This window comes from Capricornis sumatraensis, chromosome 2 (genome assembly GCF_032405125.1).
Source record: "Capricornis sumatraensis isolate serow.1 chromosome 2, serow.2, whole genome shotgun sequence".
In the NCBI taxonomy this organism is placed as follows: Eukaryota; Metazoa; Chordata; class Mammalia; order Artiodactyla; family Bovidae; genus Capricornis; species Capricornis sumatraensis.
The window spans coordinates 43,299,124-43,407,503 of record NC_091070.1 but is presented as its reverse complement, the minus strand read 5'-3'; the positions used below and the strand labels follow the sequence as shown (position 1 = coordinate 43,407,503).

Here is a 108,380-nt window from a genome sequence, read left to right as displayed (position 1 = left end):
TCACCAGGGGCCCACTGGGATTCAATGTTAGGACTGATCCTCTACTGAGACACACATTTCAAGGTCACGTGTCCAACTCCAGTAATGTATCAATATCTCTGTAGAGATAACAGGGTAGTAAGCAAATTCATGAGTAAGTCATTACTGATTTGAGCCAAATACAGGAAACTATCAGAATTATTTTTAAATATATTGATGAAGCCATTCCCCCAACAAATGGGACATTATACAGAACTCCCAATACCTCCCCTCATGTCCCTGTTTGAATCATCTTTAATACATATCTCTACATGATGTATTCCATGCACCCCCATGTCATGAACTCACCTTTTAAAAAACAGCTTTATTGAGATATAATTCACATAACATACAATTCAGTGGCTTTGGATATACTCACAGATATGTGCAACCATAACCACAGTCAATTTTACAATATTTTCATCACTTCAAAAAGAAACCTGGTACCCTTTAGTTATCACCTCCCAACTCCACCTCAGACCTTACAAGCAATACTAGTCTCCTAAAGTCTTCCCCTGGAAATTACAAGCTTTATTCAATAAATTCCAGAGTTTCAAAATAGTTACACAAGACAAATTCTGCCAGTGCAATTGTTGTCCTAGATGGGGAGATTTCTGATTGCTTCTTATTCTATCTTCCCAGAATCCTCCTTGGCACATTCACCCTTGGGTTTCCTGCCTACTCACCCCATGCCCTAACACATCTATATCTGTATTACCTCTCGTTTTCCATTTCCATCCCCTACTTGGGTGTTCAGACTATTAAAGAGGTCATGAATTCCGCTCACCAAGGGGCATCAGCCACATTTCAGGATTCATCAGTCCCAGAGAACCAGGGACCCACCTCTTTAAATCTCTCAACTCTTCCTCCTCACCTTCTTGTAATAATGTACCCTTTTACATTTTTGCCCAATTTTCTACCAAAATGATCAAATTCCTAAGAGAGAGGGATTTTCATGCTCTGTGTTTTATGTGTACATACCTTCTTTTCTAACTTCCAAAACCATACCAAGTTTGTTGGGTTTTTTTGCTTTTTGTTTTTTGTTTTTTAAAGTTAAATTCTGTTGACAAATTTCCCCCAAGCTCTCTGAATTAACTACAGACAACAGGATTATTTTAAAAACTCTTTTTGTAAAACTCAACATCTTCAAGATCTTAAACAAGGAAAACCAGCCCATTGAGCATGCGTGTCTGATGCCTCTGAGCCTGGAGCAGGTCCCCTGACCATAACTAGTGGAAAGAAGTGGTGACATTTCACCTCCCATTTCTCCCCTTGCTGCCATTCACTCTCTGAGTGAGGCTGGTCTCACTTGTGGACTAGTAAACACTGGGCTGTAGGAAAGGGAGATTGTAGGCCTCTTTACCCTGAAGAGAACTAGAGCTTGACTGGACTGCTGAACTGGGCCTTTGTAAGGAAAGGGTCTCCCTGGCTCTCCTCCCCCACCTTGTAATTGTCCAGGGAGAAAAGGCCCACAGGGGAGTGGGTCACCCTCACAGTTGTGGCCAGCCAATTCCTCACTTGCCTGTGAGTTCCCAGAGGAAATGCAAACAAATCAGACCACATTTGGCTGCTGGCCAACGAATCTTTTAACTTCTTCAATAAAAAGTCTTTAAAACTTTGATTCTGACCCAAATCTTTTGCTCTAGCATAAAAAGTGCTGGGCCTCAAGTCTCTCTGTTGAGGGAAACAGTGTGTCTGTGGCATGTGAATAAGGATGTTTATTTCAGAAATGGTGCCTTGAGCTTCACCAGGTTCTATAATAAGCTCAACACACTTTACTTCAGCTTTCAAACCTTCCTGAATTTCTGGTGAGTGTTTACGTCCACCCCTTAGAGCAGTTGTTGGGTGGGTTTACTTGTGAATGTTCTTAACTCCATCTTCTTTCTTTGTAAGCTGTGCTTTGTAAAAGGGCCCAGAGGTTACTGAGTTTCCACTGAAACTGGGATGAGAGAAAACAAATTCTCAAGCAGGAAGCATTTAAAAGGTGTTGGTCACTGGTATTCACTATCCAAAGTGGTCCTGGAGCTACCACATTACAAAGAATAAAAATAAATTTAAAGAATTGATGAGCTATAAGGTGTAGTTTTCTTTTTTTTCTTTTAGACTAAATGGTACATTAGACTTTTTTTTTTTCGTTCCTTCTCTGTTGCTGCTTATTTCCAAAGTAGATTATATGGCAGACACCTGCTCTCTAAAATCACATCTCAAGGCCTTATATATAGAAGTCTCAAGAGGTGGACCCATGGACAGAGGAGCCTGGTGGGCTACAGTCCATGGGGTGACAAAAGAGTCAGACATGACTTAGCGATGAAACAAGAGACGGAAGAACCCAGTTTTCCACGCCTAGGTGTCTCTCCTAGTCTCAAATTAATACCCTTACCACCTTCACTTCAACACTTCCCTAGAAATAATATTATTGAGTTCACTTTGAGCCTTTGAGAGGAAGTCTGGAGGAAATTAGTTGGAAGCAAACCACCTAGCAGTAATTTTTTATTCTGTCACTAGTTTACCTATATAATATGGACATTCAAACAGCAGCTGAACCCTTGTATATGCCTTCAACACACCTGGGAACCAAAGCCATCAACATTCCCAGAAAGTGTCAAACAGCTGAAAAAGTAACTGGGAGCAAGACAGGATTCCAAATTCAAAGAAAGAAGAGAGAATCATAGATCAGACCCCAGGCAATTTTTTTTTATTTTCATAAAACTGGAGTGAGCAATAATTGTTACCCATTTCTTTATTTGCTCCTTTAAATAACACCTCACAGAGTCAACCTCAAACTATTCATTTCCATCAAAATGACTTTTAGTGAAAATAGGCGGGAACTAACTCCATTTCAGAATTAATTTCCTTTAATGGCACACTTCCAGACATGTCACAGAGTACTGAGTGTTATAAAGTAATATTTTTTGTTGCTATTAAAGTGCCAGTTTAAATTATATGTACATAAATGTGCTGAGTCTAGTCTGTTAGGTCACCACCAAATCATTTCTAAAGAAGAACACCATTAACAAGAGCAGGGGAAGTGATTCCCTATTTAGGCATCCTTTCTCTCTTTTTAGCCTGGTGGCTATAACACACATCATCCCCCCCCCCCCCCCATCCCATCTCTGCACACACACCACACAAACACACACAAAATTTACTTTAGCCTCCTCTTAAACAATTTCATTCTATCATAATATTTGTGGAGTAAATGTGATACTTGACCTTATTTTGTTCTGTTTTCATTATCTTGTTATCATTATATTCATTCATTCACATGGATACTTCTAAAATTGGTCAGAACTCTGTTGGAGCCGACAAATTATAACAGCAGACAAAACAACTATTCGTAGATATTTATGATGCCGCAATTCTAAAGCACTGTGAAGTCAACTCCTCATATGAAGATAATACTGCTAGTGCTGGTATTTATGACAAGTCATAAATAACTATGCTGGATGCCTATCTTGGGTAAACCCTTTTAGAGCTTTGGAAGACTCCCTCACTGTAGGTCACTTTGTTTGACCTTCCTCCTTTCTCTGGGGAATTTCTGGGTGACTGTTTAAGGGGAGACTGATACTAGAGGGAGGTAGCCAAGGCTGCAGAGAAAGGGGTGTGGTCATTGTCACCTGCCCAGGGAAAGAGTAGTTCATGTTGTTCTCAGGTTGTAGCAAGTCCTATCATGGGCTACCCTGAGGATTCACAAAGCTGCACCTCTGCTTCTGCTGCCCCTATGCCTCCTCGGTTTCTATCCACGTTCACTATAAGAACCAGAACCTGATTGTCTTGGTGTTCAAACACAGTGACTTGCCCTGTCATTTCTCCATCCAACCATCCCTGCTCTCTCCCAAGTCATTAACCCAAATTCCTCCTCCATACTACAATTTTACCCCTAGAGAACTGAACTTAACTATTCTATTGATCAGCAGACTTTGCTTGGAAGCCCACTTTAGAAAAGCAAGTAACAGAAAACTTCCGGCTGTTTCCAATCTAATGGTCTCTCTGAGCGTATCTTGTTTTACTTTTGGCTTCCCAAACTCTGATTCATTTGAGAAAATGATAATCTCTCAGCAGAAAGGACAAACTTAATGAAAGCACCACATACTTGGTAAAATTTTAAGAGTTCCTAGGAAAAGTCTAAAATTCTAACACTGGAACTCTTTCTTTTGAGTAAAGCATCATACTGCCATACATTTCTGAGAAGGCTAACACAATAATCCATTATCATGCCCCAACACCTTGGCATAGCTGTCTGTCAAATAGCTAGCTATTTTCTTGGAAAACAATGTAATGAGATACAAATGTGGCAAGTTTTGATAGGAGATAGAGGATGGGGTATATAAAACACAGAAAACTCAGAAAGGGAGAGCACAATAAGTAGATCACCATCATGGAATGAAGTGGACAATATTAAGCACCTAAGAATTAGGGCAAAAAGAAAATAGAGGCAAGCTCTGAATCAACCAAGATTCAGTCAAAAAACAGAAAGCACCCCAGACATTTCAAACAGAGAGAATCTGGTACAGGGAATTGATTATCAAGTTGGTGAAGGCTGGAAAGCCTAACAAGGTACATTAGTGCACCCCAGAGATCAGCAATAACATGAACCCAAAATGCCACCAGTGTCTAAGTCTGAAGGAGCCATTAAAGGAGGCAATGCCACTAACTCTCAGGAGCTAGGGTATCCAGTTTGAATAAAAATTTGAAGGAGATTTTAGGTATGTTCCCATTTCCAATTCCACATAACACCCTTCTTCAGGACTCCAAGCCTGGGGGTGAAGATTTTATAGATTACATAAAAGATTAAGGAAAGCCACTGTATCCCAGTGAACTCAGTCTAGAACCCTCAGGCATCAAAGAAAGGTTGAGTCCTCTCTGGTCTTTAAATAGGAGAGAAATTAATTTGATCAACCCTTGCCCTTACCCTCCCCTACACCAGCTGGCTCTCATTCCCAGTCCATCAGAGGTAGGATGACCAGATACCCTTGGTTTGCCAAGGACAACCTCAACACACATTTGTCCTGGCATCACATCTTTTTAGCATATGTCCTGGAATTTTCATCTTTTAATGAAGTATTATTAAGAGGTAAAACTATTAAACTCTTAGAAGGAGATATAGATGAAAAATCTGCATGATCTTAGATTAGGCAATGATTTCCTAGAAATGACACCAAATGCACAAGGCAATCAAACAAAATAAGAGATAAACTGGATTCATCAAAATTTAAAATTTTGTGCTTTCAAAAGACACTATTAAGAAAGTGAAAAGTTCAGGGAATGGGGAAAGTCTCTACAAATCATCTGATAAGGATCTTGCATCCCCAATATATAAAAAATGCATAACTAGACAACAAAACAACAAATAATCCAATTTCAAAATGGGCAAAATGTTAAAAGACATTTCTCCAGAAAAGACATATGAAAAGATGCTCAACATCATTAGAATTAGGGAAACAAGCCAACAGATAAACTGGATACATCAAAATTAAAAACTCAAATCAAAACCACAATGATATATCACTGTTTATAAAGGTATCTGTTATATCTTCACACACTAGACATAACAGAAACAACAGGTGGTAACAATTGTTGATGAGGATGTGGAGAAATCTGAAGCCTCACACACTGCTGATGGTAATGTAAAATGGTGCAGGCACTGTGGGAAACCATGTGATGGTTCCTCAAAAAGTTCAGTGTAGTTACCATGTGATGCAGCAATTATACTCCTAGGTATATGTAACTAGGAGCACTGAAAACACATATTCATGTAAACATTTATACACAAGTGTTCACCGTAGCATTATTCATAATACCCAAAAAGTGGAAACAGTTAAAATGTTCATCAACTAGACTGAACAAATGAGGTATATCCATATAAAGAAATACTAACAATAATAAAGTGTTGTTAAATGCTACAACATGGCTGAGCTTTATGCTAAGTGAAAGTAGCCAGACACAAAAGACTACATATGGTATGATTCCATTTCTATAAAATGTCCAGGATAGGCAAATCCACAGAGACGAAATAACAGTGACTGCCAGAGGCTGGGGAGAAGGTGAAACTGGTACTCACTGCTAATAGGCACAGGGTTTCACTTGTTGTAGCTTAAGTAATTATTTATTTCATTAAATAATTCCATATGTACTTCTGTGTGTTTTTTCTCTGGATGTATGCTGCATTAAAAAAAATCACTCATTTATTTGATGATTGTTCTTATAAGACAAAGCAACCTTCCCCCCACCAACAAAAAAACAAAGAATAATCAATTATCAATGATTAACTTGCTATAGTTTTCCTCTGCTTTACAAATACCTTCTTCAATTAAATATAATAACCACAGTATAACATAACTTCCTGACACAACTGCCAAATTAATCTAAAATAAAAAGAAACTATTATAATTTCTCAATTTTCTTTAGCCTAGCTGGACTTTTGTCATTCAGAATGGCCTCCAATCTGAAAGTAACCAAGAAAAGAAAAAGCAAAATGTGTCTCTCTCCAGTAGAAAAAGAAAAACCCTCCCGGTGACAGGCTTGTCAATCTGCTCACAGAAGTTATGGCACCTTCTTATTGGCAGAACTTCTGAAGGACCAGCTGCTCCTCACCAAAGCCAAAAGGTGTCAAAGAAACAAAAAAGGAAACAAGAAAACAGGCAGAGGATATTCAAGGATAATCATAAAATCCCAATCTAGGTCCTAACTCTACTGTGAGATGTGTGTGACCCTAGGCAAGTCACTTAAACTGAGACTCAGTTTCCTCATCAATAAAATAGGAAAATAATATCTGTCTTCAGGAAGATTAAGCCCCTGATAGTATTTGGAATAAGCCTCTGACCTAGAGGCACTCAATAAATGTTTCCTAGTTGTTAAGATGACAAAATGCTTTCCTTTGAAGGGCTTTTTGATTTAATTAGGGATAGAAAGTCATTATAGATAGCAGAAAAATTATATAGAGGCCTTTGCAGAATACAAGTTGGGAATCCCCTAATGTGAGGAAAGTTGATATTTTATTATTTTATTACTAGCTTTTAGCCACACCACGTGGCAAGCAGGATCTTAGTTCTCCAAACAGGGACCAATCTCAGGCCCCCTGCAGTGGAAGCACAGAATCTTAACCACTAGGCCTCTGGGGAAGTCTTGCAGGCTGATTTTTTTTTTAACTTTATTTTACTTTACAATACTGTATTGGTTTTGCCATACATTGACATGAATCCGCCATGAGTGTACATGAGTTCCCAAACATGAACCCCCCTCCCACCTCCCACCCTATATCATCCCTCTGGATCATCCCCATGCACCAGCCCCAAGCATCCTGTATCCTGCATCGAACATAGACTGGCGATTTGTTTCTTACATGATAGTATACATGTTTCAATGCCATTCTCCCAAACCATCCCACCCTCGCCCTCTCCCACAGAGTCCAAAAGTCCATTCTATACATCTGTGTCTCGTGCTGTCTCACATACAGGGTCATCATTGCCATCTTTCTAAATTCTATATATATGTGTTAGTATACTGTATTGGTGGTTTTCTTCCTGGCTTACTTCACTCTGTATAATCGGCTCCAGTTTCATCCATCTTATTAGAACTGATTCAAATGTATTCTTTTTCATGGCTGATTTTTCATGTCTGAGTAATACTCCATTGTGTATATGTACCACAGCTTTCTTATCCATTCATCTGCTGATGGACACCTAGGTTGTTTCCATGTCCTGGCTATTATAAACAGTGCTGCAATGAACATTGGGGTACATGTGTCTCTTTCAATTCTGGTTTCCTTGGTGTGTATGCCCAGCAGTGGGATTGCTGGGTCATAAGGGAGTTCTATTTGCAATTTTTTAAGGAATCTCCACACTGTTCTCCATAGTGGCTGTACTAGTTTGCATTGCCACCAACAGTGTAAGAGGGTTCCCTTTTCTCCACACCCTCTCCAGCATTTATTGCTTGCAGACTTTTGGATCGCAGCCATTCTGACTGGTGTGAAGTGGTACCTCATTGTGGTCTTGATTTGCATTTCTCTGATAATGAGTGATGTTGAGCATCTTTTCATGTGTTTGTTAGCCATCCATATGTCTTCTTTGGAGAAATGTCTAGTTCTTTGGCCCATTTTTTGATTGGGTCATTTATTTTTCTGGAATTGAGCTACATAAGTTGCTTGTATATTTTTGAGATTAGTTGTTTGTCAGTTGCTTCATTTGCTATTATTTTCTCCCATTCTGAAGGCTGTCTTTTCACCTTGCTTATAGTTTCCTTTGTTCTGCAGAAGCTTTTAATGTTAATTAGATCCCATTTGTTTATTTTTGCTTTCCAGTATTCTGGGAGGTGGATCATAGAGGATCCTGCTGTAATTTATGTCGAAGAGTGTTTTGCCTATGTTCTCCTCTAGGAGTTTTATAGTTTCTGGTCTTACATTTAGATCTTTAATCCATTTTGAGTTTATTTTTGTGTATGGTGTTAGAAAGTGATCTAGTTTCATTCTTTTACAAGTGGTTGACCAGTTTTCCCAGCACCACTTGTTAAAGAGATTGTCTTTACTCCATTGTATATTCTTGGGAGGCTGATATTTTAAACCAACTTTGTACTCTAATATAGAGAGGACAAATAAATTTCATTTTGAGTGGCAACTCAGACTAACTAGCAGTGAATGCCCAAAGCACTATGGCAGAAAGAATTCTGAAGGTGAGTCCTGAATCCAAGGGCAGAAGGGATGTGATAGGTTCCGATGTTTGCGCTGATCTCAGAAGAGGAAGTAATGGCACATGCCATTCCTGATCTTCTATGCACAAGGGACAAACCTGCAGTGACACTGGCAGCCAACTTCACTAGAGAAACTCAGACGAGTAATATAATAGTACCTCTTAAACCAACAAATATTTTAGTTGAGAAACAATTTACTTAAGAAAAAACTAACAAAAATGCCAATACTGATAAGATCTATGGTATTACAGGGACAGCTCTTCAGGGAAATCCTACTTTTCTGACTTCTGCCCTTGAAACTTGAGGAAGAGGGCAGCCTTCTTCCTGTCCTGTTGGACAGCCCAGGACCTGACACACTTTAAACATCCATACGTTTCTTGTCCTTGGAACAAAAATCCTCTCCCCTCCTCCCTCACTCTGACCAAAACCCTACGATTTACAGACAAATCAGTAGTTTGAAGTCCACAGTACTCTTCCTGGGACTTCCCTGGTGGCTCAGTGGTTCAGAGTCTGCTTTGCAATGCAGGGGACCTGGGTTTGATTCCTGTTTGGGGAACTGGGATTCTGCATGCTGTGGGCAACTGGTCTTGCATGCCGCAATGAAAGATCCCAAATAATGCATCTAAGATCTGGCATGCCAGGGCTAAGACCCAACACAGCCAAATAAATATAAATAATTTTGTTTTTGTTTTTAACAAAGGAAAATTTCCAGCTACAACTGCCAACACTGGGGCAAGTTCAGCTCAGACCAGCCTACCAAGGAGTTTTTAGCCTGAAGCTGCTCCAGCAAAGGCCTCTGCTTGTGCCCCTCTGGCCTGTCGAGCAATGTCTGCTGATGAAAGACTTCAGAGCTTCATTCTGATGGGAAGATTTAAAAAGTCCTCTTCTACTCCCCTCTTAGTCAACACTTAGCTGCCACAATAAGGGGCTCTTCCTTTTGATGCCAATTGCACTGCCTAATTGTAGGGTCATTATCTTTAATAACCTGGCCAGACCTAAAACATACAGAGGAGGGTTCCATGTCTACAAAGAGTGACACATGCCTCTTCACTCCAAATTTAATACTGAATTTGATCAAATGCCTCAGGAATTCCTAGCATAAGTGTGTCCTTCATGAAATCAAAATCTGGTTAGGGCATTACCTCTTTTACAAGAACTAAATTTACCCTCTTGCCTTAAATAACTAGGAAGCTGGAGAAATTATATAAAATTGTTATTTGTTGAGACATTGAAAACAACCAGCACAAGGCAAATTTCCCTGAGAGAAGGGAAAGAAAAGCAAAGCAAGCCCCGTAATTGTTCCACCTTACTATCTGGAAGCAGTTTTCAAGGCACAGGACAGGGAGGAAAAGTTCTAATAGCTCAGGGAGGCCAGGAGGGCTAGATTTGGGGATGGAAAGAGTTTATGTTTCCACCAGCCAAAGTGCTCGCGTGATACAGAAGTACAATCCTCAGCAAGGTGTCGCTTTGGGGGAGGATAATTTAACCCTAGGCTAAAAACTGTTCTGGACCAAGCATAATAAGTCTTTAAGGAAGATCTTGAAAAGATCAATCTGATTCCAAGTGCCTTAACAAAACACATCCCAACACCATGGACAAGAATACAGTAAAATCCAGCACTTAACAATGTCTAGCATCTAGTTTAAAATACACACACACACACACACACACACACATATATATATATATGTGTGTGTATATATATATATATATACACACCAGACATGCAAAAAAGCAGACAAAATATGACCGATAACAGAAGAAAATACAATCAATAGAAACAGACACAGGCCCCATATACATTGGTTAGCACTCTGGACTCTGAAACAGACACAGAAATGACAGAGATGCCAAAATTATCTGACAAAGACATTACAACACTATTAAAAATATACTCCATATGTTCTAGAAGAAGGAAACCTGAGCATGATGAAAAAAACTTGAAGACATAAAAAAGACCCAAATGGCACCTCTATAGAGAAGAAAAATATGTCTGAATTTAAAAACACAATAGTAACATTTTAGACAAAGGTAAGCTAGATATAGGAAGGAGACAGAGACACGAACAAATAGATATCAAATTCTTCTAGAAGTTGAGGAAAATTCTTCCTTTTAAAAAGACATAATTCCCTCGGAATTGCCATCAAAGATTAAGAATAACAGACTTAATGTTAGAATTAGCAGCAAGGAAGGAACTATCACAGATTGTTTTTTCTAGATTAGACCTTTTTAGGTCTATAAATTGAGATCTTGGTTGAATGTTACTTCCAAGACAACACTGTCCGATAGACATATAATACAGTCACATATGTAAGTTTAAACTCTCTAGTAGCCACATTAAAAAGAAATATGTAAAATTAATTTTAGTAATATATTTTAGTTAGCCTAATATATTCAAATATTATTTCAATATTATTAATAAATAATTTTAATATTGTATTTTTTGTATTAAATCTTTAAAATCCAATGCCCATTTTATACTTAAAATACATCTCAGTCCTGACTAGCCACATTTCAAGGGTGCAGTTACCACATGTGGCTAGTGGCTACTATACTGGACTGCATAAGTCTAAGCAGTTGCATTAGTCAGGGTCATGCTAGGTATTGTAACAAACTCAAAAATCTCAATGGCTTAACACAATCCAAGACTTATTTTCAATTCAGGTTACAGTCCAAGGAAGTTAAGAAGGAAAAGAACTCTACCTCATTCAGGGACTCAAGTTTCTTATAGCCAGTGGCACCACTGTTTCCTTTCTGGAGACTCACTGGATTCTCTTTATCCAGCCACCTAAAAAGCAAAGAGTAAGGGCATCCCACTAAAGCAGCAGCAGCTATGGGTGCAAACTCTCCCCACAGCAAATCACCATCATACACCATCATACAACACATTTACACTTAAGACCTCCATTTGTATTACATGTGCTAACATTCAGTTGGCCACACCAACAAAAATGGAAGGAGAAAAGAGTAGGGGAATGAAGTAGGCTGAACAAAGATCTATCACAATGTGGACGGTTCAATTTGAAAAGCCTCTGGAAGAGGAGAAATTAAAACTGAGCAACTGATGTGTTTCCCTCCCCACTGGTAATGGTAGCCTTGCTGCTCCCATATTCTCTAAGATATAGCATACACTAATAATAAGCAAAAATATGGTGTGAAAATATGGATCATTACAGAAAATGGCTCAGACTGCATTACTAGGGGCCTCTTAATGATCTACCTTTGTTAGAAAACCCCGTTTTAAACTGTAAAATAAAACACAGACACAGAAAACCATACTATACATATGGATAATTTCATACATTATTTTTTCAAATTTTATTGAAGTATAGTTCATTTACAATGTTGTTAATTTCTGCTATATAAAGCAGAAAAGTGATTCAGTTATACATATATATGTATATTCATATTATTTTCCATTAAGGTTTATCACAGGATATGGAATATAGTTACCTGTTCTATACAATAGGACCTTGTTTATCCATTCTACATATAAATAGTTTGCATCTGCTAATCCCAATCCCAATCCTTCCCTTCCCCAACCCCCTCCTCTTTGGCAACCACAAGTCTGTTTTCTGTGTCTAGGAGTCTGTTTCTATTTCACAGATAGGTTCATTTGTGTCATATTTTGGATTCCATGTATAAATGATATTATATGGTATTTGTCTTTCTCTGACTTACTGTAATATGATCATTTCTATGTCCATCCATGTTGCTGCAAATGACACTGTTTTGTTATTTTTCATAGCTGAGTAGTATTCTATTATGTGTATATATACCACATCTTCTTTATCCATTCATCTGTCAATGGACATATAGGTTGCTTCCATGTCTTGGTTACTGTAAACAGTTCTGCTATGAACACCAGGGTGCATGTATCTTTTTGAATTATAGTGGGTTTTTTTTTTTTTTTTTTTGCATACCAGGCTTCCTTGCTTGTTCTCTATTGCTAGATAGATCAATTTTCATAACTTCCTCATGCATCGAAACGGGATGTGTAAAAATCCAGAGGGTCTTTCACAGTGGTGTGTCTTCTCAGACTCTTGACCAACTGATACCACTTCTTCAAAGCACTCAGTGAGCCTCACATGGACAGGCAGAGTCGGCCAAGCCTTGGACCTTCTTCAGCTTCCTCTGGGGTTGACACCTCCTGCTTGTTCTCAGAGAAAACATCCATGAAGGACCATCACTAGTGCCAAGTACGAGGCCCACATTCAAAACAATCTTCAGACTAGTGATCTCTCTGGAAGAGCATCCTGTCCACAGAGGCTTATAGGCCACTCCCTGTGTCTGCAGTGAAGGGACCACTGAGCCAAGTTTCCTGCTCTTGGATTGAAACAAGGGAAAGCAGACTCTCTTTCCCCTTCCTGGATGGGGAATACGGCTGCCTCAAACAAGTCATTCCCAAAGTCTAAGGACTGTTTCAGTCACGTCCTTGGTAAGACAAAGAAGTCACTCACTTTTGTGTAGGAGGGGACTTTGGAGTCTGGGGTCAGACTCTGCAATGAGCCAGCAGAACCATTGCTTTCAATGTTCACGAATTATAGTTTTGTCTGGGTATATATCCAGGAGTGGGACTGCTGGATCATATGGCAACTCTGTTTCTAGTTTTTTGAGGAACCTCCATACTGTTTTCCATAGTAGGTGCACCAATTTATACTCCCACCAACAGTGTTAAGTGGGTTCCTCTTTTCTCCACATCCTCTCCAGCATTAGTTATTAATAGACTTTTTAATGATGGCCATTCTGATTGTAGTTTTGATTAACATTTCTCTAATAATTAGAGATATGAGTGTCTTTTCATGTACCTATTGGCATTTTTTTGCATATCTTTTTTGGAGAAATATCTATTTAGGTCTTCTGATCATCTAGTCAGTTGGGTTGTTTGTTCTTTGTTACTGAATGGTACGAGCTGTTTGCATATTTTGGAAATTAAGCCCTTGTCAGTCACATCATTTGCAAATATTTTCTCCAGGTTCATAGGTTGTCATTTCCTTTTTTGTTTTTTTCATGGTTTCCTTTGCAGCACACAAGCTTTTAAGTTTGATAAGGTCCCATTTATTTTTGCTTTTAACTTAAAAAAAAATGATTAACAATAACAGGGGAACTGTTATAATACCACCCAGGTCAAGAAACAATACTTTGCCAACCACCCCAAAAAGCCCCTGCATGCATGCATGCTAACTCACTTCAGTAGTGTCTGATTCTTTGCAACACTATGGACTGTAGCCCACCAGGCTCCTGATTCTTTGCAACCCTATGGACTGTAGCCCACCAGGCTCCTCTGTTCATAGGATTCTCCAGGCAAGAATACTGGAGTGGGTTGCCATGCCCTCCTCCAGGGGATCTTCCCAACCCAGGGACTGAACCCACATCTCTTGGGTCTCCTGCAGTGGCATTGTGAGGCACGCTCCTTACCACTAGCACCACCTGGGAAGACACCCTCCCCCCAAAAAATATCCCTCAGTTGCCCCAATTCCAATCACAATCTTCCCCCTGCCTTGGAGTAACATTACCTTACATTCAGTACAATCACTTCCTTGCCTTTCTTTTAAATACCCAACTGTGCATCTCTAGACACTACAGTTTAGTCTAGCCCATTTTTAAGAAACTTGACATGTTTCTTTTAATGTGAAAACTCCATTCTATCCCTTTCTTTTCCTTATTTGTTGAAGGTCTCTAGAGTTTTCCACAGTCTGAATTTTGCTGACTGCAAACATGTGATGCAGTTTAGCTTATTCCTCTCTCCTCTGTATTTTCAGTTGCAAGCTGGCAACTTCATCCAAAGACTTGAACAAACTCAGATTATTCTATCACTTTGGTTAAGACTGTAGGTGATCTGTACTCTTTCATCAGGAGACACAAGTTAGCTACTGTGTCCTTTGTTGTGACTTTAGTGGTCTTTGATAGATTCTTTGCTATCTGGTATAAAAAATATTTCAGGTTCATCTTGTATAATTTCTTCCCAGACCTGGAATCAATAATTTCTCCAAGAAGCCTTGGTTTCTTTTAGGGGAAAATCCAACTGAGCAACTAAACCACCAAACCACCACAGTATAACAATATTCCAGGACCACATTCTAGGCGGCAGGGGCCTATGTGTAGGTGTGTATCCTCAACACAAAATGAGAACTACAGAAGTTATTCACCATCTTCTATATTATTTCTGTACTTACTTTCTTCCACTCCAAGACTCCTGGTCTCAAGGATACAGACCATGGTAAAATTGGAATATCCTATCATTAATCTTTTGTTTTATCCTACATGGTATCAGATAATACTACCACCACTGATATAATTACAAAAATATTTTTGATTTTGCATATGCTTTTTCTATTTCCCCTGCTTCTTTCAGCCATACTGTATCTGCATTGTCAGTCCACACAGCCCTTACATACTCTTATCTTCTCCTTTTCACTTATTCCTAGTTCTACAAACAGCCCATATATGTAATGCTTACAACCAGCCCTCATGAATCTCATTTCTAGTAGCTTCCTCAGGAAGGGTTCATAGGAAACCCATAGGATTCCTATAGGATTCCATAGGGTTCATAGGAACAATATTCCTTGACTATTTATATGTTGATGGCAGTTTGTGCTTGTTAAACTTGGGGATTAGGTTTACTGAGCATAAAATTCTTGGTTCACATCTTCGAGTATCTAAAATATATTATCCTATTTTCTTCTGGCATATAGCATTTGTCAAAGTTTGATGATAATCTATTTTCTTTATAAGTCACTTGCTATTTTTTCTTAGATGGTCAAGGAATTTTTCCAATTTTTATGAGTTTAGTAATCTTACTAGAACGTCTTGTCTTGGTATTTATCAGTTGAGAGTTCCAGGTACAGTGTACTCTCCCTCATTTCAAATTTTTTTAATTGTACTTTCAGGAATGTTCCTTTGAGTTACCACGTTCAGGATTTGTTTTGGTCTTGTGTTTTGGAATTTCTTCTTCAGGAGCTCCTATAATCCACATATTGAATCTTCTTTAAGTAAGTGAAGTCGCTCAGTCGTGTCTGACTCTTTGTGACCCTGTGGACTGTAGCCTACCAGGCTTCTGCGTCCATGGGATTCTCCAGGCAAGAATACTGGAGCGGGTTACCATTTCCTTCTCCAGGGGATCTTCCTGACCCAGGGATTGAATCTGGGTCTCCTGCATTGGAGGCAGATGCTTTAACCTCTGAGCCACCAAGGAAGATAATCTTCTTTACCTATCTTCAATATTTATTGCTTTCTCTTGAATATCCACCATATTTCATTTATTTAAAAAATATATCACCTTCATACAGTATTTCCCTGAAGCATTTTTGTTTATTCACACTTGTGATTCTTCTGGTTGCTTTTAGTTCTGAGTTTTTAAAAATTTTATTTCTTCCCTAATTTATCACTTCATTTCAGAATTTCTACAGCACTAATATATGTTGTTTTCTCACATCTTTTTAAATTTCATCTAGCTTGTTTTGAAACAGTAGGTTAACAGTTTTGATCTATTTTGTGAGTGTGTTATACTAGTGTACTTTTATTTTCTATAGGGATATTATCCCACCTCTTAATATCCCCCTCTCTCTCATAACAAGTTTATATGGGATTTGACCATATTATTTTTCTGTTGCCTACATTTCTATAAGATTATTTTCCTAAATATTTAAGGACATTGTTGAAAACAGCTTTTCTAACTTCATGAAGCTTTCCTTTTTCTGTTTTTTTAATTATGTTAAAAAAATTTGGCAATTCATCTTCTGATGCTTCCTGGTTCTGCTAAATTCTTCACTTTTATCTGAACTCTCTCTTTCATCTTTACTGTTCCCTCTTTTCTCTTTTTTCCATAATGATGTTAATAAACTCATACTTTAAGACACTGACAGATTATAACATGAACCACTATGTGCCTTACATCATCTCACAGTAGTCCTATAAGGTAGGTATTATTATCCCCCTAAACAGAAAAGAAACTGGGGAACAGAGTGTTTAAGTATTATACCCAAAAGCACAAGTTAGTAATTAGTGAAGCCAAGAATTAAAATTTGACTATCCAACTTTAATTCACATTACCTAACAATTTCTACAGTACTTTCCTGCTTGGATGTGAGGGACCCTCATTTCTCAAATCCTACCATGCTACCATTTTAAGAGCAAGCCTAAGCTTGCTAAATTCAAACACTAAGCTGCTACTGTCATAGAACCTACAATTTTTTATATATTCACACAAGATTCCTCCTCTGTACCTACCCCAGGATTTCCAAATAATGCCATTACTTACCTTCCAAATACTCAATAGCCACTCTTAATTAGTCTCTATTGCAAGGACTGTGGGGAAAACATCACCAAAAATAATCCCATTGAGGAAAAGTAGGGTGAGACAGACAGCATTTAGAACAGTGGTTCTCAAACTTGACTGCATGTTGTAATTATCTATGGAGTTTAATAGTAGCAGGAGCCTATGTCTGATCCCTCAAAGAATCTGATTATGGTCTAGGGTGTGAGATTTTAAAATGATCCCAGTCTCGTGGATTGCACAGTGATTATATTTGTGTTGTGTTGTGTATTAGTCTCTCAGTCATGTCCGACTCTTTGTGACCCCATGGACTATAGCCCACCAGGCTCCTCTGTCCATGGAATTCTCCAGGAAAGAATAGTGGAATGGGTTGCCATACCTTTCTCCAAGGAATCTTCCGGACCCAGGGATCAAACCTGGGTCTCCTGCATTGCAGGCAGATTCTTTACCATTTGAGCCACCAGGGAAGAATACCATATATTCTTCCCTGGTATATTTGAAATCTGCTAAGACCCTAAGTGTTCTCACCACATACACAAAAGTAATGGTGTGAAGTGATGGATGCATTTTAATTAATTTGACTGTGGTAATCCTTTCACAATATATATTAATTCATCAAACTGGACAACTTGGAAAAAAAATCACATTGCACCATCTAAATTTTTTTTGTCAATTGATGCATTTTTCCCCCGTGCCACCAAGCAATTCTGAGTGGAGGCACACTGGCTTGTCCTACAAATTAACTCAATTCTGTCACTATATACCTGGAGACAGAATAAAATCTTGTAAGTTAAAGGCTCAGTTCCACAAGACTGTTCCACTTTAGACACCAACCACAGGTCCAGGTTGTCAACTACAATGCTGATCCAATGACTGTAAACTGGAAGGTCCCACAACCCACTTCTCAGGTTCAATTACTTTGGAAGAGTGGCTCACAGAATCCAGAGAAACATTTACTTATGTTTACCAGTTTGTTATAAAGGATACAGATGAAGAGGTATAGAGGGTGAGCAACAGAAGGGTCCCAAGCACAGGAATTTCTGTCCTCACTGGAACTGGGGTGTGTCCCCTCCCAGAATGTGATGCATTCACAAACACAGAAGCTCATCAAATCCCTTTGTTCAGTAAAAAATTTTTTGAGCTTTATCTCCAGCCCTCAAATCTTTCCCTTCCTTGAGGTCAGTGGGTAGGGTTGAAAGTTCTACCTCTCTAAGTACTTGGTCTCTCTGGTGACCAGCTCCTTTCTGAGGATATGGGTGAGCCACAGGCCAGTCTTTTCATTAGCATTAACTCAAGTGTGTTCAAAAAGGCTTCGTATAAATAAGAAAAGACACTCCTATTGCTTCTGGAAGTGAAGACTGGTCCAACATTTGGGTTCAAATAATTTCACCTTTCCCTTCAAGGCTCAAAACTCTTCTACTTAACCCCACTAACCATCAACTAAGATGAAAAAACTAAATTCTTACACATTGATATCCATGATCAATGAGGACCAGTTTGTTCTAGTCACAGATACTGCCGTTACCTTCATTAAATCACAAGGTAGCAAATCAGACTAAATGCCTCTCCCTAAGAATATATACGCCTTGCCTCTGTTCCTATTTGTCATATAATATAAAGGGCAGAGTCAGCCACTAAGTATGCACACACTTAAAGTGTGGAGATGTGCAATTAATCTTCTAATTACTTTTCTCTCATGGAAGCATGAATAATCTCTAGGCTCTAGTCTCTATCCATTTGGCCTAAGTCCTGTCAGACTCCATCAGGGAAAAAACTTCCTGAGGTCAGCCATTTAGTCACAAAGGCAACTTAAAGTTTAAGAAAGGAAAAGTACTCATCCACTTAGGAAAATAGTTTAAAATAACTAAAGGAAATTGAGTCCTTCTCTTGGAGAAAAGCCCACAATCTAGCCACAATCAGTTATGAGGACCCACTAGTTTTCCAGAGTTATAGGTGTTCCAGTAAACTTGTTTTGACTTTCCACACACACAGGCCCATCCTCTCTGCATCCAGGCCACAATCTTTAAGTGCTCATGGTTCTCTGGGACTCATTTCCGGGGGTATCCTCTTATCTTGGATCCATGTACCTACCATAACATTTCCTGTGTGATGCAAATGAACATTTCCTTTTCTTGTGCCCTATCCCAGGCGGCCTGTTCTTTCCCAACTTTCCTGATGCTATTGACCTTTTTAATATCAATATAGTTGATATTAAACTACATTAACTCTCCTATTAATAAACTATATTAAACTCTCCCCTTACCATGCTGCTGCTGCTGCTGCTAAGTCGCTTCACTCGTGTCCGACTCTGTGCGACTCCATAGACGGCAGCCCACCAGGCTCTGCCGTCCCTGGGATTCTCCAGGCAAGAACACTAGAGTGTCATTTCCTTCTCCAGTGCATGAAAGTGAACAGTGAAAGTGAAGTTGCTCAGTTGTGTCCGACTCTTTGTGACTCCATGGACTGCAGCCTACCAGGCTCCTCCGTCCATGGGATTTTCCAGGCAAGAGTACTGGAGTGGGGTGCCATTGCCTTCTCCGTAGTTCTCACTTTTCTAAAGAAATAGGTGATACTAATTTAGCTGGTAAATCTGCCTTATATTCATTACCTCCCTATATTTAATGTCACTGACCAAATGTCTACCATTTTCCATCCTAGAAAAAGTTCTTCTAGACCAGTAAGAACTCATGAACATCTAACATATTATAGAAAAGTTCCCATTCTCCAAGTCATAATTTCTATCTGTAATCACATTTCCTTCGCAGAGAGATCTCTTAAATGACATGGCACATTCTCATGGGACTGAGGCTGGTAAGGGTCTCTTCAAGTGATCATATTTCTCCTCTCCTACCTGGTACAAACTGGCACAAGTTATTTCCATTGGAACCCTTTTCTGCTGACTTCTATCTATAAGCCAGATCAGTTCCCTTTTCTTTATTTCTGGGACAGCCACAGGATTACTATAATCAATCCCTGGATATTACCTGGTCTCAGATATCTCAGTTGGTAAAGAATCTGCCTGCAATGCAGGAGACCCCAGTTCAATTCCTGCATCAGGAAGACACCCTGGAGAAGGGACAGGCTACCCACTCCAGTATTCTTGGGCTTCCCTTGTGGCTCAGCTGGTAAAGAACTCCCCTGCAATGCAAGAGACCTGGGTTTGATCCCTGAGTTCAGAAGATCCCCTAGAGAAGGGAAAGGCTACCCACTCCAGTATTCTGGCCTGGAGAATTCCATGGACTGTATAGTCCATGGGGTTGCAAAGAGTTGGACACACTGAGCAACTTTCACTTCAGATTACTTATTTTTAGGGAACAGGTCTTTTTAGTCATTCATTCAATACACTGTTAGGTACCAGGCAAAAGGGACATAAAAATATATACCTGGTTCCTAGCTCTAAAAAGCTCACAGCCTCTTATTATGCACAGACATAAAAGTAAATTTCATATAATCATTACCCCTGGCCCATTTGGCTGCAGGCCATCCTTCTTTTTAATTATTGCAATGGGTTTGAGGCATTTAAACCTCCTTTACCTTCTGTGCCCCAAATATCAGTTTCAAGCCCCAGAACATTTTTCCTGCTATGCATTATAGTCAACAAGAGGTATCTGTAAGTGAGATTTAAATATCATTTCTTTGTGTCTTAGGATACGCAATGCAGAGATGGCCAGGAGATTCAGAGTTTTTAAATAAGAAGTCACCACCTGACTTACCGTGCTTCTTGCATCTTGAGGAGAGGCAATATAAAAACAAAACATTGCTTTGAATGCTCTGGTCAGGCTAGGATGAAAGCAGGGGATATGGACAAGTTCCTGAGGATCAATCCATGCTCTAACCTGTCAGAAGCCCAGAAAGTTTTCTCTGAACATCATACAGAAAGAGCAGTGTCTTTACTTTTAACCAATTATATGACATGCTTTGGGGCTATAATAAGTAAATCACTCTTTTCATCCCATTCCAATTGCTTCTGCTCTTTTTAGCTAATGCCTATCAAATTACTGAATAATATTACTTTTAGATGATAAAGAATATACAGACTGAAGAACAACAACATAGATCACTTTGCATTTATTACATGTTTAACTGAATTTTTTCAAATTACAGAATTCAACTCCAAAATAAGGCAACTAATGCCTGGTAAGCTGTTATTCACTTGCATTTTTCCCTCCTAAAATTTTAAAACAAATGAAAACAACACCTTAAAAGACATGTGAATAGGTTCAGTGCACTTTCAGTGGCTCACAAACATGAGACAAAGACCACATTAATCCATAAAAAAAAATTGCTTGATATTTTAAAACACAAATGACATGAACTAAAATAAAGGAAAAAATAAAACACTGCATTTTAACCAAAATTGTTTCCGTAGATTATAGAATATTTTTTTAAAATACTGCTCCTCTGCAGAGAACATGCTGTGCTTGGCATGCTTGGCACATTAGCACTTGGTAACTGTTCAGCTTCCATCTGCAGTTTTTTTCAGGACCCATTCTCAGGGCCCACACTCCCCTGCGACTAATGTACTCCTCTGGTGGAAGCCTGCTCCTTCTTCCTCCACTGTCTCTTAAGGCTTTCCTGTCTTCCCTTTCTTCTCCCCAGATTCACACTCATTGCCACCTGTGTTCTCAGCAAAGATGCCCAGCAGAGAACTCACCAACTGCATCTCCCCTCCGCAAGAGCTCTCACTCCAGATGTCACCCTTTTACTTCACTGAATTGTAAAATAAAGAGACGATCTTGCCCAACAAAAAGTTTGTTCTTCCTACTTCACTGTCACATCTCCTACAATGCAGAAAAGGCTGGCGATGCCTCATCTAGAACTTAAAACATTCATTAGTTTAGGCAGAATATACACTGCTCTGAAGTTCTTTAAAATCTACTCCTTCCTATTATTGTTTTTAAAAACCATGAAAATGCAAAAATGTAAACATTCTATTAAACATTCAGCAGAAATCCTTTTATCCTACTTTATGCAGTGGGTTTCAGAAAGAACAAAAGTGACACCATGTTCCCTCTGACAGACCCAAAATCATACTCCCAGCCTTAACCTACCATTACACATTTACCATTAGCACTGTAGGCCAAGCGTTTCTCTCATGACAACTGCTGCTGCCACCCACAAACACCCTGTAACAAAGCAGCACAACAGCTCACTGTAATCTCTCCCAGCTAGCTGTCCACCTGCTTGTTGGGAACCTTACATCCACTGCTCCACACTCCACCCAGCAGTGGTGACCACACAAACAAATGGAAGCAGGGACACCAAAATATGAAGCACCTCTTTTGCTATACTCAACATTCCTTCGCAAAGTAAGAGGGCACTTCCTATCTCTTTATCAGAGTATCAGCAGAACTAGGTGGGGTGGGAGGGTGCTGCTGACAGAGGCAGCAATAAAGAGAAAGCCAACAGTGTCCACACTATCCCAACATTCATATTCCTGTCACCATGACACTTCTGGGAGCTTGAGGATGAATCTTTCTATTCAACATGAGAAACCTACTCAGGAAATTCTAACCACTTCTCATTGCTCTTGTAGCAAGATTTTACTGCATACTTTTTAGAAGTATGAAATTAACAAGGTATTTTAATGAGTAACTTAAAAATCAATTTCTTAATGTGGCTTTTGTTTTTAGGGAGAGATATGCTAAACACAAATAACTGGTGAAGTCTATCAGCTTTGGGGAATTCCCTATCAGCTATGACTAATAAGACAACCTAAAACCACAATTTCACACCCAGATGATAAACAGTACCAATTAACCAGAGTATTAACTACAATGACTTAAAACTATATTACCTGAATAGTTTCTACCATGAAGTATCAGAAAAAGTGAAATAATAAATATTTTCCACAGCACCATAAGGTTTTATAAAATACTCCGTTTTTAACATAAATGTATAATCATAAGATTCTGGGCTATCATTCATATTAGGCTTAACCTCTTTTTACTGATAACAGTTCTGACAGAGGTCATATAGGCACAACTGTAACATGAAAATCATATATTTTACTGAAGAATCTGTATGGTAAACTTAGACTATCACTCTTCTCATTGCGTCCATTGAGTACTAGTGGATTCAAAGGCCAGGAAAGATGGTTTTGCCATTTGTACTCTATTCACATATTTTAATGTGCCAAAAAATCTAAGTGGTAACTAAGATATTTGCCATAACTGAAAAGTCCTTTTATACCTGTTTACTTTAGTACTGTGTGCTCTTAACAGGTTTTGTTTCTAAATGGTAATATCATGTAAATGGCTCTGAGTTTTGAAAACAAGAATACGATGATTCACTTTGAATTTTAAAAATTAATGCAAGCGGAAAACAAATTTTGTAGCCAAATTGTTTGCAATGATGTGTATCAAGTTATAATAAAAACTCTGCCATAGATTGGTGGTGGTTTAGTCGCTAAATCATGTCCAACTCTTTGCGACCCCATGGACTGTAGCCCACCAGGCTCCTCTGTCCATGGGATTTTCCAGGCAAGAATACTGGAGTGGGTTGCCATTTCCTTCTCCAGGGGATCTCCCCAACCCAGGAATCAAACCCAGGTCTCCTGCATTGCAGGTAGATTCTTTACTGACTGAGCTTTGAGGGAAGTCCATCTACCATAGATTGGATTCCCCCAAAATCCAACGTGCTCATGGGTCTCCTGAAGTATTAGTATGTGCTGTGCCAACTTAGCTCAGTACTGATCTAAGCAAACATTATTGAAAGCAATGACTTGCTGACCAAAAAGCATATACTGCATTCCAAAGCCAAGTATGAATTCGATTTGGGATTAAGTCCATGTCTCCCCTCCATTAATGCAGAAAACTGAGACCTGGCTTTACTATAAATCAGCTTTAACACTAGAGTAATCTGCTATAAAATTATTTATAACAAAATAAATTATTTTCAGACCCTCTACAGTAAGTGATATATATAAATCATTAGCAGTTTATAACATTAGCTTAGGCCACTTTTTAAGGACCCAAACCTACTGTACAATCCTGAGTAAAAGGTTAGGGGTACAGTTTCTTGGGGATCTTTCTTGATCATGAACCATAAAGAAAACACATAAAACCACAACCTATAATAATCCCCATTTTCATTAGAAGTACCATTAATCCTTTTTACTTTGGTAGATAAGTTTATCTATGTAAACCATTTATTTTGATGGAGTAAAATATAAGCAGAGCTTTTGCTAGGATCCCTCCATCACTTTTTGACACTGATAAAGTAAATAGTCAGGAAGAGTAGAACAGGAGGATCTGAACCACAGGGCTAACATGTCACCATGAACTCGGAAATGCAGCAAGCAGGGGATGGATGGGAGCAGTTGACAGGCCAAGAGCCCTTCATTACCTACAACAAAACAAAATCAGAAATTCTTTAATACAAAAAGATTTCAAGAGACAGTTCTACAAAGAAGATATACAAATATCCAACAAGCATGTGAAAAGATACTCAACATCACTGATCATTAAGGAAATACAAATCAAAACTAAAATGACACACTACTTCATACCCGTTAAAACAGCAATTATCAAAATTCTACTTTGGGGTATATAACTAAAAGAACTGAAAGCAGGGGCTCAAACACAGATTATTTGTATATCCATATTCAAAGCAGCATTATTCAGAACAGCCAAAAGGTGGAAGCAAATCAAATGTCCATCAAAAGATTAACTGACAAATAAAATATGGTGTATTCATACAATGTGACTATATTTAGGCTTAAAAAAGGAAGGAAATTTTGACACATAACATGGATGAACCTTGAAGACATTAAAAGTGAAAGAAGCCAGTCACAAAAGGACGAATACTGTATGAGTCTACTTAGATGAGGTACCTAGTGTAGTCAAATTCATAGAGACAGAAAATAGGATGGTGGCTGCCAAGGGCTGCAGAGGAGAGGCAATGGAAAGTTAGTGCTTAATGGGTACAGTTTCAGTTAAGAAAGAGGAAAAGGTTCTGAAAATGATAGTGGTAATAGCTGCACAACAAAATGAAATATATTTAGTGCCACTCACCAATACACTTAATGATCAAAATGGTAAAATTATGCTATGTATACCTTACCACAGAAAAAAATTTCTTTAAATAAAGTCTGTACAACACACTTATCAAAAAGATGCTCATAACAGGATATACATCCCTAAGAAATCAGATACTTTTAAGAGTTTGCCTTCTGATTGTAAGAAAGGCCCCATAAACATAAGACTGCATTCTCAAAAACTCTACAAACCTATAATGTCAACAACATGAAGTCTTAGTTCCTGTTGCAGGGCCTTTAAGGTAGAATGCAGAGGAGCTTGAGATTCTGACATCTTTACATTTTGTTTCACATCATTTGCAAAGGATAACCAGAGTTTACCAAACTCTTCAGTTGAGATTTTTAATGGCCTGAAAATAATTGTGAAAATTAGATTTATGTCCATAAGAATGAAATGATTCTAAACAAATACATTTCAACTGATTCATGGGAATTAAAAAAAAAAATCATTACAAATCTAAATCCTATGAAATCTATGTTTTTTAAACCAGATATGATCAGAATGCTTACCAACATCCTCTAACTTGAAGACAATGCTGAAAACAGATGTTATTACAGAACAAATGTCTTTCCAATAAATCACCCAGTTCTTTTTCTGCGCATTAGTCATTACAATAAAATTTCACCAAATAATTTCATGAATCATTCAAATATAAAACTTTTCTTTCATGTATACTTTAGATTGGGGATTCCCAGGTGGCTCAGTGGGTAAAGAACCTGTCTGCAATGCCAGAGATGCCAGAGATATGGGTTCGATTCCTGGGTCGGGAAGATCCCCCGGAGAAGAGCACGGGAACCCACTCCAGTATTCTGGCCTGGAGAATTCCATAGACAGAGGAGTCTGGCGTGCTTCAGACCATGGGGTCACAAAGAGTCAAACATGAAGCAACTGAGCACACATACTTTAGATTTGGGGATGAGATACTCCATCAAAGTCATGTACAAAAGTATGAATACAAAGATCCATCACCTTAAGCAAACTGGACCAAGAGAAAGAATTTTAATCAATCCAGTTTTTAAATGGTTCAAGCAGCTAAAGATCAAATAGCTATCCCAGATAACACTGGGATATCTCTGGGGGGAATGGGAAATTTTTATATTTATTCTACTTATATTTTTCTATAACATTTAAATTCTTATAATAAGTACTGATTTTATAATTTAAAAAAATTTTTAAGATACATAGGATTTTACTCATAAGAACAGAATTGTTTCTGGCACGTATGCTGTGCTTCTTCAAGTTACTAATGTTCACCATGGGACATAACCTTCATAGTCACAGAATGTAAGTTTTTTGAAGGCTGGATTTTATCTTTTCAGCACCACAGGTAAAAATACATACTCTTTGACAGACTGATAAACATGTTCTTACTAAAAGACTTTGAAGAATGGGCAAAAGTTATAGATGGATACGGAAGGTTAAAAAATTTTTTTACAGATATTCATTGGTATTCTACATTCTTGCTTCAGGCATGCTTCATTTTAAAAAATGTTTGAGGGGGTTTCATGTTTGGGAACACATGTAAGAATTAAAGATTTTAAAATTAAATTTAAAAAAAATTATAAAAAAAAATGTTTGAACACAGTACAATATATTCATAATACTAAATGAGAGCAGAAGGGTTAAAAGATTGTTATCAACTATGTGGGTAGCACTGCACAATGCTAGTGCAATAACTAAATACTGTATGTCTAATAAAAGCTTAATAACTTTACTGGTCATAGCAAACACTCTCTTCCAACAACAAAAGAGGAGAATCTACACATGGACATCACCAGATGGCCAACACCGAAATCAGACTGATCATACTCTTTGTAGCCAAAGATGAAGAAGCTCTATACAGTCAACAAAAACAAGACCGGGAGCTGACTGTGGCTAAGATCATAAACTCCTTACTGCCAAATTCAGACTGAAATTGAAGAAAGTGAGGAAAACCACTAGACCATTCAGGTATGATCTAAATCAAATCCCTTATCATTATACAGTGGAAGTGAGAAATAGATTTAAGGGACTAGATCTGATAGACAGAGTGCCTGATGAACTATGGACGGAGGTTCATGACACTGTACAGGAGACAGGGATCAAGACCATTCCCAAGAAAAAGAAATGCAAAAAAGCAAAATGGCTGTCTGAGGAGGCCTTACAAATAGCTGTTAAAAGAAGAGAAGCAAAAAGCAAAGACAAGAAGGAAAGATATACCCACTTCAATGCAGAGTTCCAAAGAACACCAAGGAGAGAGAAGAAAGCCTTCCTCAATGATCAGTGCAAAGAAACAGAGGAAAATAATAGAATGGGAAAGACTAGAGATCTCTTCAAGGTGATTAGAGATACCAAAGGAACATTTCATGCAAAGAGGGGCTCAATAAAGGACAGAAATGGTATGGACCTAACAGAAGCAGAAGATATTAAGAAGAGGTGGCAAGAATACACAGAAGAACCGTACAAAAAAGATCTTCATGACCCAGATAATCACAATGGTATGATCACTCACCTAGAGCCAGACATCCGGGAATGTGAAGTCAAGTGGGCCTTAGGAAGCATCACTATGAACAAAGTTAGTGGAGTGATGGAATTCCAGTTGAGCTATTTCAAATCCTAAAAGATGATGCTGTGAAAGTGCTGTACTCAATATGCCAGCAAATTTGGAAAACTCAGCAGTGGCCACAGGACTGGAAAAGGTCAGTTTTCATTCCAATCCCAAAGAAAGGGAATGCCAAAGAATGCTTAAACTACCACACAATTGCACTTATCTCACACGCTAGTAAAGTAATGCTCAAAATTCTCCAAGCCAGACTTCAGCAATACATGAACCGTGAACTTCCAGATGTTCAAGCTGGTTTTAGAAAAGGCAGAGGAACCAGAGATCAAATTGCCAACATCCATTGGATCACTGAAAAAGCAAGAGAGTTCTAGAAAAACATCTATTTCTGCTTTATTGATTATGCTAAACCCTTTGACTGGGTGGATCACAATCAACTGTGGAAAATTCTGAAAGAGATGGGAATACCAGACCACCTGACCTGCCTCTTGAGAGATCTGTATCCAGGTCAGGAAGCAACAGTTAGAACTGAACATGGAACAACAGACTGGTTCCAAATTGGGAAAGGAGTACATCAAGGCTGTATATTGTCACCCTGCTTATTTAACTTATATGCAGAATACATCATGAGAAATGCTGGGCTGGATGAAGATTGCCGGGAGAAATATCAATAACCTCAGATATGCAGATGACACCACCCTTATGGCAGAAAGTGAAGAAGAACTAACGAGCCTCTTGATGAAAGTAAAAGAGGACAGTGAAAAAGTTGGGTTAAAGCTCAACACTCAGAAAACTAACATCATAGCATCCAGTCCCATCACTTCATGGCAAATAGATGGGGAAACAGTGGAAACAGTGTCAGACTTTATCTTTTTGGGCTCCAAAATCACTGCAAATGGTGACTGCAGCCAAGAAATTAAAAGATGCATACTCCTTGGAAGGAAAGTTATGACCAACCTAGACAGCATATTAAAAAGCAGAGACATTACTTTGGCAACAAAGGTCCATCTAGTCAAAGCTATGATTTTTCCAACAGTCACATACGGATGTGAGAGTTGGACTATAAAGAAAGCTGAGCGCCGAAGAATTGATGCTTTTCAACTGTGGTGTTGGACAAGACTCTTTAGAGTCCCTTGGAAAGCAAGGAGATCCAACCAGTCCATCCTAAAGGAGATCAGTCTTGGGTGTTCACTGGAAGGACTGATGAAGCTGAAACTCCAATACTTTGGCCATCTGATGCAAAAAACTAACTCATTTGAAAAGACCGTGATGCTGAGAAAGATTGAAGGCGAGTAAAGGGACAACAGAGGATGAGATGGTTGGATGGCATCACTGACTCAATGGGCATGAGTTTGAGTAAACTCCAGGAGCTGGTGATGGACAGGGAGGCCTGGTGTGCGGCAGTCCATGTGGTCGCAAAGAGTTGGACATGACTGAGCGACTGAATTGAACTGAAACATTAACATTAGTTTCTCTCAGAAGTTTTCCATAGGTTGGCCAACCCCAACCTATACAGGGTCCCCCACACTATAATCATCTATCACACCATTTACTTCCTGTTCATAGCACAATTCAGTTATACATGCATTTGTATGACTGTTCAATATCTCTTCCTAGAATGAACCCTCTCCTCCCTTTGTGCTGTTATACTCCCTAGCACCTAGTACAGTGCTCTGTCCAGAGAAGAGCCTAGTAAATACTTGCTGAATGAATGAACAACTTGAATTAATATTCAAAAAAATATTTACCTAATGAAATCTAACAGTGATAAGTTTACTGAAAATTCAAGCTGAACAGAGTGAGTATCCATCACTTGATAAGTTATAAAACCAGACAGATTTCCTTCTGTAAAAGGTTTTTCCATCTGTACACTGTATTGAAAATTTTTGGTGCCTTCTGCTTCTATTATGGGCAAACAGCATCCAGGTTGCTCAGTGATCTGTAAATAAAAGTAAAGTAAGTACTGAAGAAAGTATCAATATAGACTTTCAAATGAATACCAATATTCTATTTAACTGAAGTGGTACAAAAGCATATTATAGTGAGATATTAATAACAAGCCACAACACAAGGATGACTGACAACTTCACCTGAGAAAAATTCACTAGCATAGATAATTAAGAAATAATAACACATAGGTCAGAATTATGTAACAAACAGCATTACAATGAAAATGTCTGTGTGGTTTAACAACCAAAAAAAACAAAACAAAACAAAATAAAACAGTCCTGTGGCTCTCAATCCTAACTAGCAGCAGGTTTTTAAAGCTAGGAGAATTTAAAGAAAAAAAAAAGCAAAACAGGTTTATCTTTCCCTCTCATTCTCTACCCTTACTCAAATCAAGTTCTGGTGGTAAAGCTCAGACAACTGAATTGGGTTTTGGTTTGTGTTTTTAGGTTTTTAGAATTAGGTGATTCTAATGCATACCTATGGGCTTCTCTGGTGGCTCAGCAGTAAAGAATCCACCTACAATGAGGGAGCTGCAGGAGACGTGGGTTTGATCTCTAGGTCAGGAAGATGCCCTGGAGAAGGGCATGGCAACCCACTTCAGTATTCTTGCCTGGAGAATCCCAGGGACAGGGGAGCAGGGCAGGCAACAGTCCATAGGGTCGCAAAGAGTCAGACACAACTGAAGCGACTTAACATAGCACGGCAACACAATGCACACATCTACTGTTAGGAATTTCTGCCAGGTCAGGCCCGGGTAATATCCCACTCACTGCATTCTAACTCATAAAAGAAACTGGATCAGTTTTCTCAGTCTTCTCCAATACAATCTTTATTATGTTCCCTGTCTCTTTTGAATGATTTGTCCCACTTAAATCTGTCACACCTTTCACTGTTTTTGCTAAAGAAGAAAAAACGATGTGGGAGAAATTTATAAGCCATCAGAAGAGTCAACAGTAGAAACACTAAGGAAGCACTGTCCATTTAAGGCATAAATAATAAACCATTGATTGTCTTACCTTGAAATTTTCTGCAGGAGGAATTTCTAAGTTAGCACTTTTCAGTTCCAAACCACTCTTATTAAAAACTGACCAGACCACCAACAAACAATCATCTTTCCAAATTTTGTAAGAAGACAGAGATATGGCTTCATTATTACAGACCTCCATAAGATCTGAATGTACGTGTTCAGTAGTTTCTTCCAACAAAGAAGCTAAAGAGATTTCATTGGCAACTGAGGCTGGAGTGGCTTGAGGAGGGTGAAAAACTTCCATGTTGTTATCAGCAAACAAAGAGGGTGTAGACAGCCTGCAATGTGAGATTTTCTCAACCAAGGGCAGTTCTGTCAGCGACTCAGAATCCAAAAGTTCTGAACTGAGAGAAAATTTCTTTAATTCTTTGTCTCCTCTATCCTGCAAATTATCCAAACAATAATCTTCTTCATAAGTCACATTTGATGAAGAACTAAAGGAAGAATGGATTATATTTTGATCAGTGGTTGTTTCCTCACTTTTGGTTTCTTTGATTTTTGATTTCCTTCTAAACTTGTGAGAAATGGTATCAGCTTTTCCGAGCTGCAAAGATAAAACATAATAATACAAAAAGAAACCATTCTACTATGTCATGAGTCAAACTTTTTTTAAATCATTTCAAATGAACAATGTACTAACTAGCTAAGGTTCTACCTATTAGAGATGGATAAAATGTTAAGCCCTAAAATTCTGACAGCTACATAACTCTGAACTATTAGGCTAAACCTACTTCTCATTAAAAACACATAAAATCAGAAAAAGAAATAAGGTCAAGAAGTCAACAATGAACAATTCTAAATCTTATTAGACTTCAGAATGCTAGAGTACAGAATTGCACAAATTAAAAACAGTGAGAAAATTAGCAATTTTTTGTTTCCAGAGTTGTCCTGTAGAAGCTAAAATACCCTTAAACATAGGGATGGCTCAAACTTTGGTTCAGTAATCTATAATAGTCCTATTTTTATGAACTGTGAGTCAATAAACAGGGAAGAAAAACTGACTTTACCTTAATAATCAACTAGAACTGGCTAAGAAGAACTCACAGAAGGAAAGAATTCTAAAAGTAACTAGTGAAATACGTTACAGACTCAGGGGATGGGAACAGCAAATTTGCTATTCTTGAGCTAAGCCTCCCAAGGAAATGGCTGCGAATTCATGCAAGAAGAGTGATGGCTCAAGCGCCCTCTTGCTTCACAAAGAGATGACTGGATGGCATCACCAATGCAATGGACATAAATTTGGGCAAACTTTGGGAGATGGTGAGGGACAGAGAGGCCTAGAATGCTATAGTCCATGGGGTTGCAAAGAGTCAGACACAACTGAGCAACTGAACAACATTATTACATGTATTATTAAAAAATAATACATGCTAATTTGCTTCCCTCCTTTCTGCATGATGCCATCTGAGTTATAACATAGTTCCTCACATAATTCAGGGCCCCCCGAAACAAGGAAATACACTCTTTTTACACTCTTTTTTTCCAACTAATCTAGTGACAGCTGAAGAAAAAAGAAAAGTGTGAGGGGTAATGCAGAAAGGATTTAACCTAACTTAAATAGAAAAACACCCTACTTAAATTTCTTATTTTGAGCCCACCAAATAAAAAAGAAAAGTCTAATTAATTTATCACCCTGAATGTTCTTCTGAGAAATACTCTGAAAGCTATGCACTTTGTTGAGAAGGTAGAAATCCTTCAACACCAGGAAAAAGGCTCACCAATCAGGGCTTCATAAGCCTTGGAGCACCCTGACCCTGATGTTCTCTGACCACTGAGAACTTGCCCTATTAGTGACAGATCATTCAATGGAAACTTCACCACAGCCGGCTGGAACAGCTCACGGACTCAAGATCAGTGACTCTGCTGCTGAACTATACATGCTGAGACAACATTAAGGTACATTAATTACCTATTAATACTTTTAGGATGAATTCAATTCACTTTTTCTGATTATCAAGTCTGACAAAAAATAATCTCTGGAAAAGAAAGAGATACAGGCAAAGAATGTAGCCTAGAGACTTGACTAGTGTTGACAGAGATGGAGGGAAAATTCCACCAAGGGAGATGAAGGATGAAAAAAACTGTGATATAAAACTGAAGAAAATATGGCTCTAATCATAATTTTGCACTAGGTGGGATCATCTGCCCACCAAATGGAAAATTACATATGGAATACACAGACAGTCAAAAATAGCACCTGTCCTTCACTCCACAGTTTATTCTTTTACTAAGAGAATAATATATCATCATAAAAAGTTTTGTAAATCATCATAATCAAAATTTCTGAATATAATTATCACTTTTGTGTAATTACTTTCAAACTCAATACACTTTTAACAGTTACAAGCAATATAAAAAATTAATATTCTAGGGTTTTTTGCTTGATATATGTAAGTATTTTTTAATTTTACAATGTAGTATTTGTCATTTTTAATGACAAAGTCATATTCAGTGCTAATATAATTTATGTACCCATTCTCTTAAGACATCTAAATTGATTCCTATTTTTCACTATTAAAAATAACTATTTTAAGAAGTACTTTTTCCACAGACACATCAATATTGTTGAACTATTACCATTTTTAATTTCCAAAAAGTCCTCTTTCCAGTGAGGCCTGTCCTTTCCACCAATGCGGGTGATAATACACATGGTCATATTTGCAACTTAATCTGGACTCTGACCCTTTCTCTGACTAAAGAGAACACCTGACTAAAGCTGAACCAGTAAGATTTTCTCCTTCAGGAATATAAAAGGTATGTCACTGATGGCTCTGGAGCTGCGGGAGCCATTCCCACAATGTGTATAGATTAACAGTCATGACCTTTTGTAGAGCCAGTTTTTTTGTTCAAAACAGGGGACATAAGATTCTCAGAGGAATATAACTGACTACTTACCAAATTGATTGTACTTTCTGATCCTAGCCCAACAAACAATGATGATGCCAGCAGCTGCTTTTCTTTCTCCTCTTTAGATTGGATAAGGACTTGAGACGGATCCTTTTTTGCTACAGTTTGATCTACATTCTCCATCATTATACTCTCCTGAGGAACTGGCGGAGCTTCTGTTTCATCACCAGTTTTGCTTTCCTTTTTGGGAAGATAGCCTTCTTTCCCCCACAGTTTCTTTATACCTTCCAGCTTCAAACCATTTGTCCTAAGGAGATTGATAATGAAATCAAGTCAGTTTAAATAACTGCTAAACAGTTACCTTCACGAGGCATTTTTTAAAAAACACATCTTTGTTGTTATCTTTTAGAAATAGCTTTCAGATTATATTCTATATGCCAGAAATAAAATTGAGATCTGCAGTTTTTATTTTAGTTAAAGCCAACCTTCCCCTACCCTCCAGCCAAAATATTTAATGCAACAGAACTCAAGGCTTAGTTTACAATTTCAGATCATTTAATTTTCATTTAATTGTTTGAGTAAGATGTCCAAAAACAGAAATACTATAAATCAGTTCCTTTCAATGTATGGACTTTTCAAAATTATCCTTATTTCTGATGGGTTAGAGATTAGAAATGACATAGTTTCATAGCTATAATCACTTAATGAAGGAATTAACACTCTATAAATTCACTACATAAAATCCTGTGGAAAGCAAAAAAAAAAAAATTCATTCAAATCTACTCCTATGTGTAAATTTACCTTTAATCCAAAAGGTTTTCTTAATGTGAACACAATCTACATTTTCACCTATTATTGCTGTTGTTTAGTCACTAAGTCGTGTCCAGCTCTTTTGAGACCCGGTAGACTGTAGCCCGCCCAGCTCCTCTGTCCATGGGATTTCTCAGGTAAGAACAATGGAGTGGTTGCCATTTCCTTCTCCAGGGTTCTTCCTGACCCACGGATTGAACCCACATTCCTGCATTGGCAGGCAGATTCTTTACCACTGAACCACCAAAAAAGCCCCATTAACTACTATAATGTACATTAATAAAAATGCATGAGGTTTGATCTATAAAAGAAAAAAGTATTAATGATACTTTTGGAAAAAGCATGAATGTTAGGAGTTGATACCTGAAGTGAAGAAGAATAAAGCAGTGATTAGGATTAAGACTCATCTACTGTTGTCCCAAAAGCTACAGCTGCATATCATACATAAATGCAGGCTCAAACAACCAAAGACTGCCTCTATTGTTTTCATTTAAGAACCATGTGTCCTTGGCACTGACTCATGTAAGTATCTCTGCCATGATCTAAAACTGCATTTTTAAAATTTGTGCTACAAGATAGGCAGATCATGAAATGACTCTAAAATAAGATTTCAGAAATATCTGTACTGATTGTTATTCTACTTCATGATTTGTTGGAATCACGGTCAGTTTGATTTTCTGTAATATGCCAGAAACAAAAAAAGATCATTATACTTCATACTGAGTGGAAAACTAATGCTATTAAGTACCAATTGTCTAAAAGAAAGTCTAATGGTAATAAAGAACGCCCTACAGGAAATCAGTCCATTCAACAAATTTTATTGTTAAATGTTCTGTTATAAATATCTTCATTTCTCTCTTTCAGGTATCACAGAGTTTTCTTAAAAGTTAAAAGACAAACAAAATCCTGTTATTTATCTATCAAACCTTTCAGAAGAAAACTGGTTGATCTTGTGTGAGCAGATAAAAAAGTCATCACGGGAGCCACTAAAATGACCCTAGCATCTCTAGGATGCTCAACAGCAACAACAAGGGATTCATGAATCCCCCAGGAGAATGACAGTGTTTCTGTAACCTTGTTTACCAAAATATATCCTTTAATTATTAAGGGATAGTTAAAAAAAAAAAAAGAGCAACTCTCCAAATGATTCAAATATTAGTTTAATAAAAAAAAAGAAAAGTAAGTGTAGTAGATCCTGGGATGTTCCATCCAGATCCCCCTTCAATGAAGGAGTCACTGATGCAGCTGCTGGGGGTGTAGAACCCTTAGGGATTTGCCTCAGTTACAGAGTCACATGAGTTGCAGAACATGCCCTTTTCCCAGGCCACCCACATCCAATAATTAAGGAACAGACATATAGAGTCCTGGCCACCCATTTCACCCAACTCAGGACAGCTCTGATGGGCCATTCTAGCTCCAGAGCTTCCAAGGGAGTTGGCAGACACTGTTGTTAGCAACAACAACATTGATTGCAGACTTCTTCTTCTGCCCAACCCTCTTCTTTTCCCTCCCTTCCACAGTTGATGATGCCAAGGACTCTCCTTAATATTTTGCATTAAATTCCATCTCCAAACACACTTCCCAGTGAATTCAACTCACAATAACCAGCAAAAATGAGAAAGAGAAGGAACATGGAGCCTGCATTGTTGTCGTTGAGTAGCTAAGTTGTGTCCAACTCTTTGTGGCCCCATGAACTGCAGCATGCTAGGCTTTCCTGTGCTTCATTATCTTCTGCAGTCTGATCAAACTCATGGCCATTGGGTCACTGATGCCATCCAACTATCTCATCCTCTGTAACAGGCACACACGTCTATCAGTTCAGTTCAGTTCAGTTCAGACGCTCAGTCGTGTCTGACTCTTTGCGACCCCATGAATCACAGCACGCCAGGCCTCCCTGTCCGTCACCAACTCCCAGAGTTCACTCAAACTATGTCCATCGAGTTGGTGATGCCATCCAGCCATCTCATCCTCTGTCGTCCCCTTCTCCTACTGCCCCCAATCCCTCCCAGCATCAGAGTCTTTTCCATTGAGTGAACTCTTCACATAAGGTGGCCAAAGTATTGGAGTTTCAGCTTTAGCATCATTCCAAAGAACACTCAGGGCTGATCTCCTTTAGAATGGACTGGTTGGATCTCCTTGCAGTCCAAGGGACCCTCAAGAGTCTTCCCCAACACCACAGTTCAAATGCATCAATTCTTCTGCACTCAGCTTTCTTCACAGTCCAATTCTCACATCCATACATGACTACTGGAAAAACCATAGCCTTGACTAGACGGACCTTTGTTAGCAAAGTAATGTCTCTGCTTTTTAATATGCTATCTAGGTTGGTCGTAACTATCCTTCCAAGGGGTAAGCGTCTTTTAATTTCATGGCTGCAATCACCATCTGCAGTGATTTTGGAGCCCAAAAAGATAAAGTCTGACACTGTTTCCACTGTTTCCCCATCTATTTCCCATGAAGTGATGGGACCAGATGCCATGATCTTAATTTTCTGAATGTTGAGCTTTAAGCCAACCTTTTCACTCTCCTCTTTCACTTTCATCAAGAGGCTTTTTAGTTCCTCTTCACTTTCTGCCATAAGGGTGGTGTCATCTGCATATCTAAGATTACTGATATTTTTCCTGGCAGTCTTGATTCCAGCTTGTGCTTCTTCCAGCCCAGCATTTCTCATGATGTACTCTGCATAGAAGTTAAATAAGCAGGGTGACAATATACAGCCTTGATGTACTCCTTTTCCTATTTGGAACCAGTCTGTTGTTCCATGTTCAGTTCTAACTGTTGCTTCCTGACCTGGATACAGATCTCTCAAGAGGCAGGTCAGGTGGTCTGGTATTCCCATCTCTTTCAGAATTTTCCACAGTTGATTGTGATCCACAGAGTCAAAGGCTTTTGCATAGTCAATAAAGCAGAAATAGATGTTTTTCTAGAACTCTCTTGCGTTTTAGATGATCCAGCAGATGTTGGCAATTTGATCTTTGGTTTTCTAGAACCAGCTTGAACATCTGGAAGTTCACGGTTCATGTATTGCTGAAGCCTGGCTTGGAGAATTTTGAGCATTACTTTGCTAGCGTGTGAGATAACTGTGATCATGTGGTAGTTTGAGCATTCTTTGGCATTGCCCTTCTTTGGGGTTGGAATGAAAACTGACCTTTTTCAGTCCTGTGGCCACTGCTGAGTTTTCCAAATTTGCTGACATATTGAGTGCAACACTTTCACAGCATCATCTTTCAGGATTTGAAACAGCTCAACTGGAATTCCCTCACCTCCACTAGCTTTGTTCGTAGTGATGCTTCCTAAGGCCCACTTGACTTCACATTCCAAGATGTCTGGCTCTAGGTGAGTGATCACACCATCGTGATTATCTGGGTCGTGAAGATCTTTTTTGTACGGTTCTTCTGTGTATTCTTGCCACCTCTTCTTAATATCTTCTGCTTCTGTTAGGTCCATACCATTTCTGTCCTTTATCGAGCCCATCTTTGCATGAAATGTTCCCTTGGTATCTCTGATTTTCTTGAAGAGATCTCTTGTCTTTCCCATTCTGTTGTTTTCCTCTATTTCTTTGCACTGATCACTGAGGAAGGCTTTCTTATCTCTTCTTGCTATTCTTTGGGACTCTGCATTCAGATGCTTATATCTTTCCTTTTCTCCTTTGCTTTTCACCTCTCTTCTTTTCACAGCTATTTGTAAGGCCTCCCCAGACAGCCATTTTGCTTTTTTGCATTTCTTTTCCATGGGGATGGTCTTGATCCCTGTCTCCTGTACAATGTCACGAACCTCTGTCCTTAGTTCATCAGGCACTCTATCGATCAGATCAAGTCCCTTAAATCTATTTCTCATTTACACTATATAATCATAAGGGATTTGATTTAGGTCATGCCTGAATGATCTAGTGGTTTTCCCTACTTTCTTCAATTTAAGTCTGAATTTGGCAATAAGGAGTTCATGATCTGAGCCACAGAAATTTTCACTATCACACATTACATATAGAAAGTCTAAATAGGAAGTATATAAGAGCAGCACAAAGCCATTTCACACACAAAATATGCTTCTTTCTGACATGAAACATTGTAAAAAAATTTTAAACATGAGTCATCTTTGCCTGGACTTTGACAATAATAATGTTAATATAATACATGGTATACCTTTGTGCTATTTTTAATGAGGCCATGCAAACACAGATGTAAATTATGGCCAAACAATCTTCAAAACTGCTGCCTGCCAGGCTCCTCTGTCCATGGAATTCTCCAGGCAAGAATACCGGAGTGGGTAGCTGTTGCCTTCTTCAGGTGATCTTCTCAACCCAGGGATCAAATCCAGGTCTCTCACACTGCAGCTGGATCCTTTACAATCTGAGCCACCAGTGAAGCCCAATGAAGCAATCTTCAGAAGGGGCTTCCCTGGTACCTCAGCTGGTAAAGAATCCGCCTGCAATGCAGGAGACCCCGGTTTGATTCCTGGGTCAGAAAGATCTGCAGAAGAAGGAACAGGCTACCCACTCCAGTATTCTTGGGCTTCCCTGGTGGCTCAGCTGGTAATGAATACGCCTGCAATGTGGAAGACCTGGGTTCGATCCTTGGTTTGGGAAAATCCCCTGGAGAAGGGAAAGGCTACCCACTCCAGTATTCTGGCCTGGAGAATTCCATGGACTGTATAGTTCATGGGGTCAAAAAGAGCTGGACACAACTGAGCGACTTTCACTCACTCACTCAACATTCAAAGATTGGGAATATACTTTGAGCTCCAGAAATTCCCATTTGAGCTAGGGTGCTGCTTTACAATAGGACTTAAGGTAAGAAATTCTAAATTGGCTTGCTATACTTTATTCTGGTTCAGACGGTAAAGCGTCTGCCTACAATGCGGGAGACCCGGGTTCAATCCCTGGGTCGGGAAGATCTCATGGAGAAGGAAATGGCAACCCACTCCAGCATTCTTGCCTGGAAAATCCCATGGACAGTGGAATCTGGTAGGCTATAGTCCATGGGGTCGCAAAGAGTCGGACACAACTGAGCTACTTCACTTTCACTTCACTTTATTCTCAGCTTGCCAGAGACTGAAAAAGAACCATCATCTCCTCTCTAAAGCTGATGCACCTTGCCAATTACCACACAGGTTCCTAATCTGAAATAATGTGTGAGCTGTGGTCCTTTTTAGATAGAAATTTTAAATTCATCCCTCACACTGCATTTCATGATAATATGGCATATGTATAACTCCTTAGCAGCTTTGCCAAATGTCTTTTCTCTGAGTGTGGTACATGTACACATATAGGATTCACAAGGTCCTGTCAAGTCCCCCAGAGGCCAGTTCCAATACTAAAAAAGCAGATGCCATCATCTGTTGTTCAGTAAAAGGGACTACGTTTCCTCCCTGGATTGGGAGGGTTTGGGTTTTCTGTTTCTCCTTGCCTTGCCTCTCTATTCCCTGTCTAAGGTACTTAAATGCTATCACCACCACCACCATTATATGTTCATGGACCGTATCTGCACCCCACGCTTGTAATGCTGACATTAAATGTCTGGGAAAGAAAAGGGTGTCAACAGAGCAGGGGAAAAAAAGGCTAGGAAAGAGGTTTTGAACGTATGCCATTTCACTCAGCATATCATTCTATGTTTCTCATATTCTGTCATTCATCTGATAAATCCTTTTTATAACCATCTCACGGAAGGCTGACAAATACAAAGATGAACATAAAATAAGGTCACTGAGTCAGTTCAAATGTCATCGTTCATATGAGATTTTATCATTTATTTCAACAATGCTGCCATTATACAAAATATTTCTGAATTCTTTTAGAAGAAGCTCCTTCACAAACAAGAATGCTATTTTCATTATTTTATGTCACACTGGTATACTGATCAGTTATCCAGATTGACTACTACTTTTATGTAGTAAATTCAGCTTTTAGTTAATAACAATACTGACAGCAATGACAATTATTAATTATATTAGCTACCATTTATCAATCACTTATTATGTATTGGGTTGTACAAGGCACTTTGCATACATTATCTCATTTTATTAACTTGATCATAATTTCTAATTTATTCATATTTCAAAAATAAAAATTACCTAAAAGGATGGAGATCTGGTTCCATGTTTAGGTGTTTAGACAAATATATCACCAAATTTCAAGGTGGCTGTAAAGAGGCTCTGAAAGCATTCTGAACAAAATATACAGCTTTCTCAAGTAAAGTCTGTCACCTGATTTTACGTTCATCTATGTATTTGTCAATTTCCAATGAGATGGTTTTAAGAAGTAGATTATGAGGAATGTGGAATGATATGTTGAATACTCACCTGGGTATATAAGTTCTGATACACTACTTTAAAAATGTGTGTGTGCATACACAATATATAGTAATAACACACACAAAGTATGTATACTTTCTATACTGCCCTGGAAGCAAGCTCTCTTAAAGTATAACAAGCTGTACAATATCAGTACTTTGAAAGCAATAAATAGAAACAACAACCCATGCAGAATTTAGCTTTCAGGAATCCTTCAACATTTAAAGACATTTAAACAAGCCCATGTTCTCAATTTTAATAAGAAAGGGACTTACTCTTTTAGTCCAGTCTCTGTACTATTCCCAGATACATCTGAACCAAGAGAAATGCCAGCAGGAGACTGTCGTCCAGTGAAGCCAGATGAAGAAAAAGAGAGTCCATATGGTTCAAAATTGAGAACTAGAATTTTAAAACAAAAACAGAGGTTCATATTTAAAACAAAGCAAAAATTATGAAAAAAAAGCAAAAATTATCAAAGGCACCATTTAATACTGAAATAAAATAACAATACTAGGATTCAGTGACAATTTTTAAACTGGAAAAGGCTTGGGAAATAATCTAATCAAATATTTATAGTAATAATAATAACAAAGCAGCTATTATTTATTGAATCTCTACTACAGTTTTCACACAATTAATTTATCAAAGACAAACAGTCTTTCATTTTTTTACCTCCCTTCAAAGCTAAAAACAATTCAACCAGGAAAGACAACTGATAAAGTCAGGTCTACTGAAAAGTTGCTCTTCTCATGCAAAAATGTTTAATGAACTATGAACGAAGATCTCACTGTGTTTTTGTTTCACAAAATGCTCTTAGGCACATTCCTGTACCAACTGGTCTGATGGGACCCTCAATGTAAAATCTCCCTTACTGACAAAGAACAAGGTTTACCCAGGTTCAGATTTCTTTGAGTCTGTATACCCAAATGATTCATCCAGAGCCACAAAATTCATATTGTGATTGTGGTAGAGCACATATTGATATCCACTCTCCTCTTCTTTATAAGTTCTAGAACCTTCCATTCTTAACTAGGTAAATAGCCACCCAGAAAAGAGATAACATTTCCAGACTCTTCTACCATGTGACTGAATTCTGACCAATGAAATTATATGCATATTTTGTGCACAACTTCTGGAAGGAATCCTCCTGGAAGAAAAAAAACTTCCTCTCTTCCTTCCTCTTTTATATTCATAAAGCCATCATCAATACTAGGCTGCCTACTTCCAGATTTCTTTAATGGGAAAAAGCAATATCCTGTGCCTTGCATAAGGCCCCATTTTCTAATATGCTATTTAACTAAATTTAATCCTAAATGGCACATTATCTCTTTGGATTGACTATTTACAATACAAAGTGAAGTTGCTCAGTTGTGTCTGACTCTTTGCGATCCATGGTCTGTAGACTGCCAAGCTACAGACGGATTTTCCAGGCAAGAATACCAGAGTGGTTTGCCATTAAAGACTTTCTTAAATAATAAAAAGTATCTCAGAAAATAAAATGTAAACTTCTGCAATTATTATCCTCTTTTACAAATGAGGCAACTGTAGTCAAGAGCCTACAATGAAGACACCCAAGAGTACCAAGACAAGAAATGGAAGAGGCAGACAACATCAGATACTCTGGTTCCAGAACTACACCCTCAATCATATTACACACTGTCTCCTTCAAAGGAACACCACCTAATCTAAAGTCTACTAAATAAATCAGCCTGTTTGTTAGCTAAATGAAAGATATAGAAGAGAACTACTTCTCAGTAGAAAAAAATAATGGGCTCATTAATAATAACCAGTTCTTGATGTAGGTTGGGTGTTAAACAGATTGTGAAATAGAACTTTCTTTTGTCTGTAAAGTGAACATCAGCAGTTTCCAAGATAACCAAGAATAAGCTGACTTCACAGAATCTACAAATCTTTTTATACCCACAACCAGGCTTTCAGAGACACAGATACAAAAGATATAGGAGTAAGACTCAAAAATCTATATCATTTTTTCAGAACTCTGTGATTCTGATTCTTAATCACGTTTGGAAACCACTTGTCTAAGTCATTCTAAGGTCCTTTTCAGCTAGAATATCCTCTCATTTTAAGCTTTCAAATCATTTGATTTAACCTTCTATCCCATATTGGCCTCTTTTAAATAGCATCTGTGACAGTCAGCCATCCAGCCTCTGCACTGACACTTCAGTAACAGATCTCAAGAAATGTTTCAAGAGTTTAAGACAAAGAGCACATCAAGATAAGAAGTTTAAGCAAAGACCAGAAAGAATTCAAAATTAGAGGTAGAAAAGACTAGACATGAAAAAGGACAATATCTGGAGGATAGTCAGATAAAATTCTGATTGTGATACAGAAGAATTAAAGACTGTCATCTAAGAAAGGCTGAGAAAGGCTTAACATTGAGAATAACATTCAAACCACATTATTTTCACTAAGTGAAAATTTCTCAAGATTCTTACAGAGATAAATGACTAGAGAGACAAAAATTGGAGAGAGTTAACTAGATGAATATGTGCAAACTGAGGAGCAGGAAGAGAATAATGCTACACAGAGAGTCAGGAGAAGACAGAAGATGGCTGATCTGAAAGTTAACGGATATGTAGAAGTTAACCAGATGAAGGGCAATTCATACAGAAGACAAAGCATGAGCCAGAAGCAGAGAGAGTCCTTGGGAGTTGGGAGCTACCAAGAGAAATCCAGGTGAGAAATAAAAATATAAACTATCCTGGGCATAAGTAATTCAGTACTTAACTTGTTTGTATCCTTCACAACTTCAGAGGCCTTGACTATATGCACATTCCTTCTTTATCTAATCTTGTACTGCAGTTCTTTTATACCTTGATCATTTGGCTATACTTCTCTGACTACCCCCAGCTCTTATTAATTTTATTTTTTGAGAGACCAACAGTCTCAACTTGATGTGGTTTTCAAAAATCCTTAAGTTTGTAGACAGGAGTTGCTGCTGCTGCTGTTCAGTTATTAAGTGGTGTCCAACTCTTTGTGACCCCACGGACTGCATGCAGCACACAGGCTTCCTTGTCCTCCACTATCTCCTGGAGTTTGCTCAAACTCTTGAGTCGGCGATGCTCTCTAACCAGCCCATCTTCTCCTGGCCCCTTCTCCTTTTATCGTCAATCTTTTCCAGCATCGGAGTCTTTTCCAATGACTCAGCTTTTCACACCAGATGGTCAAAGTATTGGAGCTTCAGCATCAGTCCTTCCAATGAATATTCAGGGTAGAATTCCTTTAGGATTGACTGGCTTGATCTCCTTGCTGTCCAGGGGACTCTCAAGAGTCTTCTCCAGCACAATTCAAAACCATCAATTCTTCAGTGCTCAGCTTTCTTTAAGGTCCAACTCTTACATCTGTACAGGACTACTGGAAAAACCATAGCTTTGACTACATGGACCTTTGTTGGCAAAGTGATATCTCTGCTTTTTAATATGTCATCTAGGTTTATCATAGCTTTCCTTCCAAGGAGCAAGTGTCTTTTAATTTCATGGCTGCAGTCACTGTCCACAGTGATTTTGGAGTTCAAGAAAATAAAATACCTGCTTCCACTTTTTTTCCCATCTATTTGCTATGAAGTGATAGGACTGGATGCCATTATCTTTTTTTTTAACAGAATAATCCACACTGATTCTTCAATGTTTCTCTTGGGTATAAACTGGTAGTAAGTTTGTTCCTCACTATCCCACCTATTTTTGCCAATTCTTAGTATCTTACAATATTTTCCTGAAATTTATTGTTAACATGCTTGGCATTTTTCTACCCCAGAGAGTGAAGTACTGTATCCCTCATAAAAGTGACATTTAACTATAAATTATTTATAAAAATTTCAAACAAGATCAGTATCAGAACCAATTGACACTTGAAAGATTCCAGAAATAACAACTTTTTAGGCTGAAAATACCTATTTTTCACCAGCTTTTTACTTCTTGTCATTGCCATCAAATCATTAAGATGCATGATTTTATAACTTACCTTCAAGTACTTACTAAAGCACTTACTATGTCCTGTCTTGTAACTGATTCCCTTTCCATGATGGAAAAGACAGTCTAGGCTCATGAAATTTCAATTCTACCTTAGGGAACTTGTAAGAAATAGATTTGGAAGGAGAGAGGAAGAGCCTAATTTGACAGTTTAACTCCATTTATAACAATGAATCTATGATTAAAAGTGTTACTTGGCAAATTAATATACTAGCTTGAGGAGTTTCAGGGCTATTATATTTGTCTCAGCCACTTAACTTATTTTAAGAAAGAAGTCAGGGAGTGCCAGAAATTAGGCCCCTTGTCCTACCTCTCCTTCCCTATTCTAGCCTTGAATTGCAGTAATAACAGCAACTGATGGGGAATTCCTGGTGGTCCAGTGGCTAGGGCTGCGCGCTTCTGCTGCAGGGAGCACAAATTCAATCCCTGATGGGGAACTATGATCCCCTATGCCATAAGGCACAGCCAAAAAAAAAAGAGCAACTTATAACCGCCAAACATTTGAAAATAAGGAAATATGGCAACTGGACCATGTCTCCCACTCTGGAACTCTGCATTTTTCACTCTGTACCTTGGATGTCATAAGACACGCACTAGAGTCAGAGGTTGGGTAATTATAATTAAAAATTTTTATTTCCCCCTCTATATATTCTAACAATATATGAGGGTTAAATAAGAAGGAACTGATTATCCTTTGACGGAAAATTGAACTTTCTACACCATTAGGTATCACTGTACAAAATAATGTATTAAACTATAAAGAGAGCTGAGCACTGAAGAACTGATGCTTTTGAGCTGTGGTGTTGGAGAAGACTCTTGAGAGACCCCTGGACTGCAAGGAGATCCAACCAGTCCATCCTAAAGGAGATCAGTCCTGGGTGTTCATTGGAAGGACTGATGTTGAAGCTGAAATTCCAATACTTTAGCCACCTGATGTGAAGAGCTGACTCATTGGAAAACACTCTGATGCTGGGAGGGATTGGGGGCAGGAAGAGAAGGGAACGACAGAGGACGAGATGGTTGGATGGCATCACCAACTCAATGGACATGGGTTTGGGTAGACTCCAGGAGTTGGTGATGGATAGGGAGGCCTGGCGTGCTGCGGTTCATGGGGTCACAAAGAGTCGGACACAACTGAGCAACTGAACTGAACTGAAACCTTAAAAGAGAAAATACTTCTACTTCTGCAAAAAAATACCATCAAGTCGATTATATAGATGTTTATACTTTTGGTTTTATCATAGGATCATCCATTTACTTGAACTTATATGCCTAGCACAGAGCCTGAATTAATAAGTACGCAAAAAAACCATTAAAGAATGAATAGAAGGCAATGGCACCCCACTCCACCCCTACTCTTGCCTGGAAAATCCCATGGATGGAGGCGCCTGGTAGGCTGCAGTCCATGGGTTTGCTAAGAGTCGGACACGGCTGAGCAACTTCACTTTCACTTTTCACTTTCACGCATTGGAGAAGGAAAGGGCAACCCACTCCAGTGTTCTTGCCTGGAAAATCCCAGGGACAGGGGAGGCTGGTGGGCTGCCATCTATGGGGTTGCACAGAGTCGGACACGACTGAAGTAACTTAGCAGCAGCAGCAGCAGAACAAAAAAGGACCTTTTAGCATTAAACTTTTTAGTATTAACATTCTGAATTCCTATATATATGTCAATGGTCTCCCTTTATTCATATCCCATCCACCATCAAATATTTCTAGAATCTCCTCTTGACTAAAATCATGAGAGAAGTCTTTCCCTGATATCCTACATTTTTAAAATATAAAGTTATTATTTCCTTTCTTAGCTATTACTAAACTCACTGATTAGATATACAAGATTGTTCAGAATGAAAATGAAACTCACTAGTCCATAGTAACCAGTAACCATTTTTTTTCTGAAGCTTTTCTGCAGGTATGCTCACAGGAACATCTGTCAGCCCTTTAGTACAGTGACCAAAATGATAATTCTACCTTCAAGTTCTTAAAATTATAGGATGATCTGAGGCACTTATGTACATGAAACCTATGACTTTTGGAACCCCTCTTTTTTTTTTTCTGTTTACCCCAAATAAGGCCAGGGTGAACAAGTCACAAGCAGATTTAAAGCGGGATAATAAATCTTCTCAGTTATATACTTACATGACTATGACATCAGCTGCATGAAAAAGTGATGTCCCTACAATGTAACTTATTATAAACTCATGAAAAATTACCTTTTTCCTGAGAAAGCTTTTCCTCCTGCCGTTGGTGGTGAGGTTTGTAAGGCGCTGCCCCCTGTGTTAGTTCTTCAGCCACAAAACCATCCAGAAAAGATAAGGAAGCATCTACCTAAGTAAAGCAAAAATTAGGAATTAAAACACCAAGCCTACATAGTAGACTGCACAATCATATAAGTAATTTTAGCCCACATTTCCTAAAAATAATTTTTAAGTGAAAAACAGAACTTCAATTCTAAATTGCTACTCAACTCTCTAGCTTTTTAAAACATCAAATCCCTCAGCTCTAAGAATCTAACAATATAAGTCATTTGTACTTATTATTAATTCACTGCACTGCAGAATACACTTTTGAGCATCCAATATATTAAAGAATCTTGTTGGATACTAATTATTCAGAAAAGGGAAGACACAAGACCTGCCCTCATGAGACTTGTAACTTACTAGAGGAGAAGACATAACACTATGCGCTATACTGTCTTCATTAGTTTCCTCCTGCTAGGGGCTAAAAACAAAGTGGTGGCAAAGGCTAGTTCCTTCTGGAGGCTCCAGGAGAGAACAGGTTCCTTGTCTCTTTATAGAGGCATTCCTCGGCTTATGGGTATATCACTCCAATCTCTGCTTCTATTGTTACTTTGCCCTCTCCTCTCTGACCTCTTGCCTCACTTTTATAAAGACACTTCACGATTATATCATGCCTACTCAGATAATCCACGTTAATCTCCCCATTACAAAATTCTTAATCAAACCTACAAAGTCCCTTTTAGCACATAAAGTAACATATGCACAGGCTCTGGGCTTCTCAGGTGGCACTAGTGGTAAAGAACCCATCTGAGAATGGAGTTGTAAGGGACACAGGTTTGATCCCTGGGTCAGGAAGATGCCCTGGAGGAGGGCATGACAACCCACTCCAGAATTCTTGCCTGGAAAATTCCATGGACAGAGGAGCCTGGTGGGCTACAGTCCATGGCGTTGCAGAGTCAGACACAACTGAAGTGACTTAGCACACACACACACATATGCACAGGCTCCAGGGATTGAGATGTGAATATCTTGGGGAGGGCTGTTATCCAGCCTCCCACACTGATTTCACTATCTTATTCCTTTCAATGACAACAGTTCAATAGCAACAGAACTGGACATGGAACAACAGACTGGTTCCAAATAGGAAAAGGAGTACATCAAGGCTGTATATTGTCACCCTGCTTATTTAACTTATATGCAGAGTACATCATGAGAAACGCTGGGCTGGAAGAAGCACAAGCTGGAATCAAGACTGCCGGGAAAAATATCAATAACCTCAGATATGCAGATGACACCACCCTTATGGCAGAAAGTGAAAAAGAACTAGAGAGTCTCTTGATGAAAGTGAAAGAGGAGAGTGAAAAAGTTGGTTTAAAACTCAACATTTAGAAAACTAAGATCATGGCATCCAGTCTCATCACTTTATGGCAAATAGATGGGGAAACAGTAGAAACAATGGCTGACTTTATTTTTCTGGGCTTAAAAATCACTGCAGATGGTGACTGCAGCCATGAAATTAAAAGATGCTTACTCCTTGGAAGGAAAGTTATGACCAACTTAGACAGCATATTAAAAAGCAGAGACATTAGTTTGCCAACAAAGGTCTGTCTAGTCAAGGCTACGGTTTTCCCAGTGGTCATGTATAGATGTGAGTTGGACTATAAAGAAAGCTGAGCGCCGAAGAATTGATGCTTTTGAACTGTGGTGTTGGAGAAGACTCTTGAAAGTCCCTTGGATTGCAAGGAGATCCAACCAGTCCATCCTAAAGGAGATCAGTCCTGGGTGTTCATTGGAAGGACTGATGTTAAAGCTGAAACTCCAATACTCTGGCCACCTGATGTGAAGAGCTGACTCATTGGAAAAGACCCTGATGCTGGGAAAGATTGAGGGCAGGAGGAGAAATGGACAACAGAGGACGAGATGGTTGGGTGGCATCATCGACTCAATGGACATGGGTTTGGGTAGACTCCAGGAGTTGGTGATGGACAGGGAGGCCTGGCGTGCTGCGGTTCATGGGGTCGCAAAGCGTCAGACACAACTGAACAACTAAACTGAACTGAACTGATTCCTTTCTACCTAGAAATGTTTCTTCACAAATCTCTGGAAAATTAACTTAATTTCAACAAAGTACAAGAATAGACAGGTTAAATGAAAAGAAGTAAAGAGATGAAAAAAGAATAAGAAAAAAGGAGAAAAAGAGAAAATTAAGTGAGAAAGGAAAACAAGATACACAAGAGGATATAGCAATAACAACCTCAGAAACCACAAATCTGCTTCTCCTGATTTAGCTAAGTATATACAATCAGCTCAGATAATTTAGAAATGCAGGTAATTCTCAAAAATTTAATTGGCATCTCACACTCTGAATTTGGAGAAGTTTTGTTTTGATAAGATTCTTAAATAGATGAAGCTATGTCATCATCCTTCTCTTTCACTGATAGAAAGAGAAGTAGAGTTACTAACTAGCTTAATAGCATATGTATTCATACAGTCTCAGGAATGTTAAACCAAGGCCTCTGCCCATGAGGAGCTAATGAAAAAAATTAATGAACAAAGGTTCAAAATGAATACAAGCCATGAATGTGCTTAGTCACTTCAGTCATGCCCAACTCTTTGCAACCCTATCCACTATAGCCAGGTTCCTCTGTCCATGGGATTCTTCAGGTAAGAATACAGGAATGACATTTCCTCCTCCAGGGGATCTCCCTCGCCAGAGATCAAACCTGCATCTCCATCTGAATCGTAATTAGTGGGAATGCCCATCCTCTTCTCTAGAATATGACATCTAACATAAAAATCTGAAAAATCTGACTTTCTCCTCGAAGTTTTCAGATTTACACTAATCTGAGGGAAAACTTGAAGTGAAATGTAACTAAGTGCTTTGCCTAAAAGGGGCAGGTGCTGAAAGCAGGTAGGAGAAGGAAAGGTGAGTGATCAGTTTCCAAAGTAGTAAAGATTTAGATGGTAGATCCATAAAATAAAATGGAGAAAAACTTTTCTTACATTCTCAAAGAGAGTAATAATAAAATGATATATTAGAGAAGTTCGAAGGAGATAAAATTTTTAATTTCTCAAATTATTACATGTTAAAAGAGATTGTCACAGAATATAAACTCCTTCCACAGCAGTTCTCCAGAACAGATTAGTCTTCCTTACTATTTAGGATCACTACTGAACTAGAGGAGAAGGGGGCAACAGAGGATGAGATGGTTGGATGGCATCACTCACTCAATAGACATGAGTTTGAGCAAATTCAGGGAGATAATGAAGGACAAGGAAGCCTGGAGTGCTGCAGTTCATGGGGTCGCAGAGTCAGACACAACTTAGCGACTGAACAACAACAACTGAATAGAAGCTCTCAAACGCTCTCTCACACTAACATGAGAAAAATGCCAACCTTCATCTTAAGTGCTACAGAAATTACATTTTGGTACATTATCGATATATCTCAAATGCAAGAATTATTCTTTTTAAACACAATGCAACCCTTAAAAAGACAGAATGCAGATGTCTTACCACCATGTCTTCACAACTCTTATCAAGTGGAAGTAAGCTCTTCATCAATTTTACATTCTCATGCAAGTGTTTTAATTCAAATGCATGCTGTCTCAAGCAAGTATCCAAAGATGTGGTAAATTCCTGGATTAATCTCTCAACTATATTAGAAGAGTGTGCTTGGGGTGTCAACTTGGTCACAGCAGCTATTATCCAGGCTTTTGTTTCTGAAGAAATGGAGTCATTCATAAGTAACTTGTAGAGCTTGGTTATAACTTCCTCTGGTGTTTCCTTATTTAAGAGATAGGAATACTCCCCTAACACCTGTAAGTAAAACAAAGTAATGAATATATGCAAACATCAAGTTAGATAGCAATTATACTCAGAAATCTAAACGAAGTGTCTGCAGAGTAAATTTAATCTATACTAAGCATATTCTCTGGAGAAGGCAATGGCACCCCACTCCAGTACTCTTACCTGGAAAATCCATGGACTGAGGAGCCTGGTAGGCTGCAGTCCATGAGGTCGCTAAGAGTCAGACACGACTGAGCGACTTCACTTTCACTTTTTCCTTTCATGCTCTGGAGAAGGAAGTGGCAACCCACTCCAGTATTCTTGCCTGGAGAATCCCAGGGATGGGGAAGCCTGATGGGCTGCCGTCTGTGGGGTCGCATAGAGTCGGACACGACTGAAGTGACTTAGCAGCAGCAGCAAGCATATTCTCACAGTACAAAAATTATTAAAAATAAAATTGCATATTTTAAGTCAAAATTACACCATGAATTGGGGAGGAGGAAATGGCAACCCACTCCAGTATTCTTGCATGGAATATTCCATGGACAGAGGAGCCTGGCAAGCTACAGTCCATAGGGTCACAAAGAGTCAGATATGACTAAGCAACTGAACAACAACATGAACTGGAAGTGAATACAAAAAGGACTTTCACATTTTTATTATTAACAATATATAAAGCACCATATCTTTACAAGTTAGCTTTCTTCTGAACTTCCAGTTTGGATGTTGGTTTTTACAAGCACTTTCACATTCTGTTACTATTTTCCAATAACCATTTAATAAGTGGTTACCACACACTAGCATGCGTTAAGAGCCACCTGAAATGTTTCACAAAAATACAGATTTCTGACTCTACTCCCAGATAATCTGATTTAGTATGTCTGTGGTGGGGATCTACAATACACATTCTGAACAAATACCATCTGATTCTGATACAGATGATCCACACAGAGACTTTGAGGAACAAAGATCTATGTTACACAGTTTCTTTTCTACATCTAACTTATTCAGGTCTCAATACCATCACCAAAAGAATTTAATCAACATCTGTAGAACACACCACCCAACTATAAGCAGAATACTTTGCGAGCACCCATAGAACATTTAACAAGACAGACTGTATCTTAGGCCATAAAATAAACCTCAAGAGACTTAAAAGAACTGAAATCTTAAGAGTATTTTCTCTGACAACAAACTAAAATCAGTAACAGGAAGGACAACAGGAAATTTTCAAGACACTCAAAGACTAAACAACACCCTATCTTTCCATTAAATAAAAGAGGAAAGAACACTCCCTAACAGTCTATGAAGCCAGTATGACCTTGATACTAAAACCAAACAGAGTAGGGAAAAAAAAAAGGAAAAAAAAAGAACATCCCCCATAAACAGAAATGCAAAAATTCTTAACATAGTCTCAAGAAATCTACAAAAAAAAAAAAAATTCTAGATTAATAAGTGAATTTAGCAACACTGTAGAGTATAACATCAAAATACAGAAATAAACCACTAATCTATGAAAAAGGAGGCAAGACTAAGATAGAGAAAGGAACAGTCTCTTCAATAAGTGGTGCTGGGAAAACTAGACTGCTGCATGTAAAACAATAAGACTATAACATTTCCTCACATCACATACAAAAATAAACTCAAAATGGATTAATGATCTAATTGTAAGACCTGAATCATACAACTCCTAGAAAAGAACATTCTTTAACATAAATTGTAACAATATTTTCTTGGATCTGTCTACTAAGGCAAAAATAAACAAATGGGACCTAATTAAACTTAAAAGCTTTTGCACACTAAAAGAAACCATCAACAAAATGAAAAGACAACCTACAGAATGGAAGAAAGTATTTGCCAACAATGAAACCAACAAGGACTTAATTTCCAAAATATACAAACAATCCATACAACTCAGTATCAACAAGACAACTCAGTGAAAAAATGAGCAGAAGACCTGAATAGACATTTTTCCAAAGAAGACATAAAGCTGGCTAACAGGCACAAGAAAAGATACTCAGCATCACTAATTATTAGAGAAAAGCAAATCAAAAACCTCAGTGAGATATTACCTCATACCTGTGAGAATGACTACTCTCAAAAAGTCTACAAAAAACAAATGCTGGAGAGAATGTGGACACAAGGGAACCCTTCTACATGACTGGTGGGAATTTAAATTGGTGAAGCCACTATAGAAAACAGTATGGATGTTCCTTTAAAAAATACAAAAGAGCTGCCAACATAATCTAGCAACTTAACTCCTGGGCATATATATCCAGAGGAAACCATAATTCGAAAAGATACATGCATCCCAATGTTCAGTGCAGCACTATTTACAATAGTCAAGATATGGAAGCCACCTAAATGTCCATCAACATACTGAAAGGATAAAGAAGATATGGTGTGTGTGTGTATGTGTGTATACACACACATACACACACACACACACACACAATGGAATACTACTCAGCCATAAAAAAGAATAAAATAATGCTATTTGAAGCAACATGGATGGAACTAGAAATTATCATACTAGGTGAACCAAGTGAGAAAGAAAAAGACAAATACCATATGATATCACGTATACGTGGAATCTAAAATGTGACAAAAACCAATTTATCTAAGAAACAGACTCAGAGAAAACAAACTTATGGTTATCAACGAGGGAAGGGGATAGGGGAGATATAAATTAGGAATTTGGGATTAGCCTATACAAACTACTATATATAAAATAGATAAATAACAATGTCCTACTGTATAGCACTGGGAACTATATTCAAAATCTTATAATAAATCATAATGGAAAAGAATATGTATGTATATGTATAACTGAATCACTTTGCTGTATGCTAGAAATTAATACACACTGTAAATCAACTATATTCAATTAAAAAAAAAAAAAAACAGTGGTTACCAGTGGAACGAGGGAAGGGGGAAGGAGCAAGTTAGGCATAAGGGATTCAGAGACACAAACTGCTATGTATAAAATAGATAAGCAACAAGGATGTACTGAACAGTACAGGAAATTAGACCCATAATCTTATAATAACCTTAATGGAATATAATTTGCAAAAAAAAGAATATGCTGTACACTTGAAACTAATATTAATACTGTAAATCAACTATACTTCAATTAAAAAAAAGAATTTGAAGTTTCTCCTAAATTTGTATCACTTTCGCATCACCAGAACCCAAACCCTAACCCTAACCCTAACCTGAACTATCTTAAATCAGGGACCATCTGTATCTAAGTATAAATCTAGCAAAACACGTACAGGATTTGTATGCTGTAGAAAAAGAAACACTCTAAATATATGAACATATACAAATGGCTACCAAATACAGCAATCAATTTAGGAAAAGATTATCAATGCTAAAACCACTGATGAAAGACAGCTGAAGAACAGATGTTCACACAGTCTCACAGAATCACCTCACAGATTAGTTCTAAAGTAGTAATAAGAAATTGCACCTTTACAATGGAGAGAATACGAAGATTGCTATCTTAACCAAAGAAATTAACAAGCACCAATAATTGGAGGAACTGATATTATATACATCCTGATACGATGTAGTGGGAAGTACATATTGGCAATGTTGTATTTTTGCTAAAATGTTTACCTGAACCAGATATAGTCCAATTCAGAATGCTGGACTTGTTACAAGTCAACAGTATTCATCCAAAAAAAATAACAATGTCATGAAAACAAACAAAAAAAAAACTGAGGATCACTGTAAAATAAAGAGGCTAAAAGAAAAACTAAATGCAATTTGTGAACCTTGACAGGATATGGGGTAAGGAGGAATAGAAAAATAGTCATAAGAGACATTGTTTTGGACAACTGGATTAATATGAATATGTACTCTTGCCTGGAAAATCCCATGGACAGAGGAGCCTGGTAGGCTGCAGTCCATGGGGTTGCTAAGAGTCAGACACGACTGAGCAACTCCACTTTCACTTTTCTGCATTGGAGAAGGAAATGGCAACCCACTCCAGTGTTCTTGCCTGGAGAATCCCAGGGACGGGGGAGCCTGGTGGGAGGCCGTCTATGGGGTCGCACAGAGTCGGACACAACTGAAGCGACTTAGCAGCAGCAGCAGCAGAATGTGACTCGGGAGATTTATATTGAATTCTTTTATAGGGGAAGCGTTATGATGTCTGCAACTCAATTTAAACTGGCTCAACAAAACAAACTGTATATACATAGATCCAGCTATATATAGAGATGTAGATAAAGCAAGGTGGTTAAAAACATTCACTGGGAATCTAGATGAACAGTACAGGGGTATTTATTATGCCACTTTTTCACCTTTCTAATAGATGAGAAAAGAATTCTTAAATAAAAGTCTGGGTAAAATTTAACATACTAACATTTGACAAAACCATAAAATATTAAAGTGTAAACATCCTACGACCCAGAGATGCACTTCTCCAAATCTCCCCCTAGAGAAATGCTCATTCACATGCACAGGAAAGAATATACGAAGGTGACAGGATGTATATGATTATGTAAATTTATACTCTACAAAACTGCAACCTCACTTTGCAAACAGATGATCTCCCTTGCAGGCTCTGATGAAGCAAGCCACCATGTTGGGAGGCCCACATGGCAAGAAACTGAGGACAACTCTTGGAGCCAAGGGCAGCCAACAGTCAACAGTCTGAACATCAAACCTTCAGCCTTAGAGCTACAATAAACTGATTTCTGCCAACAACCACACGTGAGCCTGGAAGCAGATCCTTTACTAATCAAGTTTCAGATGAAACAGCAGCCCCAAGGGACACCTAGATTGCAACCTTAAAAAGCCTTAAGCAGAAAACCCAGCTAAGCCATACCTGAACTCCTAACCCACAGAAAGTGTGAGACAACAAAATGTATGTTGTTTTAAGTTTGTGGTAACATGATTATGCAACAATAGAAAGGTAGCATACCACAGCTTCATGAGTATTCACATATTCATATATAGATTCACAACAAATGCACTGTACACAGACAGGCATCTAAATAAATACCCATATTTAAAAGACTATTCAAGTAAGATGGCAGAGAGAATGAATACACAGTAAATAGGTAAGTGATAGAACACAGCCACTGGGAAAGAAAATCGGCAGTTGAAAGAGTTAACAGATCTGAAATAAATGATTTCTGAAGAAATACATTATTAGTATTTGTCTTTATAAAAATTATTACAAACATTTGTGAGTCAATGTACTTTGCTTACCCAACTCATAACTTGAAGAAATCTCTGTGGATAGAACACATTTTCCATATCTAGTAAAGTAAGATAAGACTGAACTGCATAAAGTCTTAATTGTTGATTTTCTGTTTCATCATCAAAACCTACAAAGGAATTGATATACCATTTTAATTTCCATTAAATTCTCCAAGGACTCTGTAATAAAAACATTTAATTTTAAAATCTTTGCAGAATGCAATAGTTTACTAACCTTCTGCTAGCAGTCTCAAAAAGTTATTGGGAATATCAGGATGCATCACATCTCCTCCCACTGAAAATACAGCATTCATTGTCTGAATAAACCACGCATTATCAGGAGCATATGTGTCCACAGTGTTAAGAACAAGTACACTTCCAAATGCCACTTATTAAAATTACCCTTTCTGAATCAATCTTTACAAAAATAACCCTCAATTCATCCCAGTTTGGCATTTATAATTTTAACTTCTGCCAAAAAATTTTTCTATACTCTAGCTTTGTGTAAAATAGGTGTTCAGTAAAGCTCATTCAGTAAACTTAGTAAACCAGTTCATGTTGCTTTATCTAGCACCGTATCTTGGACCTAACAGGCACTCAGTTAAATGTGAAATAACTGAAAGAAATATTCCAGCTGACTGTGGACTAACACATAAAGGAAAATGATATGCACTTCAGAGAGGTTAAGTGTTGTGATATGTCTTTCTGAACAATTGTTTACCCTCTTTTCTAATCTGTTCCTCTTCAGTTCTAAAATTCTACCATTCTGCTAGCCAGGGCTATAGCACTGGCCAGGACAAAACTATATTTAAGCATTCCAAGACAATTTGACTGACATTACTCATTCATTCATTCAATATTAGATTTAAACAATAAACATCCTAAAAAGAATGTTGAGTAACCTTGGGGCCTGTAAAGTTCATCTGACTTTTTAAAAACAAATGTGAAGAAAAGCAACATGTGGAGTTTGTGACCATTCCCAGTATAAGCAATTATGCTTATTCCCAAATAAGCAAATTTTAGCATACTGATATCCTCATCAGTCTCCCCCAAACAACAAGAACTTTTACTCAGGGACTGAGCAGGAAGTAAAGTCAAAGACAAGAAGGGATAAAAGAAGAATCAAAGAGATTCCTGTATACTCCTGTTGATAATACGGCCCAGTAGAATAAAAAGAACCAGGAAAAAAGTCATCCCCCAGGAAGTCTACACAACTTTTTGTTTTTAACAATAAGAAAGGCTCAAACATCAGGAATGGAAGTTATTGCTGGGCCTCTGAACTTCACCCCTACAAGTGACTATGTCTATACCAATCAATTTAAAGTCACTGTGTAACACACTGCTATATTTAAAATAGATAACGAACAAAAAACTATTTTATAGCACATGGAACTCTGCTCAATGTTATGTGCCAGCCTGGATGGGACGGGGGTTTGAGGGAGAATGGATACATGTATATATATGGCTGAGTCCCTTCACTGTTCACCTGAAACTATCACAACATTGTTAATCAGCTCTACCTCAATACAAAATGCTTTTGGTGATAAAAAAAATTCAGTTAAAAAAAAGGAAAAACATTTATTTTTTGAAAAATAAATAGATAAAGTCATTGTGTAACTAAAAAGTGTTTTATGACTCAGGGCCCAAAAGATATTTCTCAGCCAGCTCAGCTATTTTTCCAACCAAATTGACGATAATATATTCTTCTTTGCTCTGATGTAAATATTCAAGCATTTTCTGGACAATCACTGTTATATTCTGAGCATTAGTAATTCTGTAAAGAAGTTCCAGAGTCTATTTAAGAAAGAAAAACAAAAGCAGTATTATAAAACTATGCATAATAATGCCAATAAATACTGTAACATAAAGGTTTATACCCCGCTTTGATTCCTGGGTTGGGAAGATCCCCTGGAAAAGGGATAGGCTACCCACTCCGGTATTCTTAGGCTTCCCTGGTGGTTCAGCTGGTACAGAATCCATCTGCAATGCCAAAGATCTGGGTTCAAAAGATCCCCTGGAAAAAGAGAAAGGCTGCCCACTCCAGTATTCTGGCCTAGAGAATCCACTGACAGTACAGTCCATAGGGTCACAAAAAGTTGGACACGACTGAGCAACTTTCACTTTCGAAGGTTTATAATAGTTGATTCTTCCACTTTTATGTAGCTTTACTGGGCAGTTAACAGGCACTCAAGAAATAAACATTTTAACCAGGACAGAACTTAAGAAAGGTAAAACCATTGTTGAAAAAAAGGAATCATAATCAATTCAAAAGTCTAAAACCCTTCGACTGATACAGATATTTATGATCTGACATCTCTACATTGACAGGCCATGCAAACACCGAAAAGTTAAAAGGTTTATAATCTATTTTCTAAAAATGTAACAGCTTCTTCAGTTCAGTTCAGTTCAGTCGCTCAGTCGTGTCCAACTCTTTGCAACCCCATGGACTGTAGCAAGGCAGGCCTCCCTGTCCATCACCAGCTCCTGAAGGTTACCCAAACTCATGTCCATAGAGTCAGTGATGTCATCCAGCCATCTCATCCTCTGTCGTCCCCTTCTCCTGCCTTCAATCTTTCCTAGCATCAGGGTCTTTTCAAATAAGTCAGCTCTTCGCATGAGGTGGCCAAAGTATTGGAGTTTCAGCTTCAACATCAGTCCTTCCAATGAACACCCAGGACTGATCTCCTTTAGGATGGACTGGCTGGATCTCCTTGCAATCCAAGGGACTTTCAAGAGTCTTCTCCAACACCACAGTTCAAAAGCATCAATTCTTCGGTGCTCAGCTTTCTTTATAGTCCACCTCTCACATCCATACATGACTACTGGAAAAACCAGAGCCTTGACTAGACAGACCTTTGTTGGCAAAGTAATGTCTCTGCTTTTTAATATGCTGTCTAGGTTGGTCATAACTTTCCTTCCAAGGAGTAAGCGTCTAAGCCTACATTACATATGCCTGCATACTATGCATGTGTGTGTGTTTGTGTATACATACATACATATACAAAAATCCAGTATTCCAAAATGCTTTTCCATACTTCCCAAACAGAAAAGTGCACTTGAGTGTATCTGTCAGCTAAAGGCAAATGGTCTCTCATGGATGGATAAGGTAGCACAAGCACTTCAAAGTGCAGCAAGGCCTACTTTCAGAATCTCAGATACCAAGGAAGAACTGTTTTACGGCTTTCTCAGTGCTGAGGAATACACCTCTTGCTGCCTCAAGCAAGATGAAGGAAAACCAGTACCAGAGTAAACTCCCATTTACCTGGCTTTCTGAGGCCCTACATTAAGGTTCCACAAATATCATAGTTCCCAGAAATCAGTATGAAACAAAGGGCAACAATAAGAAAGCATTCTTTACTAGCATTTCAGGATCAACAATATTAGTTGTAAAAGAATTTCTATATACCCTACTTGTTAAATCTGTTCAGATTTCTTTAGGGTTCTTCCTAATTTTTCAATCCTTATACCCAGGATTTCAAGTACAAAGGATAACAGATTTTGAATTTTTTAAACTGTTCCAGTTAATCCTTAACACCATTTAAAATCTATAAATACACAGATCCCCCATCACTAGCTTTCCACTTATAAACCTGCTTCAGACATCCTTCCTGTAGGCTCTGTAAGCCATGTATTTTAAGATAATCTACACCAAATTTAATTCCTACTCTAAGACCATGAAACTTAGCATTTCCAGGACAGAATGGGGCATGGTATTAGGAACTGCATGGCAGAAGGTCTTTTCTATTAACTCCTTCATGCTTTCTTTTTTCTTGTTATGAAAGAAAGGTAATACAATCAGGTAAAAGAGAATCCCAGACCCAAGTAACAGGTCACTCCATACCCTAGGACCAAAGTTCTTGCCACATAATTACTGATGGAGGTTAGAAATGACAGTGGAATTGAGGAAACAGTACTACAAGTGCCTTCTTTGGGCACCACTGATGCTCAGTATCCTCCCCCAAGAATTCAAACTACTTTTCTCGCTGCAGACCAGACCTGATAATTTTAGAAGTTGTCTGTTTCTCTTTAACTCTCATTTTTAGATTGAATCCCAATAATTAAGCACGGAACTAAAAAAACTGTACCCAAGTCAACCCTGTTCAACATACAACTTAACCAACACAAAGAAAATGCATGCTCTCTATCCGTTCAAAGTAGAAGAGTCATATAATTATTTGTTACTGTCCCTTGGCATCTTCACATTTTTCTACAATGTCTACACATAGAAATCATCCATAAACTTTCTGGATTCATTCAAGGCAGGTAACAATTTTTTAGAAGATCAAAACTATGAATCCAAAATATATATGCATATATATTGCATATATGTAGATGGCAATTTCTCAGAAACAGTATTTCAAAAATAGTACCTTTAGAATTCAACATTCATAATCTTATTTTTGTAAAATTATAGTTATTCAATGTAATAATGTTCTTTCAATAAACTTTTAATTTATTGCTTTTAAATAATTTAGATGTTTACCAGAATTTATCTTTTTATTTTCATTATTTTTACAATCAGAAATAAAACAATCACTCTTCTTAATTAGGTCCCATAAACCATTTTAAATGAAGGCATAGAATCATGTCTCTACATGAGAATTACCAGATCTATCTAGAACACCCAAGCAGATACTGAAGCAATTTTATAAATGGAAAAAGTTGAAAAAAGTAGATTTATACACCTTTCCTTGCAAGAAGTTCAAAACAGTTTAGGGATATCTTTACTAATTCTTTTTATTTTTTTGGCCACACCATGCAGCATGTAGGATCTTAACTTCCTGAGCAGAGATTGAACGTGTGCCCCTGCAGCAGTAGCATGGAGTCCCAACCACTGAAACACCAGGGAAGTCCCTATCTTTATTAATTCTATCAACATTCTTACAGATTCAATAAGGAATAGAGTAGATGTTAAGAAAAATAATGAAAAAATTAATTATCATAAATTATGTCAAAATTATACTAATAGGAAGAACTGGAAACAGAGTTCTGGTCTTCTATTGATACAATCCTTAGACCAACAAGATTCCTTAATAAGGAATCCTATACAGGTGTGTGCATGCATGCGTGTTGTCACTTCAGTTGCGTCCAACTCTTTGCAACCCTATGGACTGTAGCCCACCAGACTCTTCTGTCCATGGGATTCTCCAGGTAAGAATACTGGAGTGGGCTGCCATGCCCTCCTCTGGGGGATATTCCTGACCCAGGATCAAACTCATGTCTCTTCTGTCTCCTGCATTGGCAGCGGGGGTTCTTTACCATTAGCACCAACTAGTTACACCTTCCTAACTTCTCCAACTCACAATTTAAAACCATTCTTGTGGTTATTGATACAAGTACTTTTTAGAAAAATCCCTTAAACTTCAGTAGAAAAAATAAAATGCATTCAAAAGTTAAAATACACACATGTGCACATGCCCATAATTTTCATCTCTCTCCATAAGACCAACAAAATGTTTAAAAATTTTAACATTTCACCTACACTACTCAAAATACCAGTTTACCTCTCTTTTAATAATGGGATCAGGATGATCTAAGCATTCAATTATTGTCATCTGATGTTGAAGAGCCAGAGTGGGATCCTGTTGGATAACATAAGTAAGAGCCTTCAGTCCTAGAAACAAAGATTAAATAACATAAAGTGACTTAAAACAAATATTCAGCAAATTTCAAAAAGCTCTCTTGGTAATTTCCATCAAAAGAACCAATCATCTTACCTAAATATTTGAGATTTATTTTAGGTGACAGAACAAACTTTCCAATGCATTTGGCAGCCTTCTCAAGCAATTCCGATTTAGGATAAATAGAATAGACTGTATGTACACATTCAAACAGAATAGCTAGAAAAATAAAATATTATAACTTCAAAGATCATATTAAGCCATAATAAAAAATATATCTGTGTAGAACTTCTAATAAAACAAACTAATCAGAAGGTCAGTTTTAGTCAAAAATCTTATGGAAATTTTTCAAAGATAAGAATTTTACTATTTTCAGGCTTTATACAGTTGTTAGGATCATGTTGCCACAGTACGATTTAGAGAGAACTATATATATTAAAAGATAAGAATGATATATTCATCCACGCAACAAGTATTTTCTGAAACCTCCTATGAGTCAGACATTGTTAAACCCTTACCCTCAAGGAACTCACATTCTAATGGGCACATAAATAATATATTCATTATTCCTATATAAATAGATACTTCCAACACCCCTTGAATGCTTCAAAATAAGTTATTCTCAGGCAGTTTCTACCACTTTTACACAGAAGCTGGTATGTAGTTTATTTCAATGTGGTTTAGTTCAGTATAATCATTTTAGGGTCCTATAGCATTTATTTCAAAAATTTTGTACTCAAAACGCGAGTCACTTTTTAAAAATTAACTTAAAAATTAACCTCTAAGGTTACAGAAAATCTACTGAACATCTTGATAGTGCTCAAATTTGATTTTCTAGTCTCATCAAAGATCTGATAACTATAACAGATGATCAAAATGGACACTAAAATATTTTTCAAACTCTCTTACAGATCAAGAGTCAAAGAGCTGGAGCTTGGTCATGGTAAAGAAGAATCATTTAGGCACCATTAAACAAAATAAGCAGACTTAAAAAACAGTTCAACTACACAGTTGAGGGCTTCCCTGGTTGCTTAGATGGTAAAGAATCTGCCTGCAATGCAGGAGACCCCAGTTCAATCCATGCCTCAGGAAGATCCCCTTGAGAAGGGAATGGCAACCAACTCCAGTATTCTTGCCCTGGAGAATTCATCCCATGGACAGAGGAGCCTGGCAGGCTACAGTCCACTGGGTCACAAAGAGTCAGACACAACTGAGCAACTAACACACACGGTTGAAGCATATCATATCTTTGAATCACTTCTGCTCTTTTTCCAAAAGTTTAAAATACAACAATCAAACATTTATTCGTGTACAAGATACAAAATAGAGCCTGAATATTCAACTAGCTATGTTTTTACCCTGCTAAGTTGCCTAACAACTGATACACATAAACATTTTGGGTAAAAAGTTTTACTAAAATAAATACTTTATAAATAAGGAAAGAGGAGAGATTAGAAATAAGCATTTTTAAGAAATAAACATCTTTTTAAGAAGTGAATCAACTTTAACTAAAGGAAAACCTATAAAGTCAACTGAACCTAAAAAGATCTTTACAGATATTATGCTGTAAAGTCTTTACTCTGTGCTATGAAAAAAAGTTGACTTTGGACCTCCCCAGTGGCTCAGTGGTAAAGAATTTGCCTACCAAACCCCTGGCCCAGGAAGACTACATACTGCAGAACAACTAAGCCCCTGCACCACAACTATTGAGCCTGTGCTCCAGAGCCTAGGAACTGCAACTACTGAGCCCATGTGCCCCAACTACTGAAGCCCATGCACCCTAGAGCCTGTGCTCCCCAACAAGGGAAGCCACCACAATCATAAACCCTCCGACCGCAACTGAAGAGCAGCCCTCACTCCCAGCAACTAGATAAAAGCCTTCACAGCAATAAAGACCCAGCATAGCCAAAATAATAAATAAAATTCTTTTTTTAATAGATTTGTTTTCAAAGAAAATTTTTTTTTAAAGTTGACTTTATGACTTCATGAAGTAAACAAAGAAAGCCTTGGTCAATTAATTAATCAACTAAGGCAGGAGTAGGCAAAATACCATTAAACCTAGCCTTCAGCCTATCTTTGTAAACTGTGAACTAAGGATGATTTTTATATTTTCTGAGATATAACTGATATATAAAATTATTAGTTTTAAATGTACACTTACATTTTTAAAGGTTAAAAAAAAAGGAGAATATATGACAGAAACCTATACAACCTACACAAAACCTAAAAGAACTGCTAGTTTAGATATAGAATAAAATTAATAGTTCAAAAAATACACTTATTTGTCAACTTAGACATAAATGACCTCAAATAAATATAGGTTTTTAAATTATTTTAAAATAATTTAGAGGTTAAGACTGTTTATACTCCAACTCTACAATTGTCTAAGTCCAAAGACAAAAAGCAGTCACTCCACTGTCTCCTCTCTGCAGTGGTTAAAACAAAAGTGCCTCTGAGGACTTCTAAAGGAAAAAATGCAATGTGGAGTTTTGCTTACTCCTCCAGAGCAACCCAGGTCATAACCAAAATGTCATTAAGTAAAAACTACCAAATTAATAATGTTCTAATATTTGTGACACACTGTGGCTTTATTATAGATATTTTGGGTAGGATTATGTACAAAATTTGAGGAATTCTACTGATTATCCTTCAGACTAGACTTTACTTACATTTTAAATAAGTTATCTACTGTCACCACTCTGGTAAGGAGATGGGGGTACCAGCCAATGAGGGTGGTAGACCAGTTTCTCCATTCTGCCTCCTTTAATACTTGGAATGGCAGGGGATCCTGGATCCTTCTGGATGGGGGCTGAGGGTACCCTGTCTGGGAGAGGAAGGGGCACCCGGTACTGCTCCCGATGTGACCTGTACTGAGGACAAGTTTCCTCTACCACCACCCCAGGAAAGATGGGAGGGGTACCTCATTGTTCTCTGTTCCTTGATGATGTAAAACCCAGGCTTCCCACATCATCTCCACTGGCAATGCCAGGGAGGGTCCCTCTTGACATACGGCAGGGATCAAACTGCAGCTGCCCTCTTGGTCTTCACCACCAGCTCCATGGGTTGGGGTACCTCATTACACCTGATGAGGATGGAAATCTTGATTCTTCATTCAGCCTTTGCTGCTCTGGGTAGTCCATAGTTTTTTCTATGTGGTGCTTGACTGCAATAGAAAAACTATTGTCTAAAAGTTTTCCATCTTGCTGCTGCTGCTAAGTCGCTTCAGTCGTGTCCGACTCTGTGCGACCCCATAGATGGCAGCCCACCAGGCTCCTCCATTCCTGGGATTCTCCAGGCAAGAACACTGGAGTGGGTTGCCATTTCCTTCTCCAATGCATAAAAATGAAAGTGAAGTCATGTCCGACTCTTAGCGACCCCGTGGACTGCAGCCCACCCTTTTGGCCTGAGTCCTCTGTCTAGAGTGTAGGCTTTTTTCAGGGCATTTTTGTCTACACCTGTTGGCATTTTCAGACAGCTGGCTCTCCAGAACCCTTGGGTATACAAGGCAAAAAGAAAACCCAGGGTACTAACCTTGGAGTCATTCCTTACATGCCAATGTCCCTCATCAGTCTACCTTCATTTATCCATGTTTCAGAGTCTCATGTGTTTATTTTACATATAATGTTCAGAGTTTTTAGGTGTACTTAGTGGGTAGAGTACACGTAAAGTACTTCTATCTACTTTCAATGGTTCTATCCCTTATATTTCATTTTATATTATCTTTCAGTTTACTAGTTTACTAAAAATGTCCTTCTCATCTTATCAGTTTCCTGCCCAAAACTATTCCATATCTCCATATTTATACAGTATAAAATCCAAACTCCTGTGGCTGCCATAGGAGGATGTCTGCAATATACCCTCCCCACTGCTCCCACTATTAACTGTCCAATCAAGTTGGCAAGTCACTGTTTTCTGAAACAGTGGGGGGTTTTAAACACCCCTACTTCTGCACCTTCTTTCATGTTCCCTTTGCCTAAAACTGCTTTTAACCTCCTTTCTGGCTATCTCAATCCTATCTTTCAAGGTCCTATTACATCAATAAATCTTTAGGTGCCCTGAAGCCCAGTGTGATCTTAACCACCTCTGGAATCCTGTAATATTTATTCCCTTTACCTCCCCCTTTACTTTCTGCCTTATACTGCTATTATGCCTTCATAAATAAGTTATCTCCTCCATTATACTGTAAACTCCTTGAAGGCAAAGCTTATATTTTATACTTCCTCATATCCTCTATATCACTTTACAATGCCTGGCACATAGCAGATACACTCTAAATGGCTCTGATAGAATTTATTTCTTGATTTGACACTAAGGTAAGTTATAATAATGAAACTTTAATTAAAATATGGTTTGGAAAGTATTAAGACTGAAACCCAATGAGATAATTGAATCAAAAGTAAAATAACTTTCTCTTCTATTAATTCAATTAAAATATATTACTGATTAACCCAGTGCCAGATACTGGGATATGCTAGCCAATAAGACAGAGATAGTCCCGGACCTTATGAAGTTTATAATTTAATATTCATATGTTTAAGCAATAAAATATGTGTATTAAGTTTACATTAATATAAAATATTTATGTTAAGAGACGGCAATGGCACCCCACTCCAGTACCATTGCCTGGAAAATTCCATGGATGGAGGAGCCTGGTATGTTGCAGTCCATGGGGTCGCTGAGGGTCGGACACGACTGAGCGACTTCACTTTCACTTTTCACTTCCATGCATTGGAGAAGGAAATGGCAACCCACTCCAGTGTTCTTGCCTGGAGAATCCCAGGGACGGGGGAGCCTGGTGGGCTGCCGTCTATGGGGTCGCACAGAGTCGGACACGACTGAAGTGACTTAGCAGCAGAGAATACTCTACCACTGATAAATGTAAGCTATACCCTGTATCGGTACAAATATGGGGGGAAATGCAGAACAAAGAGAAGTAAATAAAGGAAAAAAGAAAACAGAAACTATGTTTCTCTGGCAAGGTTAAACACTGGATTGGCAGACTACAAAGAAACAAATTGTTAGCATTGGTCTCGTCCTTAGCATTGGTCTCGTCAATCTTAATAAAAGAAGGATGTCCTAATGGAGAACATTAAAACTATTTCCTCAGGTATACAATATTCTCTAAATCGAAAGGAACAGGTAACAGCAGTTATCTACAGGAGTGGGTGATAAGGGTTGAAGGGACACTTTACTGTTCACTGTATACCCTTTCGTACTTTTTGATTCTGAACCATGTGCATATATTACCTATCCAATAAAATAATTATATCTCAAACAACTTTTTAATTTACTTTAGCTGCCTGGAAAAATTCTGACACTACTTTGGATTATTCCGATGGCTCCTAGCCAAACCACCTGCCTCAATAAGGATCATCCTTACCTCTGATGCCTTATTCTTCTCATTACATAATAAGATCCTGTGTGTGTGCTGTAGCCCACCAGGCTCCTCTGTCCATGGGATTCTACAGAATCCAGGAGTGGGTTGCTATGCCCTCCTCCAGGGGATCTTCCCAACCCTGAGATCGAACCTGCAGTCTCTTACATCTCCTACATTGACAGGCGGGTTCTTTACCACTAGCGCCACCTGGTAAGTCCAGTAAGATCCTAGATGACATCAACGGTTCATTATACTATACACTTAGAAGGGCAGGGCCTGTGTCTACCTGATTTTTCCTTTAATCTCCCACATTTAGCAGGGAGGAATATGTAAGTAAATCAACTCTTTCCTCAATCTGTATCTAGTTTAAAAATTAAGGTTTTAAAAAAAATAATAAAAATAAATAAATAAATAAATAAAAATTAAGGTTTTGTTTTGTAAGAATTCAATAAATACTGGTTGAATAAATGAACACCATGCTTGTTACCTTAACTACCATTTATACATGCAAAACATAAATTTATCCTTCAAAATTTACTATCACAATTCACTACCATGTACATTACTTTTTCTCTACTAGTTTTACAGATGCAATCCTTCCTTCAATCCTTTCTTCAGTTTTATTACAGTTAAAACCAGTTCAACTTCTGCCCTCTAGTCTACTCTACGTTTCTACAACCATTATTCTTTAAGATTTGCAGTTTATCATTGCCTGAAAGAACAAATACTCCTCTCTATCCCCTATTTCATGGTATTTCACCAGATTAAGAAATGACTTCTCATTTGACTTTTATTTCTCAATACTTCTTCTACTGCTCATCTCCATAGTAGGCAAAATTCAAACTGTTTTACTTCTATCTCTTAAATATCTCAAAATATCCCACTTTCTTCAATAAGCTTTCTCAAGCTGATCAATAAAGAACTAAGAGTTCTTTTTCTGGCTATTAAGACTGGTTACTTTTCTCAGTTCTCCCTCCTCCCACATTTTACTCTTGTTTCCTATCACTAAAAGACTTTTTAAAATTGTGTTTAACATAAATAGATGCTCTCTCTTCATTACAAAGTTCATTATTCCACGTCTATATACTCTTATCTATCTCAAATTCAACCTTTAGTTGTCTTAACTATCACTTTTTTAGAAAAGCCTTCCTTATCCTTCTGCTCAACTAAGAATAGCTGCTATATGCTCCACAGTACCCTGTAATTTGCCTCTGTAACATTCATAGTACCTGTCCCTTTCCATCTCTCTAGGCTATGAGCTCAATGATAAGACTGTTTTGTTCACAACTGTATTCTAAGCATCTTGCAGAGGGACTAATAAATAATAAAACCTTAAATATTTGGTGACTAGATGACAGACTGCTTTATTTGAAAACTGTTTTCTTAAGTACAGAATAGATCTACTGGGTTATCTTCACTGTCAGATGTTTGATTGTTGAACCATCTATTGAACATTTTCAGTAAAGAGACAATTCTCTTTAAAAATGAAGTCTTAAAAGAGAGACAATTATAATAGTCAATTTATGTAAACATTTAAAACAATGCCATAATTTCAAATTATTTTTATTAGTTATTCAATACTTTCAATGAAAAATAATAACCCAAAACCACCTTAAAAATTAACATTTAAAATTTACTGGAATTCACAGTATTCTAACACAGATTTAGCTATAATACTGAAAACATTATTAGAGCAGCATTTACAAAAATATTACCTACCATATGTGACATTGTGATTTAACTCAGCTCTTCGTAAGGATTCATCAAGAACATCATACATTAATTCACTTGTCCTGTTTAAAAGATATTTTATTTGCAGTAGAATTATAGTATTATAACCCAATAAAACATAGTTTTTCAAACTTCTCTCTCTTTAAAACTGAGGATCTACAGAAAAGAAGTGAAAGAAATTCATTTTATGAAGTTATGGGAATTTCACTTCTTAAATATTCCACTTTCACTTTTTTAAGAGTTTAACCTTCTGCTTTATCAAAGCTGACTGGCCAATGAGGAAAGTCAATCAACTCTTTCCTCAATCTGTACCTACTTTAAATACGGTTTTCATTTGATTGAACACTCTTATCTTTTATCATTTTCTTTGTAATATAATATTTTTACCTGTTTAAAGTTACTATAGTAACACTTCACATATCTAGATTATTCCAGACAGTATATTATATGTATTTTAAATACTTATTTTTAAAAAAATATTCAAGTATCATTCTTTCTTTGAGCAGCAGTAGGTTCTTCAGAGAGAAAATTTTAACTTTCATTTAAAGAAATTATATTTTTGTGAAATTAACAAATACCATTCTATGTCTTTATGGTCACAGATTACAGTTAGAGTAACTGAATTGAGGTAGAAACTATACAAAAATGTAGTGTTTTATAGACCCCTGGCACTCTGCCACTACGCCTTTTCTCCAGGTAAAAGTCCTCTCTAAAAGGCCAATGGTGAAAAATATGGCTTCTCAGCTGATATTTTTGTATGTTTTATAAAATCAAAAAGCACTAATAGAAAAAAAGCACCATCAACAAAGAAATACATAGTAGTTTCTTATAGAAAAACTATACTACAAAAGATCAAACTAATCTTGGGCTATACAAATTATCTATCATGTATGTTACAAGTTTCTAAGAAAATGTCTTCTTTTTTAAAAAAATATGCAGCTATAAAACTCAATTTGAAGTGCGTGTACTTTTACTGCACCTTAACTGAAGTATACATATCAACTGAGAATTCAGAACCATATTTTTAAATCCCTCATTTTATTATGTAAGCATTTCTTCCACAGACAACAATCATACAGTAGACATTACAAATATTCCCCCCCAAAAATCTGGTAATTCTACACTTAACATTACAGTATAATTTCCCAATTTTAAAAGCCAATGTAGGAGTTAAAATTAACCACACAAAATGTGGAAACATTTGCAGACATGATTGAGCTGAATGTTAATAACCTAAGAAGCAGAATGCTATAAAAAATATTCAAATAGATATAAAAGACCATGAATGTAAGACTTTTCCAGTAAATTAATACTTACAATTAAATATATTAGAATCCTGTTATAAAATAACATTTTTACTTTGCCAAATTGAGCATATCATGTCTTAAGAAATACACGTTAACATAAAACCTCGTTAGAGTTGGGACAAAAAAGGAGAAAACATTTTAATGTCCATAACACTGTAAAGGAGATATATTCTTTACTCATTTAATTAAGCCTGATTTCTATTCAACTGAGCTCTCTGAACTCTGTAAACATATTCATTTTTGTATGTATTCTCCAAATTCATCCTTGAAGCAAAGGATGATAATGAGTTAACGAATTTAGTAAATTCACTAAGCCTACAAAGTAACTTTCTGACAACATATGATGGCATTAAATCTTTTTGGACCAATGAGATCTGAATGCATTACTATGAAATTAATGGTTTTAAAACAATTCTAGTGAGCTTCAACTACAGCTCCACAATGGACAAACAAAAATTCTAATGTATGCGTCTGCTCCACCAACTCCAGGTTTTCACCCCAGGCTTCAATCAAGGTTGAGATTCATAAATATAGAAAAAAGGAAAATAGCAATACCAAGAGTGATACAGCCCAGCTGGTGTTCATTAGGAGCTCACCAAAGATGGATTCTGACTTGAAGCTGAGAGGGCTTTACCAGGAGCAATAGCCTGGAGGACAATCCGGTAGTATGGCAAGACTAAAGAATTAGCAAATACATGTACCTTACGGTATAAAACAAAACCATATCTCTACAGTCAGAATCTGATTAATAATATGTTCTCAAGATAGAAACACATCAGGGACTTCAGCCAATGGTCCTTGCTCTTGAGGGGAATAAATCGAGTTGCTTTCAAACAGCTCAGAAAAAAAATTTAAATAAAAATAATGGGTGCACACATGCACATACAGGAAGAGATAGAAAGAATGATAAAGCATATAAATAACTGATGAATCTAGGTAGAGAGCTCCCTGTATTATTCTTGGAAATTTTCTGTAAGTTTAAAAAACTAGAGCAAAATTAAAAGTTACGAAACATATATGTAATTAGAAAAACACGCACAAAAAGTTTCATAAAATTACTGCCTAAAAAAGTAATTCAGACAAAATGAATTGTTCCACTATAGCAATAGTGTCAGCAAACTACAGTCTGCATGCCTAATCTGGCCAGATGTCTATTTTTATATTGGCTATAGGCTAAAATGGTTTTTACACTTTTAAATGGTTAAAAAAAATCAAAAGAATATTTCATGACACATAAAGTTTATATGAAATTCAAGTTTTAACATCCATAAAGTTTTCAGGAACTGAGCTGTGCTCATTTACTTACATACTATCTATGGCTGCTTTTGAGCTATATACCACAGCAGAGTTAACACGTTGCAATAGACAACATATAGCCCACAAAGTCTAAAATATTTATAATCTGGCTTTTTATAAAAAAGCTTCCCAACTTCCAAACTAGAATGATTCAGAGAGTTTCACAGAAGATATGGAGCTCCAAAGGTAACTTTTTCTGTGAGTGGACTTAGATAAGCAGAAAGCCAGGATTATCTCAACAAGCTGAATTTATACACTTCTTACAGTGGCCTACTTATCACTACTAAGTCAACTAAGCTTTGGGAGAATCTGGTTTATCATGAACCTCTACATGACTAAAGCCTAAAAATATCAAATTTACTTAGAAGAGTTTACCTTTGATCATCTTTTCCTAGAAGTCCTAGTATTCTCAACAACTGAATTTGTAACCATGGTGCTGGTACACTGTGGTAATTGAAATCTACTGGGAGCTTTCCTCCAACCACTTGCTTCAAAATCGTTACAAAACTCCCAGTCAAGTCTTTATATGCAGATGAATTCTCCTATATTCAAAAAATAAAACAAAAAAACTTTCTGTTAATAACAATATCTCAAAAAATAAAACAGATCTGCTTGAAATGCTATGCAGAATCTAACTTGGTATATGCTCATTTAGAATTCCCCTGTTCACATTTAATGAAACAGTCCTCTGATTTGTGCAATTCCTTCCACAATGAAACTCTTCTGGTGACCAGATTCAGAAGTGAATCATGCCCCTAAAAGCTTCCACCATTCCCTACTTGTCCCACACACCAGTTTAATTACCTTTCCAAAGTTCGATAATTACATCTTAGAACTTTTAATAGCTAGTATCAGCAATTAAAAATTGAAAAGAACTGGCATACTGAAAAAAAAAAAAGTAATCTCTCTACTTTAGATGAAAATCAAGGCCTGTTTGCAATCTCTCAATTTTGTTTGCAAAAGACTTCCCATGTAATTGAACTAAATTATGTTCTGGGTGGAAGAGCACAACCAACATTACTCGAACATTCAAAACTCCCCAAATCAGCAAGCCTGCTTATTAAAAATTAATTAACTCTATATTATTTAAACATATCTGTGATTCTGAATGAGCGTGCCTTGATTATCTATCAGACTACTCTCTCGGACTTGGGAAATTTTTTCATCTTATATTGTTTAATGAACTATAGTTGACCCACAATATTATACTAGTTTCAGGTGTACAACAGTGATTCAACATTATATACATTACAAATTGATCACAACTATGGTCTAGTAACCATCTGCCTGAATTAGGGAAATTAAATACATATTCTCAAAATGAATGTTAGACTCTTCACTGTAATTTTTATATGTATCAGGGACAAATTTTTAGAAGGGAAATAATAGCTCTCTCAGAGTTTAATAAATGTTAGAGGAAAATAAGATTTAATATCAATTATCTATTTATACCATACTACTTGGAACGTGCAATGCTTAAAAGTAAAGACAACTTTCAGTTTGTATAATTTTAAATTTATTTCAATAGCATTATGCGGTATGATGAAATCTCTCACAAATATATACTTTCAGACACTAAAGGTTTCAGGCAATACACTGGGGCTGAGTTAGTATAAACCCATATCGCCATTTAGAAAAAAATTTTTACTATAATATTTAATCCTCTTTCCTCCTCTAACACAGAATCAATGTATGGAATCAACACAATAGACAAGGAGTCCCCAACTCTGAGATCTAATGCCTGATGATCTGAGGTAGAGCTGATGTAATAATAATGGGAATAAAGAGCAAAATAAACATAATGTGCTTGACTCATCCCCAGAATCACCCTCCCCCTCCCCAACCCATGCAAAAATTGTCTTCCACGAAACTGGTCTCTGGTGCCAAAACAATTAGGGACTGCTTCTGCAGATTGTGCCTTACACATTCCCCACCAGCTCTCCTCACTTTTATAAGCTGTTGTAAGTATCCCATGAAGCTGTATAAAAAGCAGCCACTTCTTGAAAACCCACAAATCTGCAAATTTCAACCACCTTCCAGAGCTACCATTTTTCCATGCTTGTTTCATAACATGAAAAAATTTCAGGCATTTAAAAAAGAAAACTAAATCTATAATGTGTCTGCAACTCATGCTATTAACAACATGCAAAAATTACTATTAAAGGGTCAATAATACAAACTTAAATGTGACTTACACAGTTTACTGAAAAATCTGAGTTTTCTTTTAATTACATAGTTATATTTTTCTAATGATAGCTACTCAGTAACTTCTCAAAATGTCAACTTACCTTAATCATCCTAAGGTATATGTGCAAGGAAGCAGCCATGACCCCAACATCTCTGTCACAAAGTGCTTTCCGAAACTTAACATGGATATGCTGTACTTGATTAGGAGCAATGAGATAAAATTTATATAATGCCAGAACAGCTTTTCTTCGTATAATCTCCCTAAAGATAAAAAATAAAATCTAAATAAACCATCTGGAAATACCAGACATTTAGGGTGAAAAGATTACGGACCAGATGATTCAAAATACCAGCTATTACTTTAATCTAAAAAAAAGAGAGAGAATTACCCATTTATTATTAATTTTTATTCTAATTTACCAAATTATAAAATATGGTTATCTCTAGGAGGTAAGAACTCAAGAGACTTTAAGTCTCCATGTTATATATTTCTTTAGTTACAACATTTTTTGATAACAAGTACATATTACTTTTGAAACCAAAACAAAGCAAGAAAGATAAACAAATTTCTTACTTCCCAAATTCCATTTCTGAAAGCCATATCTCTATAAAGATTGGGAAGAGAATAAATAGTAAGTTTAAATGAGTAAGAGGTAATTTCAGCTAGTAATATCAAACAGTCTCTTCATTAACATTAAAGTCTCCTTAACATTTCAGCTTTTTATTTCTTTTTTTCTATCATGGGTAAACATACTCCAAATACTTAAGTGGGGCAGGGGAGTATAAGGAGGACTTACATTAAAAGATGTTACTCCTCTCCTTGCCCAGCTCATGTTTCAAAAACCTCATTACAATGAGGAGGAAAGTATATACAAGTCGTGCACTTCATTTGTAACAGATAATGTCTAGCACACAAGAAGCAAAAATAAAGAGTTGCTATCCTGTGAACACAATGTCATTTTCAAGGAATTATATTCTTGTTTTTCTCTCTCATGCCTGTTTCCACATGGCTCATATCTGCAGATTATGCTGGTAGTGCTCACAACAGCAGTAGTAAAGTATTTACTTTTAGGATTCCTTAAGATGTATTTCTGTTACCTAAAATCATAGAATCTCAAAATTGAGATTACTCAATCCAATCCTCTGTGTTCAATTCAAGAATACCTTTTATAATATTCCTAACAAATGGTCATCCAGCTTCTGCATTAACAAGCAACCCACTATCTTCCTGGGTAAACTATGTCATGATGGAAAATCCTTTTCACATAAAAAGAAAGCAGATAACAACAGATTTGCCACTAGTATTACTATTATGGTAACTGGAATCTACATCCCAAAGTGTTGCTATTGGGTATTAACCAATATGAGTTCCAGGACACAGTATATAAACGAGGTGAGGAAAAAGAATACAAACCCTCATCAGGCTTAGGAATCCCTTGGTCTGGCCCAAAATGGTGGCAATAACACAAGGTATCAAAAAACCTGGATTTGGGCTATAGGTCTGGTATGTGAAAATACAACCAAGCATTCAAAAGTCAAGTCCAACCCCTGTCTCACAGCTTCGTTGTGACTTCTACTGGCCTATCTGTAGCTGTGGCCCACAGCTCTGTCTTTAGCTCTTTACTCCACAGCAAGGAAGTAGGTATGGCCATAACTGCAAAAGCAGAGTTTCAGAAAGTCTAAATTCTAACTAGTACAAGACAGGAAAGGCCAGGATTTGAAATGAGAGTAGATGGGAAGCAATACAGAAAAAATTGAGAGGGTAAATGGGAAGCAACAAGCAAAAACTTCAAATCTTTCTCAGAAAGATTTCATACAAAGGGTAAGTATGGCTACCACAAAACAGTGGGAAAATTTCATAAAAATATGCTCAGCTATGATCAGATCAACTTCTAAATAAAGAAAGGCTAATATTTTATTTCCAGTAGTTGACTGTCCATGCCCATCATTTGTTCTAAACACCGATTCAACATAAAACAAATCTGAAAAATCTATGAAGTTACTCTGTAATTCTCACTAAGAGCTATCATTTTTAGCTGGAAGGTTCATGGCCCAAGATTTCTTAAAGAACACAAACCATAAGACAACATTTTATAATCTTAGAACACTAAAAATATTGACTTAAAAAAGCATAGAAATAAAGAGATATTATATAGGTAACAAAAAAATCGTTAACAAAAATATGTATACAATAAAGCACTGCAATCACAAAGGAAAAATGGCTAGTGACTAAACATTTTCCTAGCTATAAAGGTTATGAAATCAAGGGGCTTGAGCAAAACCAAAATAATTCCAAGTTTGGAAAAACTAATAATCAAGTTAATAAGGTGAGAGTTAAGGAATCATTCAAAATTAGCAAAATACTACAAGTTAAGGTTCATTTGTACATATCCTGCTATAAAATAGAATTTGAAAGCTGCAGTTTTGATATAAAAGCATCTCCAGTACATTGAAGCTATGTATTCATGGCATCTGAACCACTTCCAAATGTTTTCCATTATTTCACTTTATAAAACAACTTTGTGAGAACTAAGGAGCTTCAATCAACCCCATATAGCCAAGGGAAAAACAGGACCACTGATAGTTAGCAGCAGAAGTGGAAAGAGAGCCAAGGATTCCTGATGGTAAGCCTCACTGTCTCAGTTTAACTTTAGAAAGCTGCCTAACATTTTCCTAAACTCACATAAAAATAAAAGACAGTGCTATTGGGGATTTTTGTATTATACCTGGCAGTCAAAGAATATCCTTTATCCTGGTAGCATTAAATCAAAGTTAGAATAAAATTTTTAGTATAAATTTTTCTTTTGAAATACACAGTGTAGACACCTATCCAAAAAAGAATTTACTTACTTAGAATGTTGAAGTTTATCTTCTATCAATGGAAGAACAGCTGGAATCATTTCTCGAGGGAAAATCTGGCTGACGATAGTAAGTGCCATACATACTTCTACTAGGTTAGTGCTCTGCAAGTCCTGACATAATTATTAAGCAAAGAAAACATTCAGTGCAAATTCTTAAACTAGGGACAGTGAGCTCAACATTGCAATGGTCCTATATACTTAATACTGTAGTTTTCAACTAATTTGTCCATTTAGGAATACCTCATATTTTATAGGAATATCAGTGTTTCACTTGCCTTAAGAGTCAATAGATAAAGACAGCCCAAAAGTAACCAATCTAAAGGAAACTGTATTTCTGTTCTGACACTGATCAAAGTAGTCTTCTTTATTACAGCCTTTAAAACTTTTCTAAACCAGTAACAAAAAAAATTTATGAATTTTTATTGTTAAAGCAATAATATGAGTGGAAATTTAAAAGGAAGTTAATTTTTTAATACATACTATAAAATGTATGCATTTATATATACTTACATAAGCACAAAGTTTATAAACTATTTTAATAGAAACTGAAACTACGTTTTTGAAAGTTTGGAAAGGTTTAAAGCCACTAGTAACCTTCAGAGAGTATATGACTTAAAATTCAGAAAGTACTGCACACACACACACTCTCTCTCTCACATATCAGAAGAAACAAGATAAACATGAAAAGGCTCAACAATTCAATTATACTTCATTACCAATTTTGTCTAAAAGTTTAACAGAAAAAAATATTGCATGTGAATTAAATTGTGTTTTTATTATCATACATTTCAGTTACCCAATTATACTCTATTCTCCTTTAAATTGACTTTTAGAGTTTAAAAGACTTCAATTATTCAGTTTTTATCATATCCCTTTAAAATAGATCCTAGAAAAAAAGACAACAGCAAGGAAAATGCATCTGACTAAGAGTCTGGAGATCTGAATTATAGTTCCAGCTCTGCTTTTTTTATTTTTATTTATTCTTTTACTGAAGTATAGCTGATGTACAATATAGTATTAGTTTCAGGTGTACAGCATAGTGATTTAGAAAATTTTTGCAGATTATACTCCATTGTAGGCTATTATATGATAAATGGGCATATTTCCCTGTGCTATCCCTTTCCTTATCTATTTTATATACAGTAATTTGTTACCTATTAATACCATACTCTTAAGTTGTTCCTCCCCTCTCTCCCTATGGTAACCCCAAGTTCATTTTCTGTCTGTGAGTCTGTTTCTATTTTGCATATGCATTCACTTGTATTATTTTTTAGACTATACATATAAGTGATATCATACTGTATTTGTCTTTCTCTGTGTGACTTATTTCACTAAGCACAATATTCTCTAGGTTCATCCACATTGCTACAAATGGCAGTATTTCACTGTTTTTAATACCTGAATACTATTCTATTATGTATATATACCAAGTCTTTTTAATCCAACTGTCTGTTGATGGGCACTTGGGTTGTTTCCATGTCTTGGCTACTATAAATAGTCCTATGAACACTGAGGTTATGTACCTTTTTAAGTCAGTGTCTTCGCTTTGTCCAGATAGAAACCCAGGAGTGAAACTGCCGGATCATATGGTAGTTCTTTTTTAGTTTTTTAAGGAATCTCCATACTGTTTCCCATAGTGGCTGACCAATTTACATTCCCACCAACCATGTATAAGGGTTCCCTTTTCTCCACATACTTGCCAACATTTATTTTTCATGAACTTTTTGACAATAGCCATTCTCAATGAGGTGATACCTCACTGTGGTTTTGATTTTACTTCTCTAATAATTAGTGACGTTGAGCATCTTTTCATTGCCTGTTAGCTATTTACATGTCTTCTTTGGAAAAATGTCTATTCAAGTCTTCTGCTCATTTTGTGACTGTGTTGTTTACTTTTTTAATATTGAGTTGTATGAGTGTGTATTTTGAATATCAAGCCCTGTCAGTCCCATCATTTGCAAATATTTTCTCTCATTTCGTAGGCTGCCTTTTCATTTTATCAGTTATTTCCTTTGCTGTGCAAAAGCTTTTAAGTTTAATTGGGTCCCATTTGTTTATTTTTTGCTTTCTATTTATTCTGCCTTAGGAGACTGATCCAAGAAAACGTTGCTACAATTTATGTCACAGAGTATTCCACCTACATTCTCTTCTAGGAGTTTTATAGTTTCAGGTCTTACATGTAGATCTTTAGACCATTTTGAGTTTATTTTCCTTAACTCTGCTTTTTTAAATGAAACCACTATAACGGCAGCAGTACCAAATGTTATTTTGTAGAGTGTTTCACTCAACCCTCACAACTTGGTTAAGTTCTATTATTATCCTCATTCTACAGACGCAGAAACTGATCTAAAAGATCTTTCCAATAAACTCATTCTGCAAGCCTACATTCTTTCAAAAATATACAAACTGTCAAATGCCTGAAGGAATAACTTAAGACTTCATATTAACCAGCATACAATACAGTACCTTTACAACTGTATTCACAAGGAGAAGCAATAGTTCATGACTTTCATGTAGAAATAAAGATACAGCCAAATAACCTTAAAATTTGAGAGAAAAAGTCTCATTACCACCTGTCAAAAATTAACTCTTAAGAAGCTAAACAAAGCAATAATATATTCCAAAGTTTGAATGTCAAAGACTGCAGTTACAGGTAAATATTAAAACAAATAGTAAAATAAGAAGGTTCAAAAAAATTCAGTAAGGAAGATTTCAGGTGTTCATCCTGAAGTCTTTCATAATTAGGTATTTCACAGGATATAACTAAAATGGAAAAAAGGCTATGTGTACCAGCTTAAAGTCCTATAAATGATATTAGGAATACATACCTTCTATCTTCTGTGCAAATTTCTACACAGTCAATCAAAATATTTTGTCTTATAGCCAAATACAATTATCCAAAAACAGCTATCATAGTTAATAAATAGTGAGTTACCAGATATTTGTATTACTGAATGAGCTATTTAATACCAAACCATATGACATAAATCATACATTAAGCTATTAAAAAATATCTTTTTTTCTCAATTTGAAGATAAACTATTGAGTGAATAGATGTTGAGAAAAAAAACACTACCACATTATTCATTGACTTAAGCACTTTTAATAATATCAAAACATTAAAAAGTACATCTTAAAATTGAGTACTTTAATACCGTGACAAATACCATGTGTATGGAATCTAGATGCCCCATTTCACTTTCCTGTCACCCTTCATATTGATAACATTTGTTAGACAGTTTTTATGGGTCAAATACATTACAAGCCTATTGAATCTTTACAATAACTCTACAAGATAGATATTATTTTGATCCCCGGTATAAAAATGAGGCCCCAGAAGGATAACTGCCCAAGGTCTGCAGCTCCTAAATGGCAGAGGCAGGACTACAACCATGCCGGTAGGAGTTAGGTCATGTTTCTAACCCTTATGCTATTCTGTTTCTTCAGTCTCCCTTGAGACCCGATTCCCTATTTCCCATCCCTGTTGTTTTTCATTCTTTTCAATTCTTCCAGCCCTTTTATTAGGGATTCTAAGGTTAACTATCCCTATTACTACCCAGCATTCATACTGTCTGTGCCTGTTGTGGAAAGTGGGAAAACTGTCAGAAATTTCCTATTCTCATAACCAAGCATCTTCACTGAAGGTCAGAGGAGCAGAGCTATCACTCCCATAATCAGGATGGAGAAAAAAAAAAACAAACCAGGACCAGGGAAGAAAAAAACCCTAGACAGCATTTAAAGCAGTGATTACAGGAGGGGGGGACACATGTATACCTGTGGCCGATTCATGTTGCTGTTTGGCAGAAACCACCACAATACTATAATTATTCAATTAAAATAAATAAATTTTTAAAATAAATAAAGCAGAGATTACATCTTATCAGACTACATCTGTTCAGCAAAGATATTATCCACACTTAAGTCACTAGTACCACAATGTAAGAAGATCAACAAACTAATCCAAAGACCACCTTGAAACCTTACAAAAAATCTTAAATCTGTGTCAAAGAATGTCCTATCTTGACAACCAGAGAAAACAGGGTAACTATTTTGATAATCCAGAAACAGGGGGAAAAGATGTTCTGTGACTCAAAAAATGAAAAAGACTTCAGGAAAAGAAGACTTCCCTGGTGACTCAGACAGTAAAGCGTCTGTCTACAATTCAGGAGACTCAGGTTTGATACCTGGGTTGGAAAGATCCCTTGGAGAAGGAAATGGCAACCCACTCAAGTACTATTGCCTGGAAAATCCCATGGACAGAGGAGCCTGATAGGCTACACTCCATGGGGTCGTAAACAATCGGACACAACTGAGTGACTTCACTTTCACTTTCTTTTTCAGGAAAAGAAATAACAACAACTATGATTATAAAGTACACTTGCTATGATTAAGAGTGAGCTACAGGATAAGAATACAGGCTTTGATTCATAGAAACTTGGGTTCATATTTTGGCTCCACCATTTAATAGCTCTATGACCATCGACAACTGACATGAACTTTCTGAGCTTCAGTTTTCTTCTCTGTAAAGTGAAATACCATCTCACAAGATAAAGCACCTAACATAATACTTGACTTAGTGGATACTGAGATTTATTTATTCAACAATATTCATGTGAAAAACAATAAAGCATTATCTATCGGACAAAGCACCAAAGTTAGCCATAGAAATCTCAGGAGAGTAGATGATGCAGAAGTACTAAAATCAAGACATAAAAGATTTAAATGCTGCCTTACAAAACAAGGGCTTCCCTTGTGGCTCAGCTGGTAAAGAATCCGCTTGCAATGCAGGAGACCTGGGTTTGATCCCTGGGTTGGGAAGATCCCCTGGAGAAGGGAAACACTACCCACTCTAGTATTCTCCCATGGCTGAGCAACTTTCACATCACACATCACATTAAAAAACAAAACTTCCAGTCATTAGCACACATAAAGAACTTCTGATACCCACATACATGTCTCTCTAGGTGGCAAGAAAATACTTTCCTAAGAAAGACCATGAATCTCAATGAGTCTGGGGTCTCCTTAGCCACTTTAACTATGAAATAACACATGTATAACGTCATTCACTGCAACATTGGCTATGAGAGCAAAAAAACAAAAGACAAACTCATATATCTACCAATAGAGACCTGATTGAAAATACTGTGGTATATCCACCCACCCAATGAAAACTATGCAACTGTATAAAAATACAAAGATATCAAAACAAGGTGTAGAATAATCTCTACAGCAAGCCATTTTTTGTGTAAGAGAGAATATATAAATGTGTACTCTTTTGCTTATTTTCAAAAAGAAGCAATGGAAAGATTAATCAGAAACTAGTGAAAATAGTTACTCATGGAGTAAGGGGCAAACCTCATACAGGAGCTAGAGATAAAAGTAAAAATTTGACAAATTAGAAATTTGTCTGATTATACCTTTTTATCAGGTCTTAACTTTGGACCATGTAACACAAGTAATTTTTACATATTTTAAAAATAAAACTTAGAGAATTCCCTAGTGGTCCAGTGGTTAGGACTTGGCACTTTCACTGCTGGTCTGGATTCAAACCCTGGTCAAAGAACTAAGATCGCGCAAGTTGCACAGCACAGTCATAAGTAAATAGATTTAACTGAAAATGAAAAAATTACATGAAAGTCTAAAAAGAAAAAGACAGCAACAGATGTACAAAGCATTGACTACCTATTGTTTTCAAAATTTCCTGCTTTCAGAGATTTTACAGTTAGGTTGGAAAAGACAAACAGATGGTAGGAGCCACCTGAGTGATCACAGAAGAGTTAAAACTTGGTTTGAAATACAGACAGGGAGAGAGAGGCTGCCAGAGGCCACTGTACTTGGAGGGAAGAATATAACGAAAGACAGAAGAGTATTTTTGGTGAAGTGGGGTTCAGCAAGTAGAATACTGTGTGAGGATAGTCTCAGAGCCTTTACCAAGACATCTCCACCCTTCCCCACCGTCGGACAGCGCGGGTCATACAACACAAGAAGCATGCTGGTCCCCAGCAACGCAACAGTATCAGCTTCTGTGAGAAAGACTATGTTCTGCTCCTATGTTATTCTAAAGGGTGTCCTCCTCAAGTTTCTGATATGAAGCTGAAGCTATAAGAAAACAAGATTTAAGTCTTTGAAAGGACTTTTACTAATAGCCTTGAAGGCTAATTATAGAAACAACAATTTTTAAAAGATACCTGAAATCCTTATAGCTAACATTTGTGAAACTAAGAGCAAGATATCTAAAATTATTCACAGCAATTTCAGTCTTATTCTATAAAACACCATATCTGATCATTAAACTGTTGAAACTGAATAGACTTTTTAAAATCAGCTTTACTGAAGTATAATTTACATACAAGAAAAGTCACCCTTTTAAGGGTATAGTTCAGTGAGTCTTAACAAAGTCATCTAACCACCATCATAAGAACAGGCAACTTTTAATCTTCTATGTAACTCAAAAATGCTATGAATCAGGAAAACTGATTTCATTTATAGGCTGTAAGTTTTTGCAGCATTATCTTTTAAAGGTAAGGAAATCACAAGGCAGTGTTCTAAAAACATACTATGTATCAGTCATCATTCATTTTATATACTAGCCAGAACTTTAAGATAAAGTGCAAAAGTCTTAAACGCATACATACCTACTCTTTTTTCTAGAAGATTTCCTTGTTGTGCCAACTTGATTGCATGTATATAGCCAAAGGAAGCATCATATCCAAGCATTTCACAATATATAAGTCTCACCATACATTCCTTCATCATTTTCTGGAAAAAAAAAAAATCCAGTAATCATATAAATAAATAGAATGCTTTGATTCTTTTAGTATGTTTGTAATCATTTAACAGCAGAATTCTTTAATCCTGGCACTGAAGAAACGACATATGTAAATTATCACCCAAAGTCAGACTTTGTAAACAAGTTTCTCCCAAATTTAACTATCAACAGTACTCATTTTAGTAAAATTATTTCGATATTTCGTTAGAGACAACAATATAAAATAAATCAACTATAGCTATTTCTAATTCTAGGTCCCCCTCCTGAAAAATTTGGTTATAATGTGAGACGCGTGGTCCTCAGAAAAAATTTCTCTCATAGTACTCTAACTTGGCTTCTAGAATGCAGCACATCATTTAATATACTTTGTCAAATGAAAATATCCATGAAACCCCCACAAGTTGGTAACAATTTCTGGAATGAAAATATTTTTCACACTTAAAAGACCAAATTGCATCTAGAGTATCTTCAGAATTATTATGCTGTATATGATATGCAATGATTTATTGTAAGTATTACTTTTTCAACAACTCTTACAATTATTATGACTTTATTAATGGTATGTGTATGTGTCAGTTGCTCAGTTGCGTCCGACTCTTTGCGACCCCACAGACTGTAGCCCACCAGGATCCTCTGTCCACAGAGTTCTCCAGGCAAGATTACTGGAATGAGTTGCTATTCCCTTCTCCAGGGGATCTTCCCAACCAAGCAATCAAATCCAGTTCTCCTGCATTGCAGGCAGATTCTTTACCGTCGGAGCCACCCAGGGAAGCCCTATTAATGGTAGAGTCATTCCAATATTAAACTTAACTGAGTCTTTCAATATTTACAACATAAGCTAATAACTTGTTTTAAGAGATTCTATAAATTTATTAGTATGAGAATATCTGCATTCTCAATATTGACAGCTAATTTTAATCAAAAATTAAAAATATAAATAAATGTGTTTCAAAATATGTAAAGCTCAGACTATTTTAGTATCTAAAAATTAATTCAGTTCAGTTCAGTTCAGTTCAGTCGCTCAGTCATGTCCGACTCTTTGCGACCCCATGAATTGCAGCACGCCAGGCCTCCCTGTCCATCACCATCTCCTGGAGTTCACTCAAACTCACATCCATCGAGTCAGTGATGCCATCCAGCCATCTCATCCTCTGTCGTCCCCTTTTCCTCCTGTCCCCAATCCCTCCCAGCATCAGAGTCTTTTCCAATGAGTCCGTTCTTAGCATCAGGTGGCCAAAGTATTGGAATTGCAGCTTCAGCATCATTCCTTCCAAAGAACACCCAGGACTGATCTCCTTCAGAATGGACTGGTTGGATCTCCTTGCAGTCCAAGGGACTCTCAAGAGTCTTCTCCAATACCACAGTTCAAAACCATCAATTCTTCGGCACTCAGCTTTCTTCACAGTCCAACTCTCACATCCATACATGACCACTGGAAAAATCATAGCCTTGACTAGACAGGCCTTTGTTGGCAAAGTAATGTCTCTGCTTTTTAATATGCTGCCTGGGCTGGTCATAGCTTTTCTTCCAAGGAGTAAGCGTCTTTTAATTTCATGGCTGCAGTCACCATCTGCAGTGATTTTGGAGCCCAAAAAAATAAAGTCTGACACTGTTTGCCCATCTGTTTCCCATGAAGTGATGGGACCAGATGCCATGATCTTAGTTTTCTGAATGTTGAGCTTTAAGCCAACTTTTTCACTCTCCTCTTTCACTTTCATCAATTAATCCTAATATATAACAGAATTATAGAATTCCTAAATCACAAAATGCTTAAGAAGAAATAGTAAAATAAAATGTTTTAAACTAAGGACAACATTTAATATTTCATATATATTATATAGTGAGAGATATACACATTTAAATATGCAAAGTTTAAAAATAAATCACAGGAAAATCTAAAGGGAATAATATTTAATGATTTAATTTAGGTCACTTGGGTTTAAAGTAATAAATGTTAATTCATTACCACATTAACTACTACTGAGAAAAATTGGCTCCAAATTGGGAAAGGAGTACATCAATGCTATATATTGTCACCCTGCTTATTTAACTTATATGCAGAGGACATCATGCAAAATGCCGGGCTAGATGAAGCAGAAGCTAAAATCAAGATTACAAGGAGAAATATTAACAACCTCAGATATGCAGATTAACACCACCTTTATGGCAGAAAGCGAAGAGGAACGAAAGAGCTTCTCGATGAAGGTGAAAGATGAGAGTGAAAAAGCTGGCTTAAAACTCAACATTCAAAAAAAATAACATCATGGCAACTAGTCGCATCACTTCATGGCAAATAGCTGGGGAAACAATGAAAAGTGACAGACTTTATTTTCTTGGGCTCCAAAATCCCTATGGATGGTGACTGCATTCGTGGAATTAAAAGATGCTCGCTCCTTGGAAGAAAAGCTATGACAGACCCAGACAGCAAATTAAAGCAGAGATATTACTTGGCCAACGAAGGTCCATTTAGTCAAGGCTATGGTTTTTCCAGTGGTCCTGTATGGATGTGAGAGTTGGACCATGAAGAAGGCTGAGTGCCAAAAAACTGATGCTTTTGAACTGATGTATTGGAGAAGACTCTTAAAAGTACCTTGGACTGCAGGGAGATCAAACCAGTCAATCCTAAAGGAAATCAATCCTGAATATTCACCAGAAGGACTGATGCCAAAGCTCCAACACTTCAGTCACCTGATGCGAAGAGCCAACTCACTGGAAAAGACCCAAATGCTGGGAAAGATTGAAGGCAGGAAGAAGGGGATATCAGAGGATGACATGGTTAGATGGCATCACCAACTCAACGGACTTGAGTTTGTGCAAGCTCTGAGAGATGGTAAAGGTCAGGGAACCCAGGCATGCTGCAGTCCCTAGGGTCACAAAGAGTTGGACATGACTGAGCAACTGAACAACGACAACTGAGAAAACATGTGTAAAAGATACTGGAAGCTTCTTCAAAAACTTCTGTATCAGGACCTCCCTTGTGGTCCAGTAGCTAAGACTGCATTCCCAATGCAGGCGGCCTGGCTTCAGTTTCTGGTCAGAGAGCTAGATCCCACTAGTCACAACTAAAGATTTTGCAAGCTGCAACTAAGACCCATCACAGTAAAATAAATAAATAAATATATATATATATATATATATATATATATATATATATGCAAAATTCTGTATCAACGAGGAGTGAAAGTGTTCATTTTATCTCATAGGTTCTCAAAAGTCATTAGGAACTTTAAGTAAAATTCTATTGCATAGACTATTATTCTATTATTTTTGGAGAAGAAAATGCATTCTCCAATGTAGAAATTAACTTCAGAATTTCTTTAACAAACTGTAATCTAACTTCTACATGACCACCTCAAGGGTAGATTATTCTATAACGTACACTCAGAGTGACTGGCCATAATTATTATAGAATCTTCCTTCAAACTGTGGCTCCCTAACTTCTACCTACTTATGTAAATTCTGTGAACACCAGGTTTATACTGAATAACATGAAAAATTGTACTTAATAATGCCAACTATAGAAAATGGAAATCAAGTAAAGAGAAGTCAATGCTTAAAAAGAGAAGTCATTGCTTAACATATCTTTCAAGTATCACAATGCACAATGATTTTATTCATACACATATAAACATATACATATCTATACACACACACATATATATATACATGTATACATACAGATATATCACACTGGAGGCCTCCCTGATAGCTTGGGCAGTAAAGAATCTGTCTGCAATGCAGGAGACTTGGGTTTGATCCTTGGATGCAAGATCCCCTGGAGAAGAAAATGGCTACCCACTCCAGTATTCTTGCCTGGGAAATCCCATAGACAGAGAAGCTTGGGGGCTACAGTCCATGAGGTCACAAAAGAGTCGGACACGAGTGAGAGACTGACATTGAATACTGTATCACATTAATTATGCTTTGAGTTTCATTTGTCCACCTGGAAGAGTAACTTAGGCAGGTTGACAAAGAGTACAAACCTAAGTAAGCCCCCTTTAAGGAGTAAGTAAACATTCTTTCTTTCTCACATTCTTTTGCCTTAGACAAGTAGGTCTCATAAGCAGCAGCATTTCTTGTTCAAGGACATGCCTTTTTTTTGAGCTTTGGATGAATGTTATGGGAGAAGGCCTGGGTAAAACTTCCACAGCCTTGAGCTCTGGGTTAACCTGTTCCTTCTGGCTAATCTCGTGCTGATGTCATCCCAGGATGTATGTTACTGGAAAGGGTCTAGGCGAAATTCTCACAGCCTTGAGGTATTTGTTACCTAGTCTCAGCAGCTGGTTGAGAAGTATATAAAGTCCTGCTTAAACTAGTGAGGCAGGTACTCTCCTGCCCCCTTCTGATGTCTATGTCAGAAGTTTTTCTGTCACTTTCACTTTAAATAAAATCTATACAAAGTTCTGAGTGACTGTGACTATCTTTGGTCCTGGAGTTAAATCTTCTCCTTTGGAGACCACGAATCCAGCAGCAGCATTCACCGTCCTATTATTATAACCAGAAAAGGAAATACATATATTCTCTCAGACTTTACAAGTGTTATTCACACACATGATCATGTGTACACGTAAAATGATCACCCTAGTATTTTTATTAGAAGTGTATGCCACAGCAACTTACACAAAGAAAGCACCCACTAAATCTTTGCTAAATAAATGTTGCTTATAAAATCTCATTATCTAAAACCACGTAAAAATTAAAAGAAAAAAAAAACCTAGGCCTTAATCTAACTATGTAGGGACAGTCTCACAGTGGCCACTGCTTAATTGCTGAATGAATGCTGCTTAAAAATCAAATTATAGGGAATCAATTTTTTTTAAACTAGATCTTGATTTAGCTATTATGCAATATACTCAGTTTTACAGCAAGAAAATCATTTTTCTACTTTGTCAGTCAACCTATACTCCAAGATGTAGAAATGCAAAATAAGAGATTATTACAATGTATCAGTTCAGGTCTGTAAGGTCTGTATTAAAATACTATTATTTTAATAGTATTATATTTTATATATTATTTATTTTAATATTATATAATGTATATTATCTATATTTATATTTAATATATATTAAATATAAGCTGTAGTACATATACACAATGGAGTATTACTCAGACATTAAAAAGAATACATTTGAATCTGTTCTAATGAGGTGGATGAAACTGGAGCTGATTATACAGAGTGAAGTAAGCCAGAAAGAAAAACACCAATACAGTATACTAACACATATATATAGAATTTAGAAAGATGGTAATGGTAACCCTCTATGCGAGACAGCAAAAGAGACACAGATGTACAAAACAGTCTTTTGGACTCTGTGGGAGAGGGAGAGGGTGGGATGATTTGGGAGAATGGCATTGAAACATGTATACGATCATGTAAGAAATGAATCGCCAGTCTAGGTTCGATACAGGATACAGGATGCTTGGGGCTTGTGCACTGGGATGACCCAGAGAGATGATATGGGGAGAGAGGTGGGAGGGAGGTTCAGGATTGGAACTCATGTACACCCGTGGTGGATTCATGTCAATGTATGGCAAAATCAATACAGTATTGTAAAGTAAAATAATAAAAAAATAAATAAATAAATAATAATAATAAATGAGCCCTTAAAAAATACTATTATTTTAATTGTATTATAGTTTATATATCATTTATTTTAATATTATATAATGTATATTATCTATACTTATATTTAATATATATTAAATATTATGTATTTTAATAGTATTAAAATACTATTTTAAATTACATGTCCTAAGGCAATGGCACCCCATTCCAGTACTCTTGCCTGGAAAATCCCATGGATGGAAAAGCCTGGTAGGCTGCAGTCCATGGGGTCACTAAGAGTCAGACACAACTAAGCGACTTCACTTTCACTTTCAGTTTCATGCACTGGAGAAGGAAATGGCAACCCACTCCAGTTTTCTTGCCTGGAGAATCCCAGGGATGGGGGAGCCTGGTGGGCTGCCGTCTCTGGGGTTGCAGAGAGTCAGACACGACTGAAGTGACTTAGCAGCAGCAGCAGCAGCAACCTTCTTTCAGTGTACAACATTGAAACAGTAAGATGGGGTCCCATCTTACTGTTTATGGGATTATGGGGTCCCAGGAGTATTACCACATTTACATAACTATCATCATGTTGGCACTGAACTGACATCACTCAAGCAAGTTTTGGTCTGGTGCAGTCAGTCAGTAACAAAAGGCCAAAGTTAACGTCTGACTTATTATCATCCATAACTGATTTTGACTGTGATATATTAGATTTTAACAACTCATCAGTTAATGCCACTACTGAGTCAATAGTAGACCAGATTTCAAACTGCAAACACGCTGACATTGACTATGTAGACTTACTAGGGTTGTAGTAGGAGCAGAAACAGTTGCTTTCAGATTATTCAGTTCCTGCTGGATTAATTTCTCTTCTTCCTAAAAAAGTGAAAATATTTGACTCATGAATATGTGTTTTTAAACTGTAACAGTATTTTTAAAAGGGAAAAATACAACTCACAATATTATAAATGAAAAAGAAACATTATTTTAAAGGAGAGTTATAAAAAGTATGTGCTTCAGATTTGCCTAAACCCTCAGCATCATTCCTGGAAAGAATAAATATTTTCATGCTAACTCACCACTCCTTTTCTTCACTCAGTTACTGTCCCCTTAAGGACGGTTTAGCAGAAAATGTTGTGGTTTTTTTGTTTGTTTGTTTGTTTGTTTTTAATTAACACTGGAGAATAAGTAGAAAAGAAATTCTTCATGTAGTGGCCCAGAATAAGATTCTCACACCTTCTTCTTCATGGAATGGAGAAACAGGGTAAGAAGACAAACAAAAGCCAATACTTTTCCCTTAAACTATATTCTTCTTCCCTACCTTTTCCCCTTTATTCCTTGCATCCTTTCCCTACCCTTCCATCTCTTTCTCACACACACAGAATAAATTCACAAATATGGCTACTTGTCTGCATTGTATTTCACCTCCTTAAGCACTTGAAAACTGGTCCAAATTTTGCCCAATACAATGCTATCTCTAAGTTACACAATGAACTAGCAGATGCCCATTAAGTAACTAACCAAAAAATACTAGTGAAGTACTGCCACATTTAGATACCTTATACACAGTTTCAAACTGCAATTTAAAACCAAAAATATTTTATTTCGTTTACCATCTCATAAAAATTAGCAAAGGACAAAATGTTAAACAATATTAAGTCCACAAATAATTGTTTTCTGTGATTTCTGAATGTGAAACAGATCCTCTCCAGTATATCAGTTTAAAAACAGTTTTTAAACAGTTTTAAAACAGTTTAAAAACAGTTCTTAAACCCTCAAAGCACTTTGAAGAAAAACCTCCTGTCTTTCTCCTTCCTTCTCTCCTGACACATATTTCACCATATACTGCTTATATCTGTCTTAAACCCAAGATAAAGGACCAATTCTTTGGAAAAAGGAAATGTGCTTTAGACTATTTCCTTAGGGTTTAACACATAGCTTCTTCCATAAGTATTTTCTAAACAAATTATGCTATACCACATGATTTTTTAAGATACAAAATCGTTGACTCTTTTTATTAGCATCTTACACAACCCATGCAACTACAGAAAGTTTGTGGGAACTTAAAAATTTCCATTATAAATGCTCGTTTTCAAAGCCCATCAGAGGCGGAAACTTACTCAGCAAATACTGAGATTGGGGAGAATTAGGCTTTTTCTTTCCCCAATCCAGAGGTCTAACCTAAGAACCTCGAGCTCCCCAAACATATTCAACAGCAGGTTCAGATGGCAGGGTCTGTTCTAATGTATGTTATCTAGCATACACTAAAGAACTGGGAGAGAGCAAGAATCCGAATTAGAAACTTTTTAGAATAACGCTGACACTTCCATGGCACCTGGTATTTTCAACTGGTTGGTGTCTCTTCTAACCCTCGAAACAATCTATGAAATATGTATCGGTACTTTGACACTTCAACGTTCGAGAAACACACGGAGGCTCAAATTGTAAAGACTTCGCCCCAGATAATAATGAGTCAACGTCAGGGCCAACTGTGGAAACCTGGCCTCCTAGTTGTCTGTCCGGGCAGCCCAAGTGACGCTTCCGGAGAGAAGCCAGGACCGACAGACAAATCCGCCGGAGAGCCAGTTCCAGGGGTCCACTGCGGGACCAGAGCCTCCCTGAGAGGGGGCCTCCCTCAGACGCCCCTGACCTCCCGGCCCGGCGGACACCTACGTGCTTGGAGGTGAGCGCGGTGATGCCGCGGACCAGGCCGCCCAGCCGGGAGGAGAAGGACGCTTTGGCGGCTGTAGGCCCGCCAACCGACTGGTTCTGCAGGAAGAGTCCCGGCAGCGCCGTCAGTGTTTTCTCCACTATGTCGCTCATCGCCGCCGCCCGCGATCCGGTCGCCGCCCGGCCTCATGCCCGTCCCCTGACCCGCCGCCGGCCCGGCCTCCGTAGGCACTTCCTGTTTGTTTGAAGAAGAAATCTTTATTCGCGTCCCGCGCGGACAAATACAGTGTTTTTCTAGAGAGTCGCCGCTAGAGGGCGCGAGAGTCCGCGAGGGAAAGGCTGCGCTCCAAGCCTTCGCGGATGCTGTCGTCTTGTGGTGGAGAAGATTCTGAGAGAAGATTCTGAGAGTCCCTCGGACTACAAGGATATCCAACCAATCCATCCTAAAGGAAATCAGTCCTGAATATTCATTGGAAGGACTGACGCTGAAGCTGAAACTCCAATACTTTGGCCATCTGATGCAGAGAACTGCCGAATTGGAAAAGACCCTAATCCTGGGAAAGGTTGAAGGCAGGAGGAGAAGGGGATGACAGAGGATGAGATGGTTGGATGGCATCACCGACTCAATGGACATGAATTTGAGTAAACTCCGGGAGTTGGTGATGGACAGGAAAGCCTGGTGTGCTGCAGTTCATGGGGTTGCAAACAGCCGGACACGACTGAGCAACTGAACTGAACTGAGAAGGGCCGGACTCTCCCGGTTTCGATGGCAACGCCAGAGTCTCGCGCATCTCTGGCTCCTCCTTAGGTAACCGCTGCCGCCGTCCTTCCTTCATACTTCGCCCGCCAAAGTCTCGCTTTCCCTTTAGGCACCTCCGCGCTGCTTGGGACACCACAGGGAGGTGGACATTCCTGGCCCTCTCTTGGCCACCGCTCACTGCCTGGGGACCACCGGCAATCCCTGCACCTCCCGCCGCCGCACGCTGAGGGGCGACGAGGGACCGCGGCACCACGCGCCGCCCCGGTCCTGCCGGTGCCAGGGGCCCTGGTGGAGTTGAATGACAGCGCGGCTGTCCTATGGATTCATCCTGCCGGGTTCAGCCCACGCCGCGTACAGGGATTCTTGGCCAGTGTCCCTATCCTTCCGCCCCTCTTCTAGGATCTGGGGAGGCAGCCAGCAAGGGGAAGTGGTCAGGTGGCCACCGCCACCACCGCCCCCGACCTGTCGTCTCGCAATGTTCTGTTATTTTCTGTTTTAAAACGGATGACAGTTGCCACTACATCAATATTTATTTCCCTGTACTGAGGATGTCTTATTCATTGCTGTTATCCCAACTTCGGTTTGGAACAGAATCCAGTACAGTGGTTTTGAGAATGTGGTCTGATGACTTCTGAGGATCCTAAGAGAGGATCCAGGAAGTCAAAACTATAGTCACAACATTACTTTAATGTTATTTGCTGTTTTCATGCTTATCTTCTCCAGAGTGTATAGAGACTTTTTCCAGAGGGCAGATGATTTACAGCCTCTACTGGCTGGTGAAATGCATGTTTGAATACTCCTCTTGTATTTTACAGATTCAGCTACGGTTTAGGATATGTTGGTAGATCAGTGTGTTTTCAGAGATTAGCTCGTTTTATCCTCAGTACTTCTAGTGGGTTCTTATAAGCTATCTTCGTGATGCAATAAAAATTCATATTTTAAGGCAAGACAAGAGAAATTTAGACATAACATTTTTCTGTGCTTATTTGGGTCGGTCCCTCCCCTCTAGTGTGCGTTGTGCAATTGCATTGTGCATTAACCAGACTTCCCCAATGGCAGAAATACCTACTCCACCATAAACATCAATTTTTCTTTTCTTTTTTTGGGAGGGCACTAGTTATGTAACTCTTAGAAGATAAGCTTGCTTTCTCAATCTTGTAAGGGGTCACAATGCTCTACCATTCACCTTGTACCAGTAGACAACTTTAGTGAACTTTATGTACAATGCCAGTGTATCATTTCCCTTACAAATAGCCGATGGTGTAAAACAGACTGGTGAGATGACTAGGGGAGAGTCTGGGTCACATCTAGTAGAATTTCTTAGCTTAAATATTTATTCAGAATGTTACTAACTATATTAATTGTATTCTCATTGACTTTTTTTGCATTATCAACTGTGTGGCCAAGCCTCAGAAAAAATTCATGATAACCATTATTGTTCACTCGCTCAGTCAGGTCCAACTCTTTGCGACCCCATAGACTGCAGCATGCCAGGCTTCCCTGTCTCTCACCATCTCCCAGAGCTTGCTCAAACTCATGTCCACTGAGTCGGTGATGGCATCCAACCATCTTGTCCTCTGTTATACCCTTCTCTTGCCCACAGTCTTTCCCAGCATCAGGATCTTTTCCAGTGAGTTGACTCTTTGCATCTGGTGGCCAAAGTATTGGAGCTTCAGCCTCAGCATCAGTCCCTCCAATGAATATTCAGGACTGATTTCCTTTAGGATCTACTGGTTTGACCTCCTTGCTATCCAAAGGACTCTCAAGAGCCTTCTTCAACACCACAGTCAAAAGCATCAATTCTTCAGCCCTCAGCTTTCTTTATGGTCCAACTCTTACATCCATGCATGAATACTGGAAAAACCATAGCTTTGACTATATCAACCTTTGTAGGCAAAGTAATGTCTCTGCTTTTTAATATGCTATCTAGGTTGGCCATAGTTTTTCTTCCAGGGAGCGAGCATCATTTAATTTCATGACTGCAGTCACTATCTGCAGTGATTTTGGAGCCCAAGAAAATAAAACCTGTCACTGTTTCCATTTTTTTCACCGTCTATTTGCCATGAAGTGATGGGACCGGATGACATGATCTTTGTCTTTTGAATGATGATTACATTATTTAAAACAATTGGTCAAATATGTAGTCCTATAAGATCAATCATCTTAGTAATGTAATTCTAGATATGGGAAGAAATAACAAGAGGGAACCATTTCCTGAACCATAACAGACTAGTAAGACAGGGAGTCCAGAGACTTTTGGTTACTGTTAACTAGATAGCATATTGAAAAGCGGAGACATTACTTTGCCAACAAAGGTCCGTCTAGTCAAGGATATGGTTTTTCCATTGGTCATGTATGGATGTGAGAGTTGGACTGTAAAGAAAGCTGAGTGCCAAAGAATTGATGGTTTTGAACTGTGGTTTTGGAGAAGACTCTTGAGAGTCCCTTGGACTGTAAGGAGATCCAACCAGTCCATTCTAAAGGAGATCAACCCTGGATGTTCTTTGGAAGGAATGATGCTAAAGCTGAAACTCCAGTACTTTGGCCACCTCATGTGAAGAGTTGACTCACTGGAAAAGACCCTGATGCTGGGAGGGACTGGGGGCAGGAGGAGAAGGGGATGACAGAGGATGAGATGGCCCATCACCGACTCGATGGACGTGAGTCTGAGTGAACTCCAGGAGTTGGTGATAGACAGGGAGGCCTGGTGTGCTGCGATTCATGGGGTCGCAAAGAGTCGGACATGACTGAACTGACCTGAACAATGCCTAGTCCAACAATAGTACACAGTGAGAGGCTATCAATGGAATCTGTGCCTGACCTGGGAATGAGCATTCCTAGCACCATGGAAAAAAAAATTGATCGCAAAATTACTCCCAAACCTTAGTCAAAATTAAGACAAAAGGAAGATATTTTAAAATAAAAATTGTTGCTCACCATCCAGTTCTTCAAAAAGCAGGTTCATTAGCCATGGCAGATTCTGACCTAAAATATACCCTGAAAGGAATTCAAGGCAAAGATCAGGATGAGGCACTCTGTGCTCTAGAAACATGACAGAAACAGCTCTCAGATAAATATTTGTAGGAAAAAAGTTTATGAACCTGGTTTCTTACATCTTCTTATACTTAAAAGTAAGAAAATTGGGAAAGGGGTACGTCAAGACTATATATTGTCACCCTGCTTATTTAACTTCTATGCAGAGTACATCATGCGAGCTGCTGGGCTGAATGAAGCACAAGCTAGAATCAAGATTGCCGGGAGAAATATCAATAACCTCAGATATGCAAATGACACCACCTTTATGGCAGCAAGTGAAGAGGAATTAAAGAGCCTCTTGATGAAGGTGCAAGAGGAGAGTGAGAAAGCTGGCTTAAAACATTCAAAAAATAAGATCATGGCATCCAGACCCATCACTTCATGGCAAATAGATGGGTAAACAATGGAAACAGTGACAGACTTTATTTTCTTGGGCTCCAAAATCACTGCAGATGGTGACGGCAGTCATGAAATTAAAAGACACTTGCTCCTTGGAAGAAAAGCTATGACAAACCTAGACAGCATATTGCGACTCAAAGACATTACTTTGCCTACAATGGTCCCTATAATTGAAGCTATGGTTTTTCCAGTAGTCATGTATGGATGTGAGAGCTGAACAATGAAAAATGCTGAGCACTGAACAATCGATGCCTTCAAACTGTGGTGCTGGAGAATACTCTTGATAGAGTCCCTTGGACAGCAAGAAGATCAAACCAGTCAATCCTAAAGAAAATGAATCCTGAATATTCATTGGAAAGACTGATACTGAAGCTGAAACTCCAATACTTTGACTTCCTCATGCGAAGAGACAAGTCACTGGGAAAGACCCTGATGCTGGGAAAGATTGAAGGCAGGAGGAGAAAGGGACATCAGAGGATGAGATGGTTGAATGACATCACAAACTCAACAGACATGAGTTTGAGCAAGCTCCAGGAGATGTGTGAAGGACAGGGAAGCCTGGCATGCTGCAGTCCCTGGGGTGGCAAAGAGTTGGACACAACTGAGCGACTGAACAACAACAACAATACTTAGAAAAGCACTAAAACCATTAACTAATATATTTGTTCCTCACAAACAGTGGTAACCTTCTACCAAGATGAGTGCTTGACTGCACATACCCCTTCATCAAACTCACTTATGCTACCGGCCTCCCCTGTACCTCTTCAGAACTGTTCTCAGAGCTCTCTGAGAGACTGTCTTCCAGGTTTTAATCCTCAATTGGCTCAAATAACATTTTCCGTTTCCTCTAAGAATTTTGTCAACATTTATTTATATCTTATTAATCATCCAATAAATGGTATTTTGAAATCCCTAAATTGTGACTGTGCTTATGCAAAAACACAAGGAAAAACATTTTGTTTTGCAAGAGTATTTTTAATTTATTGAAAACTTTTCTGAATATTTAAATTTTATCTAAAGCTAATTTTTTAGAATTTAATATTTTATTCTAAAACAAAATTTTATTTGTAATTTTTTAAATTTTAGGTTCTTTCATTGACACATGAGAGAAATTAAAAGATCTGCTTTCTCAATCTCCCACATGTAGAGATGCTAAAAAAGATGATACATCAGTATCAGAGGATTCCGACTCAGGTAAAGAGAAAAATCTAAGTGTTAGTTAGTTTAGCTAGTTTCCTTTCTAAATAAGAAAGGAAAGTGTGACCAAAGCTTATTTCTTTTCCTTGACTTTAGAGATATTAATGGTTTACCTCAGTCAACAGAATATTTTCAAACACTATTATGGTGCCAGGTAAGTTGAGGCATCATTTTGAGACCAGTCATTCTCAGTTTAAAGAAAAGGAAATTGAATATTTTAAAAATGATAACCTCTCTAGAAAAACAAATATCACATATTAACACATCTATGTGGAATCTAGAAAAATGATACTAATGAACCTATTTGCAGGGCAGGAATGGAGACTCATTCATGAAGAATGGACCTGTGGACACAGTGGAGGATGGAGAGGGTGGGACAAGCTGGGAGAGTGGCATTGATGTATATGAGCTACCATGTGTAAAGTGGATAGCTAGTAGGAAGCTGCTGTGTAGCAAGGCCTCAGTTCTGTGCTCTACGACAGCCTAGGGTAAGATGGGCGGTGTGGTGGGAGGGAGGCTCAAGAGGCAGGGGATATGTATATACTTATGGCTGATTCACGTTGTTGTACAATGGAAACTAACACAGCATTCTGGAGCAATTGTCCTCCAGTTAAAAATAATTTTTTTAATGTAGAAAAAAAGCCTTCTGAGAAAGGTGAGAAAATTTAAAAAAATAATAATAATAAATAAAAAGGTAAAATCAAAAATGACAACCTCTTTAAAAGCCAAAGCTTTTTTGTTACCACTTTTCAAACCAGAAATGAATAGCCAGCTGAAGCATTTTACAGGTTAAATTATTGTATTGGCCTGGCTGGAGAAGGGCATATAATAGCTGAGAGACTAATAAAGCCTGCACATTACTGAATGAATGCTTTCTAGGTGAAAAATCTGTCAAAGAAATCATGTTTTCCAAAGATGCAGTTTATAAATTTAGTTGCAGGCATAAAGATTTTTAATTTAATACCCTATCTGCAGAATTATACTGTCAAGATAGATAAAAATTATGTAATTATAGATGTAGCTAGACTCGTTGCTTTGCTTGTACCTATCAAGTGTCAGCACAAGCTAATCCTTGAAGATCTTTTATATAAATGCCTGGCATTAAACTAAAGGGATGCTGAAATAAAGCATTATACAATTTTTTTATCTCCTAGTTTATGCTGGAACAATTGTGCTGATATTTGCACTAATTGTGTAAAATTAGTACCAGGTAAAACTGCTGGCACCTTGGCACAAATCAAGGCAGAGGCTCCCAACTGTACTCTTAACCACTAAATACTCACATTTTTTTAAAAAGCCAGTTATACCGAAGAATATCTTTTTTTAATTTATTTATTTTTTAATTGAGGGATAATGGCTTTACAGAATTTTGCTGTTTTCTGTCAAACCTCAACATGAATCAGCCATCAGTAGAAGCATATCTTTAATGAAGCAGTAAGAATTTTTATTTTATTTAAGTCTCATTCAATTTAAGTGCATTTTACCTAAAATGCATATAGACCAATGATTTTAATGGAACCCTATATGAAAAGTTCACTGACATATTTTCAAATTCCATATTGCAACAAACATTTAAGAAACTACTGCTTGTTGAATTTTGGTATGGTGTCAAAGAAGAATATCCTCAGTTATTTGAAAAGGCTATTACAATACTTTCTTTTTTTCTGAACTACATAATCTATGTGAGACTAGGATTTCTTCATAAACTTCAAACATACCAACCCGTGGTAGGCTGATACTGTCTGCCAAGGGTATGGTCATATCCTAATCTTTGGACTTTCTGAATGCTACCTTATAGAGTAAAACTTGCACAGATGTGATTAAGGGTCTTGCAAGAAAGAAACTATCCTGGTTTATCTCAGGAGGCCCTAAGTGCCATCATAAATGTTATTAGAGAGAGGCAGAGAGAGATTAGCCACTACACAGGAAGGAGGAAAATTTGATGTAAAGATAGAAGCAGAGATTGGAACAAATCATCATGAGTTAAGGAGCACCAGCAGCCACAAGAAGCTGGTAGAGGCAAGAAATGACTTTTACTCTAGAGCTTCCAGAGGGAGTACTTCCTGGCACACACCTTGATCTCTGTCCAGTGAGACTGATGTTGAACTTCTGGCCTCCAAAACCATTGTGGTTGTTCAGTCGCTCAGTCGTGTCCGACTCTGCTACCCCATGAACTTCAGCACACCAGCCTTCCCTGTCCTTCACTATCTCCCAGAGTTTGTAGAGACTCATGTCCATTGAGTCAGTGATGCCATCAACCGTCTCATCCTCTGTCGGCCCCTTCTCCTCTTGCCTTCAGTCTTTCTCAGCATCAGGGCATTTTTCCAATGTTTCTGCTAAAACCAAAAGGGATTACATTTCTGTTGTTTTGAGCCACAGGTAATTTGTTACAGCAGCCCTAGGAAACTACTACAAACCCCAAAGTGATGGATTAAATGCAGTACCAGGCATAAGACTATCCAGCTATCTTATACTCAGCCTGACATAAACAGATATGCAAATTTGCAAAACAGAGCCACTCCTCTCACTTATTTCGTTTTGAATATATAGCTTTTTTAATGTTGCTAATATGTAATATATTTATTGTTGCTATTTTTTAATTTTTTAATTTTTTTATTTGGCTGTTCAGATCTTACTTGTGGCATGGGGGAATCTTCTTGTGTCACTCAAGATCTTTCATAGCAGACCCTGGACTCTCTGCTTGTGGCCTAAGGGCTTAGCTTGCTCCGTGGCATTGGGATCTTAGTTCCCCAACCAGGGATCCAAAGGATCAAACCCTGCATTGCAAGGTGGATTCTTAACCACTGGATAACCAGGGAAGTCCTTATTGTTTCTATTTTATTTTATTTATTTATTTTTTGTGTGTGTGAGCAATGCTTGCCTTTATTTTTTTTTTTATTTTTATTTTTACTTTATTTTACTTTACAATACTGTATTGGTTTTGCCATACATTGACATAAATCCACCACGGGTGTACATGCGTTCCTTGTTTCTATTTTAAAGCCAGCTATTAGCTTGAATTTTTCTGTTTGCTTTGCTAATTCAGTAAAAGACTATATATGTAACCCATATTAGCAAAAGCTTTGGGGGTCCTCCATAATTACTAAGCATGTGGAGCGGTCCTGAAACCAAAATGTTTGAAAACTGCTTATGTAATACTTAGTAGGTGCTCATTTTGTTGAAGTAATCATTATATTTATAATTCAACCATAATTCAGTCAATAGATGAGTATAGGCTAGTGAAGAGCAAAATAATTTAGAGGTAAGGTGAATGGTTACAAAGGAAAAAGACAAAAAAGTTCTCAGAAGAGAGAAAAACTTGGAAAAAAATACAAAATTGTCTCCAGTTGACTAGGTTATGAACAGTAGTTGCTGAAACATAAAGATCATTGAATATCCACCAATTCCTACTATGCTCCCGCCAGCTTCCACCTCCCAAAGCTAAAAATTGAAAGTAGAGCTAAGAAACAAACGTCAAAAGCCCATAAGTGAAATGCCTGTTAGGAAAAGCTGCAGAACTATATGGCAGGCTCTGTAAGATTTAAAATTATAAGATGTGGGAACTGTAGAATATTTGGAGTTCACCTGGACATAGAATTACTAATTTTGTAGAAAAGGATACTGATACTTAGATTGTGGAAGCCGCTTGTCTAAGATCATACAAACTTAGAGGTGGAACTGAAATCACAGCCCTAAATCTAGACTCGGCCTGGAACATTTCTCCTGTACTCTCTTGGTATTGATGGTGAAGAGGTTGTCCGTGGCTTCCTGTTCCGAGGCTCTGGCTCCAAGTTCTGCCCTGAAATGAAGGGGATGTGGATGTTCTTTTTTAAGCTTGTAATTTAAGACTATACATTTTTTCTTCTGTAAATATGGGTTGTTCTTTCTCTTTTTCCCATCTCTACCTCTGTCCCAGGTAATTTCACTCAGAATGACATACCATCAACAGGATTGAACCTATTCAATTAAACCCTCAACAACTGGATTTCCTCTGTCTCTTCTTCCAGTCAGGGAGGAAGGTGGCTCTCATTGAGCTGAAAATAGGGCAGAGAAGTGACTCAGTACATTTTAATAAGGTGGTCCTAGGACAGTAGTGGGCAAACTAGTTTATTCTCCACAAGAATATGAGCAGCCCCACCACAAACTTTCTAAGCAGGGCTGTCTCACCTGAAAATATATACAAATGTGTGAGGGGGTGATAAAATATTTTTCTCCAGTATATTTCCTCAGCTTCTTTTTTAAAACTTTTATTTTGAATAGATGCTAAGCTCACTTTATTCAAAATTCATAATGTACAAAAAGTTATTCTAAGACAAGACTTGTTCACTTCCCATTCCCAGCCACTGACTTCCCCTCCACAGAAGCAACTGTTATGATCTATTTCTTCAGAAACATTTTGTACATGAACATTAGCTTTTGCTTTGAAAGCCTTGGATTCCACCCCCATGCCCACAGAGAATTCAGCCCCCTTCTTTTCAGGATTTGTCTCCAGAAAATCATTCCTTCACCTAACATTTTTCCAAAAGTTTCTGCCCTCAGTCAATGGGACTGTTGAAGACAGACAACAGTTGTTCACGATCTCCCATTCCAAGGGTTCCATGCTGTCCTGGGAATGTGCATGGGAAATGCTGAAAGAAGAACTCCAGGACACGCACCCCACACCCCACTGCCCACTTCTCACTCTCTATCCTTGGCTAGACTCCTGTCTAGACTCTTAGTCATCCATCCAGTCCCCAACCCCGTCAACTTCTAAACTCCATTTAGTTTTCTTCTCACCTTGTTCTCTGTATTTCACATTTTGGCAGTATTTTCCCTGAAAAGACCTTGTCAGCTCCCACCAATAATTCTGCTTTCCCACTCAAGCTAAATTGCCTCCACTTACCCCTGATAACATGCTTAAAACATCCTCTTGCTCCATTTCCCCTGCCATCTTGTTTTAGTATCTCATCTCTGTCCTGGATTATTAAAAAAAAAAAAAAAAAAAAAAACTTCTAATTAGTCACTTCACCACCACCAATTCTCTTTTCAGCTAAACCTTTAAAAAGAGCTTTCTATTTCATAATCTATTCAGAATCGTATTATTCTCAGTTCAAAATAGTCTGGTAGATAAATTGCAGATATTATTCATAAGAGCCCAAAGCTGGAAACAACCCAAATGTCCATAAACTGATGATAGATAAATAAAACGAATCCATACAATGGACTACTTTTCATATATAAAAAGAAATGAAGCCCATACTGCATGGATGAATCTCAAAAACATGCTCAGTAAAAGAAGTCAGTTACAAAACACTATATATTGTATGATTCCATTTATGTATGATCAGAAAATGCAAATCTGCAGCAACAAAAATCAGGTTAGTAGTTGCCTGAAACTGGAAATGAAATTGACTGCAAATACTCATGAGGGAACTTTATGGGGTTTTGGAAATGTTCTAAATCTAGGTTGTAACAGTGGTTGCACAGCAGTATAAATTTACTAAAAATCATTGACTGTACACTTATAATGGGTGAATTTTATAGTATGTAAATTACATCACGAAAAACTATAAAATATTTAAATGGATTTTAGAAATGCTCATTTATTTATTGATTTACTGTTTGCTACAGGATCTTTTTTGCTTTTTCATACTATTCATGGGGTTCTCAAGGCAAAAATACTGAAGTGGTTTGCCATGCCCTTCTCTGCTGGACCACATTTTATCAGAACTCTCCACCTGTCAGAACTCTCCACCATGACCCATCCATCTTGGGTGGCCCTACACAACATGGTGCACAGTTTCATTAAGTACCTGAACCGTGAATTTCCAGATGTTCAAACTGGATTTAGAAAAGGCAGAGGAGCCAGAGATCAAATTGCTAACATCCGCTGGATCATAGGAAAAGCTAAAGAGTTCCAGAAAAACATCTACTTCTGCTTTATTGATTACGCCAAAGCCTTTAACTATGTGGATCACAACAAACTGTGGAAAATTCTTCAAGAGATGGGAATACCAGACCACCTGAACTGCCTCCTGAGAAATCTGTATGCAGGTCAAGAAGCAACAGTTAGAACCGGACATAGAACAGACTGGTTCCAAGTCGGGAAAGGAGGACATCAAGGCTGTATATTGTCACCCTGCTTATCTAACTTATATGCAGAGTACATCATGCGAAATGCCAGGCTGGATGAAGCACAAGCTGGAATCAAGATTGCCCGGAGAAATATCAATAACCTCATATATGCAGATAACACCACCCTTATGGCAGAAAGCAAAGAAAAACTAAAGAGCCTCTTGATGAAAGTGAAAGAGGAGAGTGAAAAAGTTGGCTTAAAACTCAACATTCAGAAAACTAAGGTCATGGCATCCAGTCCCATCACTTCATGGCAAATAGACGGGGAAACAATGGAAACAGTGACAGACTTTATTTTCTTGGGCCCCCAAATCACTGCAGATGGTGACTGCAGCCATGAAACTAAAAGACGCTTGCTCCCTGGAAGAAAAGTTATGACCAAACTTGACAGCATATTTTTTTTTTTTAAAAAGCAGAGACATTACCAACAAAGGTCCATCTAGTCAAAGCTATGGTTTTTCCAGTAGTCATGTATGGATGTGAGAGTTGGACTATAAAGAAAGCTGAACACCAAAAAAGTGATGCTTTTGAACTGTGGTGTTGGAGAAGACTCTTGGACTGCAAGGAGATCTTAAAGGAAACCAGTCAATCTTAAAGGAAATCAGTCCCGAATATTCATTGGAAGGACTGATGCTGAAGCTGAAACTCCAATACTTTGGCCACCTGATGTGAAGAACTGACTCACTGGAAAAGACCCTGATGCTGGGAAGGACCAAAGGCAAGAGGAGAAGGGGACAACAGAGGATGAGATGGTTGGATGCCATCACTGACTCAATGGACTTGAGTTTGAGCAAGCTCCAGGAGTTGGTGATGGACAGGGAAGCCTGGCATGGTGCAGTCTATGGGGTCGCAGAGTCGGACACGACTGAGAGACTGAACTGAACTGACAGGATCTTTTTTGGACTTAGTTACCAGAAGAAGTGAAGTGAGGTGAAGTCGCTCAGTCATGTCCGACTCTTTGCGACCTCATGGACTGTAGCCCACCAGACTCCTCCATCCATGGAATTTTCTAGGCAAGAGTACTGGAGTGGGTTGCCATTTCCTTCTCCAGGGGATCTTCCCGACCCGGGGATCAAACCCGGGTCTCCCGCATTGCAGCCAGATGCTTTACCATCTGAGCCACCAGGGAATCCCAGCGATGCATGTTACCAGAGATGCATGTTACCAGCGATGCATGCCAAATGGAAAGAAAGAATTTGCTAGAAAAACAAATAAATTGAGGAGGGCATATAGGGAGTGGCCAGAGAAAAACTTCAAAAGAGAAGCCTTGGGAATGGCCAAATATTGGTCAGGAAATGCTCCACACTGAGAGGCAAGGTCTTGAACATTCTGGGTAGAGTACTGGTTCAATAGTGGGGATTTGGGAAACTTGAAGTACACAGTTCACTCTCATGCCCAAGGAGGGCACCAGAGGAGCACGTCCCAGTCCTGACTGCGGACATTCCCAGCTAAGGGAAGGCACTCTCCCGGTTTCATTCAAAACCCCACCCAGGTTCTTCAGAGACCAGGACTCTCAATTTCTTTTTATTTTCTTTCTTGGGAGGAAGGGAGGATTTGCTTGAAGATGGCTTCCTTCTAAGTCTGAAAATGGGGCAGGAAGAGCCAGATGAGGCCCTGTGACTCTCTCTGGGGGAGAGGCAACTGTTACAGCCAAAAGAAACTGCTCTAAGAGGAACTTTTTCAGAATGACACATACTATTTTCTTCCTCTCCCTCTGTGACTCAGATTCGCATTTCACACAGACCTCTGCCTGTGTTTTCTTTCCTCTGCCTTGACTCCTAGCCAGCAGACTGTGTCCGCAGTGTTTTCCCACTCCTCTTCCCCAATCTGAAACAGCCTGGTGAAAACATTAGCTGGAGAGATCTGTGTTTACCAGGTAAATTCCTCTACAACAAATACATTTGCAGTGAAAATCTTTATTCAACCAAGAATCCTCCACAGCACAGTTTATGTCTAACCTAATTTAAGTCATAGTCAATGAAGCAAAATTCTAATCCATACCATGTATTTGGACAATCCAGTGGAGCTTACTTGTAAAAAGATTTGACCTGTAATACTTTGTTTTCCCTAAGGAGCTTGAGAAATAAGTAGAGGCAAAAACAGAGCCCCTTCGTACTTGGAGAATATTTTCCCACAGATACTTGTTTTAAAAATCCAGTTCCCAGGAAATCTTTGTGAGGACTTTTCCCAATAGTCTACCAGATCCTGGACAAGAAAAAGAGATAAACTCTAGATTCGATAAGCAGGATCTTCTCAGAAGGAAACCATGGGAACTTTCTCAATCTTCAAGCAGTCTCTGATCCAGAGCATTGTAAAAAATAATCAGGAGATCAGAAATGAATCAAGGAAAGAAAAGTAGCATTCTGAAGAGATGATAGTACTGTTGAGACCTGAGGCTATACTAATATACTAATGAGAGCAGAATCTTTAAAAATACAGTACCTAGGTCATATGGAAGAATCAATTACATCACTTTATCCTACTGCTGCTGCTGCTGCTAAGTTGCTTCAGTCAAGTCCAACTCTATGTGACCCCAGAGACGGCAGCCCACCAGGCTCCCCATCCCTGGGATTCTCCAGGGAAGAACACTGGAGTGGGTTGCCATTTCCTTCTCCAATGCATGAAAGTGAAAAGTGAAAGTGAAGTCACTCAGTCGTGTCCAACTCCTAGTGATCCCATGGGCTGCAGCCTATCAGGCTCCTCCGTCCATGGGATTTGCCAGGCAAGAGTACTGGAGTGGGTTGCCATTGCCTTCTCCTTCCTACTGCTAAAAGCAAGATATTCCTCAAAGGGCATTATTGCAAGGGGAGGTCATTTTCTCCCTCTCCCAGCTCCACAAAATAAAAACTTCACTTCTTCAAAATTCTGAAGAGCATTAACCTTCCTGATAGTTCCTTTTCAGTTCTCCCCAAGGCAGGAGGGACTCAGCTGACTGGGCCAGTGTAGAAGGAATGAGCACACTTCTGTGTCTTCTCCTAAGACTAGCCTGTCCATCAGACAGAAGTCTTCAACCCTGAGCCTGCACACACATGCACCCACCCCTGCCTCCTCAGAAGGTCTAGGGGGCAAGTGTTGGGAAGTCCGGTTGTAAGCCCTGACCTGTGGGTCTCTTCCTCTGTGCCTTACCCCTATTAAAGTTGACACTTTTATCTCTATGTGTCTGACTTACATGTCTGTTTCTCATAAGGTTCTGAACACAGAGGGGCTAAGAGATGTGGTTTGTTGGCATATTCAAAGCCCCCAAATTAAGACTTTGAGTAACTCTGCCATTGAAGAGTTCAAAAACCAGTGAATAATGCAAAGAAATGACTTTAGCAGGAGACTAAATTCACCACGTGCCCTTGAGCAAGAGCTGGGCTCGGCAGTCAGGAAGGGAGCCACCTTTCCCAAAAGAGAATGCAGCATGAGGGACCTGCACATGGGACAGCAAGGACACAGAGACACTTCCCAGGGGGGAGAATGACATCACTGCGATCCTCTTGTGTCTGAGGTGTGAAGTGGTGGCAAGAGCCATGAACTGGGATCCAGAAAACCTGTATTGAAGTCCCAGCTCTTATCAGATGTGCAGCCTTTACTATTTTGAGCCTCAGTTTTCACATTTGTAATGAGCATAAATATCATTTCTACCTACTCTGTAGAGTTACTGTGTGAAACACCTTATATCAGGTATGTGAATGTTCAAGTACACTGGAAAGCATGATAAAAATATAAGGTAATATGAAAATATATAGTGAGGACCAGTTACTTGAAGATACTATCGAGTGGAAGTGCTGGTATTTTCCACTTACTTTTCCAGATCCACTCTCCGCTCTAATCTGTGTCCTAGAGGCTGAACTTTCTGAACTGCATCAATAAATAGGCCCCTTTGCCTTTTGGCTACTGGTTGACTTTGGTCACAGAGTCCGCTGGTCTCCTCCCTGCTGGGTCTCCTCAGGTCGGCTGCATCTCTCTATGGAGGGCACAGCTGGAGTCCAGTTGCCTTCTCCACAGAGTTTTCTCCCCAGAGCAGCAGCATTGCCATCACCCAGGAATCTGTGAAAATTAAAAATACTCCAGTCCTACCCCAAACCTACTGCAGCAGAAAATTCAGGGTGAGGCCCAGCAATCCGTTGTATAGCCCTCCAGGTAATTAATTCATACACAGTTTGAGAACCACTGCTGTAACTAACTACTCTTTTTTATCTGCTCACAGCTACTAACACTGATACTGTCCAGTCCTTTGTTGTTTCCCCTCGAACTCTCTGTACTTTTGAAAATAGTCCTTTTATCATACTCTCCTCAAATTACTCATTTTGGGTATGCCATGGTTTCCTGCAGGACCCTAACACTGTCTACAGGAGCTTCTCGGGATCCAAAAGAGACAACTGATTTTTTGTCCTCTGCCTGTGAAAAGCACAGGCCTGCTGATCAAGGTGAAAGAGCAAAGCCTGCAATGGGATAGCCAAGTAGTGAGATCTTGTTACAGGTCACCCCCAAAATCCTGTGGGCAAAATCTTGCAGCGGGTGTCTGTGTTTCAGGAAATGTCTCTGACGGGTAAACTAAGAAATGATGTAATATCCTTTTGAGACATATGACTAAAATCTGAGGTTTTCGTGTAGGCTTGGGCTGTAATGCTGGTTTCTGCTGAGAGCTTTAGTCTGAAGAGGAAAAACGCTAAAATAAGTTGCTACTTGCAAAAGGAAGCTGCTGGAATTTCTTTCCTTTGGCTAAGGCCAAAACTTAAGCAAGGTAAATTCATACCATCTATCATTCACTATGAAAGTCATATGGGCCAAGATGTAACATTTGAGCACCAACAGAGAATAAACAAGTTCAAAGGGTCAGTTTGACTAGAATGTGTAATACCTAAGACAAAGAGAGACTGTTTCTAGGTGTTTGTTTCCTCAGGTCTCTTGTCACAAAAACTCGGCTTGTTTCCAGGGCATAAATCCAAGGGAGAAACACTCAGCAGAGCTCAGGAAGGCAGCCATGAGTAAAACTGAGAAGTCCCACTCCAGCAAGCCATTTCCTTTGGAAATGTAACAGGTTAGTAAACCTGGAGTCAGAATAAGAAAGAGGCTTTGGGAAAACTTAGCTTAAACCGCTAAACTAACCCAGGTTTTTCTTATCTTTGTGGATTGAATATATTGCTTCTCCTACAAATGAAGAAACTGGTTTTCAAAGTAGCATTTCTTATTTGTGCCTTATGCTTCATAAATTTTGCAAGTAATAACTGGACCATGAAAAATGGTTAGGCATGCTAAGCTTGTTTTAAGATTTTATCTTTAATTCACTTTTTAAAAACAATTCCCCTACATCTGCTCCTTCCCTTCTCCCTTTCCCAAAATCTCTGCCCCAGAGACCCTTGACATCTTCAGGCTGCAACCTGTCTGTTCACAACCCACCACGTGAACAACCTTCCCAGATTTCCCCTTCTTTGAACTTTTCCAGCGCACACTCGGAATTTAAAGGAACTGGGCCCTATCCCTCAGGACCTAATGCAGACAGTGGTTATCTAATTGCCTAGTAACCCTCTTCCCTGGGGGAGCTACTGGAGTGAACAGATCTCAGAGACAGAAAGCCTTGCCAATTAGTAGCTGTGAGATCTCGGACAAGTTACAAAGAAAGATGCAAAGAATAGATTCTTGGGGCTGAAAAGGATCAATGCCTGAACAGAATCCACCACCTTACAGAGGTGTTATCCATGTTCTATTTAATGTTTTACTGAAAAAAAAAAAAAAAACTTATATTAGTTATTGAGCACCTCCTATGGACCAAGCCCTGAGCTAGGTGCTTGTATACATTGTCACGAATCCTGAA

The 108,380-nt window shown here is 37.9% G+C and overlaps 1 protein-coding gene across 1 annotated transcript; it reads right to left on the bottom strand.

The window, feature by feature from the left end:
- Positions 1-23,630: 23,630 nt before the first annotated feature.
- AP4E1 (adaptor related protein complex 4 subunit epsilon 1) lies at positions 23,631-89,280 on the bottom strand. Its single transcript, XM_068965179.1, has 20 exons — positions 89,209-89,280; positions 82,723-82,846; positions 78,554-78,627; positions 76,077-76,198; positions 73,328-73,487; positions 71,415-71,581; positions 68,425-68,498; positions 61,425-61,547; positions 61,212-61,321; positions 57,362-57,501; positions 55,943-56,055; positions 55,717-55,835; positions 50,221-50,523; positions 46,678-46,792; positions 40,754-40,877; positions 33,429-33,687; positions 30,523-31,077; positions 29,305-29,495; positions 25,209-25,366; positions 23,631-24,325 (listed from the first exon to the last, which is right to left on the bottom strand). The coding sequence occupies exons 2-20, from the start codon at positions 82,841-82,843 to the stop codon at positions 24,165-24,167; spliced, it is 3,189 nt and encodes a 1,062-aa protein (XP_068821280.1). The 5' UTR covers positions 82,844-82,846; positions 89,209-89,280; the 3' UTR covers positions 23,631-24,164.
- Positions 89,281-108,380: the final 19,100 nt, after the last annotated feature.

Bases quoted from the DNA above. Each gene is read 5' to 3' on its own strand.
- AP4E1 (XM_068965179.1), bottom strand. From the start codon at position 82,843: ATGATGAAGGAATGTATGGTGAGACTTATATATTGTGAAATGCTTGGA. The intron at 57,502-61,211 runs GTAAACTGGTAT...TTTCTTAAATAG, and splicing joins ATCCCATTATTAAAAGAGAG to ACTCTGGAACTTCTTTACAG. The intron at 46,793-50,220 runs GTAAGACATCTG...TGCTTTACTTAG, and splicing joins AGAGTTGTGAAGACATGGTG to GTAGATGCTTCCTTATCTTT.